Raw genomic sequence first — 144,179 nt, 5'->3', positions numbered from 1 at the left:
TAAGATTTCATCTCATTCCTGTCAGAATGCTAGCTATTAAGAATACAAGCAACAATAAGTGTTGGTGAGGATGTGGGGAAATAGGAACACTCATACACTGCTGGTGGGACTGCAAATTGGTACAGCCAATATGGAAAGCAGCATGAAGATTCCTTGGAATGGTGGGAATGAAACCACCATTTGGCCCAGCTATCCCAATCCTTGGTCTATATCCAAAGGACTTTAAAACAGCATACTACAGGGACACAGCCACATCAATGTTTATTGCAGCACAATTCACAATAGCTAAACTGTGGAACCAACCTAGATGCCCCTCGGTAGATGAATGGATTTTAAAAAGTGTGGCATATATACACAATAGAATATTACTCAACAATAAAAGAGAATAAAATCATGGCATTTGCAGGTAAATGGATGATGTTGGAGAAGATAATGCTAAGTGAAGTTAGCCAATCCCCAAAAAAAAAAAAATGCCAAATGTTTTCTCTGATGTAAGGAGGCAAATTCATAGTGGGGTAGGGAGGGGGAGCATGGGGGGAATAGAAAAACTCCACATAGGGCAAAGGGGTGGGAGGGAAGGGAGGGGCCAGGGGGTTAGCAAGGATGGTAGAATGTGATGGTGAAATGACATCATTATCCAAAGTACATGTATGAACACACAAATTGGTGTGAGCATACTTTATATACCACCAGAGATGAAAAATTGTGCTGTATATGTGTAATAAGAATTGTAATGCATTCTGCTGTCATTTTTTTAAATTAAAATTTAAAAAAAAAGAAATGTGTGATCCTAAAAGGAAAAATGAGTACAAATAATCATACCAACTGAGAGCAATGGTGCACGCCTATAATCCCAGCCACTCCAGAGGCTGAGGCAGCAGGATCATGAGTTCAAAGCCAGCCTCAGTAATGGCAAGGTGCTAAGCAACTCAGCAAGACCTTCTCTCTAAATAAAACACAAAGTAGAGCTGGGGATGTGGCTCAGGGGACAAGTGCTCCTGAGTTCAATCCCCAGTACACCCCCCGAAAAAAATTATACTAATATCAATAACCATTGATGGAGTGTTGACATGTGCCTAGTGCCATATTTTGTTATGATCTTATTATGTCTCATGATAACCAATTAAAACTCTGTGTAGGGCTGGGGCTGAGGCTCAGTGGTAGAGCACTCACCTAGCATGTGTGAGGCACTGGGTTCTATCCTCAGCACCACATAATAAAGAAAATAGAGGTATTATGTCCATTTTAAAAAAAAATTCTGAAAAAAAAATTAAAAATAAAAATAAAACCTCTATGTAACAAACCAACCCGTGCTCAGGGAGGTTATCCGTCAAATGACATCGAAGCAGTGAGAAGAAGAGACTTAACACAAGACCTGTCCACTTTTGAAACCCATGCTTATGAATCTTTTGACTATTAGAGATCCCCAAGCTCCAAAACAGGTCCAGCATGGTAAGGAAGCCTAGCTGAGCATGGTGGCACACCATGTAATCCCAGCAATTTGGGAGGCTAAGGTAGGAGGATCACAAGTTCAAGGCCAGCCTCAGCTACTAAGTGAGGCCCTGTCCCAAAATAAAAAAGGGCTGAGTATATGGCTCAGTAGTAACACACCTCTGGGTTTAACCTTAATACCAAAAAATAAAAATAAAAGCAGCCTGCCAAGCTCATAAGATAGAATGCAGTAGTGAGATATGGTTTTGTGCCCTAGTTATTCCTCTTTACATAACCTTCACCAACTGACTTATCTGAATCCCAATTTCCCCACCTATAAAAGTAGTGCAACTACTACACATATCATGTGCAGTACTCCTGGAGGATTAAATGACAACATTATATATGTGTACATATGAAATTTTTCATATGTATCCATATCCATATAAATGTTCCTATCCATATATACGTATGTACATGTATATGTGCATATACATATACGTGGAGAAGAATGTATATATGTATATATACACATATGCACATACATGTGTGTGTACATATCTTAGCATAATAATTGATACATCCTGGGAACTTTACCTGTGCTTATCTCAGGTTCCCATGTCTTGGTTGGGTCCAGTTTTTCTGAAAGTCTCCACTCGATCCCAGCTGTTGCCCACCCCCAACACAATTCCTCAAATCTCTTTTCAAAGGGAAAGGCTCATACCAGCTGCTCTTGTGGGACCTACAGCAGGCACTCGACACTGCAAGCCCATCCTTCACAGGTTCCCATTAATGAATTGAGCTTTTAACCAGCCTACTGTAGCCAGGCCTCGAGTTCCCAGGCTGCAGTCCATTAGCATACACAGCACCATTTACTGATAAATGCATGTAATTCATCTCCACTGTGTCACCGTTTTATGGCCGCTTCCTCTCTTAGAGCTCAAGTGATGAAGTTTTATGCAGTTGGGTATTTTTTTTTTTAATTGGAGCTTTAGATTTAAAGAAACAAAAAAAAAAATGGTGCTCAATTAAAAATCACTCATGAGTTTGCAATCCTTTGGTGCATTAAAAAGGGAAAAGAGAGGATTAAAGAAGGACAATCTAATAGAGCAGCCCGAGTCAAGAAAATCAAGACAGCTCAGATCTTTTAAATAAAGAAATATAATCATGTGTCTTTTCTGAAGAAAATGTCATCCCATTGTCTTTCTCGGGACATGGTAGCACATCAAATGGGCCAGGCAAGGAGAGCTGGTCGTCCTTTGACTTGGCAGAAGCCAGTGGGAGGAACAGATTGTGGTATCTGACATCTGTGTGGGGTTGAGTCCCAGCCCTGCAATGTGATCCTGTGCCATCTTGGTCAAGTTACTTAATTTATCAGCGTTTCAGTTTCCTTTCCTTCAAAATAGGGATAATAGCAGTTATGTTCATCCGTGCGATAGGATACTTGGCTTCAAGCTACAGAGGTCAAGTGAAGGAAGATCTCAGTAGAATCTACAGAAGCATGGAAATCTATAGCACACATGGAAAACCAGCAGGAGTCGCAAGTGCTCTGAGGCTGGGCAGAAAGATATCTGTCCAGGCACTGCTGTCAGCCACACGATGGCTTCTACCACCCCCGTCTCTGCCCTTTCATGTCCTGGATCAGGCCCAAATAATCCAACACAAGAATCTGATTGGCTGATCAGGGAAACAGAGAGAGGGAAAGTGAGGTGCCTCTGGAGGTAAGGCACTATCTAATTCCCCCATAGGAGCATCACAAGAAGATATATACAAGGGTACTCTCCCCAAAATGAACAATATCTATGACAATGGGATTTTTGTGAATAAATGAGATAATGCACATAAAGCCCTTAGCAACTTACCAGAACGTAGCAGATGGCCAATAAATGACAGCTATTGTTATTGCTATAATTAGCATGATTTTTTTAAAAAAAACAGCTATTACTGTGGCCACAAGAGATGATACAGGCAGATAACAATAATTTTTTAAAAATAGACTTCTTTCAGGTGAAGTCCTGGTGAGGGCATCATGGAAGAGATGGAACTGGGAACTCCAAAACACAGGCCCAAGGTATCTGAGGAAAGATTCCTAAGAATATCAAGGCCACCCATGGACTACCCTTGATATCATTGTCAGCCTGGATGCTGGGTGTGGGTGTCCCCTGCTCTAGAGGGAAATGGGTGCTCTTATGCAGCGCCTCCCTGTCACAATCCAGACTCCACTACACCACAAGCTCAATGCTCAGCTCTGCACCGGAGGAGTCTTCCCTTCCAACAACTTGCCTTGAGTCCCACATGTAGGAAAGACCGATTAGAAGTCTCCTGAGGTTAACACACAGACCTCATCTTTGTAATTTACCAAGGACATGCACATGCTTGCACATTATTTGCTTCAAAAAATACAGCTGAAGTCTATATATCATCCCAGCATAATACAAAACCCAGTCCTGACACGGCAATTCATTCTTTGCATCTCTCTGCTGTGTACAGTGTGGGGCAGAGGGTTAAAGGTAGAACTGTCACCATAAGTACAAGTTCTAGTAGTAGCTTAGAGCTAAAATTAAAAAGGAAATAGGACTTTGAAAACCACATTTCCTGAAATCACTCTGATCTCACAGAGGAGAACTGTTCTAGTTTGGAGGTACTTATGGCAGCCTTATGCCGTCTTTGGGTTGCTTGGTCCTTCCTCACAGTTAGAGTAGAGTATTTAAATGTTGGCTGGAGCCCTGGGAAGGCTCCCAGGGGACTCCACATTCCCACCCCAATTGAAGTCATCTTCAGTATTGGATAAAATTTAGTGAAAATAACAGAAACTTAGTATTGAAGATTACTGTAATCTAGAATATATCATTATTTGAAGATTTCCTACTCCACCTTCCCCACCATCCTCAGTTTTTGGCTTGATCCAATATACTCAAGTTGTAATCCAAGCTGCAATAGTGGTAATGCTAAATTACAGTTATTAACTAATAAAACTACAGATAAGAGTTGGTATAATAGGGATGCATTCCTTCTTCCAAACACTATCTAGTCAATGATTGCTACATGCCAGGAACCCCACCAAGCTCTGGGGATGCAACCATGATCAAAGGTCGTTGGGGAGTGCAAGGAATGTCCAGGCTAAGGAAAGAAAAGGACCATGACTTTATAATAAAACACAAAGTGCCAAATGTTATCAGAGAGGAGCTGGAGCTACCCTGGCAAAAGAAAGAGTTTTGAGGAGATATAGAAAATTACCTAAAAAATGAGAGCCAGTACATGGATGAGAGCATGGGGACAGGTGGAGCAGAGGCTATTTGCCAGAGTCATCCACCATCCAATCCTCCCTCCTTCCTAGGAGATTCCAAGGCTTCCAAATATCATCATGAGGAAAAGTTGGGGGCACATAGATAGATTTATATACATATCTCTATATAATCTATGGTCAGATAGCTCCATCCCTCAACTCACCCCAGAGTATGCCAAAAACCCAAACCCAAAAAAAAAAAAAAAAGGCAGTATTGTTTAAGTGTCTACGGGCAAAGCATGAAGATTAGACAAATGAGCATAAAGTCTGGCTCTTCCTGCCCTTGGCAGTATCCAATCTAGTTTTGAAGACGAGACACATCCATAAATGTTAGGAAAAAGTCACCTAGCTGTTCAAGGCAACAAAAGAAGGTGTGTTCCTGTTTTCATTGAGCAAAGGTTTATTTAGCAATGATGGACTCAATATTGGGTGGGAAACCAAAATGACTAAGAACCATAATTTGCCATTGTGGCTCAAGACAGGTTTACTGGGTTTTATGGAGTAGAAATTGGATTGGTGAAGAAGTGAAGAATCACAGCCTAGCAGATGTAAAAGAGGGAATGATATCAGAGAAGAGGGATAGATGTCTACCAGGACAGGGAGCCCATCCAGTCTGGTTGTAGCCGAATTGATCAAGTTGCCAGCTCCTGCCCACCTAGCCCCACAGTGAGCCTGAGGGACAGCTACACCACTGTTTGAGATCCAGCTCTCTCTCTCTCTCTCTCTCTCTCTCTCTCTCAGTTCTCCAGATAGCCACTCCCAAACATCTGGTGTATGAATACTACCCGGCAAAATGGGGCACCATGAGCAGAAATAGGAAAGGGGAGAATAAACTGAGCTTTGAGGGAAGTCAACAAAGTGAATTTGTCTGGCTGGTACAATTCAGCAAAGCCCATTAGCAAAACCAGCCTCAAAACAAGCTTCTAGACTGACATTCACATGGTTAAACCCTCTTTGGTAGGAAAACCACAAAATCCAGTCTAGTTTGGATGGGAATAAATATTTTGAGGAGGCTATATAACTACAGAAATTGGGGGACAAACAGTGAATGTAGAAATTTGCTACATTTGAAGATTTCCTACTCCACCTTTCCCACCATCCTCAGTCTTTGACTTGATCCAATAGACTCAAGTTGTATGTAGCAAATTTGCTACATCCCTGATTAGAGCAGGGATTCTCACACCTAAGTCATTCAGATTCCCGTTAGTGTAAAGGAGGTGTTAAAGAAAATTTGTCCTTGAAAGATTAAGTGAAAACTGAATGGGATATGCCTGTCTGAAAAATGCTATCTAATGGTAGGCTGTGTGCCACAATAAACATCTGGGACCAGTTATATCTCACACTTTGGGAAATACTCAACTAACACTTTCTTGATGGTGTTCCAGTTACCACCCTAAAAGCTTTGCGCTCAAGGAGACTGTATTAGAAAATATTATCTCCTTTTTACAGATGAAGAAAAAAAAGACATGTGGCAAGGTTAACAACTTTCCACTGGAGCTATACTTCTAGGCGACAATAGAGCCGAGATCTGATGACCAAGCTCTAGCAGTCACCCTCAAACTATAATATTCTGCCGACCAGCCAGCAGGAGTGAGACTATTACCTGTGTAACTTCATGTGGAGCTTCTCTGAGGGTGATCTCAAGGGATGGATGGATTGATCTAATTGACGGCTGAAGGACGGCAAACAGGGAAGTGCAGGATTTAGGTGGTGGACACCGCATAGTTATAGGAACACAGAGGATAGCATTTTACTAATGAAGAGGATAAAGGTGGAGCCTGCATGGGTGAACTGCCTCATGATTGCTCATTTTCAGAGAACTATTTTAAATACTGTGTCAGTTAATACAAATTCGAGATCTATATACAGTATAGATATGAGATCATATTTACTGTCCAAAGTTTAGCCAGGAAACAAAAGCCACTATCTGTATCCTGGGAAGACTGAGGTTTTATACAGAAACAACTGAAAAAAAAAAAATCAGTGGAAAAGTTAGCTGAATGGAATTTAAAAGGCTGCCTCTAGGGCTGGGGTTGTAGCTCCGTGGTAGAGCACTTGCCTAGCATGTATGAGGCACTGGGCTTCATACTCACACCACATAAAAATATATACACACAGGTATTGTATCATCTATAACTAAAAAAATATTTTTAAAAAGAGGTTGCCTCTAGGCTTCTATGGGAATCAAATACTCTTCACCAAATATTTCCAGTTCTCTACCTTCTGGGAACATTTCCTAGTCCCTTTGTGGTTGGGTGAGACATGTAAAGAGTCTTGGACACTGATATCTGTTAGAGTAGATGACATTCTTTTAAAGTATACTTTGCTTCCAGACCAGAGCATTCAATTGCCAGCACATTCCTTCCTAGACCTCTCCACCCCTCTGGCATGGGACCCAGCAAAAAAATGAGATGATGCCCGTTCTTTCTGTCCAGATACTAGTAAGGAAACAAAAGCACAGTCCACAGGCAATCCACAGAGGACGCTGCATAAACTAGAAACCAACAAAGATTTTGAAATAGTAATTTTTATGACAGAAGAACTTAGTCAATGTGGCTAAAACAGGTTGTGACTCTCAGGCTGTACACTACCACGGCCACAATCCAGAGCTCAAGAACTATTTCTGCCGGGTGGTGCCAAGCTATTGCTGTTGCTATGGCTACCACCCATGCTGGGACCACAGCTTCCCCACACCATGAAGCTAGAGAACGAACAGAGAACACAGAGCAGTCGCTGCCAACATTCACATATATGGGTCGCACAAAACCTCAGGGGGAAAAAAATGGCCTTTGCCTCCCTGTGTCTTCAAAATCTCAAAGGCTTCTCCTTGCCAGAACCTAAATTGCATCCAGAATCCTAATAGCCAAGGAGTCAGGAAAACATGGTTTTTAGCTTTCCAGTCCCTGTGTTAGGGAAATATGAAGAAGTAGAAGGAGATAGAAACAAATGCAGAATGTCAAAAAAAGTATCTAGTATAAATTCTCAAATTGTGTTCCAGGGACCCTCTGTATCAGTGCCTTCCACCAGATACCAGTCATTTAGGGTCAGACTCTCAGGGTCTGGAGATATACATTTTGACAAGGATCCCAGGTGATCCTTTTACACATTGAAGTCTGATGCCTTCTAGCCCATGGAAAATGTGATTTTTCCATAAAAGAAAAAAAAGTAAAATCACCACTACATAAAAATTACTATTTCAATGTTCCCTGTAAGTTTTGTATTTCTTGCATAAAGTCATGTTAAAATTGTGAATCATAAAAGTTACACTTCACAGGGCTGGGGTTGTGAGTCAATGGTAGAGCACTTGCCTAGCATGTGTGAGGCACTGGGTTCTATCCTCACCACCACACACAAATAAATAAAATAAAGGTCCATTGAAAACTAAAATAAATTATTGAAAAAAAGATACACTTCAAAGAAAACAAAACCCAGCTCTTTCACTGAAAAAAAAAATTTTTTTTTTAAACAAAGCATGAGAAGGTAAAGAATTTTTGCTTAAAATTCAGTTTAAGGAGAGAGAAAATCTTATAAACCAAAGAAATGATTGCAAACCAAAAAAGTCAAAATTTTGTCCCCCCAAAACGATCTCCTCACCAGCCCTCTATTAGCTACAGAGGAAAAGATTTTGACTTAGAAGCTGGGAACTGGAAGCTCTCAAACCACAGATGTATTTTGTTGGTCCACACAGTATTATTTTAAAACTTGAATGAATATCTAAGATTTTGGAAATTTCATTAAATCTACATACCTGGTTTCCCTTGAAAAATTGGAAGATCTAGCCATTTGGGGCTCATGATCACAAATGACAAAAATTGGCTCCTCGGAGAAATAGTTCCAACTCTCACCTCCTCAACTCCCATGTCGGCCTACCCCCTTCCAACACTATGTTCTCCTATTTGCTATACTCCCACCAAACCTCAGGAACCTTCTGAGAGAGATCTCAGGTTGAGGGTTGATGGCTATTTATCACAGAGTCTCACCACAGAGATTCTCATAACTATGTGTTGATCAACAGTGAAAAAACAAAGATGGACTAATAAGGATGTGTGAGTACTTACACCTTCCCATTTCATTCATTTTTATTCCCACTCAGTCCCTGGGGACAATTTGTCATTCTGGCCTTCCTTGTAGCATTTCGGTCCTGATGGACCCTTTTCAGCATACGGTCTGAAAGCCAATTGAGGAGCGCCCCCACCTGGCCATCTGCAGAACTGCACCTTGGAGAGCCAGCTATTTTTATATCCTGGCACTCAGGGCAGTTCCAGCCTTCTCTATTCAGGATACCAGAGTGTGTTTGAGGTAATTAGTTTGGCTCTAAAATTAGCAGTTAAATAAATGTTAATGAACAGCTGTTCCCAATAAACAGGATAAATTGAAATTAATAATTGCCATATTCATTTAACAAATGAATTACCCATTTTTTAAATACACTGACATAACATGTGTGTGATATCTTGCCAAGTGGGGCCATCCTAAAAAAAAAAAAAAATGTATTTAGTGGCAAAAAGAAGGACAACCTGGGAGGCTAGTAGGACAGACATCGTGTCACCCATAATGAACCTAACAAGAAGCATGACTGCTTTGCTTGCTTTTACTCATGTAAAGGTAGAATTGAGTTTCTGATAGACTATGACCCAGATTCTAAAAAAAGAAAGAATTTCATTTACCAAGGGTGGGATGGAGTTGTACTGAACATTTCCTAAAGGCATTTGGTTGATGACACACCCCACCCCACTCCTGCCCTGTGTTTTCTTTATGATAGTATTGTTAAGGATCTTTAAGGAACCCAACTATGAAGAATCCAAGATGTAGAAAACTGCTAAAAATATTGGACTTTAGGGGCACGGAAAGGACATGGGCTTTGGAGAGACTCGGGTCTGGACATGGGGAGGATAGCATCTAGCTATTGAGAAGGTCAATGATGGCACACAGGAAGAGCACAGGATAAGTGCATCTCACATATAGTAAGTCCTCCATAAATGTCAGCTTGTAGTAACAGGGCAGGACCCAACCACACAATATTCTTCTCTAAAAGACAAATACTGTTCCACTGATGACCATGATGTGACTGTAAAGCAGTCGTTCTCAAAAGCAGAAGTCAGTGGTAAAATTACTTCAGACCCCAAGAAGTCTCTAGATAGACAAAGCTACCTTGAACAAAAAGAATGAAGCAGGAAGCATTACACCATGGACTTCAAAATATAACTACAAAGCTGTAGTAATCAGAACGGCATGGTACTGGCTACATACACACAGACTAGGGGGAATAGAATAGAGCCTAGAAGTAAACCCACATATCTAAAGACTACTGATTTTTAACAAAGGAGCCAAGAATATGCATTGGAGGAAGGACATTCTTTTCAATAAATGGTACTAGAAAACTAGATATCCACAGAGAAGAATGGAATTAGACCCTTATCTCAGTTATAAAACTCAATACAAAATGGATTCAAGACTCAATCAAAAGCCCAAGTCCTCACATATTACTACTAGAAGAGAACATACAGGAAATGCTTCAGGATATTGGAATGTGGAAGGATTTTCTGGGCATGACTTCAAAAGCAAAAAAACAAAAGCAAAAATAGACAAATGGGATTACGTCAAACAGAAATTTATGCACAGCAAAAGAAATAACCAATAGAGTGAACAGTCAACCTACAGAATGAAATAAAATATTTGCAAACTATTCATTGGACAAGGAGCTGACATCCTGAATATGTAAGGCATTCCAAAAGCCTAATAGAAAAAAATTTATTTAAAAATGGGCACAAGCCATGCACACCTGTAATCCCAGCAGCTCTGGAGGCTGAGGCAGGAGGATTGCAAGTTCAAAACCAACCTCAACAATGTAGCAAGGCCCTAAGCAACTTAGTAAGACCTTATCTATAAATAAAAGCACTGGGGATGTGGCTCAGTGGTTAAGCAACCTGGATTCAATTCCCAGCACATACACACACACAAAAGCAACAGACCTAAAAGATTTCTGAGAAGATAATATACAGAGTGATGTTGGCCAGATCATATTGTTTTACATATATAGTATGCATGTATGAATATGTAACAAGTTCTATCATTGCATACAACTATAATGCACCAAACAAAGAGTTCAAGACCAGTCTGGGCAACATGGCGACACCCATCCCCATCTGGGAAAAAAAGACAAACAAATGGCCAATACATATATGAAAAAAAAAAACACTAGATATCACTAACCATCAGGGAAATGCAAATCTAAACCACATTAAGCTATCTCCCCACCCCACCACACTCTAGTAAAAATTGCCACTATGAAGAAGACTAAAGACAACAAGTGCTGGTGCACTGTGCTGAGGATGTAAATGAATGCCACCATTATAAAAAACCATATGGAGGCTCCCCAAAGTTAAAAATAGAACTACCATATGGCCCAGCTATCCTACTCCTAGATATATATCCAAAAGAAATAGAATAAGTATATGAAGAGACAACTGCACTCCAATGTTCATTGCAGCATGATTCACAATATCCAAGGTATGGACACTTGTAAATATCCATCAACTGATGAGTGGAATAAAGAAAATGTCCTTATAGAAATAGAAAAAAAAATCATGAAATTCATTTGGAAAAATCAGAGACCCAGAATAGCCAAAGCAATCCTTAGCAAGAAGAGTGAAGCAGGAGGCATCACAATATCAGACCTTAATCTATACTACAATGCTATAGTACCAAAACTGGCATGGTATTGGCACCAAAATAGACATGTAGACCAATGGTACAGATTCGAAGAAACAGAGACAAAACCACATAAATACAGTTATCCCATACTAGACAAAGGCACCAAAAACATATTGGAAAAAAGATAGCCTCTTCAACAAATGGTGCTGGGAGAACTGGAAATCCATACGTAGCAAAATGAAAATAAATCCCTGTATCTCTCACCCTTCACAAAACTCAACTCAAAGTGGATCAAAGACCTAGGAATTAGTCCAGAGACCCTGTGCCTAATAGAGGAAAAAGTAGGCCCAAATCTTCATCACGTTGGATTAGGCCCCGACTTCCTTAACGAGATTTCTAAAGTGCAAGAAATAAAATCAAGAATCAATAAATGGAATGGATTTAAACTAAAAAGCTTCTTCTGAACAAAAGAAACAATCAGTGAGGGGAACAGAGAGCCTATCGAATGGGAGCAAATTTTTGCCACATGCACATCAGATAGAGCACTAATCTCCCGGATATATAAAGAACTCGAAAAACTTAACACCAAAACAAACAACCCAATCAATAAATGAGCTAAGGAACTGAACAGACACTTCTCAGAAGATATACAATTGATCAATAAATGTATGAAAAACATTCAACATTTGTAGTAATTAGAGAAATGCAAATCAAAACTACTCTAAGATTTCATCTCACTTTAGTCAGAATGGCAATTAAATAATAGACAGTAAATGTCAGCAAGGATGTGGGAGAAAAGGCACACTCATACAATGCTGGTGGGACTGCAAATTGGTGCAACCAATCTGGAAAGCAGTATGAAGATTCCTTAGAAAACTTGAAATGAAACCACCATTTGACCCAGCTATCCCATTCCTTAGTCTATACCCAAAGGACTTAAAGTCAGCATACTATAGTAATGCAGCCATACCAATGTTTACAGCAGCTTAATTCACAATAGCTAAACTGTGGAACCAACCTAGGTGCCCTTCAGTGGATGAATGGATAAAGAAACTGTGGTAATATACACAACGGAAAATTACTCAGCATTAAAAGAGAATAAATCATGGCATTTGCAGGTAAATGGATAGAATTGGAGAATATCATGCTAAGCAAAGTAAGCCAATCCCCAACACCCCCCCCCAAAAAAAAAAAAATCAAAGGTTGAATGTTCTGATAAGTGGATAATGATCCATAACGGTGGGGGCAGGGGAGGCCATGCAAAAATGGGAGGAACTTTGATGGGGCAAAGGAGAAGGAGGGGTTGGGAGGGAGTATGGGGGCAGAAAAGATAGTGGAATGAGATGATCATCATTACCCTAGGTACATGTATGACTGTACATATGGTATGATGCTACATCACAGAAATGAAAAGTTGTGCTGCAATTGTGTTCAATGAATCAAATGCATTCTACTATGATATATACCTAATTAAAGAAAATGTGGTACATATACACAATGGAATACTATTCAGCCATCAACAAGGAAAGCTTATTTGCAACATGAAGAGTACTGGAAATCTAAGGATTTAAGTGATAAGTGAGGCACAGAAAGACAAATACATGATCTCTCTCATACATATGTGGAATATAAAAACAGTTGATCTCACAGGAGAATATAATGGTAGTTACCAAAGTCTGGGAAGAATAGAGGGGAGGGCGGATGGGGAAAGGTTGATCAGTGTATACTAAATTAAAGAGGAGAAAAAAGTTCTGATGTCTTGTTGGAAAATGGGGTGACCATAAAAAATTAGTGTACTGTACGAGTTCAAAGCCAGCCTCAGCAACTCAGTGAAACCCCATCTCTAAGTAAACTTTTAAAAGGGCTGGGGATGTGACTCAGTGATGGGTTCAATCCCCAGGACCAAATGGCGGGGGGGGGGGGGGGGGGGAGGGACAGTGTACTGTACATTTCAAAAATCTAGGATTTTGAAAGTTTTCACCATAAAGAAAAATGTTTGGAGATAGGTATATTCAAACCCACTTAAACATTACAAAATATACATATATTTAAAACAATTATGTCATCTCATTAATATATTCAACTTGTTTTTATGTGTCAGTTTAAAAATAGCTTTTAAGGCAGGTGTGGTGGTGCACGCCTGTAAACACAGCAGTTTGGGAGGCTGAGGCAGGAAGATCACGAGTTCAAAGCCAGCCTCAGCAATTAGGCCCTAAGCAACTTAGGACCCTGTATTTAAAAAAAAAAAAAAAAAAAAAGAAAGAAAGAAAGAAAGGAAAACAAAGAGCCTGGGGGTTGGGGTGTGGCTCAGTGGTTGAGCACCCCTGGGTTCAATTTCTGGTACCAAAAAACAAATGGATTTTAGAAAATTACATCAAGAACAAGAAGTTTGAAGCTTTACATTAAAAGCTCATTTCCATACCTGGTAGCAAACAGGAATTTCTTTGGAGCCAATATAAGGTGCTCAAAACGTCACATTAATGTAACAAAGCACAGGCAAAACCTGGTGAGACAGGATTCTCATATACTGATAAAGTGGGTGTGAAATGGCATTGTCAGTTTAGAGGCAAATTTAGCCATATCTGGTACATTTTAGATGTTGTGCATCAACTTCAACTCCCGAATTTCACCACTCAGTATCTGATCTGAACTGTGACACCCAAATGTGAACAAGAAATATATCAGCTTTTTGATGTTTTATTTTGTTTTGTTTTTGGTACCAGGGATTGAAATTGAACCCAAGGGCACTTAACCACCAAGTCACAGCCCCAGGCCTTTTTTCTATTTTATTAGAGACAGGGTCTCACCAAGTTGCTTAGGGCCTTGCTAAATTGCTGAGACTGACTTTGAACTTGGCAATCCTCCTGCCTCAGCCTCCCCAATCACTGGGATTACAGGCATTTGCCATCCCACCTGGCTCATCACAGTAATGTTTTAAATAGTGAAAAGCTGGAAATAACTTAAATTATCACTCAGAGAAATAGCTAAACAAATTATATTTCTAAAATACATAATACTATCTAATAGCTAATGAAATGCAGAACTAGAAGTACTAACATGTGGAGATCTCTAAAATATATTGGACAGAACACATTGTAAAATTATGTTTGGTATGATTTTATGCACACATTTGCATAACAGATTACAAATTACAGATTACAAATGCCTTTTCTTGCCATTTAATAATAGATACAACAAATAAAAATCATGGTTCTGTGAATTCAGCTGTACACCAACAGTGCCCAGCATTTCCTGCAGCTAGGTGAAGCCAAATGATGAAATTTTAGTCAGACTCATATGCAAACCAGACGTTCTTCATTCTACATCTAACCATGGATGCAGATAGAGTGGCTAAAGCTTTTGCCATCAAACTGGATCAGGAGGTGACCTTGAGACTAGAGCCACCATACCAGCCCTGGACCACTTTTCTTATGTCTAGGAAAAATCTCACACAACAATAACTTAATAAGTTAGAAGTTTCTCCATCTCATACAGTCAAATGTGATTCTAAGTAATAGAGTAGGTAAACCCACCCATCTGCAAAGATGCACACTCAACTAATATCAGTTGTAACCTCTGAAGAAGAAAGGCCCAAGAAGTCTAAAGAAAAAAATCAGTTCTATCTTTCACGATTTTTTTTTAGAAGAATTCATTCATGTATTTGTACTGAGAAACGGATGTGACTCCATTTTTGAGAAACCAGCCTCTACCTCAGAGCAAAGCCTGTCCAAGGAAGGAGGCATGACTCTTGTCCTTGGAAAAACCCATAGAGCACTCCTAGGCACATTCCCACCCTGCTGAGTTGTTTATCTACAAATAACCGGAGAGATCTGCTGCACCAGGTATCCTGACTCAGTCAGGCTAGGTGAACCCATAGCAACCCCTTAGCAACCACCAATCAGCATGAGACAGAGAAATACCTGGGATGCCAGATGACCCTCCCAGTAGTTTATGGTGGTTGATAACATGTTGAGAAACCATGTAGTTCAGCACTACTCCCCTCGTGGCTTAAACCAATCAGTTCAAACAAATTCCCCTCTTGTACTAACCAATCACCCTTACCCAACTTGTTCCCACCAGTGAATGTGCTAATCATGTTTTAGAGTTGTTTTATGATTTTCCCGAGGTGCTAAGAGATGCTATGATGTATGTGAAGTCCCTGCCTTCCCCAAAGAGTGTATAAAACTGCTGCAAACCCTGGGCTCGGGGTGCACGAGGAGGACAGAGCTAGCTCGCAATAAACACCTCTTTGCTGCTTATATCGATCTTGGTCTCTGGTGGTCTTTTGGGGGTCCCGAATTCAAGCATAACAGTACAACTAAAAACTGATATTAAAAAAAAAAAAAAAACACACACCCATGTTAACTTCAAGAGTGACAGTATCAAAGCAGTAGCTGGCTGGACCCAGGGCTTCAGAGGCTCCAGAGCCACTTCTCATGACACTCAGCTGCAGCCACATAAGGGCTAGGTCATTTCAGCTGTCACCTCCCCAGAGGACTCTCTCCAAGATTGTGAGCAGGGTACCACCATCAGAGACACTTCACCCAAGGTCTGGCCACCAGAAATCACCCGGTTGACTATAAGCACAGTCCCTTCCAGATGGGAAGGGATTCCAGCTGAGGTGTTGGAGGGTCTTTACAGTCACTGAATCATGAGCCTAACAGTTTGTTCGGTACAATTATCTTCCGGGTCAGAGAATTGTTTTCTCTTTCACAATTAGTATTTCAAAGGCCAGAAGGACACACACTGATGTGACAGGCCGGTTTTAGGCAGCCCAGCTGGCATTCTTCTGTGTGGGAAGAGCAACACAATGCAATTCATTCCAGTATCGGTAGGTCAGGGGCCTTGTAAAAGGCATGACTTCCGTTCTGCTGGTCTTCGGCATCTCCCAGAGAGCAGACACAGGAGGCTAATGGGCCGACTATGGAAGGATGTGGAGCACACACCACTGAAATTTCCAAGTCCAAATGCAACTCGCACTTGCCATCTTCAGATCAGCAAGAAGCCTACCCAAGAAAACAGAAACCAGACAGCCACTCCCACATCTTGCCACCTCCAATGCAACACCTTAACAGTGTCCATACCTTCTTCAGGGTCTGTTCTCTTATCACAAAAGAGCTGCTTCTCATGACACTCAGCTGCAGCCACATAAGGACTATGCAGTTTTAGCTGTCACCTTCCCAGAGGACCCTTTCCTGGACTGTGAGCAGAGTACCCCTGGCCATCCTCTTATTTATGGCCAGTTTCCACACACATGGTCAGGCTCACTTCCCAAAGCATGGGCCCTTCCGTGGGTTGCTGCCACATCTCCAGCAGGATCAATATTTCATCTATGCATCATTCTCTCCAACACACACACACACACACACACACACACACACACACACACACACACAATCTTCTTACAGGGACAGGGACATGGTGCTGTTAGCAGGGGTTCTGATCTTAGGAGAAATATTAAGGGACGTTTCCCTAGAGAAAGCAATGCTTGAACATAGATCTGAAGATTCAGAGTTCATGTCTGGGTTATTAGAGAAAGATTGGTAAGCTTATGGTCCAAGATTAGTGAATTTAGTCAACAAATATGTTAACAGGTGCTGTTTTTCTTATAATTTCAAAGCTAAAAAGTTCACACTCCTTAAAATACTTTATTTGTACCAAGGATTAAACCCAGGGGCAGTTAACCACTGAGCCACATCCCCAGCCCTTTATATTTTTGAGACAGGGTCTCACTAAGTTACTTGGGGCCTCCCTAAGTTGCTGAGGCTAGCCTCAAAATTCCAAAGTCACTGGGATTACAGATGTGTGCCACTGTGCATGGCAGAAGACAACTATTAAAGCCAACTGCTGGATATTACAGGAAAGTCCTCTACCCTTTTTAAGTGATACTCAGAAATTCAATATTTTGTTAAGATAATCAGCACTTTATTTAGCTCACATTTTATAGCCCTAGTTCATATTATTCCCTATTCTTTTTTCTTATGCTCCAAACAAAGGACAACTTAATTCAAAAACATTTGCATGAAGATGGCCTTCACTCCAAGTTTCTTATTATATACAAACAAAACTTTCCACCTGTCCTGTCAACTCTATCTTCGATCAGAGCTCTATTGGTGAGGCTTATAGTAATTTTGTCCCAAAACTGAGATGGCAGAAAACATGGTAAATACAAAGCCAAGGTGGCTGGGTGAAAAGAGATTGTTAAGACAGATGAGGAGAAAACAAAACTCTCCACAGCCTGGCCAGCGTTTATCTCTATCCTGATGTGCAAGCAGCAGCCATGAAGGACGCTAAGGGGCCAAGGGAATAACACAGAAGCAGAAAAGACTTGATTAAACTTGATTTTTTAAAAAATGGTTCTGGTTGCTGTGCAGAGAAAAGAACAAAGCAGAATCAGAGAGGCCAGGACACTGCAGTCAGAACTGTTAGGGGCATTGCTGGAGGGCCTCAGAGCAGGCTTTGGGTACAGCCAGAGGGCCACTTTAACTCCCATATCAAAAGTTTAAAAAATGTTTAAAAGTCAAACAATCCCACCAAACCTGTCTGTAATCATTCCGCAGCAGTAGGATTTTTGGTAAAAGTAACTTGTTACTTGATGGAAAATTCTTGTCAAACAGGAAAGTCAACTTCTACCTCAGGATTCCAAAACAAATATATTGTCACCTTAAAATTTTCATCGCAAAAGAGACTATGTGAATTTCCCCTGAAATACTAAAACAGCTTTACCTTTGTTTCCTATATTCCTCTCTTCCCTTTTAAAGAAAAGCTATGGAAATTTCCTTTCATAAAGGCAACTCTGAGCTGTTTATAGCATTCCTAAGAGTCAAACCACAGGCCAAATTCAGCCCACTAACATGGCTTTGTTCCCCAAACCCCTCCCCAAACACCAGAATGATGTTTTGAAAGCAATACTTTCAAATTAGAAAATTTCCCAGAGAAATCTGGAATGTTTTCTTCTCTTGAATAATCAGGAGACCTGGCAACACCAGGGCTTTCTTTCAAAGCCCACCATCAGCCTGAGCCAAGAGCAAGCTCGCCCTCCCAGATGGGTATCCCTTCCAGCTCACCAAGAGTGACCACCCACAGGATCTAGGCCTTAGAATTCTGGGATCACACCGCTTTTGTGTTGTGTCAGCAAGGTACTGTGTTTACTCTCCTGCCCTCTGCTGGCCAAATCCATGCACTGCAGAAAAGTACCAAGTAGTTCTGGCCTGTTGATCATCATCAAATAGGTCAAAGCAAAGTTCTCAGAAACAAAATTCTCTTTAGCCATATTCCTGATCTTCCCCCAGAACCAGATAATATACATTCAAGAAACAAATGGAATTTGATTTTAACATTTAAACAGTGAACAGGAATGCCAAATATTCGTTTCATTCATTATATTATACATGGTTTTATTTGTAAACATACAAAATTACTCGACTTACCTAAAGCTGTAATCTTCCCCAAAAATATTCAGTGCATTAAATAATTCCCTACCATATTAATATGATTAAAGTATATTATTTTGATCCTTAAGTTTCCATGAGCTGCATCCCAAATATTGTGATGTTAAACTCCTTGTCACAACATAGTGCTCACTATAGCCACTGTAGGAGCCAAAACAAAACAGGAGATTTGGGCCTGGGGTTGTGACTTAGTGGTAGAGTGCCTGCCTAGCATGTGTGATTCTCAGCACTACATAAAAAAATAAAAAAGACAAAGGTATTGTGTCCATCTACAACTCATTTTTTAAAAAGAGGCTCTTTGCCATCAAGTTACTACAAAATACGCCCGCCCAGCATGGAGAAATCACAAATTCACAAGGCATTCTTAGCCCACTCCAACTTAATACACTTTGACAGCTGTATTTGGAGAGACATATATTCAATTAGAGAGACTTCTGCTCCATTTTGTCCCACCATTCTTCTCTCAAGTAGATAAAATATGACACAAAAGTCAAGCAATGCTTTGATCACATCCTGCAATTTAATCACCTCATTCCCAAGTAGCAAGAGCAGCCAAAGAGTGCAAAATGCCAAAATCCCTGAAGCTAAACTGAAACTCTATTGACAATTGCCAAGTACACTTAATCAAAGACTCCTGTGGAAGTAAGGTAAAACCCACATGTAAGACCAGTCCCAATCAATAAAAAGTGAGAATTCTTACAGAAATCTTACTTCCTAATTTCAAATCAACTTGGAATCCTAGTTGAGTTCTGTCCCATTAAGCAATTAATTAATGTAGAAATGTAAATGCTTTGGGTTTAGTTACATGCATTTGCTTACAATGAATGTACTTTAATTTTTTAAACTCCCGTTTTTTCTGGAACTCCCTTAGACCCTTTCAGGGGCCCACAAGATCGTAACCATTTCCTAATACTAAAATGTTACTTGGCTTTTCACTTCCACTCTCAGAGTGTTTGGTGGAGTTTTCTAGAGGTTATGTGACTGTGACCTGCAACAGATGGAGTGCCCCAGGAGAATCCAGCCCCATCCTGTTAAGCCAGATTTTAAAGAGGTTTACAAAAACATAAAACTCTTCAATATTTTAGAAAGTATACTTATTTCTTATGAAAATATTACTTATATTTTTGGCCGTAGTGGCACATGCCTATAATCCCAGTGGTTCAGGAGACTGAGGCAGGAACATTGCAAATTCAAAGCCAGCCTCAGCAACTTAGTGAGGCCCTGAGCAACTTACCAAGACTCTGTCTCAAAGTAAAAACAGGGTGGGGATGTGGCTTAGTGGTAAAGTGACTTTGGGCTCAGTCCCTAGTACAAAAAAGAAAAAAAATTATATTATTTATTTTTTATATGTTCACATATACATACGTACACACACACACACACACACACACACACACACACACACACACACCTATATTGGGTTGACTTATTTTTAAATGAATTAATACTCTCAGTATTCCAATAATACCGATAGATATAATTTATGTGAACATAAGTTATTGAAGACGTCAAAGAACTTAAGAGTGTAAAGTAAAGGGGTCCTCAGATCAAAAATTTTGAGAGAACCTTTTTTGGGGGTGGGGGGTAACTAGGGATTGAACTCAGGGGCACTCAACCACTAGCCACATCCCCAGACCTATTTTTTTTTTTTATTTATTTAGAGACAGGGTCTCACCGAATTGCTTAGCACCTCACTTTTGGTGAGGCTGGCTTTGAACTCACGATCCTCCTGCCTCAGCCTTATGAGCAGCTGGGATTACAAGCATGAGCCACCACACCAGGCTGAGAAGCCCTATTTTAAAGTTTCCTTGGTGCTTATTAGGTTGAGCAAACTCTCTAAAGATTTGTTTCACTTGGAAGCATTCTTTCTGCATGAATAACGCCCAGAGTAAGTGAGGGGTTCAAAATTCAGCTAAGAGCAATTGCTCCCAGCAGGCCTCAAAATCCCACGTGCACTTCTAAAGCTACAGTCTTCACTTCTTCAGGCAGGCATTCCTTTCTCTTCCCATCTACTTGCTCAAAGACCATGCTTTGGTTATGACTTTGATAATCATCATTTTTCAAAATTTGGTGCGCATTTACCAAGCATTGTCTCACTAATGAAATAAGAAGTGCTTTACGCATTGCCTAGAATGAGGTGGTGATGGTTGTCCTAGTGAGGAATCCCAGTTCCTCATGTAAATGAGGAATCTAAGCCAAGGCAACTGAGGTACTTATCCAAGATCATACAGCTAGTAAGTGGCAGGGCCCGATTCCAACTCAATTCTAGTCCATGCACCAAACACATCTGCCCTGCTGCCCCCCTGAGCCTCTCCCACTTTCCCATGCAGATGATCATCTGAGGTTCTTATTAAATGCAGATTCTGATTCAGACCATCTGGGGTGGAGCTATAGATTCTGCATTTCTGGTAAGCCCTCAAGTAGTGCTAACAGTCCTCAAACCACAATTTAGTAGAAGACTGTTCACCTCCCCTCTCACAGGGATCCATTTTTTAGTGTATGTGTTCATGTTCCTGCCTAAATATTCTTATCCTAGTTAAATATTCTTCAGAAGCTCCATTGACATCTTACCACAACAGTCCCTGAGCTTTGTTCCACCTCTATTTTTACACGTGACTCACCGACACCTCAAACTGCCTGCAGTACACCACAGCCTCTTCTCTATAGACGAACATCCAGTATTTTGAGTTATCACAAGGGGGCACTGCCCACTAATCAACAGTTCAGAGGCTTCCACAGAGTCATCTGTCCTTGTAAAACTGGGCTACTATGTGAACTGTGGAATTGTGTGAATAGGAGCTGAGAACATAAACAGGATACAAACTGTATGAATTGTGTGAATTCTGACAAGGACCTCGAGCCCAATGGACCATTCCTTTTACTCATGACACCCCATGCCCACCCCATCCCCCGTCATTTTCCTTGCAAATGCAGGAAAAACAAAGGAGTCATGACTTAATTATACATTTGTCTGACACTTGACAGTTTGCAGACATTTTCAACTCTGCTTCTGATTCATTATTGCCCTCTTGTTCCCAGTGGAGATTTGTGAGCGAAGGCCACACCTCAAATTTCCCTCACCTTCACTAAGCTAATAGGAAAACCAAAATCCTTGAGTTACCTTATTCAACATTTCTTCCACCTCACCTTTGAGAAAGGGGACATTCTGAAATACAATGAAACAGGGTGAATTGTGCCCGCCCCCCTCCATCCATAGTTGAAGTCCTAACCCCCAGTATCTCAGAATGTGACAACTTGGAGAGCTTTGACAGACGTGATCAAGTTAAAATGAGAATACTGGTAGATCCTAAGCCAATGACTGGTATCCTTATAAAAAGGAGAAATCTGGAGAGAGACATGTACACGGGGAGAACACCATGCAGAAGCTACGGTAATGCACCTGCATGCCAAGGATGCCAAAGATTTTAGCCACCTCCAGAAGCCAGGAGAGGCCAGAGCAGATTCTCCCTCAGCCATCAGAAGGAGCCAACCTAATTTGTGGTGCTTTACTACAGTAACTGAAGTAAAATACACATTAGTTACAGGTACAAACTGACATCAAGGCACATTAGACCAACACCCTTCCCTTCATGGCCCACAAGATGATGGTTAACATCAGTGGTTTGTCAGTTAATTGAGGAAAGTGAACTAGAACATTTTGAAGAGACTATTTTTTACATCAAGAATCAAAAAAAGCATCTCAGAAAATTATCCACATTGCCTTCACTCTTCATGGTCTAATTAAATTACTATTTTTGACAGTGATAGTTATGCTATAAACAGTTGAAGAAGCAAATGTGAAATTTTAAAAACAAGCTTGAAAAAAACAAATGTTTGCACTGAATACATTTAAAAGTTTATTCAAGCCAAGCTCAGTGGTGCACTTCTCTAATCCTAGTGACTCCAGGAACTGAGGCAGGAGGATCACAAGTTCAAAAATCAGCCTCAACAAATTACAAGGTCCTAAACAGCTAAGTGAGGCCCTGTCTCAAAAAATAAAAAGGGCTGGGGATGTAGCTCAGTGGTAACAGTTCCCTGGATTAAACAGATCCCCAGTACCCACCCCGTACCACCAAAGAATGTTTATTCAAATACCCCCATGGTCTCTTTAATGGAAAGGGAGGGATGAACTTGGAGACACAGGGCTGATTGTAAAAGCAAATTTACAGTGGAAATTTGCTACTCAACATTATATACCTATATATAATTTATTTACAAATTTGCATGAAGAGATATATGGCAGAGTATCCAAATTATTAGGTTATTTTTACAGAAAGTAGAACTTCTGTTGAGAGGTCACCAGTTGAGATATCTGGGTTCTAGTCAACAATTCAAGTGAAATAAATACTCTAACAAGAAAGAGCCACCACATTTTGGTTACACATTTCTGCCACTCCCCAGTGGCTGATCTCACACCTCATTCTGGTAACTTGATCCCTAATGTTAGTTTTCAGAAAGAAGGCTTTGTTTGGAGACAGGCCTTGTAGTTCAAATGCCAAAGCCAGACTGCCTGGTACAAAATTCCAGGCCCATCACTTACTCTCTCTGATTTGGAATCAGTTACTTCTCTTCATATGGAAGATGGATACAATGAAAACACCTACATCTTAGTTAGGGTTTGTGTGAAAGACGTATTTAAGATCCCTAGTACTTAGTAACCCCCTTCATAAGTGTTGACTGTTACAATTTCTAGTTAAACCATAGACATTGTCTCATAATAATTTTCATAATGGCAATTGAATAGTATTTTTTTTAAATATTTGTTTTCAACTTTCTGGAGTTGTAATTAACAAATGGTATATATTCAAAGTGTATAGATTTAGTCACATCACAATGTATACATTTTGAAGCATGATTTATACAACAATACAGTCTGTTAAAAATAATTTTAAGCCAGGAGCAGTGGTGCAGGCCTGTAATCCCAGAGGTTTATGAGGCTGAGGCAGGAGGATCATGAGTTCCAAGCCAGCTTCAGCAAAGTGAGGCATTAAGCAACTCAGTGAGACCCTGTCTCTAAATAAAATACAAAATAGGACTGGGGATGTGACTAGTGGTTGAGTGCCCCTGGGTTCAATCTCCAGCACCCAAAATAATAATAATTTTTAAGTTGTACAATATCATATTTATGAAATGATTACCACTGTCAACCTAATATGCTCATTGCCTCACAATATCACTTTTTAGTATTCCTACCACAAAGATTAAAAAAAAAAAGTAGTAATTTTCAGAGACTGTTGAAGATCTGCTGACAGTGGCTAGCCCAACAGCAGAGACTGACATTATTCCCTTGCTTAAGATTGCATAGAAAAAGATCTTAAAACAGATGTGAAAAATTCAGTATAAATCAGTTATCCAGTTATCCATGTAATACCCACCTAACACAGAAAACGCTTAAGCCAAATCAATGTTGGCCTTTTCAACGATCATCTTATGCCGAATCCAAGGGAGACTTAGATTCATCAATCTCATTTTCTACCCTAAAGACTGGAGTAAAACTTAAACATTTAAAAAAAAATTATATTAGAACTTATAAATCTTGTTGAAAGTTTCCTTTTAATCATAGTTTAGCAAAGAGGAAAGAAAAAATGTTACTTCACTATTGCCTTCTCTTTTAGAAATAGAATTATTAAAATTGTCAGTAATCAGCTGGGCATGGTGGCACATACCTATAATCCCAGAAGCTCAAGTTCAAATCCAGCCTCAGTAACCCAGAAAGACCTTGTTTCAAACTAAAAACTAAAGAGGCTGGGGATATGGCTCAGTGGTTAAGTAGCCCTAGGTTCAATCCCCAGTAACAACAAAAAAATGTTCGTGACCATTAAAGAAAGAAAAGCTATAGCAAGTTTTAAAGCCAATTCAGTGATATACAATTCCATTGGATGTCCATGGGCAAGGATGGCCCTTTTGAAAAAATAATTGCTGGTTCTGAGTAAAGAACACACTCCAGGTTGATGAGAATGACTTGGCTTAGATCAGTGACAGGAGATCCTAAAGGATACCCCTTTCTCCCTGTTCTACACGCACGATCCCTCACAAACATGAAAAAGAATACTTAGCCATTTTAAAAATGTAGATCAATATGGATACCATAGAAAGTTACTTATGACATAATATGAAGAGTAAACGCAAATTTGCAATGATAAGTAGGATTCTTTCAAAATTATGTATGGGTATAAAATGTATTTGAAAATATGCAAATAGAGATATCTGGGTTCAATCCCAAGTAACAGAAACCTTTCCTATGCAGCCTTCCATGACAAATCCAGGAACTCTCTTGGCCTCTAAGTTTTAAAAATCTTTACTTAGAGTCTGTGATTTACATACCCTATTAAAGTTTCAAAGAATTACCTGAAGGGCCACAACAGTAAGTGGGTGTGGAAGGGGTCTTCAGAAAATAGTACCATGATTCCACCCCAACACTTGCCTCAATTCATATAGCTCCCTTTTTTTTCTGTATATTTTCTATATATTTTATCTGAAAAAAAAGTTTGCCATGGCCAAAGTAAGTTTGAACACCATTAGCCCACAATATAAACTTGGCCATTGTGCTACAATATTTCCAATGGTATGGTCTCATGCAAGATTACAGGTAGTAATTTCACTGAAGTACACCCCATCTCCTCAGAGTGACTTCAAAGAATTGGCAGGACCTTCGTTCCACTTCCTTATTTTTTTTCCACAACCTCAGAATGGCTTTTTTGTTGAATGACTACTCCCATTGACTACTCAGATGACACCAGAAATCATGCTTTACTATTACCTAACATCACAAAAAGCACATCCTTTCCAGAAGCATTTCAAGAGATTTCAACATTCATCAAATGACTTTTGCTACCAGTTGCCAAATACAGTACTATGCATGAAAGTAAAGTAGCTACTTAGGCTTAGGTTAGACTTGAACTTTAAAGGTGGAAGAACAGAGATATACCGTCCAATTAAAAGTATAAAAAATTTAAAATTCACTCCTTCAGTCATCCTACTCATATTTGAAGAATCTGACAGGCACATATGGCTAATGAGTACCATATTGGATAGTGGCAATATAGAACATTTACATCACAAAAAAAATCTCAACAGTGATATAGAGGCCAGTGAGTATGTTTCATAATGTATGTTCAAAAAAAAAAAAGTAGTTTGATAAGACGCTGTGATCCCAGCTACATTAATCTGAAAATTCGGGATCCTAAATCCTGTGCCTTACATATTAAAACATTAATGCTGTGAATCTCTACAGAGATTCTAGTATCCAACAGATCCAGATTTGTTATTAGAGACAGGGTCTCCCCGAGTTACCCAGGCTGGTTTAGAACTCACAATCCTTCTGCCTCAACCCTTCAAGTAGGTGGGATTACAGTTGTGTACTATCATGCCCAGCTGGATACATCCAGTTTGCATTCCAGCTGTTGCTTATTAGCAGTGTGATATTGAGTTACTTTACTTTGAACCAGTTTTTTTATTTAATGGAAATAGAACTCTTTAGCAATGTCATTAAGAATGAAATGAGATAATGCATGAAAAATTTAAGTGCTTCGAAAATAGAAGTCTCAACAAAATCTCTGCTAATTTTTCTTCCTCAAAATTCAGAGAAATCCTACTTAATTTTGTTTAGTCCAGCATCTCCCAAATTCATTAACAATTTTGTTAGAATATGTGAAAGAATAAGATCTCCCCCAAAGAGGTCTACACCCTAAACACAGGAACCTGTGTTTGTTATGTTACTTGACCAAAATCTTAAAGATTTTGAGATGGGGAAATTATCCTGAGTTACCCAAGCAATCGCAGTAAAAATCACAGGGATTGTTTATAAAGATGGAGGCAGGTGGGGTGGTTAGAGAAGGGAGAGGCGATGATAGAAGCAGAAACCAAAGGCAGAGAGATTTGAAGATGCTGTGCAGCTGGCTTTAGATGGAAAAAGAGGATATCAGCCAAGAAATATGACAGCCTTGAAAAACTAAAAGAGGTGGACAGATTCTCCCCAGAGCCTCCAGAAGGAGCACACCTCTGCTGATACACTGATTTTAGGACTTCTGACCTTTAGACCTATAAGATTGGTGTATTGATTTATGCTACTAAATTCGTAGTAAGCTATAGACAGCTGCAATAGGAAACCAACACAGAATGCCTGAAAATATCCCAAGAGATACTTATGTTTCACCGAGGCTGGCCTGATAGGAAGAACTGAAACCAGAATCACAATACAGGATCTATCTCAGTTTAGCAACAAATCAGCTTTGTGATGAAGAGCAAGTCACAACCTCTGGGACACCTCAGTTTCTTTTAACCACAATATCATCACCACTTCGACTTAATTTTTTAAAAACTTATGAAGGTAAAAATTAGATACTTTGACTTCTCAATTACAAGGGGATAGTTATGCATAAAGTAGAAAAGTTTTAGAAGAAAATTAGAACTTTCTGTAATTTTAACAAGAAAATGAGAAAGGAAAAGTATTTTTTAAAAAGCTTTTTTAACGCATTTATCAGAAATTGACAAACATTTTGCACCTAGTTTGAAACATTTAGAATCAGATTCTGTAGCTTCCCTTCTCCATCAAAACAGTTGTTGTTGTTGTTTTGTTTATTAAGATTTGAGTGCAATTTATTAATGTTCGTGTTAAAAATGTTACCAGGCTGGGGATATGGCTTAGTGATAAGGACTCACTCCTGTGTGGCAAGCACTCCAAGGTCAACTCCCAGAAGCATCGCCCCCCCACCCACCTACCAAAAGTTACCACACCAGGCTTATTTTGCTCAGCGTGCAATATGCCAATCACTGAAAAGACAAGTTTTGCAAATTAGAAAGCATATTCAGGAAGCAGCTTGTGAGGAGACAGGAGAGCAATCTGCCTCCCCAGGATTGGGTTTGGGGATATCTATTTGCTGAAGCATGGAAAAGTGAATGAATCTCATTCCTCTGTCCTTACCATGATAATGCACACATCAGGGGTGTTATCTACAGTTAACAAAAGTGAGTAACCTAAAAGCAGGTTAAGCAGGTTAAGTCTAGAAAAGCAAGTAAGAGCAGGTGAAGTCTAAAGGATTTATTTCAGTTTCCCCTGGTTTCAATAATAATTTTTTTTCTCTACCAAACGTGAACAAAAAGGGCAAAAATCTAGATGGCAAGAGATGCCTTGCTCATTTTTTTAAAAGGAAGTCTGGGATTCAAGGAAAGCAACATTCTTTGCTTTCTTTATGTGCCACCAAGAAATCAAATTCATGTTGGATCTCTGAACTCTGCCTTCCTTGCCCAACTCATCTGGTCCTGGGATGTTGGACACCTGCGTGAAGATGTTTTACCCCCTGCCGAGTTTGGTAGTCATGGAAACAGATCTAGTCACGCTAAGGAGACCACCACAAGCATGTTGCTGGTCGGGGTGGGAACAGTAAGAGAGTAATATCCACCAAATGTTGAATTGTACACTTTTTTTTTTAATATTTATTTTTCAGTTGGCGGCGGACACAACATCTTTATTTTTTATGTGGTGCTGAGGATCGAACTCAGAGCACCGCGCATGCCAGGCGACCGCGCTACCGCTTGAGCCACATCCCCAGCCCGAATTGTACACTTTAATGGATGAATTGTATGACATGAATGAAACTTTTTTTTAAAAGGAAAAAATTCTTGTACCAGGTGGTTGGTTGTGGCAACTAGATTTTTTTTCCCCTAATTAATGGAACATGTGTTTCAGTAGAAAACCACAGCAAATAATACTCTAAAAAATAAGACATCTATAGCCAGGGATGGGCTGGTTATATCTAAGCAGGACTATCCTGGGCCTGTTAAGGTATTTAAATGCTTTACTTGCTAAAAAAAAGACATGCTGCTACAATATAGTACCCCACATATTCTTCACTGTGGATAAATCAACCTCTGACACCTCTCTCTAGGGGATTTTTGGTTGACTGGAGCCCCTCATTACATTATAACAAAAATCATGGCTGCAATTACAGTTTGCATTATAATAATATAAAAGCAAACTCTTGGGAAGGAAAAAAGGGAGTAAATATATGCCTCAGAATATCAGCCACAGTCATGTTTGGATAAGACTAAGTTCTATATAAGCTGGCACAATGCAGACACACCCTCATGTTTTTACCCTCCTTTTGCTTTCCCAAGGAGCCATCACATTTATGTCCAAATTTTATCCTCCCCAGAGTCAAAAGGGGCAGTTATTAACAAAGAACCCTGCCAGAGAATAGGATAGGGTGAAGGAAAAACCACGTTCACCTGGCATCCAAGACTCCAGCTTGTGTCAAGCCATCTTCCAAAGGACAAATAACTGTCTCCAAACTGGAAAATGAGGTTTTGACTCTAATCCAAAATGATCTTTTTTTTATTTAATAGTCTCATTTTTCAAAGATAGGGTTGAGGTCTTCTAACTCTTAGTCCCTGGCTCTCCCCAACAAAAGCAAGATGAGGTCTCAGACCCAGTCATACTCACTTACCTCAGAGATGAACTGTTGCTCTGCTCATACCTCTAGCCTGGACTGACACTCTGGAATACAAGACATTAGATAATGGGAATGTCACTAAGGAAGGCCCTGAAGCAAAAGATACTCCACAAAAGCAACTGTGGTCCCAAAAGAGAAGCACAATCAGGGGATGACAGGAGACTCAACAAAGCACAATAGTCAGCAAAGGAAAAAACAGTAACCATACTCACGGTTTTTCATTAATATTGTGGGTGGTAGTGAAAAAACTGTGTGCCAAATTGTGAGTGCCCACAGAGATGGAACTGAGCATGCTTTAAAAGCTCTCCAGCAGGCTAACAAACTGCAGCTGGTCCGTGAAGCCCAGCCTGATTCAATGTGTTCCACGAGGAGTTCAAAGCCTGAACACCTGTGGGTTGTTGGAGAGGTTCACCCTCAGAGATGGAAGTACACTGTGCAGCACTGAACAACCTCTCTGAGAAGCAGCAGCTGTTTTCTGGTGTGCTAAACAGAGTTACTGAATACATAGCAATGATAAGCTCCACAAAGGTACTGGCAGAAGTGAGAAGGTGCATGGCTAAGTTCCCTGCTCCAATATCACTTCTTCCAAGAAGACTTTCCAGGCTCTCCCCCAACCTCCTAACCCCAACCCCTCCAATGCCTGGTGTGGGTCAGATGCTCTCCTCCAGTCATCTATAGCAGCCAGGACTCTTCAATGACAATTTCATTGTCCCTGAGATTTTTTTCTTTGTCTCTGCCCCCTAGATTGTAGCTCCTTAAAAAAGAGGACTCTTCTTCCACCCTGGGTTCTTAGGGTTAGCATCACACCTAGCACAAGAATGGCCCGATACATATTCACTGAAAGAAAAGCGTGAGCTTTTCTCGCCCATGACAGAAGGCTCAATTTTTAATGGTTGAACTCTGCTAATTTGAGGATCATGTTACTTAAAGAACAATATCCCACAATTTTTTTTTTGTTTGTTTGGGCGGGATAGCAAACAGCTTATAAACAGCTCTGAAACCCAACTCTGTACTCTTGGGGTTCCCACTCAACTCAGTCATCTATTAGCTATGTAGTACTGACCCACAGGCAAGCTATTATATATCTCAGTGTCTTTATCTGTGCAAATAGAGAATACAATCATACCCTCTTCGGGAGCTGTCATGAGGAGCTAAATGCCTGAAACATGGCACAGAGACTGATTCTTAGGATGCACTCAAAAAAGATTGTCATGATTGTTAGCCCTTCTCTGGAACTAAGCTATAGGGCAAACTTTGCCCAGTGTTGGTAATACCACATTCACATTTAGCTCTGCTTTTACCAGAAACCAGTTATAAGACTGACCACAAATTGCTTTATCTGGGTTCTTAAGATTAAGCTGACTGATGTCCCTTGCTACTTAAATATAAATTCTTTCAGTATAAAGTAGAATTTTTTAAAAATGTCTATGGCCCAAATTTTATTACTGCTTCACAATTTCCACAGGGTTGTCTCTTGGCAACATCATGGCAGGTAGTATCCCCTATTAGGAAAAGCAGCATGAGACCCAGCTTAGGCTTCGGGGGCAGGGAGCTGCAGAGTTGCTAGGATCATATGGCTCGAGTGTGGAAGCAGACCAGGCTTTCATGCAGTTTTATTGAAAAAAGCTTTATTGAGGTATAGTTTACATATCACAAATTCATATATTTGGGTATACAATTTAAAGTTTCAGTAAATTTAGAGTTATACATTTCCATCATCCCAAAAAAGATCCTTTATGCCTATTTGTAACGACTACCTCTCCACCACACCCCATCCCTCTAGTCCACAAGAGCCAGAGCTATAGTTCTACCTCCCAGAGAAAAAGGGAAAGGAAACAAATCAAACAAACTCAGCACCACTGAAGCTTCTCCAGTAGGTAGCTTTATTGGTCAGACTTATCACTGAGATCAGGGTTTAGAGGAATTTTAAAATATCATTCCTTTCCTTTCCTAAGAACTAGTGAGAGCAAAATTACCAGAATTTACAGTCTGACAACCAGTCCAGTACCATCTCCATTGGATCACACTAAAAGCACTTCTGATTCAGTCAAGCTTAGGGTGGAAGGTGTCTTCATTTCAACTCTGCCCCTTCCTTTGAACCATTCTAGCTCATCTAGTCCTTCCCAGAGTGTCCACTGCCTTGTAACACTTTCCAATTTCAGACTGGTTCCAGAATTATTTAATCTGAAAATTTTTCTTTTCCCAACTTTAAATGTCATTTTCTTTTAAATCTCTTAAAAAGCCTTCAACATAGAAATTGTTGATTTTTCTTTTATTTCTCGTCTTGATTAATCTTTTAGGAATTCTCTCTGAAAAGCAGCTTAATTCATCATGTGGTTGTCTTTATCACCATCACTTTTTGAAAAGCCTCATTAGTAAGCAAACCTCTAATTCCAAGCTCCACGATTACCTCTAAAAAACCCATAATAGACTAAACTTGAGTCAACCATAATTAGATTTAATAGGACTTTTTCCCTTTTTTTTTTTTTCACTACCCAGCTGTGCTTGATATCAGCAAGCTGTTGACAGGACTAAAGGGGTGTTGAGGGTAGGGTAACAGGGAAGCAGATCTCTGCAAAGAGGGAAGGAGCAGCAGCATTGGTTCTGTTTAAAACTGGCTCTCCAAGTGTGTCTCCCAACCAGTAGCAAGGAAGCATTTGAAATTGTTAGAAATGTCAATTTGGGGGTCTGAGTACAGACCTACTGGATCAGGCTATCCAGGGGATTCTGAGGCATGCTTGAATATAAAGGACTTGGTTCAGATGTAGTGTTTACTGAATTGTAGATCTCAAAATTTTAGAAACAAGCTCTTTGAAAATAAGTGCCTTGAATTCGGCTGGGGTTATGGCTCAGTGGTAGAGCGCCTGCCTGGCATGTGTGAGGCACTGGGTTTGATCCTCAGTATCACATAAAAATAAATAAAAATAAAGGTATTGTGTCCATCTACAACTAAAAAACAAAAAACAATTAAAAAATAATAATTGCCTTGACTGGCTTTAGTGATCTTTCCCCGCTTCTCCCCCAACTCCCTGCCCTGAGGAACAAATCCCACTTAACGTTTATGTTCTTCTCATTTATCTTTTATAAGCATTATATTTTTATTACTCTACAGGGCTGCTATTTGGTATTAGACTTGCTAATGAGCTTGAGCAACTGTGTGTGCTGCTGCTGCTGCTGCCTGTCATTTGGTGCAGGCACAGGTATAAGGCATGCAGCTTAGCAACCAGCCTTCTTCCACATTCTGCTCTCAGGAAACGAGAGGAGGAGGGTCCAAAGGTGTCATTTGACACTGACGGAAGAATTTATTTCCTATGCAGAAGAGCTGAGACAGAAGACAAACCTAAATGAGCTAACTTCCTAAGGAGGAACTGGATGGAGAAGGTGATGCTGGCAGCTGCCTTTGCCAACTCCAACTCCAGCATCATGAATATGTCCTTTGCTTACCTCCATTTTGCTGGAGGGTACCTGCCCTCTGACTCCAAGGACTGGAGGACCATCATCCCAGCTCTCTTGGTGGCTGTCTGCCTGGTGGGCTTCGTGGGGAACCTGTGTGTGATTGGCATCCTCCTTCACAGTGCTTGGAAAGGAAAGCCATCCATGATTCATTCCCTGATTCTGAACCTCAGCCTGGCTGATCTTTCTCTCCTGCTGTTTTCGGCACCTGTTAGAGCTACAGCATACTCCAAAGGTGTTTGGGATCTAGGCTGGTTTGTCTGTAAGTCCTCTGACTGGTTCATTCACATGTGCATGGCAGCCAAGAGCCTGACAATTGTTGCAGTGGCCAAAGTATGCTACATGTATGCAAGTGACCCAGCCAAACAAGTAAGTGTCCACAGCTGCACCATCTGCTCAGTGCTGGTAGCCATCTGGGCTGTGGCTAGCCTGCTACCCCTGCCAGAATGGTTCTTCAGCAATACCAGGCACCACGCAGGTGTGGAAATGTGCCTCATGGATATACCAGCTGTGGCCGAAGAGTTCATGTCAATGTTTGGTAAGCTCTACCCTCTCCTGGTATTTTGCCTTCCATTACTTCTGGCCAGCTTTTATTTCTGGAGAGCTTACAGTCAATGTAAAAACCGAGGAACTAAGACTCAAAATTTTAGAAACCAGATGCGTTCAAAGCAACTCACAGTGATGCTGTTCAGCATTGCTATCACCTCTGCTCTTCTGTGGCTCCCTGAATGGATAGCATGGCTATGGGTATGGCATCTGAAGGCTGGAGGCTCAAGCCCACCACAGGGTTTCATAGCCCTGTCTCAAGTCCTAATGTTTTCCATTTCTTCAGCAAATCCTCTCATTTTTCTAGTGATGTTGGAAGAATTCAGGGAAGGTTTGAAAGGCTTATGGAAATGGATGGTAACCCAAAACCCCCCCAGAGCCTCTGAGACTCAGGAAACACCAGTTGGTAACTTGGAGGTTCTTCCTGACAAGATTCCATCCCCAGACACCTCAGCATCCATCCCAAAGAAAGAGAAACCTGACTCTCCCAACTCCAGTAAAGAGAAAATGGAGAAGGCAGAGATTCCAGTCCTCCCGGATGTAGAGCAGTTTTGGCATGAGAGGGACACTGTCCCTTCTGTACAAGACAACGATCCTATCCCCTGGGAACATGAAGATCAAGAGACAGAGGGTTGTGATAAATAAAGTTCCAAAGAAAAATGAATTATGGTTAATGTATTTACTTGTACTGCTGCTTATTAATACTGCTGACTTTACCATACAAAATTATTAGCCATTAAGAATTACAAAAATGCTTCTGCATTTTCAAAATGTGCAATCTGGTAAGTAAAACACTATGTAATATTTATGCTTCAGAATTATAACCTGGAAGTCCAAAAAATTCATGTAAAGTGTTTAGTATAAAGAAGCTGCTGCCAAAGTGATGAGATAGTTAAGCTATCTAGTCACTTGTTCACAGTGAATGTTTCTATTATGTGCACCTTAGAACCAGCTCTGTACTGTGCTGGCTGAAATTGAGCTTCTGTCTATTAAAGGTTGAGCCTGTATATATATTCATATTCAGTTTCTTCCTAAACCTGCTGGCCCTAATGTCATCAATTTTTATTTCACATAACCAAAGCTCAAGATCCACTTCCACTTAAGAGCTTTCTCTAACACAATGAGTAAATTTTACTTAATGAGCTACTTGTTTGATGTTAGTTTACTTAATGAAAATCCATGTTAATTTTCCCAATCAAAGTTAACAAATAAGGAAATAACCTTATTCCAATTCTGGGTTAATTTCAAACCATAGCTATTTTTGGCAAAGTTTAAGTAAGTTTAAATTTTTCTAGATACTACAAAGTCTTCTTCAATGATCTTTTTAAAGCCACTTAAATAGGTCTTTAGCTATAAAGTCTGAGAATTTTAGGATAGGAGCCTAACATGACATCCTATATTGTGATATGGTAAAAATATATTTTTTAAAAAACCACCCTTCCTTCTCTTCCAAAATGCTTGAAAGTTATTTTTCTTAAAACAGAAATCTGTTCCTCCCAGTATCTCCTTATCCCATGATAAACTATAAGATACAGTGACATAGCTATTAACCATTAATTAAAGGCAAGCCTCAAATATAAAGGATGGAGGTAGTAAACTTTCTTGTTAAAAGGTATTAATTTTACCCCTAAACACTTATCTGGAAACCTACTCAACTTTTAAAATATTGTAGGGCTTCTAAGTTTTAAAATAATCAAGTAATAAGTGTGAAAAAAGTATGAAAAGACAAATTGGTTGATAATAGAAAATAAAAATCACAAGTATAATGAATAATGAAAAGCAATAAAAATCAAATCTGTATTCCTAGACATAACAGCAAAAATTTAAATAGGCAGTAACTGTTCATTTTATAGTAAAACATCATATTCAGTAAAACATAATAATTATGACATCCTTCTCCTTTTAAATACAAAAAGGACATTTATCTATCATTACTTTCATATGGAATTCTTTGGTATTTTTACTGAGGGGGGAAAATAAATTGAGCAATGGAAAATCAGAAATATCAAGAATATGCTGTGCAATAAATAAAACACAGATACTGTGTCCATCTACAACAAAAAATACTTTAAAAAAGAATATGCTATGCAAAGAAATACTGTTGTTTTTTAATGTTCATTTTTTTCCCCCTAATAAATGATCATAGTTTGCTTTCTAACACAAAAGGTAGAACTGTTTTTATTTGCTTCAATCCAAATTTTATTTGAAAGTTTCGTGTTAAAGTATAATTTAACCCAAGAACCCAAAATATTGTTTTGTGATACTAAGTTATACAAAAAAGTCACCATTAAAATTGTTTGTGATGAACCATTTGAATAAAGGTTTTTATGTTCACTATATATTTAGAAAATATAGGATGTAAACTTTCAGTGTTTGACATTTTAACTTGTAAAGAAATAAAAACAATTATGTTTGACTTCAGATAGTTTTTTGGAAACTTAAACTGTGTCTTGAATCATCTTTTCAAAATCACCACTTGGAATGATGGGGCTTTATAGGAAGGAAGTCTGACCTAAACAGTAGCTCAGGGTAAAATGATTTTCAGAGTCTGTAGACAAGCACCATATCTGCTGGGCACAGCAACTCATACCTGCAATCCCAGCAGCTGAGGAGGCTGAGGCAGGAGGATTGCAAGTTTAAGGTCAGCTTTAGCAACTTAGCAAGGCCTTGTTTTAAAATTAAAAGGGCTAGTGGTGAAGCTCAGTGGTAAAGCACCTCTGGATTCAATTCTCAGCACCGGAAAAAAAAAAAAAAGAAGCACCACCACCACCATATGAAGATACTGATACTGAAAACAAAGCATATTTTTAACGAATCTTTCATTAAAGATGTGACATGGTGAATCCTGGTTTGATCCCTTAAAAAAATCTGTACAGAAAATTTTGATTTGTGCAATCAAACTCAAAATATTTTATAAGTAGGATACATGAGATATCACCAAGCCATTGTCTTCACACTGCTGATTTACTGTGAGAAAACAGAAATGTGGTGAGTAGGCAAACAATTCTGTGTGGAATTTGGAATAACAAAAAAAGACGTGAAAACATCTGAAGAGCAATAATATTTCTATAATAGTTGTGCTCCTTTTGGCAAGCACTTTACTTTGTGAATTTATAAAAATAAAATTTCAAAACGAGAGAAAAAATACAAATCCCATTTTTTCAGATTAAGACCTTAGTTTGATCCATTGGTGCCAGGTTTCTACAGAGTTCACACAATTTCTACAGCACTTAATAGATCCAAGCTATTTAGCAAGTAATATGGATGTGCATGTGTCTCTAATTATATACATATAACTTACAAATACAGATCTGTTTGAATTCCCTCTTTCTAGCTTTTGTTGTAATCAGTAGATATGAGATTAACAGGAAAGAAAAATCATGCGGCACTCAGAAACTGGCAAACTGTGAAAGGATAAAATAGTTCTATTTTGTTTTTGATTGGGGAGGTAAATTAGAAAAAGCAATTGAGAACCAAAGTTTCATGGTGTGATACGCATGACATTGATAGAACATCAAAAAGGCACAAACCATCAATGTTTCTCTAAATGGCAAAACAAACAAACAGAAAAGAAGCAAAGCAAAGAAAAACAAAACAAAAATCAGCATCTTCTTTCTAGTAAGCAATAAATATTACTAAGGGACTTCAGCATCCATAAAAATGGTTCTGTACAAATTTCTTCTCTTTATACTGGGAAATACTGTATTCATATTCAAGATTTTAAAAACTATGTAATAGTCAAGATTCAAAGATTACTTTCTTTGTGCCAAATTCCACCTGCTGTTTCTTTTAAAACAGGTATAAATTAGTTCTTATAAATTATGTAACAATAATCATATATAATCCACATATATAAAAAGGATTGGTTTATTGTAGTTCAAATACATAAACTGAACATTCAAACATCTTAAACTTTAGAAACAAAAGTTTAACATTCAAACAGGAGTATAGTTTACAGGGAACACCCAGAAAGGTAATTTTGTTGTCTAATCCAGAATATTGATAAAGATCACTTAATGGAGAATAAAATATATTTAACCAGGAGTTCTATTCTGGTCAACATGTTAGTTATGAATGTGGTTCCATACCTGAGAAGAAATTACTAAATAAATCTTCTCTTAGGCTAAACAACAAGACTTGGCCTATAATTCAAAGGGAATAATCAAAGCACATAAGTGAACAAATAAAACTAAACTGTTCTTTAGAGACAAAGGTAAAAGTATGTCCATTATAATATTCTTAGCCTCTGGAAGAATTCAATTTTCAGTGTTTTCTCTTTTACCCGCATTAAAAAAAAAAAAATCAAAACAAACCCCAACTTAAATTTTCTTGGGAGTCTGTGGTATTTGCATCTTGCAAGTTCAAACCACAAATGCTCTTTTGTCTTGCATGAATAACACTGCTAGAAAGAACGTCACCAAGTCACTGACTTCCACACTTCATAAAAAGATGATTTTTAGCTTCAGTATTTTAGATTTACTAGAGATAGCCTATATTTGAGTATGTATGTCAGTCATGCCACACAAAGAAAAGCATATTTCCAAAATATTCTGTTCAGAAACTGTTCGCAAATGCTTCTCCTGTTGTCAGATGATTTTCCAATAGGTTGACTAATGCACATATATGTAAAAACCTGAAAATTGGCTCATGCAAGCGTTTTGAATTAATAGATACCCCTGTGGAAGAGTATTTGGATTTATTTTGTTGATCGTCTAGTGGGTTCTGATGCTGTGGGAGGTGGTGGTGGACCCCGTCGATCCAGGTCATCAACATATGCCACAATCAGTTTACGCCTCTCCTCTGGCACACAGTCCAATACTAGATACCGTTTGTCATTCTGCAAAATTTTTTCTACATCTTTCAGGTGCTGATCAGATTCTTGGATTAGCTTTTTGGATCTGAAATAAGAAAAAGAAGACCAAGAATTACTGACTGCTGTTCACAGGTCTTTCAAAAATGAGCTGGAAATGTCCATCTAGTTCCTAATTGTGTTTCCATTTTTTTTCTTTTTTTTTTTTTTTTTTAAGAAAAATTTCACTGCAGTAGTCACCTTTGTAAATCACCTCAGCAAAGACTCCAAGGAGTGAAAGGGCCTCAGAAGCTGAATTACCCTCCCACCCCTACTGGTGGTCCCTCCAGATCAGGGCTGAGGGTGGGTGGGTAAATCTTGCCCGTGCTGTACCTGTTCTGTGGATGAACAGAGGACTTCAGTCTGCGGGGCTGCCAATCCCAGCATCTTTCACAAGCTTTCACTTTCACATCTTTCACTAAATTAACTATAAAAATGTAGAAAGAAGTCTTACTTCACATCTAATTTAAAAGCCCAAGCTGATGCAAAACATTAAGGATCCTGACCAAAAAATCCAAATGACAAAATACCTAAAAACCACACCCTCAGCACTATCTATCCTCCCGTGCACATACCCTTCATTAAAATGTTTCAATTTTTCTTTTAAAGGACGAAATGCTGGAGCATGAAACAAAAAATGGTTTCCTGCATACTGATTGATAAGCAATGCAAAATTGTTTCCCTAATGGTAAATAACTGGAGTTGGGTAATTACTGGGTATGCTACACAGAAATCTTGTTTTAAAAACTCTTGATTTTATAACTTTTTAAAAATTACGTAAATGTATCCAGCAAACTGCTTTCCTCTGAGGGGAAAAAAAATGTTTTTGCTAAGCTTAAGTAGAGGATTTCAGGTGTTAGAATGATCTAACGACATGGAATAGTTTTTAGAGGAGGCAAAGATAACTGATAGTGAAGTCTCTTCATGAAATACCATTCTTATAAAGTTGAGGATACTCTAAAAAAAAAAAAAAAGAAAGAAAGAAAGAAAAAAAAAAGCAGTGAAGTAAAAACAAAAGTATGTTTTAAAAACCGGATGGGTGGGTAACACAAAAAAAAGAATTGACATCTGGGCCCTTTCTTCAAAAAAAAAAAGTGGGGGGTGGGGGGCAGGAAAAAAGTACAGTATATATGGACTCTATTTGGCTTTGGATAAAAGTTGGCATCTTCTTATTCCTAAAAATTAATAATGTCAACATGTGTGTGAATGCAAAGTATGCTTTGGCCGTTAGAGTAAAGACTAGTAAAGACAATGACTGTCAATATGAAACATTTCAATACACGCACCTATATGTTATAAATTTGGTCTCTTTCAAAAGCGTCCTAAAGTCAGCTTTAGCTGTGATGTACTTGTCTCTGATGTATTCTTCAAACTCTCTTTGTTTTTTCTGGAAAAAAAAACACAAAGAAAATAAGATCATTGCGGGGAGGGGACTACTTCCAAAATGAACATTAATTATTCATTAAACCAGTAATTTGTTAACACATGTAATAAGATTAAAAAATCAAAAAGACTATCAGATACATTCCAGGTCCTATAAAATTCACTGAAGTGTTCAATTTGCAATGCATATTAAAGCGAAAAATTTTAAAAAGCAAGAATGAGAAACCATGAAGCACTACACTGCCAAGCATTTTACAGACATCTCCTTCAATATTCATAACAACCTCAAGAGGTAAAAATCTTTTTAAAAATAAAGAGATGAAGGCTTAAGTGTTCATTTCCTACTGACATATCTTAAAGCACAAAGACACTAATAGGATATAATTTGATATAATTTATGTATACATCAAGTATAAGGAAACACTCAGAACTTACAAATGACTTACACTGAGCATTTAACTTTCTAGTAAAAAAAAGGCCTTACTACCAATTCTAAACAGCTAAGTTAGAAACTGGGAGTGGGTTTCTAATTTAATCAGTCTACAACTCTTTCCCAGTCATGTATATTTTGTGGTCCAGCTAATGAAAATCCAACTTTAGTAAGTATGAAGAGTATGAAGAGGAAGAATATTAGATCTATGGGTTTTTAGATACCAGACCTAAAGAAACCAACTAGGCAAGGGAATGATGGGAAGAAAAACCACATAAAGGGTCAAGGGATAAAGATAATGAGGAATACTTTTCTTAACATCATTCACTATTTTAAACATTAGGTGAATTTGTTTTCTATACTAGAGCCAGAGCGCATGACAAGAGGGCTCAGTTTTTATAAACTTCTGAGAGTTTTCTGTACTGCAAAGTCTCTGGAACATACAAGAACTCAGGATCTTATTGTAATGTTCTGTTAGCGTGGCTTAAAAAGTCAGGTGTTTTGATATCTTGATATCAACTGCCATGAATAGGTCTATCTAGTGGGACTTGACTGTAAAATAAAACCATAGCTTCATTAAATCTCTATGATTGCAAAACACAAGTTTACCTCTAAGAAATATAATTTAACTTTAGATAATGCCTTCTTAATATATTATGCAAAAAATGAATTTAAAATTCAGATTCATTTTTCATATAATTGAAATTGACATAAAACCATCAATTTCATTTTGGTCAAGATATTAATATACTGGGGCAGATTGGAACTCCCCTCCCTGAAACTTGGCAATAAAATTATGAGTCTCTTAAAAAATAAAAAATAAACTAGTGCTGCTGATTAAGTACCCAATCAATATGTATAAACTGACAGTAAATCTCAGACAAAATCTTCTTACCCTGTCACTAGAAGAGAACTTAATACACCGAGGATCTTCTTTAATGATTTTTTTAACTTCTTTCCACGTGGATGTTAAGGTAATCTTTGAAAAGACAAGTGAATAAATGACATAAATACAATTCACTTTTATTTAGGGGGTCAAACTGCAGCACATATGGTACATAATATTACACACTGACCTGCGATCTCTTGTAATGCCCAAGCGTAACTGGACTAGTTAGGGACAGGGAAGCAGCTTTAATGCAATTTCTTTTTGTTGGCTTGCCACAAGAGTTATTTTCATGGCCATACTTTCAAGGTGGCCTAAGACAATCACCTGCAAACCCTGTATTTACATGGGCAAACATCATAACTTCTGAAGAAACCATCACCAAAAAGAGAGCAGATAAACAGGAACAAAACCTGGATAACAAAGGGTACAAACTGCCAAACAAGGGGCCATAGTACCAAATTGAAAATGGAGCAAAGAAGGAATTTACTAAATCTATAATCAGGAGGGATCACTGATCACACACAACTAAGGACAATTTGAATTAGTACAGGAGCAGTTATGAATTTGAAAACTGCAAAAAGAAGTAATTTCTAAATAGTAAGAATGCTATAACATACTCAAAAGAGAAAAAAAATCAGAAGAGAGTGTCATAGAAACTATGAATTCCGGTAATAGGTCTAAAGACCATGACACTAAAGATCATATCAATGTTTTACTTTTGAAATATGGAAGATTCATCCAGATGAAAGATAGGAAAAATAGAGACTCTCACCGCAGAGGTTTCATCCAGAAGTTGCCTAAAGTGCTCCCTTTTCTTTTTGGTGAGTGCTTCAATGTGTTCATTAAAAAGCTTTTCTTTCTCCTCTCTTTCCAATAAGGATCCAGATTCCCAGCGGTGATCTTTTCGGAGGGTCCTCCGAGTATCAGACCATGACACATCTGAAGAACGTACCTAAACACAGAGAAAAAATATATATATATATACATATATATATATACACACACCAAATGGACTTTTCATATTTCAACAATAAAAGGCCAATTATTTAGTTGAGGAATGATAATCCATTTTAAAAAGGTAAAATCACATTCAGAAACTAAGAGGTAACAATTTCTGAAAAATATATTCCTTTAATAGATTAAAAGTGAATCTTGTGTTAAAAGGCCATTTAAATAGAACTTCACTTGAGTACCACTAATTTAATTAACCACTAAGCAATGTGTATTGCCAATGATAAAGAAAAAAAAACTTAGGATAACTCCTAGTTAATAAATCACTAAAAGCATACTTTAAGCCAGAATTCTTACCTCCCCACTGCTCACCTAAGTTATCAAATACATATTTAGCAATCAGGAAGGTGGGGAAAAAATGAAGAGACATTATCTCCCATCAAACATAATCTGTAAGAACTTTAAACAGTAGTTAGGTACTAATACCTTACAAATATGTGGCATTAATTTGTATTCTTACAATACCAAAGATCTCAAAAAAAAAAAAAAGCAACACAATAAATCTTGAGCTCAAATTTAGATTTATCAACTACCTACTAGAACTCTTCCAAGCATAAGCAAGACATAATGGAGTCAAGAAGACAAGATAACATAAAAAAATCAATTAACTATAAAATACCATATTAACAAAATGATATGATCATCAATAGATAACAGAAAAAGCATTGGACAAAATAACTGTCACAACAAAAACTCAACAAATTAGTTATAGAAGAAATATATCTCAAAACAATGAAGACCATATAAGACAAACCAAGAGCTAACATCATACCCAACCATATAAAGTTGAAAACTTTTCCTCTAAGATTAGAAACAAGACAATGTGCCCACTCTTGACCATTCCTGTTCAACTACTACATTCAGTAGAATGTCCTAGCCACAGCAATTAGGCAAGAGAAATAAAAGATATCCCAACAAGACAGGAAGAAGTAAAATTGTCTGTCTGTTGATAGTATGATCTAGGTGAAGACTCCACCAAAAAACTATTAAACTGATAAAACAAATTTGGTAAAGTTGTAGGATACAAATCTACATTAAAAGTTAGTAGCATTTTCACAGACTAACAAAAAACTAACAAAAAAGAAAATACTTAGGTATAAATTTAACTGAGGAAGAAGAACCTAAATACTGAAAACTATAAATGCTGATGAAAAAAATGAAGAAAACACAATAAATTGAACAAAATCTTTTGTGGACAGATTGGAAGAATTAATATCGTTAAATGTACACACTACCCAAAGTGATCTACAGATTCAAGGTAATCCTCATCAAAATTTCAATGTTATTTTTTGCAAAAACAGTATTATTTTCAATACTTCAAATTCATGAGACCACAAAAGACTCATAAGAACTAACCAATCTTGAACAAAAAGAACAAAGCTGGAGTCATCATACTCCCTGATTTCAAGATATATTATAGAGCAACTATAACCCAAGCAACATGGTACTGGCATAATAATAACAGACACATCAACCAAAGGAACAGGGCAAAAAGTCCCAGAAATAAACCCATGCATTTATAGTTAAAAGTATCAAGAACAGACAACAGGGAAAGGACAATTATTTCAAATAACTGGTACTAGTTAAAACTGAATATTCACACATGCAGATAAATAAAAATGGATGTAAGTCTCACATCATTTATTTAAAAAAAAAATTCAAAATTCAAAACACCTGAAACTGTTATAACTCAGAGAAGAAAATGTAGGGGAAAAGCTCTACAGCGCTGGTCCAAACAATTATTTTTTGGATATAACCCTGAAAGCACTAACAACAAAAACAAAAATAGACAAACCAATGGGATTGAATCAAACTAAAAACTTCAAAGCAAAAGAAACAACAAATGAAGAAACAATGTGCAAAATGTGAAAAAATAAATGCAAACCACAGTTGGATAAATAATACAAATATTAAGGAATTCAAGGAACTCAACAAGAAAAAAACAAATAACCAGATTAAAAAATGGGCAAAGGACATGAACACACATTTCTCAAAAGACATACAAATGGCCATTAGGGAACATGAAAAAATGCTCAGCATCACTAATCATTTTAAGAAATGAAAATTTAAACCACAGTGAGATATTATCTCATACCCAAGTATGACTTTTTGTGTGTGTCTACGTGTGCTAGTGATTGAACCCAGAGGTACTTTATCACTGAGCCATATACCCAGCCCTTTTTTATTTTGAGACAGGGTCTCCTCACTAAGTTGCTTAGGCTGGCCTAGAACTTGTGATCCTCCTGCCTCAGCCTCCTGAGCTAGGATTACAGATGTGTATTACCACAAAGGCCTAAGTATGTCTTTTATTAAAAAGATGAAAGAAGTCTTTTAGTGAGAATGGGAACTTTCATACACTGTTGGTGACAGTGTAAATTAGCATAAGCAGTTCCTCAGGTAACTAAAACCAAAACTAACATGAGATTCACTAATCCCCTTTCTGGGTATATATACAAAGTAACTAAAACCATCATGTTGAAGGGAGAACAACTCTCCCAAGTATTCACTGCAGCATTATAATTAAGTGTTCATCAGTGAAGAATAAGAAATATAATATCTATGTAAATAAATATAACAGATACATGCAAATATATAAAACCCATAATGGTAATTCTGCTTTTAAAAGAAATGAAATCCTGTCATTTGTAAACCTAGAACACTGTTAAGTGAAATAAGTCAGGCAAAGAAAAGACAAAAACCATATGATCTTATTTAAATGTGGAATCTAAAAAAGTTGAACTCACAGGAGACAACAGAATGGAGTGGTAAAGAGTGGGGAAGATAATGGGGACTTAGTGGGCAAAGGGTACAAAGTTTTAGACAGTGCAAGAATGAGTTTTGAAATCTGCACAGCAGGGTGACTTGTTAATAATACTGTATTACATACTGAAAACAATTATAAATTTGAAATGTCTCAACATAAGAAATGATTATGCAAAGTGATGGTTATGTTATTTAGCTTGATTTAACTATTCTACATTATATAAACACAGTAAGATTACAGTATGCTCCATAAGTGTATACAAGTATGATCTGACAAATGAAAATAATATCCAATATGGGAGAGTGAAAAGATAAAAAGATAGGAAAGAAATATTTACAAATGAATATTCAGCCACTGTTTATCAAAAATCTAAATATGTGCCAGATAAATACTGTGTTTACCACTGGAACTACAAAATGAGATGTTACTGAGTACACTTTTTTTTTTAAAGGACAAACACATAAACAAATAATTACATGTAGTAAATGTTGCAATGTGTATGCTAATCACAAGGATGATAAAAAGAACAATGAGATTAAATCTTCCTGCGGGACAGGGAGTAGCCTCACAGAAGAGATTTGTGTGCACTCTTAAAGAATGAGAAAGTGTGTCACTGTAGGAGGAACAGTTTGAAAGCATTCTTGATGAAAGGATTGCTATAAAACAATGGTAGGATGGTATGGGTCATTAGAGGACAGTTTAGCAATGTTGGAACTCAAGGAGCAACTGAGGAAAGCAAAGATGATAAAGTGGGGGAAATCAAGGAAAGAACTGCATTTCAAATTATGCTAAAGAGCTGCATTTGACCTGCTGTAAATACAGAGAACCTTCACCTCCTGCAAGTAATTAGGAGAATAACAAAATCAGATCTGCTTTTCGTGTGTGTGTGTGTGTGTGTGTGTGTGTGTGTGTGTGTGTGTGTTCTGGAGCGAACTCAGGGCCTTGTGCATGCTAGGCAAGTGTGTGTGTGTGTGTGTGTGTGTGTGTGTGTGTGTGTTCTGGAGCGAACTCAGGGCCTTGTGCATGCTAGGCAAGTGTTCCATGCACAAAGATTTCTAGGATAGCAATAAAGTAGATAAACTTGAAGAAATGTTAAAGGAAGAGAGAAATTTCAAAACTACTGGAATTGTCCAGAACATGGAAAAAAGAAAAGTTAGAAGCAGCAAAAGGAATAATAGAAACAGTCCCATTTAAAGACAGAAAAGAAGTGCATGAATCAGGTGACAAGGAGAAGGCAAAATATAACAGAGTATATTTATACAGCATAGCAGTCTGGGGGCATCAGTGTAGGGACAAAAAACCCTACATACCTCAACAACCCTGAGAGGTAAGGCAGAAGATTTCAAGAAAGTTTCAGGGTATCTCCTGGGGTCAGTACACCTCCAGTCCTACATCTCATACCATCTACATGTACAATAATTGATCATCACAATGATGACCCTAAATCATCAAGAAAAAAGTCCAATTATGTTCAGCACACTTTATTACTATGGCAGGTAAGTGAGTAATTAAGATGGCTTTCATCAACAATTAAAAAATAGAATTTTGAGACCAAACAATTACGAATTTTCATATATGCAAATTTCCAAATTTGTTAAATAACTACAGTTTCCCTATTCTACAGTGCTAATACCAAGTCTTTGATTTTTAAAGCTTTGTAAACAACAAATTATCTCTTGTAGTCAAAGAATGTTAAACGTTCAAAATTAGGCAATATAACAGATTTCTGATATCTAGTACTTTAGAAGGGGGCGGGGGTTAACAAATACCATGTCAGACAGAAGAGCCTTGAAATTCTGGATAGCTTCTTCTCGTTTGTGTTGCTCTCGCTCTCGATCTATTTCTTTTGTTTGTTCCGAACGAGCTTTTTGAACCTCCCTTTCCCTTTCCCGAAGGCTTGCCTCAATTCGGGCTTGCCTTTCAAGTTCCTTTTCTTTTTCTGAGTCTAAATTCTGTAAAAGTAAAATTATATTATTTTTCTCACCAACTCCATCAAAATATAGTTTCATAGAATAATTAGCTTGCAAAAAAAACCCCCTTGAATCTAGTTTTTAACCAGTATCATTCCCAAATCAATTACCTGATTTTTATGTTAATACCAATATATCCAACTTCCCCCACAAAACATACCATTTAAATAGTTAAGAATTATTATTCAGTTATAACGGTACAAGTAAACACAATAACACTCCACTGTCAGGTATAACTTAAAAAAAAAAAAAAGAAGTAAACACAATGGTTACCTTGGCTATTTTTTCAATATACTGTTTGAAAAGGTCTTCTCTCATTGATGAACTATCCACTGCTTTGTAGCGTGGATCGCTTTCAACTTTGTCTTTTACTTTGCTCCACCGAGACTGACTGTCCAAGTGATAATTTGATAATAGTTCAAAGAAATCTGATTTAATCTATATTTTAAAACAAGTAGTGGGATGGGGGAGAATAATATATCATGATAAAATTATCATAGCTAAATATTTACAAGTAGAAAAAATAACATTTACTTACTTTAAATATGAGAATAACAACTTTAAAAATGCATTTAGAATAGAATAAATCTTAGTAAAAGAGGATAACAGAACTGCTCCTTTATTTAAAAAATAAAAATCAATAAGCATACAGACTCTCACTTAAAAATCTGTCAAATTCAAAATAAGTTGTATTTTATAAAGAAAAAACTATGAAGAAATAAAACTTTTTTGTTTTGCTTAACTTTTGACCTCAGAACTGCCACTGTTTTCATGGAGAATATCAATGCACTCAGGCTTATGAATTGTTAGCAAAATAACATCAAGTTGGCAAGAACAACATCTTAAAAACTGATGAATAAATTTTTCAATTATTAAAATAGGAGAACTAAGCACAAATACTAAGTCATTACAAATATAGTGTTAAATGCCTAAAATCAAAATAGGGTAAAAATTTGTATTCTGGTAAAAAGAGCAATGTTTGTCTTGACATATAAGAAAATAATTTCTACATTGATCATAATTAATCCTTATCAAAAGAACTACTTTTAATTTTTCTGTACTTTTTAAGTGTTTGTCAAATACCATACTTAACTACTAAGTACCAGAGATAAGAATTAAATAATATTAATTCTTAAGACCCTACTCCAAAAATATATTTATTTTTTAAACAGGAAGAAAAAGTAAAAGCATTTATTTTTACAAACTTTTGAGGACCTAAATGTTTTAAAAATTCAATCTTATTTTAATTACTTTGTATTCCTACCACAGATAGTAGCCAAAATCTTTTCAACAAAGGATTCTGACTATGTCAAGACCCTCCCCACCATAGGGATTAAATATCTGCCTTTCTGCCTAAGGGAATAAGAAATTAGAAATGCAATCAGAATTTAAGATGTGTGTACAAAAAGAAATGAATCATTCCTTCTGCTTATTCCTACCCTATCAATCCCCCTTACAACCTCATTTCTCTTATTAAACGAGGTTAAGATCCTTTCTGGAAAACATTTGTAAAGTTATAAGAAATACATCATCTACATCAGAAATATTTTTTAGAAGAGAAGAACTAATTAATTGTGGATCTCTCCACTGCTGAATTTGGCTCTTAATTCCATTTACATTAGTGAGTAATGTTCATAAACACAATATTTCAAGACAGTTATTAAGAAAATACTTATTTGGGTTCTATCACAGTGCTTCCCAAATTGTCTATGGTGAAGGACATTTTTTAAAGCAACAAATATTTTAAAGCAACAAATTTTCAGAAGATACAAAAAAAAGTGTCATAAAAAAGAAATACTTGATAGTAGTGATATAATTTCTATTCATCTTGTCTACTTTGTATGATGAAAACAAATTCCTAGATTTGTTTAAAAACTAAGTGCAACATTTAACACCTATGTTAAAACACAATTTCTAACAAACAGGAATTTTTCTAAACCAAAGAAATTCATATTAACTTAGATAACCCTATAAAGTAAGGGTTATCATATAGTTTCTAAAAATTTATGATGTATAAACAAACCATAAGTAAAATTAAATTTTAACTTCCTTTCATTGGGAGAGATTATCATGGCAGGCTATAAGTGGCTTAACTGTGCAAATTGTTTGAGAGTTGTATCAATGTTATAAATTGTCATTTACCATTACTTCAAGTCAAGATCCAGATATTCTCCCTGTTTTCTTCCCTATTACAAAATTATTTAACTTATTCAGCAGGAAATTTAAAAAAGAGAAAAATACCAATTTCATTAAAATAAGATTAATTCCATTACATGTAACATCAAACGTGATATTCTAAAATACATTTGAACCACAACCTTACAAAACTTGCTTATAAGAAAAAAGTAAACAAATAAACTTATAATCCCAGCAGCTCAGGAGGCTGAAACAGGAGGACTGAGAGTTCAAAGCCAGCCTCAGCAATTTAGCAAGGCCCTAAGCAACTCAAGACAGTCTCTTAAAAAAAAAAAAAAACTAACAAACAAAAAACACAAAAACTTGCTACTTAAGAAAAAAGAAAAACAGATTTCACGAGAAGTCAGTTAATTTTAAGCCTTTATAGACAATATACTTCATAAGAATATAAATAATACAGTGGAAGTCATGAAAGAAAAGTCATAAAATTTCATGTATCAAATATTCTCAGAATGTGAATATAAATATACTACACTTAAACTCTTAACAATTTCTCCTTTGATAGACTAGTTAGAATTGATTTTGCATTTGTTAAACTGGCTCAGATGTTTCCCTTTAGCAATTTCCTGATTTATTATTACTTTGCAATTAAAAAAAAATAGATAATTTACTTATATATCATGTCTACTTAATTTCATTTTTTAAATTAACACATTCTGGGCAAAATTCTCACCATTTCATAAAGAAAAGTACTAAAAAAAAAAGTTAAGTACAGGAACTGAGAGAGTCTAATGTTATCATATAAAGATACCAATTCTTTCCTCACTAGGGAATCCCATAATAGTTTGCAGGTTAGATGACAACTGCACTGATTAGCAGGCCGCACAGCACAAAACTATAAAGTCTACCCACTCATTATAAAACAGAATATACAAAATAGCTACAAAAAAGCATTCAGAGAAAGAAAATTAGGTTAAAAATGCAAAGAAACACATTCCACTTGTATAAAAACAATCATACACTATTAAACATTTAATTACTTGATTTTCTTTCAGGTTATTCTAGAAGTTAAATGCAACAAACTATTCATTAACGTTTCTTAATATAAGCTGTAATGTTTTAACTTCCCAGAATAAGCAGTGATTTTAAATGTCAAGAATGATTAGGTTCCAGAGGTTATTTCCCCCCCATTCATAAATCACACCAGGACACTAAGGAGAATGGCTGCACATTTTGATGGTTCACACACCACTGGTGCTCTCTCCCCACCAATCTGCCTCCTCAGTGGTGAGCCACCTTTCTACTCCTGACACTGTTATCAAATGACATTTGGAATTTATTAATCTTTTATAACTGACCTTTACTTTTGATAAGCAATAATTTATATGTAAGATAGGTTCACTGAAAGATTAGAAAGTCACTAAAATGCTATTTTTTTAGGGGGTAAAAAAAAAAGATAAAGAAGTTCTTTGAAATTCAAATGTTAAAACCTATGAAGAGTTTTGAAATCTTAGCAGGCATTTAGCAGGTCCCACTGAGCAGGCAGTCCTAAAAGCCAATTCTGCACTTACCAGGCATTTTAGTGTTAATAAAATGTAAAGCAATCCTATATAGTTTAGTGAAACTACTAAAATAAGTATCACGGAAGTAAACTGATAGCACATATACATATAAACAATTGTAAAAGATAAAAAAACAAAAAGCAAACATAGGTCCAATTATTTATGCCCATAAATGAGGTTAGAAACAGCACCAGATTAGCTCTTTCCCATTCACATTCTCATAAACTGCACAGCGGAACTAAAACCATCTTACCTTCTCACCTCTGGTCTTCGAATCCTCTTTCTCTTTCTTCCTTGCAGCTGCCACAAATTCATTAAACAACGCTTCTCTATCTTTCATCTTTTCAATTGCTTTGAATCTTGAATCTTTAGCATGTTTGGCTGCAAATTCACTAAAAGTAACTCTGTAACAAAATGATAAGTGTGCTAACTTTGGTTGAGCTACTTCTGCGTGTAGAGAAGATATCATTTTCCCAGTAAAAATATATGCCAGACACACGAAATCCCAACATCTACCTAAATAATGAATAATAAGACACAAAAAGAACAAGTAAAATGGGCTAAAGAGTGAAAATGCGGTTAGTAACCTTTATGCCATCAACATGGAATTACAAATAGATATATACATATGCGTACACACACAACTATTTTAAAAAGAAAAAAAAAGAGGCAGTAGATCAGAGATCAAAGAATATCTATACTTCATATCTATACTTCAACAGATTTAGGAGTTCATCTACTTTTACCCTAAAATGAAACCTGTTTCTAATCGTATGAAATAACTCTTACTGCATTAGCTTTCTTTCCTTAAATAACTATAACCCTGTACAAAGTGCATGAGGCAACTAATTTCTAGAGATCATCAGAAAACAAGAGAAGAGAAATTCACAAAACAAGTCCTATTGCCATTGACCCTCAGGTAGTTTTCCTTCCACTTCCCAGAAAGCCAGACTGCAAGTGGAGCATAGTGGTCCCAAAGCTACAAGAGGAAAATATCTGAGTTTGGGTGCTAAAAGAGTAGAGGAAGAAACTATAAAGATTCCCAATGAGGAATGGTGGTGCATGCCTGTTATCCCAACAGCTGGGGAGGCTGAGATAAGAGGACTGAAGTTTGAGGCCAGTATCGGCAACTTAGGGGGGCTCTAAATAACTCTGAAAGACCCTGTCTGTAAATAAAACATTAAAAAGGGTTGGCAATGTGGCTCAGTACTTAACAGCCTTTGGGCTCAATCCCTGGGATACACCCCCCCAAATCCTAATGACTTCCAAGAGGCTAAAGCAGGAGGATCACAAGTTCAATGCCAGAACCAGAAACTTACCAAGATCCTAGATCCTACATCAAAATTAAAAAATAAAAAGGGCTAGAGATGTTTCTAGCTCAAGATACAACATCGCTGAATTCAATTCCCAGTACAACAGGGGTTGTGGGGTGGGGAAGAAGAAGAGGAGAAGGAAAAGTTATAGAGAGAGTAACCCAGAAAAATCCCATTTAGGGTGACTTCTGAAGAGTCCACAAATAAAGCCAAACTGCCCAAGAGTTTGGACAACCAGAAAATGCTTTTCTACCATGGTGTCACAGGGTTAAGAGCAAAAAAGAGAGAGATTCATCAGTGCTGGAGGAAAAACAGTAGCAAGCAAACAAAATACACAAAATATCCACAAGGGAGAGAGCTAGGAGATTGAGAAAAACACATCTACCCTAACAAATTAAAGCCTAAAATTAAGGGGATACCTGATAATTAAAATGTCTGTTGAAACAAAAATTCCCATTCTTCAGCTGAAGACAACAGACTTGAGTCTCTACATATCATCCACAATGTCAATATTTTCAATAAATTTAAAAAAAAATCACAACAGAAAGAGACTTGTAAGTGATAGAAAAAAAATTTATGTTAGTAAAAACTGAACACAAAATGTCCAGATGCTATTCTAAGAAGACAAGTACGTAAAACGGCTATTTTAATAGCATTGGAAGAATTAAAGATTTTAAAATAGGTTCCAACAATTGAAAATATGGTCTTAATAAATGAAGAGAGAGGAAGTTTCAACAGAGATATGAAAAACAGAATACAAGAATTTAAGCTGCAAGGAAAAATGAACCTGATACGTCTCATATGAGAATAGATACAGTAAAATAAAGAGTAATTTACTTTAGGTTTAGATTAATAACTATCATCTAATCAAAAGAGATCAAACAAACAAAAAAGATTAGAGGGTCCTGTAAGATAATATCAATCACTTTAACATATGTATAAACAGAACCCCCCAAAAGAGCAAAGAGTGAATGAGGGCAGAAAAAATACTAGCCAAAATCTTCCTAAATTCGATGAAAACATCAATTTACAGACCCCCAAAGTTCAGCAAACTCTGAGCAGGTTAAGTTATAATGTTAGGTGTTTTTAAAAAAATATGAATACTAGGCATTATAAATTTTCAAATATATTTGGTAGATATTTAAATATTTGAAGTATTCAACTTAAAAATAGTAATGAGTTTCTAATAAAATACCCCATATGTTTAGCATATTTTAGAAGGAAAAAGCTTATCTTCCCCTTAAAAAACTATTCCAATGCAAAAAGAAAAATACACCCTTATATGTGTTAAAACAAAAATTGTTACAACTTATTTTTTAAAAATTATTTTAAAAATTAGCTGATTAGAATTTCAAAGTTAAGACATTAACTAAAAATTTAAAAACAGCACTCATAGGTAACTTATTTTTATACTCTGGGTAGGCAAAGCCAGATTATAATTATCTTTTGTATGAAATCAAATTAGTCATAATGTCAAATTGCACTAACTCAGTATTTTGAACAGTAGAATATACTGCAAACCTGGTTTAAAAAATAAATATGCAGCCCTAATAAAATTTTAAAGTAAAACAAAAATCTGTATCCCAGAAAATGGACAATAAAGTCCATTACATCTGTGTTCATATAAATTAAACAACTTGTTTTATAATTTTAAGATTAAAATAACATATTACTATGCTTAAAGAATGAATCTTTTAAAACGCAAAACCTAAGTGTAGAAGTGGAATTGAATCATTTTATACATTACTTATAAAATAAAATATTATCTTTTATTATAACGGGCTAAAATGAAATCATATCATTAGATTTGTGTGCATATCTTTTTTATCACGACTAATACTTAATCCTGAAAAACACTACTTTAAAACACATGTTAAAACAAAATATTTTTGGGGGAAATGAGTGAGTTGGTGGTAGGGGTCCAGGCAAGATGGAAGTATTGTTGACTACAGCATACCTGAAATTTCCATTTAAAGAAAAAGACACAGAAGGAATAGGCACAGTTAAGTAATGCTCAGTCATTTTTTTTCCCTTGGAACAATCCCCAGCATTCTATATTTACTAGATGCTATTAAGACTTTTGTGAGAGTGGTCTTCCAAATCAAAGCAAAAAATTAATTCCATGGACAGTATTCTCACTTTTAAGTTCTTCCTTGTTTGCGTCTACTAACTAGAAATGGTCCTAATCCATGTTAGAATTAAATGTACCAAAGTAGAAATATAGCACACTGTTTTTTTTTTAAATTTTCTGAAGCAATCTGCATTGTAGAGATACTTTAATAATTCTATCTGCCCAAAAATAACACCAGCAGGATACTATGATTTAATAAGACTTATATCTACAAAAGGAAAACCTCTTTGGAGTTTTGATTCTTCCCAGACTCATAAAGAGTTTTAATAACTAGATCTTATTAAATCACTTGGAAATAAGCTACAGACGTCATATACCTTCATCTATAACTATTTCAGCATGCAACTCCTGAGAGTAAAGCTGTTTTCTACCATAACCACAATAACTCAGGAAAATTAAGAATTTTCAAATATAATTTAATATCAAACATATATTCCAATTTCCTCAACTGCCCCAAAAATGTCTTTTATAGCACAGTCAACTATGACCCATGAATTTATCCTTCTAACTAAGAAAAAAATCAAGACCACATGAAGAGTCTGAAACTCTACAACCCCCTGAAGAATATTACATTCTTCATGGTCACAAATACTCTATTACTTTTATTTTCTGAAATTTATTTTAATACCATAGGTTTCATTTCACATTTCAAAAATAAAACTATACCAAATATATTATCTACAACACCATCACTCTTCCCTACCTCCACTAACAAGATGAACTTTTATACACAGAGACTCCAGGATTCTACTCTATAGTTTTAGAAATTTTCCATGAGGATAGGGACGTAAAGTTCACTAGTACAGTACTTGCCTAGTGAAGTACTGGGTTTGATCCCCAGCATTGCCAAAACAAATACATAATTTCATAGCTAGGTGAAATGTCACACACCAGTAGTCCTAGCATTTGGGAGGCTGAGATAGGAAGACTGCTTGAACCCAGAGTTCAAGGCCAGCCTGGGCAACATAATGAAACCTTGTTCCAAAAACAAAAGAAAGGAAAAGAAAAATTTCTCCATGTACCAAGGTATTCACAGCAACCTAATACATTGTTGTTCCAACTAATACATAAATTAAGAATAATTCTCCCTACTGGTACTCTTCTGCACAATACTGGGTTCAAGTTAAAATCCTAACTTCACTACTTAATTTGATTTTCTTACCTTATCTGTAAAACAGATATGCCACAAGTATCTAAATATTGACTATTCTGAATGTTCAATAAGATAAAAGATGTATATATGAAAATGTATTCTTTTAAGTTCACCTAAGCATATAGAATATTCAATAATTGCTTTAATTACTGTTAAAATGCTAGACATGAGTTTAAAATGTCTCATTTTCTTGATCCTTTTCATATATAACACACATTAACAAGCAATTTAAAATGTTATACAAGATAACGTAGAAAAAAAACTTAAAGATGAAAAGCCCTTTACCATTTTAACTGAATCAAAATAATTTTCTCCTCTGCAATTTATTATACTTAAAACTTTATAAAGATAAGAACAAATTTTATATCATTTACCAGTCCCTGGAGAACAATTTATTCCCAAAGGGAAACATTTAAATCAAAGGTAACCTCCTTAGGGCACCTGCAGGGGTCCTCTAAAGGATAGATTTTTTTCTTTCTTTCTATCCACATCCCAGCCTTTTTATTTTTGAGACATGGCCTCGATAAGTTCTCAAAACTGGCTTTGAACTTGCAATCCTCCACCCTCAGCCTCTTGAGCCACTAGGCTTACACACAAGTGCCACCATACCTGGTTAAAGGAAACACTTTAAGAATAAAGATTAAAACGGTAGAAACCAAAGTCAAACACAGCTTTTCATGTCCAAATATCCAAAAGGTAGAGATACATTTTTAACTGATTTTAAGAGGAAATACATCGTTTGTTATTTAACAGTAATAAATCACATACCTTGGATTAAACTTTGCTTCTTCCATCATTTTTTTGAAATCTTCCTTGGCTTGCATTATTTTGTTTTTCTTTTCCCTGCGTTCCTCCTCTGCCCTGGTCTTTACATACTGATCAAACACCTATCATAAAAATATACCAATTTGACATGTCAGTCTTTCATACAGGTAATTTAACTATCAAGAATGTTTTTGTCCAAGCTGTAATAGGAAAAAAACCTTTAAATATAGGTAGCTAAAATCAGGTTATCTATGTAGCAAATTATGAAATACTTAGCATACTACACTCTACTTAGGTATTCAGAAGGGGGAAAAATGCTATTTAATTTTGAAATTTTCCCCAGTTACTTATTTTAATTTCAAGTAACTTTAGAAGTATTAAAAGAAATCACAGTCCTTCTAATGTCTTCTAGAAAAACAAAAACCAATAACATGGAACCTATAGTTTAATTTTATTTCGATGCTTCTCTTTAAGACTAGTTTCACCAAAATGAGTAATTAATACACTCTCCACTACTTAATAACATATCATTGGTTACTTGTGAGGCTAGGGTGTGAGGATGATGAATCAATACAAGGAGAGCCTGGGCAATACAGGCAGACCCCACATCAAAATACATAAAGTGCAATCAAGATAATAACTATACGTCTAATTTCCACCTTCTTCAAATCCTAATAAAATTATTTATTTCTAAGTCATAAACCATAAAAGGCAGGGAAATGAGAAAGAGAAAGCCACTTGAGAAGTTGCAAAGCAAATGAGCAAGTGGTAAAGGATATAAGACCTGAGAGAGAGAAATGATCCAGCAGTCAGGGGGGGAAAGCCATTTATTTATTTATTTGTTTAGTTATTTATTACAGAGAATCCTCAAACAGCTCAGAAACTGATAGCACCAGACACTTAAGTAAGTGTGGGTGTGGTACAGCTACAATAAGGAGTATCTGATGAAAACCTGTTTAAAAAGCTATTCAATTGCTAGATCTCTTAACCAGCTTTAAGTTTCTAGACACTGCAGTTCTTAAACTCCAGTAAAAGACAAATACTATTCTCCAGAACAAAGGAGTGGCAAATCCTAGATGGCAGACTGTTTTTGTACAGTTCAAAAATAGTTTTTACATTTCACAAGGGTTAAAAAAAAGAATTTCATGACACATGAGGAGTCCATGAAATATATCCATATTTCAGAGTCCATAAATAAAGCCTTTATTGGAAAAGTCATGCTCATTCCTTTACATGTATTTATGGGTGCCCTTAGACTAAAATAGCAGATACAGAGTTGTGACAGAAGCGGTATGGTTCACAAAGCCTAAAATATTGATTATCTGATTCTTTTCATTAAAAATTTGCTGGGGGCTGGGGATGTAGCTCAGTTGGTAGAGTGCTTGCCTCGCATGCACAAGGCCCTGGATTCAATCCCCGGCACAGCAAAAATAATAAAATAATAATAAAATAAATAAAAACTTGCTGAGCCAGTTCTACAAGTAAACAAAATCTCTCTGAATTAGGGAATCTTGTATTTGTAATGAGGATACCAGACCCAGAATGTGGGAATTCTCTAAATACATACCAAATATTAATAAAGTTCTCTCAGAACCAAAACAACAAGACTTGTACCCTTTTACTGGGATACTACTTACCAAGAAATGAACTAGATAAAGCTGCTCCAGGGGACTCTCAACAAACCATCCTAAATCACCCCACAGTAGACTTTTCAACCTTGGCACTATTAACATTTTGGGGTGAATATTCAGCAGTATTTCTGGCCTCTAACCACTGGATGCCAGCAATACCCCTTCAGTTATGACAATCAATAATGGCTACTAGAGACAAAACTGCCCTGCAGCCAGCACATTGTAGTCAAAATCCCTAATCATGAGGGCTCATTCAGATGCTAAGAGCACCCAAAGATTCCGTGGTCCTAATCTTGAGGTAAAGGCTATAGATATAAGGAAACATTAAAAACAGAGCTTTAGTATCAAAAACAACACCATAAAATGATTTAAGATTTAAGTTAAAAGGAAAAAAAAATCCTAAAAACCTCATACAATTAAGACAATTGCAGCCATAAAACAAGATAATAAACACACAAACCCAAAACAAAACAAAACTCTAAGAAACTAAAAGGGATGAAACGAGAACCTAACTGAGAATTGGGTGACAAATAAGTTTAAAAAAAAAAAAAGACAGGGAAAAAAGATTTAGGAACTTTGTGGCACAATTTGGGAACAACAGAAAACCAGAAGGGGAAAAAAAGGAATGCAGGAGAACTTCCCAGAAGTAGAAGATATGTTTCCATACTGAAAGAGCCCAGCACAATGGACTCTTAAATCAAGGCATATAACATAAAGAGATGTTAGAAAAGTAAGGAATAAGGAAGAACCTACTTGCTTACAGAGTAGGAAAAATGAGCAAAGGAACTGATAACGGGATGGCTTTAAAAACAACACTGAAAACTAAAAGCAGAGCAATATCTTCAAAATTCTGAAAGAAAAAAAAGATTACCAACTCCAAATTCATATAAACAAAGGCTTTATTAAATATGTAAGAATTCAAAAAATTTATTTCCTTTGAATGCTCTCTTTCAGATATATTAAAATGAATAAAACAAAAAAGAAAAGTCTTATAATGTAGAGAACAAGTGATCAAAAAAAAAAGAGAGATGAAGGCAATCCTCAGGATATCTATATGGAGTCATCATGCTGAAAGACAATAGCTACACAGCAAGTGTAGAGGGTAACCAGTTTATAACAAAGCTAGTCAGAAAGACAGAAGAAATGCTTCAGGTAATAAAAGCCCTCTTTTTTTTTCTAACACAAAGTATAGAAATATCTGGCACTTTAAATATGGAGACAAACATCTTTGCATGAAGTTAAAAAAAAAAAAAGTTTCCTTTAACATACCATAGGCACCTTTCCAGGTTAGTCTCAAATTAGTGTATAATCACCAATCTTTAAAAGCTGTACAGAAATACCTACAATTACCTAACCACCCCCTATTAGACATATCGGTAACTTTAAATACCCTCTAAATAAACCATTGCTATAAATCGTGAAAGTATTTGTATGCTGAAGGGAGAGAGAAAGTTATTTCAAACTCCTTTCTCACCTATTCTTACTTATAAAGTTTATAAGAAAATGTTTATTAACTTTCTTTTGAGGTGCTAGAAAGAGTTCATATTCCCTCCTCTGGAATATCCCAGGCCAATGTTAGAAATCACTCTCTCTGAGATGTGCAACTTAAAGAAAATCAGAAGTTTTTCTTGTTTGTTTTTCAATTTAAAAAGGTTTTTTTTGTTGTTTTTTTAGGTGTAGATGGATACAACACCTTTATATTTTTATGAGGTGCTGAGGATTGAACTCAGTGGCTCACACATGCTAGGCAAAAGCTTACCACTGAGCTACAGCCCCAGCCTCAGAAGTTCTTTTAAGCTTCCAAGTTTCTCCAAATTATTTTTGACATACTTTCCAATATACTTGGCTGTATGTTCTCTATTTTAAGCAATTATTTTCTTAGAACTGTAACTCATGAGCAAAATGTTATAACACAGGGAATGATAGTGCACATCTAAAATCCCAGTGACTTGGGAAGATGAGACAGGAAGATTTCAAGTTCAAGGCCAGCCTCATCAACTTAGTGAGGCCCTAAGCAACTTAGTGAGACTATGTATCAAAATAAAAAACAAAAAGGGCTGCATATGTATAGCTCAGTGGTAAAGCACCCCTGGGTTAAATCAGAACACCACCACCCCACCCCCCGGCCCGCCCGCAAAAACTATAATACACACTGGGAGAATCAATAGATTTATGGGCCTCAACAAAAATACATTAAATTCTATAGCACCTAGCCCTTAAAGGTACATTCTGGGGTGCTGGTAAAACTCTTATTTCTTGATCTAGGTGATTATATGACAAGCTCATTTAGTGAAATTTCATTTAAGATCTTGAGACTTTTCTGTGTGTAGTTTTCTTAAGTATTTGTCTCCATTATTTCTCATATCCATTTCATTTATAATTTCACATTGATTTAGTGAACAATCATAGATGGACCATCCTGAGTAATCACACATGTAATGTTACCATAATATATCAACATTAAAATGCTTGAATAGTACAGTGTATTTAACTGTTTATTTTGATATAAGAAACTACTCATTTTAAAGTGTTAGCATAACTATTATCTACATCAGAACCTAAAATTCTGAATGGAAACAATCTCATTCTTTTAAAAATGTTATTCATTTAAAAGTTAAATCTAACAGACAAAAATATTTCTATCCTCTCTTAAGTGACCTTTTATCCAAAACAAGACTGAAGAAGAGAAACTGTATGTTAAAATAATTTTAATATAAAATACCTTTTATACTAATGCAAACTACATGTAAACCTACAAGTAACTAGGAAAAGACAAATCAAAGACATTCCATTTTAGATTATGAAGCTTTACAATGAAATTATTTGTTTTTCAAATCAATGCACAAATTACAGATATGAAATTACAAAGTACAAATGGTTAACTTAGCATCTTTTTGTTTTTTCCTTGATTTTATATTTCTATGCAAATATATATATACACACATACACATTAATGTCAGATATTAACTTCTCCTCTCCTTCCTTCCTTTCTTAAAAACAATACTTTTTTTAAAGAAAAAAAATGCTCCCAGGCAAAAAAAAACTTTAGGTAGGGTTTTTGTTTAAAATAGAATTACAGGGCTGGGTTGTAGCTCACCGGGAGAGCACTTGCCTAGCATGTGTACGGCACTAGGTTTGATCCTCAGCAGCACACAAAAATAAAGGCATTGTGTGCATTTATTACAAAAATATTTTTTAAAAAATAGAATATACTTCTCAAGTATAATTCTATTATGGAGATAATCACCATCAGCTTGAAGAATGCCTTCAAATGGGTCAAGAATTTTAGTTCTCATATGTTACTTATGATTTCATTCAAATAGAAATTATAATATGCAGTACCATGAAGAATTAAGTCACAAAACATTTAAAATAAGACTTGGGATATTTAGATTAGGCAGTGATTCAGGCACTATACACTGAACAATGGACAAAGCAACATTCCAGCCTTTATAGAATTTATATTCTATAGTAGGAGATATACATTAAACAATGTAATTTTAGACAATTAGAAATGTGCCATGCAGAAAATAAAGAAGGCAGAGATAATACACAGACTGATCAAAAGGTACTGGAGCTGACTATGCTAATACCTGGAGGAATAACATTCCAGGCAGATTAAATAGCAAATACCAGAAAATTCTAAACTTATTCAAGGACTATCAAGGCTAATGTGGCTACAATGAATGAACAGCACTGAGTACATATAAAATGTTTTACCCTACCTGAAATGGAAAACATTAAGACAGTTTTAAGCAAAGAACATTGACTACATTTGATATCACTTAAACTTTAAAACTAGTCTGGCTGGTGTGTCAAAAAAGAACTTTACTAAGAGGAGCAAGAATGAAAGTAGGAAAACTGATTATGGGCTACACAAATGATTAAGAGCTGGTTATAGTGGCTTCGATTAGGATGTTGGTAAGGAAAATGGTGAATAAGAGGTTAGATTTAGAAAATGTTTTGAAGGTAGATTTGATGATATAATGGAAATGGGAAAAATAAAGAATCAAGGCTGATTTATAGGTTCTGCTAGTGCCATCAATTGGGATGAAAATGAGATGATCATATACAAACAGTATTAAAAACAAAAATGGGGGAAGAAGATATAGCTCAGTTGGAAGAGTGCTTGCCTTGCCTGCACAAGACCCTGGGTTCAATCCCCAGCACCAAAAAAAAAAAAAAAAAAAAAAGGCTATCAAGCTTGAAACATAGATGCAAATTTATAAATCTTCTCTATTCATTGAAGTTTATGATTAGGCTTACATGCAAAAACCATACCATCTGCGTAAATTTTCTAATCATTATATTATACATATTAAAGATGAACACTGGGGCTATAGCTCAGTGGCAGAGTGCTTGTGTGAGGCACTAGGTTCGATCCTTAACACCACTTAAAAATAAATAAAATAAAGGTATTCTGGCCATCTACAATTAAAAAAAAATTTTAAAAAGATGAATTCTACTGTTACCAAAAGAAATTTCATAGCTCAACAGCACTATAGTTAAGTGGCTCAAAAATCAGCAATTCACAGAGATCTGTGTCAGAATGATTCTGACAATTCAATAATTAAATAAATTGGAAGTGTGCAATACTTTAAAGAAAAAAGCAATCACCATGAGATAATACATGGAAGCTCAGTAATAAGGTAACTCTAGTTCAGCGGAGAGCCTGAAGTGTCCATCACCTAAGAATAGGATGAAATCAGTTTAATAGATGCTACTTAGATCTGAACTTGTGTGTGTGGTGTATTTAAGACACAAGTATATGCCTTTGAGTACTATCTATATACATACACATATACATACTGGTAAAGAACAATATGAATAAAAATGTTCATTGGTGGTCTAACTCTTGGCTAGGGCTATATATGAGTTTTCCCCCACTTTTTACTCATCTTTATTTTGCCATTTTCCTCCAAATTTGCATTTTTTGCCCAATAAAAAGCAAATGAATAAAGCATTTGTAATAAATTTTAAAATCTCCTTACACATGTCCTCACTGTGTATGTACCATAAGAACAAAATGTTTAAAAAAAAAAAAAAAAAGAAGTCGTCCTGTCCATAAACGAAAAATTATCCGAGTATTTCTGAGGCAGAAAAGTCTACACAAAGGCCCATAAATGACTGTGTACTCAGATGAAAGACTATTTTTGAAGTACTGTGTTAGGGGAAAAAAAAAATTATGCTGTCAAATGACATTTACTTTTCTTACAATGTTATTTTCCTTTTACCTGTTTTCTTTCTTTAGGATTGAGAAGTAAATATCGAGGATCAAAAACTATCTTGTGCAACTCTTTCTCCCATGTTGAAAAAGCAGACACCTTTAAAATAAAAAATGTATTGCCTCATGATTAAGTTTGCTCTAAAAACATAAAGGTCATAATTTTTCTTGAAATCTACAGGACATCTGTTTATAAAGCAGACATAAAAACCAAACTGAAAGTTTCCATCACTAATAAATGACAAGCAGCGGGAGGCTAGCAATAGCAAATTTCCACACTAATTGGCTCTGAACATTTCTGTATTATATAGAAATAACACACACTTAATTACTCATTAAAACAACCACTACTGTGTGACATTTAAAAAAAACAGTACATCAGAAAAAGCCTTGAGGATTTGCATTTTGATTTTAAACACTATCTCCAATCATGTGAACAATGTTATGATTTAAAATTGAACAGTCATACTCATTCAAATAAATCTGTAAATATAACCCAAATGTTAAATTTCTTTCTCAATTAAGTTTCTAAAAATATCAAAAAATAGCAGTTCTCCTTACATCAAAAGCCACTCTGAAGATATTAAAGGAAGAATCATGTATACCTTACCTATCCGAAGTAGTCCGCCATTCTGTAATGTTAATACTCGTATATATTACTCACCAAAATTAAATGACCCAATAAATGTTTAATGTTATTTGTACTTAAAAGGACAGTAAAATGGGATTTAGTGAAACATGATATAATTAGCCAAGGAAAAGGCTGTTTCAAAGAACAGGTACAAATTAAGTTGATAGGGTTCCCTTAATCCCCCCCTACAACATGAGCACTAACCTTAGATTTGACCTTTTAGCAAGACATATTTATATTACTTATACAAAACAGAAATATCTCCCCCAAAGATTGTTTTCTGACCCCTCTCTCTAGCAGCATGTCCTTGAACTGCTTCATTCGGGCCTCCAGAGGGACAATGGCCCTTTCTCGGGCAGCTTTAATTTCAGCTTCCATGGCAGCTTCTTTCTCTGAATCAATGTCTTTATTATCATCTCGCCTATGAAAAATAAAACATAAGGCATCAACTGACAAAATATTAATAACAAATTATATTAAAATCTTAAAATCAATGGAATTTTCAAGACTCACTACTGAGCAGCATATTTTTGGCAAAAACAAGTTATATTGAGGGTTTAAAATGACTTCTAAGGGATAAACAACTTTTAATCTAATAATAAAATTACAAGTTTCTAATGATGTTATAATGGATGCATTGTTAGGAAAAAAATATATATATACCTTTAATGTGCTGTCTCTCCCTGATACTAGTTGATACAGAAAGTAAACTATCTTACAAAGTGGGTAAAAAAAGAGTACATAGCATTGATTATAAACTATGTGTTAGACTCAAACAGCATAGGATGTAACTGTTTTAGTTCTTGAAATGATATAGAAAAATGGTATTCTCCAAAATTTTTATATTATAAATTCATAAAATACTTCTAAAATCTAATAAAAACTGATATTAAGTCTTAGTAATCTCAAACATTTATTTTGAAAATAAAATATCTGCAAACTTGGCCAAGTGGATATGTGAGATATATACCTTACCTACCTGACATTTTTATTACTCACTTTCTGGGTGATAAGTTGAGATTTAGGTTGAAGGACAGGTCCCAGAGAGCAACATAGGCCCAGGAGTAGTTAGGTAGTAGTAGTAGGAATTAGAACTGTTCATCAATGACTTTTTAAACTACTTCTTGTTCCTCCAAAAATGTATCTCAGGACTAAGGGCAGGCCTGTTGCTCATGTGGTACTCAAGTAAAATTTTAAACATGAAATTAAGTCACCTCTCAACACATATTACTATGAAAAAGGCCTATTCATGTAAATAATCCAAAAAGGAATTCAATAACTCAGGTGTATTTGAACAAATCTTTTTTAAAAAATATGATCTGCTAAGTATATAGCATTAACAAAGTTGATTATTTTTCCTATAGAAATCTACTGGTAATTCAAAAGCATGCTATATAGGAAACAATAGGTAGCCCAGGAGATTTAAATGGTACTAAGGCTAACCCATAAATATGAGAGGTAAATAACAACTTAGGGAATTAATCAAAAGTATAGAAGACAGAGTCCATGAACTGCAGGAACTTAGCGAGATAGTCTGTGACCTAAGATATGCACAAAACAAACAGGTAAAAGCAATTTGCCAAACAATATACCCTCTTAAAATAATTTATTTAAGAAGTATTTAAATAGTTAAAGAGTTAAGACATCCAAGAAATATAATAACTAATGAAAGTAAATAACCTTTATAGAATTATATTAAATGAAAATGTCACAATACAAACTATCACTATCTATCTCAATAAAAGAAATAAAAGAAAAACTAAGCCAGGAAAAATAGGCTTTTAGCTTTGTACCTAAATAGAGAAGCTCGGGCAATCCACATAAAGGACTTCTTTGACATTCTCCTGATAAAAGCAGTTAAAAACCTTACAGAGTTGTCTATAAGAACAAACAATTAAAAACAACCTAAAAGTTTAACATCATAGAAACATCCAAAATTATGGTATAAACAGAATGAATACAGTCATTTATAAAAATTAAGAATACAAATGTCTTATTCTAGAATTTTTTTTTTTAAAAGAACTGATAACACATTTGGTCAAGAACTAAAAAGTCAACTGTAAAAATGAGAATAGCTGTGTCAAGGTGATAGATTAAAAGTGATTCTCCTTAATATCTTAATTTCTTTAATACTGTTGCCAATAACAATTTTTTTTTTTAAAAAAAAGAACCACCCTTGACAGGGATTATTATACTCATTCCTTGCCATAATTTGGCTGCATTCAATCTGTCCTTTTCCAATTAGGACTATAATTATCCAGTCCCTAATAATGTATCCAAGCTTTCCTTTTTGCTGCTAAATAATGGTCCCATTCCCACAATACACACACACCCCTCTATCCAACCTTCCACCACCCTCCCACCTCCCATAATAGGTAACATTCATATTTCACCCAATTCCAGAGTACTGGCCAAGCTAATTCTTCTGTTTCTAGCAATATTTTTTCTCTCAGAGTACTTTCTAAGCTCACAGGCCTACTTCATACCAAGTAGTAATGACCAGACCCAAGGACTAGGTTAAGTCATAAGATAAACATATAAAGAGAGAGAAGTATGTCTATTTTTATGAATTCTCCAAAATGGTATTTGCTGGGATTTGTACGGGAAAACTGATTTTAATAAAATTTAGACATAGTGAATTTTTATAAAGAATAATCAATTAATTCCTAAAATGCCACTGAGTTTCATAATACATATTGGAATAACCAATCTTCTCCAAATCTGGCAACAGAAAGGATACCATTTCTTATTATAAAACAAAGATATTTAATATCAAGTCTAAGAGAGCAACGTGACTTCTGCCTCCTAGTAACACAAATATTACCTTGGGCCTTGCAATCACAAACTGATAACCTAATCAAAGTTAAAAGGTAAATCTATCTGGAATCACACAAACTATATATATTACTTACTTCCGCTTTTTTGCTTTGACAGGCTCATCTTCATTAATTTCTTCCATTAGTTCTTGTTCTTCTTTAACTATGAGACAAAATTTAATTAAAACTTTGAACAAAATAAGCAGGTAATCACTGAATTATATAGGCATGGATTCTGCTAATCACTACCAGAACACTTCCTTTAAGCAGTTTAAAAAAAACTAATTTATAGGTATTTCACTCACTTGCACTCATAGAGAATTGCCACTTTTGGATGGACAGCATTGTTGGGGTTGGGTGCCCTGGCAAAAACATTTCAAATAGTGTTATAAACAGTTAAATACATACATTTCACAACCATTTCTTTAAAAACATCATTATTTGCATAAAACATCCACTTAATACCCATTTTTATAAAAAATCATTAAAGTATAATAATGGTTCTCTTTATCCTCCCTTTACATTCATATTGAAAATTTTCTTGTACAAAGCTTAGTTTTACAAATACATAAAAATTTCCCTGATTTTGGACTTATAGTACATTTTTTGATGCATTTTAATGTATTATATCAACTAAATGAATCAAATATTTTGAAAACAGACTCATAAGTCACATACTTTCTTGGCATCATTTAATACTATGGTCATAAAATATTACTATCATGCCTATAAAACAAACATTGCTAAAGGAAACAAAATAGGTGCCTAATACCTTCAGTACTAAATAGGCAAAGTTGCACTTGGTGGGAAATTACTAGTAAGCAGAAAATGTCCAAACCACATATCTAATAATACATGAAAATCTCTCAATCACTAGAAAGACATATATTAAGAGTTGTTTTACTCATAGAATTAAATGATTTTTGTGCTTCTATACTACATGAAGTAGGGGGAGTCTATAAAAACACATTCATATCAATACAGGCAAACTGCCAATAAGAAATGTACAAAAAATACACAATGAAAATTTTATAATTATTTGTACTCAATGTATTGAGTACAAATAATTATAATTATATGTTTAAAACAAGAAAATTTTAGTCAACAAAATATTAAAAAATACTTTGTGCGCTTTTTGATTACTGCCAAAAATATATATCACTGGTCCCAAAAAGTGCCCAAAGGCTCACTAAGGAGTGCTTTAGTAGTAGTAATAAGCATAAGGCAAATAACATCATCTCCAGCATATCTACCTTGAACTAACTGAAAATCATGATAAAGGAAAATAAGCTAAAAAAATTTTTACAAAACACAATATTATCTAAATTCTTTGTATTTTTACCTTCATCACAGCAAACCAGCATAGCAATCTATTTTTAAAAATTAAATATTCCTAAAATATCTTCACTTTCTATAAAAACATTAAAAGAATATTAAAATTAGAGGAGAAATTCCTAATTGAAAAACTCACTTAATTTCTTCATGTCTTCCAATCCTTTTTTATGAGGGGGTTCCTGAATAATTTTATCAACATCTGCCCTTCCAATCAAATCATCAGGTCGGTCCCACATAGAAAGACGAGTGGTAGGATTGTAAAAAAAGACCCGTTCGTCTCCAGTCCAAACCACACACCTAAGAATTGATTAAAAATATTTTATTATATTAAAGAAAATATTTTATAGCTAGGTTTTTTCATTTCAGCCCGTCAAAAGGAAGAGGGCAAGAACAGTTATTTAGACAACCAAACAGAAAAGAGCTGCCTGGCTAAGGTAAACACAGCAGTGAAATATACTGGGGGTAAAAAACAAAGCAGGAAGAGCAAAGCAATTTGTGATCAGAGTTTAGAATGCTAAGGAACTTGATTTAGCACTAAATTTGAGAGTACTAAATTTTAAACCATCACAAAAAATGAATTCATGGCAACAAATAATGCTATTAACCAGTTCTACAACTTAAAGAACAGAACATGGCACCCCACTTATCACATCATAGTTCCTAATATTTCTTACTTATTATTATTTAATAATAAACCAAAATTACATATGCAACCTTCTCTGAAGAAGTGACTACAGCACACTGATCCTGTGTTTTATAACTAGGGAACTTCATAACCAGGAATTAAACTCGGGGGCACTTCACCACTAAGCCACATCCCCAGTCCTATTTTGATTTTATTTTTTTAAATACTTTTTTAGTTGTTGTTGGACACATGCCTTTATTTTATTTATTTGTATGCAGTACCGAGGATCAAACCCAGCACCTCGCACATGCTAGGCGAACACTCTACCGGTGAGCCACAACCCCAGCCCCTTGTATTTTATTTAGAGACAGAGTCTGGGTTGCTTAATGCCTCACTTTTGCTAAGGCTGGCTTTGAACTTGCGATCCTCCTGCCTTTAAATTGTAGAACCGCTTAACAGCATTATTTGTTGTCATTAAATTCATTTTTTGTGATGGTTTAAAATTTAGTACTCTCAAAATGAGTGCCAAATCAAGTTCCTAACACTTCCCATTTCTCCCCTTCACAAGTTCCCCATATGACAGTGGTCCTCAGGCAGAGCAGGCAGCTAGATATCCAACAGAAATGAAGTCCTTTGACTAGATAATCAAAATTTAATCAACAGCTGTCAAACGTAAAGTGACTAGATGTTCAAAAATAAAAGAGTCTAAAGCAATAACAACAACTAGTATTATTGACAAGAAAAAAGACATTACGCTTGAAATGAATGACAAAATAAGAGTTCTAAATGGAAAAACAGAAGTTGTAAAAAGAATCAAATGAAAATTTTAGAAATAAAAAATAATGAAAATTAAATTTTGACGGATTGGTTCGAGGGCAGAATGGAGACAACAGAGTAAACCATGAATTAGAAGATGGATCAATAATTATCCCACCAGAAGAACAGAGAGGGGAAGGAAAGAATAAACAGAATTTCAGGAAACTATGTGATTGTAACAAACTGTTTAACAAATGTCACTGGATCCCACAAAAACAGGAGAAAAAGATAAGGGGACAAATACAAAATCTTCTGAAGACACAATAGCTAGAAATACCTCTCAAATTTGGTAAAAGACATAAATATCCACATTAAAGAAGCTCAGCAAATCCCATTTAGGATAAACCTCAAGAAAACCAGTCCTGCATTACTTTCCTATGTTCATATATGAACACACAAACCAGTTTAACTCCACATTATGTACAACCCACAAGAATGGGAAGCTGTCTGTACATGTAAGTATAACATGTCAAAATATACCCTATTGACATATATAACTAAAAAGAACAAAAAATTAAAAATAAATAAAATTAGTCCTAGACACAAGATAATCAAACTGATGAAAATAAGGGGAGAAAAACTTTGATAGCAATAAGGGGGGAAAAGAGCACAAATAATACAAAGTAGGAAATTATTCCAATGATCATGGATTTCTTATTAAAAAATAGGGGCCAGAAAACACTATAACATCTTTAAAAGTTCTGGAATGAAGAATTACCAACCAGAACTCAACATCTAGCAAAAACATCCTTTAGAGATAAGGGCAAACAAGATACTTTAGATGAAGAGATCAAGAGATTTCATCTGTAGAAGACCTGTTTGACAAGTTCTTCCGTGTTGAAAGGAAATGACATTAAAGGAAAACCTGGATCTTTAACAAAAAAAGGAAAAACAACAAAAATGGTAAATATAAATGATTTTTTCCTACATTCTTTAAAATATTTTGTGGCTGGGTTTTCATCCATTTAACCGTCATATATGAGATACCTACAACTAAGATCAGTGAGTATAGGTTAAAAAAAAGAAACTGAAACCAAGGTTTCCATTATTTTATGGGACATGGTACAATATTAACTCTAAATAGACTGTGGAGATTAGGTATGTATAATTCCTAAAGCAACAACTAACACAAAATGCAAAGAGGAATCACCAAAAATCCAAAACATTAATTACATGAAATGCTATACAAATTCAAATAATTCAGCTGAAAATAACAGTAGGAACATAAAAACAGGTAGATAGAAAAGACAAACAGAAAATAACAGTATTCTCAAATCCAACCATATCAAAAATTATGTTAAATATTAATAGTCTCAACACTCCGATTAAAAAGCAAGAACTGGGGGCTGGGATTGTGGCTCAGCAGTAGAGCACTTGCCTAGCACGTCGTGAGGCCCTGGGTTCGACCCTTAGCACCACATAAAAATAAATAAAATAAAGATTAAAAAAAAAAAAAGACATTAAGTAGGTGGCACATTAAAAAAAAAAAGCAAGAACTGACATGACAATAGATAAAAACATAAGACACTACTAATAGCTGTAAGAAAGTCTGTAAGAAACACACTTTAAATACAAAACCAGAGAAAAGCTAAAAGATACATCATGTAAACAAAGAATAAAAGGTAACAACTGCCGTTTTCCAAAAAGAGAAATGTTGAGACAAACTGTATAATGAAGAATAAAGAGGTTCATTTCATAATAATAAAAAGGACAATTATTCACCAGGAGGACGTAACCGTAATAAAATGTTTATGTCTATAATAGTTCAGAATAGATAAAAATGAACCAAATTCAAGGGAGAACTAAACAATTTTATAATTATAGATCAACACCATTCTCTCAGCACATGAGAGACCAAACTGACCCAAAACAAACAGTATTCAAATAGAAGATGTACTGAACAAGAATCAGAATTATACAAAGTACACTATCTGCCTGCAGAACAATTAAATCAATAATTTAAGTAAGATATCTAGTACCCAAAATATCTGGAAATGAAATAAAAGTCTTCTAAATCAGGAATCAAAGACAAAATCAAAAAGCAGAATTTAAGGTATGGACTGAACAACGGAAATACACCATATCACAATTTGCAGGATGCAACTAAAGTAGTGCTTCAAGGAAACTTAGGGCTTTAAATATTTACATTACAAAAGAAAAGACCTTTACCAATGACTTGAGAAAACAGAAAAAGCATAAAGTAACCCTTTTAATACATTAAAAGGAAAAGCTACTGCCGGACACAGTGGTGGACACTTATAATCCCAGCAGCTAGGGAAACTGAGGTAGAAGGATGTGAGTTCAAAGCCAGCTCAACAAAAGCAATGTACTAAGCAACTCAGTGAGATTCTGTCTCAAAATAACAAAACAGAGCTAGGGATGTGGCTCAGTGGTCGAGTGCCCCTGAGTTCAATCCCTGGTACCCATCTCCCAAAAAGGAAAAGGTACCATGACAAATAACATTTATCCCAGTAATGCAAAAAACAGTTTAATATTCAAAAGTCAATAAAATTCCCTAGATTAAAAGAATGAAGAAAAAACTTGATTAATAGACTTGGATAGCTGATTAAAAAAACACTAGCAAATGAGGAATAACAGGAAACGTCTTCAATCTGTTAAAGACAACTGAAAAGTTTATACCTACTATTTTAACTGATGATAGAAGATTAAACTGTATGTCACTGATATCAGAAACAAGTATGCTCACCTTTTCTATTTAGCATTGTACTAAAGGTTGTGGCAATAAGAAGTGGGAAAAAATAAGACATAAAAGGTCAGAAAAGAAGAAAACATTTCTATTTGTAAATGATGAATCTAAAAAACTACTATAAGGAATAAATTAGCATGGTTCTGGAATACAACGTTGATACATAAAAATTTATTCTATTCTTACATACAATCAAGTAGAAAATAAATGCTCTTTTAAAAAATTTAATTTGCAACAAATAACAACATGTAGGACTAAATCTAGCCAATTATTTCCATTCTACACTAAATAATGTTCAAGTATGTTAGTTAGCTTTTTGTCACTAACATCAAAATATCTGAGAACAACTTAGAAGAGTAAAAGTTTGGTTTGGGTTCAGAAGTCTCAGTCTACAGTGAGCTGACTCCATTCTTCTGGGCCCTAGGGTAAAGCAGAACATCATGGTAGGAAGGTGCAGCAGAGGAAAGCTATTCAGCTCATAGCACTGGGAAGCAGAAAGCAAGATTGAGGCACCAGGAACAAAATAAAACTCTTTCCTTCCTTCAGCCACACCTACATGTCTATAGTAGTCCTTTCAAATTATTAATCCATGAAATGGATGAATAAACTGATTTGGTTATAGCACTCTTAATCTAGCCATTTCTCCTCTGAACATTGTGACTCTGGCTATCACACAAGCCTACTGGGGAACACATCATATCTAAATCATAATACCAAGAGATATTAAAGACCTAAATAAATGGAAAGATAAATTATGCTCACGAATTGGAAGAGACAATATCAATTCTAACTTTTCTAAAGATTCAGTGCAATCTCAATCAAAATTCAAGCAGGGGTTCTATATATGTGTGTGTGTGTGGACAGAGATGTCATCGGGGCTGGGCTTGTGGGTCAGTGGTAGAGCACTTGCCTAGCATGTGTGAGACACTGGGTTCAATTCTCAGCACCACATATAAATAAATGAATAAAATAAAGATCCATCAACATCTAAATAAATAATACTCTTATGTCAAAAAACTGCCCAAACCTAGTAATGTGCAATCTAAAGTACATAGGAATGAAATGTATGATGTCTACATTTTCAATGCATCTGTAAAACAAGATTGAGAGATGCACTAAGGAATGGATATATAAGTGATTACACAAATATGGCAAAATATTAACCTACAGAATCTAGATGGTTCATCCATGTGCACTTAGAATTATTTAAATGTCAGCATCAAATTTTTCATAATAAAATACTGTGAGAACACTATAGAAACAAACAAAAACTATAGAAGTACACAGGAAAGAAAAAATTATATGCCACTCTTGTAAACACAAAATCGACTTAAATTCAGAGATAAAATTGTTAACTTAAGCTGGGCATGGTGGTACATGCCTGTAATCCCAGCAATTTGGGAGGCTGAGGCAGTTGGATTGGAAGTTCAAGACCAGCCTCAGCAATTTACCAAGAGCCTAACCAACTTAACAAGACCCTGTCTCAAAATAAAAATAAGACAGTGGTGGGGATGTGGCTCAGTGGTAAAGCACCCGTGTTCAATCCATACTATAAACAGTATAAAAATTTTTTTTAAAAAAAGAATTTTTTTTGTTAAGTTAAAACCAGATAAAGCATGGCAAATACAGGTAGTCATTATTATATGCACAGAACTACTAAAAGCTGAAACTTGCACAATCTTAATAATCAATGTAAAAAATCATAATTTGTGTCCTTTAAAAACATTTATCAAGAGCAAGAAATAGGAGCTTATGTCTTGAGAGAAAAGGTAGTACCTTCCTTTTTCTACATGGTGCCCATAGCTGTGAAAACAAGAAAACATTGATTTCATGTTCTGATTCTCCTAGTCACTGTGCTGGCTGCTTCCTCAAACAGACTTCAGCCTTCAGATTTCCCTGATTCACAGGATGGGAAATCAATGGACAAGGCCACATGGAATACAGGGATTCAATCCTGATGCCTCCTGGTCTGGAATTTCTTAGCAATTCAGGAAGTACTTTAGCATGCAAATTACTAGTTTAGGGCAGTTTTATTTTTTAGCAATTCAAGAAACTGGAGGATTGGCATTTCAAGGCCAGCTTCTATCCTATTGATATAGGATAGCAAGATCCTATCTCAAAATTTAAAATAGGGATGGAGCTGGTAGGTCAGTGGTAGAGTACATGCCTAGCACACGTGAGTTCCAGGGTTCAATTCTTAACACTGAAAAAAATTTTTGTTGTTATTGTTCAACAAATAGCTGAATACTTAGCATTGTGCCAGCACTGTGCTTCAAACTAAATTCAAAACATTTTAGTCAACAGGCAGCAGTCCTAGATTCCGCAGACCTTGTGTATTAGCAAAGGAGACAACTGTTAAAAGAAAAAGTTACAAATATATCAATATAAATTGGAATAACAGGAGCTAAAGATGTAGCTGAGTGGTAGAGTACTTGCCTAGTATGCACAAAACCCCAGATTTGATCCTGAATATTGCAAAGAAATAAGCAAAGAAATAAAAACATTTCTCAAAAAAACATTAAAAATTCTAAGAACCAGAAACTATAAAGTTTAACCAATCCCAGAAAATACAAAATTATTAATTTTCAAAAACCTGTTAAGCAAAGGTCATAAAATATCAGGAAAGAAATTCCAGTAAAGGTAAGGGAACCATGAAAACTCAAGTTTTACCTTTAGTTCCTTAACTTATCTCCAAGAAACAATAATCTGAAAAGCAACATTTGAAGATATCAAGAGACAAAAAGTTTTATTTAGCTTAAAGTTAGCACTTCATCTATTTTATGAGAAAAAGAACATTATGAAAATAAGGAATTCAAATTATACTTCCTTCATTAATAACTTGGAGAGTAATTCATTTGAACAATGATTATCTTTTATACATTCAGATGGACTGCAAAAGCACCAGTGACATATGCTTGTATTTGAGGGTACAGTGGTAAAGATAATTCCTAACATAGACACCAAACCTAAGAGCTATAAATAAAGAGACCAATTTGACCTTATAAAAAGTGTGTGTGGTTCTGGGGACTGAACTTAGGGCCTTGTATATGCCAGGCAAGCACTCTACCACTGAGCTAGCTATCTCCTAGTCCTAAAATATAAAATTTATACAGGACAAGATACCAAAACAAAAAGACAACACAATGAGAGAAACTACAACACATGTAAAAGTCAGCTTTATTCAGGTACCTCAGCAGCCAAGTAGGATCTTTTTATAGCCCTATAACAGAACCATGCCCCAGTGAGCCAAAACAGAAAAGTAACAGCCTCCCTAAGGCTAAAGGGACCCAGAAGCCAGAGACACAGAGAAAGATATGAGGTAGAATTACAAAGCACCAAATGTTAAGAGCAGTGGAAACACTCTAAGACAGACTTGTAGAGCTTCAGAAGATTTTCCAAATTATAACAATTTTGGGTTGAACTGGAGTAGATAGATGGTCACTACAAGACCTCACTCAATTGTCAGAAAAACACTGAGAAACTAACTCAAAGAAGAGTGCAAAAACAAGACTAGATCCAAAAGACCTCATACATAAATTACAGCTGTTCCACCAGTGAAAAGAAACAAATGAAGAAAAGCAAGAATCATACATACAACTTCTAAAAAAAATTTAGCTACCTGAGGATAGACCCATATCTGAAAATAAACTGAGGGAGGTTAGAGTTGATTATTGGCCTTTCATGTACATACTGGTATACAGAAATCACAATTCTGGAATATGTACTTTGAATACAGACTATTTTCAGAACTCCGATTTGGAATCAGATACATACTTTCCAGAATTACTTTTTAAACAAGCTTAATTTTGAAGTCAGTGGAGTAACTATATAGAAGACAACTAAGCCAAGTGTCTTAAAGATACAACAATTTGGCTGCATATCCCTCTAGAAATGCCCTACACATAAAAATAACTAGGAAAAAAGTTTAACCTATCTTCAGCAATCATATTAAACAATAGTATTGGTACTGAAACTCTGTATATCATATGAGAAATGCAAATGAATAATTATGTTATTAGCGCCACTGAGAAATAGAGTCCATGCTGGCGTATAAATACCACTTCTCACAAAAAGAAAACAGGATTCCTTGGAGAAATGGCCGATTCTAGGTCTAAGACAGGAAATAATACAATAAGCCTCGAACAGCTTATCTAAGAAAGGAAAATATAAATATAAGACAGAATTTTAACAAAAATGCTCAGGAGCCAGCTTTAAGAAAACCAAAGACAAATGATCATCAATAAGGATAACAACTTCAATGAACAGGAATGGATAGGAATGTATAATATATATTTAAACCTATGAATACTCAAATTAACTCATTATTTTGTAAACTGGCAAATCCTTTCTTTCCTGTACAGTCTTTACCTCCAAGTAATCAATATTGATGAGAAGAAATACTTTCTAAGTATTTCAGTTAATAAATGAAGAGAATAACAGAAATACATTGCAACTTTCAGCCCTTAATGATTTATAGGAACTAAGTCAGGATTCTTCATCTTTGCACTATTGACATTTTGGGCCAAATAATTATTTCTCATAGGGAACTTTCCTGGGCATGGTAGGATGTTTAGAAGCATCTCAGCCTCTACTTACTAGATGTTTATTAATACTCTCAAAGTTGTGACAAACAAAAATGTCCCCAGACATTCCCAAATGTCTACTGAGAAGAATCACTCCTGGTTGAAAACCACTAATTCCCTCAAAGTGCATCTAGTTGTCATCATCAATGGTTGCTAACATCACACAAACACCCACCCACACACACTGACCCACCCCCCCCCACCAAAAAACCTACTAGATACATTTTGAGGGAATTAATCTTGTCCAAAAGAGTGAACCTCAACCTGATCACACAGCTCTAAATCTGCTAGCTAGTTCAAATGAAATTCAGGAATGGAAGACCTTCTTGAATAATAGTAGAACCCAGGACATCGCAGGACATTAATTTTTAAAAATCCATACTTTGGGACACTATAGGAAAAATAAAACTAAAAAGACATAACTAACTATAAAAACTATAAGGACATAACTAAACTATAAAAATTATAAAAAGATATAACTTTACTTAGTTCTTTAAATGTAATTATAAAAGGGCTGGTGATATAGCTCAATGTATTCAAGACTTCTCAATAGTGGCTCAAGTATATAAATTATAAACATTAATGAAGAGTACCATGAAATGAGAAAAACACTTATAGCAACTAAATTTGGGGTTTAAACACCCCAAGTGTAACAAACAAGGACCAAAATATTCACTCAATGAAAACATATTTGACATATGCTTTTTTTAAAAGTATCTTTTCTTCCTAAAGAAAAAAAATTAAACAAGTACAATTTTTAAAAAACAGAATAAAACAATTCATTAATTAAGCTAAATACACACCATGGAGTACCAGGAATAGGAGTAGTAGCTACTGGTTTTGCCTTCTGGGCAGCCTTTTCTTCTTCAGTCATCTCCTCTTCTTTGGGCTCCTAAGGGAAATTATATTATTCATATTTAATTAATAACATGAAAAAATACAAAAGTCAGTATTACTGCAAATATCACTAACTGTAAAGTCTATTGCTGGAACTGAGAGGGAAATCCTGAATACGAATTCCTAAGATAATTGTAAATCTTTGCTCCACCAAAAGAGCTGAATATTTTTTTTTAATATTTATTTATTTATATATTTAGTTAGTTTTCGGTGGACACAACATCTTTGTTTGTATGTGGTACTGAGGATCGAACCCAGGCTGCACGCATGCCAGGCAAGCGTGCTACCATTTGAGCCACATTCCCAGCCCCAGAGCTGAATATTATAATAATAAAACTTAATAGCCATGTGCTTAGGAGCAGAAATGGAAAACTACAGTATACAAATCAAAGAAGACCTATTCATTTGAGGTTGTTTCTTATTTCTGCTACCTTTCCTGTTACTGAAACATGACTACTATTGGCCCCCTCACCAAATAAAGGAAGCTTACACAAACAGACCTCTTAGTGTTAGAAAGGGATCATTTCACACTTAGACACAAAAGTAGGGAGGATAGAAAATATAATCCCTCAACATTCCCTAAATATGAGGTCGTGCTTTTTAAAAAATTTGTTGGTGTAATTCATACACATATAAAAACCTAATTTATCGTTTTCATTCCCCAGTACTTCCCCAACCCTTCCCTCCTCCTCACTCCTCTTATCCCTTTCCTCTGCCCTAATGGATTCCCTTCTTTCATGGTATTCACTCCCCCCACTTTTATTTTTATCTGTTTTTTTCCCCTTGAACTTCCAAATGAGAAATAAAATGATAATTTTCTTTCTCAGATTTATTTCACTCAAAATTATGACCTTAAGTTCCACCCATTTTTCTGCAAATGATTTAAATTTTGTTCTTCTTTATGGGTGAATAAATACTATATTTTTGATACGTATGTACATACAACACATTTTTTTAATCCAATGAAGTTGTACTACTAACTTGAACATGTATCAGTCTGCAAGTCAGGAGACAAGAGCTCAAGTCCAAGCTCTGGCCTAAGACCTACTCTTTTCTCTTGGCCTCAGTTCAGTAAAAAATAATGTAATGACACTTTTAAAGGAAAAAAAATGAGTTAAAAATTTCCAAGAACTCTAAAATTTCAGAGCTCAAACTTATATATTTTTTAATATTTACTTTTAGATGTAGACGGACAACACAATGGCTTTATTTTTATGTGGTGCTGAGGAGCCAACCCGGGTCCCGCCTGTGATAGGCGAGAGCTCTACTGCTGAACCACAGTCCCAGCCCTGGAGCTCAAACTTATAGTAATTTTTTAAGTATATACCAAAGAGACATTCAGTTACATGTAAATTGTACCAATCAATGAAGGATGGCTACCAGATTAGCAGGTACCAGATACCTCCTTTATCTCCTTCATGGGCTCTTCTTTAGGATCCTCCTCCTCTGTCTCCATTGGCAGAGGTTCTTCAGAGGGTTCTTTGATTGGCTCTTTAATCTTCTCTTCTAATTTTTCTGTTAAACAATTAATGGCAAAGGTTTTTATGTAACTTTTAAAGAATTTGCAGAAAATAAGCAGTTGTGATATTCTTCTTCTAGCTGTTAACCATGAAGATAAAATATTCCTCTTTATAATATCATTGATTTGAACACAATGCAATCAAGAAACACCTTAAAGATCTACTGACTTCAAAGGAATACATAGTCTTTCAGGTCATTTATATATCATTGGTAGTCATCATATCATCATATATTTTGCTGAAAGGGATAAGATACTAAGGTATTAAGAACAAAAATAGGATCTTGTGATACAGCAAATTGCATCTTCTACACCTAAGATTCCAAAAGCCCGAGTTCTGTTCTTTATAATACACACATTCCTTCCTGATCAATTTTATCAATCTCTCTCTTTTTTTTTTTTAAAGAGAGAGAGAGAGAGAGAGAGAGAGAGAGAGAGAGAGAGAGAAGGGGGGGAGGGAGGGAGGGGAAGGGAGGAGAGAAAGAATTTTAATATTTATTTTTTAGTTTTCGGTGGACACAACATCTTTGTTTGTATGTGGTGCTGAGGATCGAACCCGTGCCGCACGCATGCCAGGCGAGCGCGCTACCGCTTGAGCCACATCCCCAGCCCCAATTTTATCAATCTCAATAAGGACAATACAACTATACAATTCCTGACAAAAGAAAAATATGCACCTGGGTGTGTGTATAATGTATACATCATTATATACATTAATTTCTCCAGATAGAAAAAATGATGGCAAACACATAAGTAGAAGAAATGGCTTTTTAAATACAATCTATTAATCAATTCCGAAGAAATAAAAATCCTATAATTATGTATCCGGTGTGTTAAAAATGATTCATTTCAGAATTTCAAACAGTATACTCATTTATACTCATTATAGCTCATACTATGTCATAAATCATTAAAACAATTATACCTTTTTCCTTTAGTTCTTGGGGTTTTTCCCAGGTTGATTCTAATGTTCTGTTGTTATAATAATATGTTTTCCCATCTGCTGTTTTATATTCAGTCCATTCAGAAACTGCTGTTGCTCCAGCTAAGGTAGCAGGTGAAGCTGCAATAGCAACCTGGGGGTGTATCATGGGTACAATAGGAGGGGCCATTCCTGGCAATACACCTAAAAAAGAATAATAAAAAATCAGATCCAAAGTATTAAACTGGGATACAAAATAACACTCTAAAATAGGAGCTAAATCTTTCTATTATATATTAATAAGTGAATGGATCAGTTAGAGCAAATATATATATCTATATATATATCTATATAAAAAGGTGGCTCAAATATCACTCGGTTCCCTGGGTTTTTAGTTCCAATACCAAAATTCAACATGGAAATTCAACCTAACTACCTTAAGAACAGTCAGAAATTTGGGTCTCCTCTATGATAGAAATCTTAACATAAATTATAAAAATCATGGTACATGTTAATAGAAATATATTTTTGTAAAGATAATTTCTCAAATGTTAACTAAAGTATAACATTTACTGTACACGTTTCCTGAGGCAAAATATTGCCTACTTTTAAAATACTTAATAGTATAATAATTTTGTTTTAAAGTAAATGATTAAATTTTATCAAATTCAAATGATTAAGTTAGTTATCTCTGTACAACATCAATTTGTTCTTTTCCTAGAAGCAGCTATTTTTTAAAAGACAAGCAAGATTTATGTTTTTACCAGATAATCAAATAAACTAATACTATATGAAATAAAATACTATTAAAATAAGGACACATGAAAACAAAATTGGGGGGAAATTCTTAAATCTAAGTTCCAGATAATTATGTTACTTCAATAAATTAAATTTATACTATACACACAAATATCCACACACATATACTCACTAGCATGCAAGCATAATCACATCACTTTACACATGGAAATGATTTTTTTATATTTAACTTAAAAACATACATCAAAAATAAAGTTAAATGTTATGAATATGAGAATGAAGTTGTTTACACTTATTACATAAATTAAGATATAAAGTGATCTGACCTTATTTGCTTTTGTGAACCAAAGATGCTAATACTACAGGCAATCGGGAAAATTAAGTGTTGGCCAAATATGACAACTGCATTTATACTACTCATTAAAAAGAAAAATATTAAAAAATCCACTCACTTGGGCAAAAATAAATAAAAGGATAAACAACAACATTCACTACCATGCCAACTTACAGACAAAACAAACTAAGATGGTTTTAAAAATTACCGGTCTTGGTGGTAGCGACTGTCTTTACATACGGGCAGCTGACTATTTGCATCATTGCTACACCTGTAAAATGGATAAGCAAGCACAGGTTGGAAAGCTGCCATGGTATGTCAGCTACCACTGGGAATCAGGGAAATAATTTACCACTACAATTTAGAATGCTCTTTCCAATGAAAAAGACCAAGGATGGGGTAAAATTTCTTTTTGTTTGACATTTTGTGGGAAGTGGTGTCATATTTAATGATTCTAACTGTAAATTACAACATCAATTACCTACCAGCCCTGATAATATCTGAAGGAGTCTCAGAGGTTAAGTTCAACAACAATAAAAAGCCCCTTCATTACATATACATAACAAATTCTCATGTGGGACATTTTCCCACAGGACATCAAGTCCGTGCTGCTCTTGCTTAGATGCCAAAGAAAGGCAAATGCAGCATGACACTAACAAGAAAGACACTTTCTCTATGCTGCTAAGTTGAAACTATATGCAGGAGCTGAAGGATATATAGCACAACTATGCAGAAGTAGAAAAGAGGTAAGAAAAAACTAAGGACAAAAAGGAGTGGGTGGCATAGGAAGAAAATAAGGTTTGAAATGGATCCAAATATTCCACTGCAAATAATAGTTCAAATAAAAGGCAAAGATGAAGGACAGCAGCATTCAACTAATGACAAAATATCCATGTCTAGTGCCTGCTCCATGGAATTACAACAGCTTGGAACACTGAGGAAGCAGGATGAAACTAAGAAACATCCAGCACCTTTACTATTACTAATAACCATATGGGCTGATGGCTGCAGAAACCTGTAACATTTAGGCTGGCTAAAGAAATACTACTTGCATTAAAGAATGGAAATCATGTACATTTCTGATAAGACTAAGGATTCATTATGATGCATTACAATAATAAGGTAATTAAAGCAAAACCTGGAAAACTAAAACCGATTAAGGAAAATTCAAAATAAAATTAAAGATTTAAGAAAAAGACTGAAGGCTTAAGATTATAGGGGAAAGAACCTTTAAATATTTTTTTAACTGAGAAAAAACTAAACTTAGTTTGGTACCCATGAAAATTAAAAATAACAAACAACTACTTTCCCCAGGACAGGAAAAGAAATCTTTCCTAGTTCAGAGTTAAACCCCTGTTTGTAAACAATGTAACTATGCTCACACACACACACACACAAAAATACTGCCAGCATTTGAAAACTGCCTTTAATTTTTATTTTAGATAAAGAATATTAGAGCTAAACTCTCATCACCTCTTATAGTAAAATAAAAACACTGGATAATAAAAGCAAACTGAGTAAAGTTATATGTATATCTTTATTTTCTCAGTGTTAAAAGAAAGCAAAAGAAAAATTCATTTGCTTAAGGAAGTTATAGCCTGTGTTAAGTTTAAATTAGTATAAACACTGCCATCTACAGGACCACAAAACCCATTAAACTGGCACTAGAAACTCAATTCTTTGAATATATTAACTTATTCTCATCAAAGGATGTTCTCTGAAACAATCCTCCAAAAAAATAATTTTAACTTTGTAACAGATGAAAACCAAATAAATTCATATTTAGATGTACATGCCATTGCTAAATATCAACAGGCCAACAAAGAACTCCTCCATTTAACTATCAACATAAAGATCATGCTGAAAAATCATACATATTTCTCTTCATGGCTAACATGATAAACTTACAGCTTTCTCTCAATGTATTACATACATATCATGAATACTCACAAAATAACCACACATTTAAATATCTAACTTTTTTTAAAGAGAGCATTTATCCAATTTTCCTACAACTTTGTCCTCAAATTATGCTCTAATCTGCAAATTAGAAAATTTTCATTTAACATTTTAGATAATTATGTCAAAGATAGCAAGTTTCTCAAAATTCCAAATATGATTTTAGTTTGAAAAGTAGAAATCCTATAATCCCAATTCAATTTACTATTCCCAAATTCTACCTTCTATTCCTATACTTCACCTAATTCTTCTACTCCTTCTTTTCATCATGTTTGATTTTCCCAAAATCATCCTCATTAGAGCCAGATAATAGCAATAAAACAGAATTCAAATAGAATTTAGGGCTCCAAAATAAATTTCATACAAGTCTCTCCTGTTCTTCTTAATATTTAAAAGAAATAAAGAGGGGAAAATAGAAAAGTGTACAAAAAACCCAAAAATCTGGCAAGAAAAAAAGTAAGTCCTCTTTTTCACTAAAAGACCTTTACTTGTAGTACTGAATTAAAAAGGAAAATGCAACCAGGCATGGTGGCACATGCCTGTAATCCCAGAAGCTCAGGAGGCTGAGACAGGAGAATCTAGAGTTCAAAGCCAGTCTCAGCAAAAGTGAGGCACTAAGCAACTCAGAGAGACTATGTCTCTAAATAAAATACAAATTACAGCTGGGGATACTGCTTAATGGTTGAGTGTCCCTGAGTTCAATCTCCAGTACCAAAAAAAAAAAAAATTAAAAAAGGGAAAATGAGAAAAACAAACTAATATTAGTGTCATTTTCTATAAGATACTAACTAGCAAACTCTCCAAAGAGTCTTGGTATCTTTGATAAAATCTTTAAAAACTATCCAATTCAATTTCTTACAATTGACCTACAAAATTTCATTAACAACTGCCATTTATGCCTTTTGGTGCCAAACATCACACATATCACCAAATTTTGGTCAGCCAAATGGTCACTACTATGTTTCCTTTTAAATGATGGGCAAGGCTCTTGGGAAAAACATGTGACATCAAACTGCAGCTATAGCTTGAAGGGTATTATTATGACAGTTTCACTTTCTGCAGAAATGAATTTTGCTATTCTGTACCTTTCACCCTCTGATCCTCTAGAGCAACACAAAATTTTCTTTTTCAGGTGATCACCTTTCAAAATACTTCAACAGCATTATGATGCTACCTTTCAGTCTTCTCTCTACAGATTTAACAACCCAGCTCCTTCAGATCTGATCTTGACACAGTCCTTAACCCTAAAGCAGGTCAAGATTTCAAAAAGAGGTTATGACAAATGCCAAGATATTCTTCATTATATCACTTAATTTCCTACAAAAATTATATCCAGAGGAAAGTAATAGCTGCTTGTCTTAAATTTAACTTAGAAAACAAATAATCCTAGCATTAGAGAAAACATTTTTTACTTTCATCTAATTTTAATGAGCTGAGTTTCTTAACTATCACATACAGCAATTTAATTATCTAAAATTACATTAATAATGTGTAAAAAATTTTTCTATCAAATAAAAAAAACACTAATTGTTAAAAATTTTGGTTCCTTTCTTGCCAAGGTATATTATCTGGAAGTATCATTTTCACAGTGGTAACAAGGAAAAAGACAACTGAACAACAGTGAAAATTGTATGCAATTCTAACAAATAGCTATATATCACAGCTAACATAGAAATTAGTGCAACAAAGTGGAAAAAATAAACCGACAGACTGGGAACCAGGTTCTATTCATCTTTGCTACAAACTAACCCCATAAACTTTACCTCTTTAAGATATATTTTCAATTATAACACAAGAAGAATGAATCATAGGTCAAGGATCAAATAAACCCATTTGACAACTGCTAATGCACTCAAATAAAATTCCCAATACTATCTATTTCCAACACTAAAACTACCCACTACCTATAGGAAGAATTCTACTCCACAATCTTTGAATTCATTCTCTAGTTCAAATAATTCCTCATAAGACAATAAAACATGCAAATTCGCCATAACAATCTAAATGATGCATGTTGTACTTTACTTCACAAATATTACTAGGAACTTTCTGGTTTGTTCTATGAATTTAAGTTTAGTGACTCACATTTTCTTCCCAGTATAACATAACTATTAAGATCTTGGTATCTAGAAATGCAGGGCACAGGGTCAAATTCCAGCACCATCACTTATTAGCTATGTGACCTTGGACAAATAATTTAAACTGTCCATGTACCTACCTCTTAGATGGTTTTGAAATGAAAGAAATTTAATGCATAAAAAGTGCTTAGAACAGTGTACTGTATATAAAGCATTCAACTTGTGTTGGCTATTATGACTGGTGACTTCTCAATTTCACATACTCAATTCCTTAAAAATATTGCATTTAGTACATATTTACATGAGAAGATGATCATTTTTAATTCACTGCAGCTATTATACAAAGTGTAGCTTTAAATGTGACTCTAATTTTAAGACATGTAAACAACAACAACAACAAAAAATGACATTTACCAAAACTTAAAAAGAGAAATACTGCAGTTAGCCATGAATCTTTCAAAAACATTTCACACAGGTGAGATTCAAGGCAAATTTCAAATGCAACAGACACATGAGAACAAACTAACTGACAATATGAAAACAGAGCTGGAAAGACTATTGTAATCTGTTGGTTTACCTGGAAGTGGAATTGGCATGCCAGGAAGGGGAACACGAAACGGAGGTACCATTACTGGTGGAAAAGCAGGTATTGCTGCTGCTGGCTGAGGTACTGAATGAGGAACAGCAGGAGGTAACGTCTGGGGATGCGGCTGGGGAACAGTTTGCACAGGTGTGGCTGTAGGAGCAGGAGTTGAAACACTAACTGTAGGCGTGGCAACAGAAACAGCAGAACTTGGGGTCTGATCTTGTGTTGTGGGTGCTGATAAAAGACAAAACAAAAAAAGTATCACTCCTTCATAAACCATTTTACTATATCCATTCATCATTCATTCATTCACTAAGTATTTAAGGAACCATTCCATGCACTGTAAGAAATTTGTCAAAAAGTCTCGGTCTTCCAAGAAGCTTGAAAATAGTAAAATGAAATATTAAAAAAAAAAAAGTGAATGGGATAAACATATAGGGCTATAAACCAAGACCCAAAGATCACACCTCTAACTGTGGAGAGGGTACAGAAAATTTTATAGTGGTATGATGAGCCTTGAAAGATTCAAGATTTCAATAAGGAAAAGGAATGGAAGGGAAAAAATAAGCCAGTGACAGGATTTTGAGTAGAAGCAAAGAGTAGAGAGCAACAGGAAATGTTCCAAAAATTGAAGGTAAGCAGTCAACTAAGTAAAATATTTGGCATATCAACACAACTAGTGAGTTATGGCTGGAAAGGTAGGCCAGAGGCAGATAGTATAAAGCCTTGAACAGAAGGCTAGCAAGTCTGCATTTTGCTTGGGGAGAACTCATGTAGAGAAATAATCTAGAAAAACACACACTGATACACATTAATAGTAATTACCTCTGTGCATGCCTTTCTCTCTCTCTTTTTTTTGGTGGTACTGAGTACTGAACCCAGGACCTCACACATGCTAAGCAAGCACTCTACCAAAGAGCTACATCCCTAGCCCTTTTTATTTCATTTTGAGGCAGGGTCTCACTAAGTTGCCCAGGCTGGCCTCAAACTTACCATCCTCCTTCCTCAGCCTCCCAAGTAGCTGGGATTACAGGTATGTACAACCATGCCCAGCTAATGTTTAACTATGTATACCTTCTTAGAGTTTGAAATTTTTATTAAGAATGCATTCTCATGTTGTATGACTTCCCAAAATACTTATGAGGAAGAAAGACTAAAGGATTCTGTGTGGAACAGTAATAATCAATGTTCATTTGATGAATAAACCTAGCAGATGCAAAGAGAGAAAAGGCAGAACAGCAGTGGGAAAAACAGTTACATTATTAGACTTCTCTAAGCAAGGAAGAACAGGGAAAAAAAGATATGCAAATAACTAATGACTGACTGGATATGAACATCCCAAATAACTAATGACTGACTAGATAAAAAACAACTCAGGCTTCTCCTCTATCATTTCAAAATTCTTCTAAAAAACATTTTTTTTCTTAAGTTCAGGTTTGGGCTATGGTTCTATAACTCTATGGTAGAACACTTGCCTAGCATATATGAGGTCCTGGGTTCAATCTCCAGCACAACCAAAAAAATAAAAGTTCAGGTTTCCAACACCAGGAGAATGTGAAATTCAGGATAATTTGAGTTTTGCTAATACATTGTTTTTAATTATCAAAAATAAAACACTACATTCCTAGTAGTCACATAAAATTAAACTGACCAAAAAAATAAAATCCAAATTTCACTCTTTTTTTTAAAAAACAAGTTTCAGGGCTGAGTTTGTGGCTCAGTGGCAGAGCGCTTGCCTCGCACAGGTGAAGCACTGGGTTCGATCCTCAGCCCCACATAAAAATAAAAGATAGTGTCCATATACAACTAAAAAACTATTTAAAATTAAGTTTCAGTTCTCACATATTACAAAATATTTTTGTTATTTATTCATAGCTGTCTCATTTCAAAGTAAAACTCACTTTGGTAATTCACTAGTAGCAAACAGCTTATCTTTTCTTGATGTAAAGAAAAGAAAGTGTCAAACTATCTGTGTTAGTCTGAGGATGAACTTAACAAATTAAATGGGGGGGGGGGATAGTGCTTTGCCAATCTTTATATGTCTTTAATTATAGGCGAAAGCACACTGCTCAATAAAAACCACCCAATAATCCAACTGACAAAAAAAATCTGTCAGTATCTTTTTCTAGTTTCTAAAAATTAAAAACTCACTTAGGCTGGGAAGATGTGAGCAATTTCATACTTGTTAATAAGGGACTCACCTTGGCTAAATAGACAGCAGGGCCAAACAAGTATCTTCAGGGGCCCAGGAATGAATTGTTGGTCTAGCATAGACCTAGCCTTAGGGTACAGTATCATATTAATATAATTTTATAACAGTGTGAAAATACAAATTACATGCAACATTTGCCCAGTCCCATACATATAACACTTAGCATTTGTAATATACTATAATGGCTAAGAATATATTTAGATATTCTTCCCAAATTCCCTGAGAAGTAGATCATGATGAGTTTTCATAAATTTACACAAAATGAACTTATGCCCAATAGGGATTAAAACTTATTCTTAATTTTGAGTCCTAGCTACACATACATATCTACACTGTAGTAAGTCTTAAGGTATACAACAACATTCAGATCATTACTAAAATTATGATCCAAAGTACTACCACCAGAAAAATAAAGTTAGTTCATACAGGAATCAATTTCAAGTACAAAGGATCACCAATAAGGATGGCAAAAAGTATTTACTCAGGGCATTCCTCTTATTTTCCAGTACAGGATATTCTTATTTTATTAGTGGTAATGAGTCATAAGAGGAAAAGGGTAAAAGCAATTAAAGAATTAAATGGGAAACTGGGAGAATGATACCTAAGACTAGGGAATAAATTCCTACTGACTCCACTTGTTAAGATAATTAAATAAAGTTCTACAACTCCAAAAATACTATTAACTCAATCTCAGATTTTTAACAAAAAAAGACAAGTGACTGACTATATATAACAGATGAAAAAATACTAAGACTAGTATGACAATACTTTAAGATACTGAACCAAGTGAAACAAAATTAAAAGATAACTAATACTCAGAGAGACAACAACAAAACTATGTTTAAAAATAGTAAAAACAACATTTCACTGTTTGTTCTCAGTGACTGGCCTCTTAGTCACTGAAGGGCAGTGTGGAAAAAATAGCAAGTGGCATTTTTAATAGAATAGTTGATTATCCCAAAGATAGCTATGAGCTTACCGATATAGTACTGATAAAGAAATGGAATACACAGAGGATGATTAAAATATCTGTAAAACCACCTCCCTTAAAAACAGAATAAAGTACTAATATTTCTCCTTCCAAAGAAGGCAGGGAAGAAAATTTAAGCAACAAAGAACCTCCATATTGAACTACATTGCTTTTATCAATACCCTTTCTCCCATTACCACCACAGGTACTCCATAAACACTGGCAGTTTTCTGCCTTGCCACATTGGTTTTAGAGGCATGAAGCCTATAAAAAAGTAAGAACCCTCAACCAGTTAGTTAGTACAACTGTTATACTTCCATATTCATCTTAACTACAAAAGAAAACAAACTTATATGCATTATTTACATTTTCCTGTTTCTTACATTTCCCCCAGGCTATCTAAAAATTATTAAAGTAGGGTCTATAAAAACTGTCTCTATATTACACGTATCTTACTTTTTCAGTTATTTCTTATACCCATAAAATAAATTCAAAGTTGAACCCACTATCATTAAATTTCTCTCAAGTACATGATTTTACACACTAAAATAATTCCAAAGTCCCTGAAACTATCAGGGGGAAAAGCTTTTAAAATTCTTATTCATTATCCAGATAGTAAATTAAAACAAATTACAATCATCCCATTAGGAAAGCTATGTATCTTCAGTGTAATATCAAAACAATAATCAAACCAATAAAATCATTAAATATTTTGGGCTCAATTTCAGCCTGCAGAGTGAAGAGCAACATCAATACACAAAAATAAATAAATAAATTCATCCCTCTCTCCTTGAAATCTTCTATTTATAGACCCTTACCTTTTCACCTTTTTTTGGAAAAGGATCTAATTGTGGGGCCTTGATGACTTTATACTTTATACTTGAAAATTCTATTGCTTTTCTCTCTACATCCCATTCTAGGATCTACCACTGCTAAGAGATTTTTTAAAAGTTCCTAAGAAGTTTCTCCTAGCACAGAAAATTCTTTCAAAGCACTGCATTTATACAGGTTTCCTAATGCTTTTCTTATCCATTTGCCTGGTTTTTAGAACCCCTTTGTTATTAGTCTACTAATTATTATACACTATCTCACCTCAGAAGTTGTCAAACAATCCCATACATTGCGATATTCTCATTTCTTGACCTTTGTTCATACTGTTCCTACTGAAAATTCTTTCCTTACTTGTGAATCCTACCCCACATTCTCCTTAATAAACTTCAATACCCATCTAGGACACTCACGCTTCTCTCCATTTCTCAAAGTCTTACATCTTTTACTTTCATCATATAATTCTGCACATCACTCTGTTTTACATGTATTATTCCTGACTCCACAATTAGAAGAGTTGGATACTCTATAGGGTCATAAATCAAGGCTTAGATTTATTTTGCAAACCCTACAGTACCTGCCATTAGTGTTAACCAAGTTGAACAGTTAACTGCACTTCTGCAGTTTAACCTCATAAACTGAACAAAGCAAATAATTTCTCCTACTAATGAAAATTCTGTTTTTCTCTAACCGAGAAGTTTTACTATCAAAAATGTGTTTTAAATAACATCAAGAATAATACTACAAACACTAGGATCACTGCAGAATACAATCCCTACTTGTTTATTTTTCTAGCCCCTAAATATAAACACATGCTAGGCAGGTACTCACTTGATACTGTCTGCACAACTGAAGTGGCAGTTGTTGTGGTTGAAGTGGTAGAGGATGGGGTGGATGATGATGTTGAAGTGGATACTGCAGGTGCAGGGCTACTGGTTGTAGGGGTAGAAGCTCCTACTGCTTGTGCTTGCACTTGTGCTTGCACTTGTGCCTGGGCCTGCGCCTGAGCCTGGGCCTGGGCCTGGGCCTGGGCCTGGGCCTGGGCCTGGGCCTGCGCCTGCGCCTGAGCCTGGGCCTGGGCCTGGGCCTGCGCCTGAGCCTGAGCCTGGGCCTGGGCCTGGGCCTGGGCCTGGGCTTGCGCCTGAGCCTGGGCTTGTGCTTGCGCCTGAGCCTGGGCCTGAACCTGTGCTTGGGCTGCAAGCATAGGCGTCAGTTCTGATTGCTGAATAACCTTAACTCCATCTGGTTTGGTCCATGCAGATTCACGTGTCCGAGCATTATAATAATAAACCTGCAGAAGAAGCAAAAATCACCTGTATCACAGAATCAACCAACTACTATTAAAAATGATAATGCATGTTGTCTTAAAAAGTACTTAAAAATAACTTATAAAAGAGAAACTACATCAAAATAGATTATCCATATTTTATTGGACTACAGTAATCCCCAATTTGCTGTAACAAGTATATTGTATTCTTAACACATATGCACACACAAAAAGAAAACAACATTATATTTTGAACAGAACGTTAACAAGGCTGGCCTGAGACTATAATCCTTTCGAAGTTAGCCACTGGCTAGGATCTGGAAATTTGGATTTTTAAGAGGATCACCACCATTTCCTTACTAATAGTAATGTCTCAATGCACCTAAACTGTTTATGCAAATGATGCAGTTTTTGCTGAACATCTACTTTCCTTCTGGTAGTCTGGAATTTGGATATGTGCTAGGCAAATGGCAAATATGTAACCAGACCCCAGTGAAAACCCCCAGTGAGGATTGCTAGGCTCAAGTAAGCTCAGGAAACACATAACACATGCTGTCATCATTACATGCTACAGAAAATTAAGCACATCCTTTTATTGATTCCTCTGGGAGAAGATTCTTAGAAGTTTGTACCTGATTCCCTTCATACTTTGCCTCATATATTTTTTTTCCTTTTGCTAGTTCTGCTTTGTATACTTTCACTGTAATCAGTTTTAGCTATAAGTACAATTTTATGATGAACCCTGCTAGCCATAACTAAAACTGGGAATGGTCTTCAGAACCTGTGATCATTTAGAATACAAGTTTCCAGAATCACAGGTCAATGTATGTGAGTACTCCATGCAATCTTTTAACTGCACAGAAGTCCAATCCAGTTACTTTTCCAGGAGTTCTACCAAAAACCTGCTTACCTAAGGCTCATTTTTGTTTTTAGTACCAGGATTGAACCCAAAGGTGCTTAGCCTCTTAAGCCACAACCAACCCCAGCACCCCTGCCCCACCTTTTTTTTTTTTTGAGACAGGGTCTCACTAAGCTGTTTAGGACCTGAGGCTGGCTTTGAACTTGCTATCCTCCTGCCTCAGCCTTCTGAACTGGTGGGATTACAGATATGTGTCATGGCACCTGGCTCAGGCTCATTCTTGATTGACAAAGATACCATAATTGATCTCAATCTGCCAGAACTCAAAAGTTTAATTCTCTCATCACCATGGAGATAATGAGTTACATGTATTTTATAATTTACCTTCCCATCTGGAGTTTTATTTTCAACCCATATCTCCTCAGTAGGAGGCAATGCTGGAGTACCAGGAGCAGTCACAGGAGGCATTCCTGGTGGAAACATCATACCCGGAGGAGGAGGCATGGTTCCCATGGGTGGAGGCATGAAAGGTGGTCTCTGTTAATTCACAAGAATGGTTACATTCACTTGTAATTACCCCATTTCTTTCAAATTATTACTGACTTGTATCCCAAAGGTAAAACACTATAAGAGAAAATAGTTTTACAGTCCATTCAAGTATATTCATCTACTATGTAAGTAAAGTTTCTGTAATAAAAATAATTATTAAACAGAAAGAAAGAAATACATCAAAATACTAACATTAGTCAACTCTGGGTTATAGCACTATATATGAACTTTGTGTCATTTATACTTTGTTTTTCAAACATTGGGCACTAGAATACTTTTAGAAGAAAAAAATTCATTTTTATATTGTTTTAATATCTCACAGTAGATATTAACCATAAGAGAATCATTACTTCACAAAATAACATAGAAATAACCAAAAAAGAAAAGTCATATATATCTAACCCTTTATTCTCTTTTCCTACAAGAAAAAAAAATTAGCTAAAAAAACATTCACTATATCTTATTTTTCATATAATAATAATAAAAGCTCATCAAGATGTGAATCATATCAGTTAAGTTTTAAAAATACAGTAAAAAGTTTTACCAATCTTTTCAAGTTTGTTTTTTTCTTTTTTGAGGGTGCGAGTTTTGAACCTAAGGCTTCGAGCGCACTACACCACTAAATTACACTCCCAGCTTCCTACTGTCCTTTCTAGAGAAAATCAGAATTCGACTCATAGCACATAATTTTTAATTTAACAGAGCTACTATTGATTCAACAATACCTCAGAAAATTCTTTCATTATCATTTTTCAATAACTACTGACATAATGCAAGATCCCAAACCAAACAATTTAACTGTAACTGCTGTATCTTACTAACACTGAAAAGTTACCTCTTTTTTTTAACATATATACCTAATTTCTTTGATACAAGAACCCTTCAAAGAGAAGTTTTCGTTGTGCAAACTTAAAAATATAATGAATACTGGGCTTGACATTTTAAAGACAGATTCTAAACAAGGATTAAAAAAACTTTGGTGATTTATAAGTAATAATGAAATTCAATTGTCCAAAGTACTTTAAGCTAGAAAATGGAATTAAAACTACTCTAGTGTTAATTTACATTCATTCTCCTAAAAACATTTTCTTTCTTATGCTCATTTTTGTTGGATTCCGTTTCATGTCCATCAAGCATCAGCACACAGACCCATGTTACATAAAATATCTACCCCAAATATGCCTCTTGCACCCTTACTTTTAATTCACTTGGATTCAATGTAAAATTATCCATTAAGACCAAGAAAACCATCACTACGTCAAAGAGTATTCCATCACAACATTTGATATATTTCCATTAGGGGGTTATACTAGCCCATTACATTTTACAATATTCCACAAGTTTAACACTTAAATGAACAAATAAAAGAAGTTCACATGTAATAAGTTTTTACAGTCACTAGCTCAAAAAGCTTTATTTGTTTATTTTTTGGTGGGGGGAACGTACCGGGGATTAAATTCAGGGGCACTTGACTACTGAGCAATATCCCCAGCCCTATTTTGTATTTTATTTAGAGACAGAGTCCCACTGAGTTGCTTAGAACCTCACTTTTGCTGAAGCTGGCTTTAAACTCAAGATCCTCCTGGGTCAGCCTCCTGAGGTGCTGGGATTACAGGCGTGTGCCACCACACCCAGCAAAAAGCTTTATCTTTTGCCAATTTTAAAGCAAATACAAAACCACATCACTTAAAAGAAACATCATTCTTTTTTTCCAATTTTTAGTATAGTTCATTCTTGATTATCTAAGCTAATGGAAAGCAGATAACAACACTAAATTTACTTGGTTTCAGAAACATGTAGCTAAACTAATAAAACATAAACACATACTCAAAAAAGAATATAGTCCCCAAAACAGACATTTGAGAGTTAATACTTTCATGACCTCAACTCAGACAACAAATAAGCGTAGATACACTAAAGAGGGATATAAACCTCAGGTTAAAATACCACAAAAGTTTTCATTTAAAGAAATTCCATAATAAATCTTTTTCTAAAATACCTATAAAATTTTTTTCTTTTTAAGGAGAAAGAAAAAAATATTTAAATATTGTGCTTACAAAATGTTTGTTGTCACTTTCTAGATTCTATCCTAGGCATCATTTCTAAGCAGAATAATTACTCAGGAATATTCATATACACACACGCACTTTTATATTTAATGGCAATATAAATCATTGAAAATAAGTTTTCTCTACTCAGTATCTCAAGATTTCAACCTTCATGTCCCATAAAGAAGACAGACTATTAAAAACAATGCATAAAGCTATTAAAGGTAGATAAGAACTATCCTACTCAATCCTAGAGTTGTATATATACTTTTCTATCACCACCTAAATTCCGGTTCTAAATGTCTACACTATTTACTGCTACCACAATTTTAAGAGCAACTTGTTAATATACGGATGTCTTTTGTAGGTTCCCTTTTCCTATAAACTGAAACTAGTTAAAAATGCAAGTTTTTAAGGCAAAAGTCTGCACATAAATATTGATACCAATACCAACAAAAAATGACAACTTCTATATGCCTTACCTGAAGGTGTGGAGGGCCCATAGGTGGAGGTATCCCTCCTGGAGGAGGCATTGGTGGCATATTAGGATCAAAAGGAGGACGTCCAAAAGGGGGCCGAGGTGGTGGAGGAGGGCCTCGCATCATACCAAAAGGAGGAGGGGGTCGCATGAGAGGTGGTGGGCCTCGCATCACTGCATTTGGTGGGGGAGCAGGGCCTCGGAACCTCAAGGCCTGCTGTTGAGCCATCCTAGGTAAGAGAGCAATAAATAAAATTTTAAACCTCAAAATCACTAAGAATAGCCACTGACTTCTAATTAAATCAAATTTACAAGGTAAGTGAAGTTGGAAAACCATCATTTTGCAACCTTCACGTTAAAAACCAGATCAGTAAGAATAACCCTCAGGGTGCAAAATTTAGGAAAAAATTTGAATGAGGGGGATATTTAAATGGTCTTAAAACTGTCTCCCCACATAAGGTATAGTCACAAGGTAGGATGAAAAAGCACTATATAATAGAAAAATTGGGCAATACCTTGATAGGATGATCAATATATCATCTAAGAAGATGAATAATGTGTAACTGAGGACACATCACTTATTCCAGCTAAGAATACACAATCTAAATCTAATAATGAACAAATAGTAAACAAACACAAAATGAGGAATGGTCTATTAAAGGGGAGGAATGTTCTTCAGAATGTCAATGTTATACAGAAAAGACAAAGGAAGGCTTTGGAAATGTTCCAGATTAAAGAAGGCTAAAGAGACATGATAACACAATACTAACCACAGACTGGATTCTATACTAAAGGGAAGAAATATTATAAAGGACGTTATTACATCAATTGACAATAAAATATCATTGTTAATTTATAAGCTGATAACTGGGCTATATTTATGTAAAAGAATATCTCTTTTTATATTTTTAGTTGTAGATGGCATAATACCTTTATTTTATGTATACTTCTGTGATGCTGAAAATCAAACCCTGTGCCTCATACATGCTAGGCAAGTGCTTTACCACTGAGCTACAACCCCAGCCCAGACTATCTCTATTTTTATAAAATACATGCTGAAGTAGTTGGAGATAAAAAGCCACAAAATATTATCTTATAAATGGTTCAGTTAAAAAAAGGAGAGCGCAAATAATAAAGCAGAAGAGGAAAAATATTAACAAGTGTTCTACCTTTATTTGTGTAATTTTTTTAAGTCTAAAATTAATTACAAAGTTTTTAAAGGAGGGATGGAAGAGTTAGCTTAAGAAATCACTGGTCTTCTCTATTTAAAGGGAAAGCCTTTCCCTGCACTGCATCCTGACCTATGCTCCACTCTACCTAAATACCCTAGTATATTCTCCATGGCATTCAAGCAAATAGATAATATCATAAATGATAGCATTATCTACCCCCACCACCACCAGTGCTTTAAAACAAATAAACATCATTAACACTTCAAAGTGCTAAATATGTGCCAGGGACAGTGCTCTAAACTCTTTTCAAATATTAAGTCATTTAATCATAACAATCCTATGAGACAGATACTATTACTAAATTCATCTTACAGATGAGGAACTAGGGTATAGAGAAGTGAAATAACGTGCCTAAGGTAACAAAGGTGGGTCAGTGGCAAAACCAATATTCACACAAAGACAGCAGCTCTTAAACACATGTAAGCCCTTCCAAAGTAGGAATTCTGTTCACTCTTATATCCCCAGCAGTTAGGTCTGGACAAAATGCAATGAGTGTTTGTTGCACAAACCAAAAAATACATAGTTGATACTGTACCCAAGCTTCATTATAAGTAGGGTATGCTGAATCTCATAATAAATTATTTTTACTACATTCAGGCATGGGCACATGCCCAGAATCCCACATACTCGGAAGGTTGAGGCAGGAGGATTTCAAATCTGATGATAGCCTGGCAACACTATGAGAACCTGTCTGAATCTGCCATAGTCAATTCAGTGAGCTTCCCAGTAGCTACTGTAAATCTCTACATTATACATGCAGTCTACACTTAAGTTCCCAAAAGAAGATTAACATTACATTCTTCACATATACTTGAAAATAATCATTTTATATTCTCTCCTCATCAGGCTGAGTTTTGTACAACTTTCCTACATTTTTCAACCCTTTGCTTATGATTTTCGTTTGACCTTTCTCTAAATTTTCCATACCACAGTTCAGTTCTGACATACAGAAAAACTGCTAATGAAGAACCAATGTATCTTCTAGAAGAATAGGATTGTAAACAAACCCAATGCAACAAACCCAGAACTGCTATACCAAACATATTTAAACAAATTTGCAAGTGATCCTAATGCACCAAATGTTGGAAAGCTTGAGTCAAAAATAGTGATTGTAAAATATGGATTATATCAGAATAACCAGGTCATTTTCAAAATATATGCACCTCCAAAAGATAGCCACTGTTACTTAAAGAATGTCTTAACCTTTAGGACAGAAAAAAGTTCATCACCAAGGAAAGATATTGTTTCAGACTTGAGTTAATGATATACCTTAATCTTGAATTTCCTTTCAGTCTGCCTCTCGTTTCTAAAACAACCAAAAAAACAACAAAAAAAAAACCCAAAAACTACAATATTTATTTCTTTAGAATTTCTTACTTCCTGCTAATAGCTTAAAGCATTTAGGCTCTAAAATTAAGAAAAAGTCATAGCCTTTTGTTATCAGGCTAATTACATAATTTGAGTCAAATTTCCTCAGATGTAAATGAATAGGGAATAGAAATAAAACCTACCTCATATTCCTGCTCACTGAAATAATCTGTTAAACATTTAGGATGGTATTCAATAAAACTACTTCAACTACCATTACTTTCATTTCCCTACAAAAACCTAATAGTGTTTTACCCATAAAGAGTACTTACTTATTTGACTAGATGGCTTTCAAAAGTCTGCCACTAAAATGGTGACAAAATTCTCATAATTTCCTCCTTCAACAGCCTAAAGTTGCCATTTTCTGATGTCAGTTATGTGTAGAAAATGTGTTGAGTTCTTTATATACTCTGCTTTATCACAACCATCTCACCAGAACCTGCTGTGAGGATTAAACATACTAATAAAAGTACTTGAAACAGCAACTAAAACTAAGTGCTACGTAATACTAGGTACTATTACTGCTGTAATAATGTCAGTACAGTAATAGTACTGGTTAAGTGTCAAATAGCATGAATTTTAGTAACTTAACTATAAATTATCAGGCCCTGTATTAACCTGGCCCTTGTCAACCTTTCCACAAACTCCAGTCTTCCTGATCATCAAATACTTTCAATTTGTTAGGGTCGGTAAACGGGGGCCAACAGAGGTGAGGCAAAGAACCTCACCCTCCCCCGCACTGGTGCAAAGGCTTATCCACAAGTATGGCTGTATGCTGGACCTGTAGTCAGTGACGGGTATGATCCAATTGCAGTGGGACCAACCTAAGACAGGAGGCTAACGCCTTGAGGTCAGCTCATCTGATGACGGGTAAGGGCCATATGTAGTATTGGACAGCCTAACAGGCATAGTCCCTAAGCCACATGCTTGGTGCTTAATTAAACAGAAGTGGGGAGATGCTGAGAGCCATAGCCAAGTAGGAATGAGGCATGGCATTTTTGGTTGAAAGGTGATGCCAATAAGCCATTGAGATGATAATGATTATGTTAAGATGTGCGTTCAATTGGAGATTAGACCCCTGCTGTCCGCCTCAGTCAGCTACTTTGGAGCTCTCATGGGACTCCCGGAGTTCCCATTGGTTGGGGAAGTGCGGTAGGAGGGAATTCCGGAGGAGGGATTTCCAGTTGGGGTAGTGTGTCCTGGGAGAAGGCTATGTGCATGGCATTCGTAGGAGTTTTGGAAATAAAGTTTGTTCCTGCTCAAGTGGCTTGTGATTTTGTGCCCAGCCAGCCTGCAGCATTTGGTGGCCCATAAGGGAAGCCAAGGGACATGCGGGGGTAAGTTGACGAGGAAAAGCTGCCCATTCCTAGATAGGATGGGAACAAAGCTGCTCGTCCCTAGGCAGATAGGGCGAGAGGAAAAATAGCCATTTTGAGAAAACGGAGAAGATTGATACAGTATGTTTGTGTCTTGTTTTGTCTTGAAATGTTGTATTGTCTTTGTGACGAAAATATGGAAGGGGTGTTAAGTAAATTACTAAGGGAAGAAGGCACCCCAGTGGAACCAAGAGCAGTTAGGGCATGTGTTGATAAAAGCCCAGGAACTCTAGTCAGAAAGAAAAAGAAAGTTCAGAAGAAGGAGGATTATCAGGAAAAAAGCTGCAGCAAAAGGCTATTACTGAATACTTTTCCTTAGCGGTGATGTGGAGGCTGCCTCTTGCGCGAGCCGGTCATGGTGCAGCAAGGACTTTCCAAGCAGCCAGCTCTTCCCCGCTCAGGGGGCGGGACGCCACTTTGAGAGCTCAAATCCAAACCTGACCCAGAGGCACAGTCTCACAGGCTCTTGCTCCCTGTGCCCAGTGGCAGTTTCCCAGACTCTCCCCAGGGCCATCTGGGGCTGTCAGGGACGCTGCAGGGGGAAGATGGCCTGCGTCCCTGAAGTTTGATCATTTCCAAGGCCAGTAACTACAATGGTTCTCCCACACCTGGAAGCTAATGAGTAATAAGCACTATTAAGGCTTATATGTACTAAATTGTTCACAAGGTGGTTTTCTTAGCGCCTGCTGGAATACTACAGGATTTTCTTTAGCATCATTGCCGGAGTTCCTGCCTTCATCCCAGTGCCAGTGAGGACAAGGGTGGAAGAATTTCCAGTGTTGCTGAGAACCAGACGAGACTTTGGATCAAGCTAGCTGCCTGCAAAACTTACCTGGACTGTGATTTAAGCTAGCTGCCTACAGAACTTAACTGGACTGTGAGTTAATCTATTGAGACAATGCTTTACCTGGACTGGGACAACAAACTGTAATCTACAACAAATTGTAACTCAGTATCTTTGCTAACGGTGTCATTGCTGGTATGATTTTTCCAAGGGCTTCTTGCATGGAGCCATCAATTGGCTTGGTATTGTGGCATTTTGTATCCTCCCCTTCTGCTTTTAGCAGATTATTTATGGTGTTTGTGTAAAAACCACTATGGTCGTTATTTAAATTAAACAAAAGGGTAAAATGTTAGGGTCTGTAAACAAGTCAAGATAGGGCCTGGCATTTTGCCAGAGGGAGTGGTTTGTGAAATAACGCCAGCGAGCCATTAAGTATGAAGATTCCTTATTGGTTGATTGCTATATCTAGTTTATGTTAATTAAGATAAGCTGTGTGGAATGTATATATACCCCTCTTGGCCTACAATAAATGGCTCCCACTCCTGTTGTATCAATGTACACAAGTTGCTCGTCCCCCCCCCCACCCCCGGTTATTTTGCTGTAGCGGGACTGCGGCATCAATTCTTTATTTTTTTTTAATTTTTAAATATTTTTAGCTGTAGATGAACACAATGTATTTCTTTTTTTTAATGTGGTGCTGAAAAATCAAACCCAGTTCCTCACACATGCTAGGCAAGTGCTCTACCACTGAGCCACAATCCCAGCCCTAGTTCTTTATTTTGAAGCCTCTGTGCTTATGGTTCCCTATGCCTGACATGTTCTTCCCAGATTTTTTACATGACTGACTAGTTGTTTCTCATTATTCAGGCTCAGTTCAAGAGTTACCCCAAACTCTTTTCCTACCTCTGGCCTCTTGCAGCCCCTCTCTGGCTCATTACCCAACTTGAGTTTTCAATTATAATAAAAGCGATGAAGAAACTTCCACTTGTTTACTTTTGCGTTACAACTACTCACTAGTATATGGTTTCCTTTAGTATACTGTGGTACTACATTGTTCAATAATGATAGTATGCAACACACACTGGATAATTCCAATTTAGCAGCACAGTTATATGAACGTTATCTGTACTAACTTTCTTAATCCTCACAATAACACATTTGACAGAAGAAACAATAATTTGTTAAAGTAGCAGTAACACCAGGATATTTCTTATTCCCATTTTTATAAGAGGAAATTTAAATCTGAAGTACCTTGTCATTAAGTATTAATAGGTAAACAAAGGCCCTGGGTGAAAATCTATACATGACTCTTAAAAGTTATTTTAGTGGCCCTCAATCATAAAGGAATAAGTGAAGTTTAGGCCTCTCAATTTTCTATCTATTGTAGGAAATGTGCATTTCCACCACTTAAAGCATGAGAACCAAAAGCCTACTTGTGTGAATAGAAGCACACACAAAAAATTTTCACCAGAACACCATGCAAATACAACTGTTTTTTTCTTTCTAGAAGTATGCCATCCAGATACATCATCACCTCAATGGTGAATACAAGACTGAAAATACTTTAAAAGGGCAAGAATGTAAAAAAATGCTACCTATATATAGGAGGTAAATTGTTGAAAGTATGAGTGAAGACACCTAGATTTTAATCTAGACCCTACCACTATCCAGGGACCTTGCATAAAACACTTCACATTTGTAGGCTAATTTCCTCTCAGATGTGGTTGGTTCAGTTTAAAATTTAGATCAACCTTAATTAAAATGGAAACTTCTGAAGACAAAGACCATTTTTGGTCTGGTTCAGGACTTTACTTCCTGCAAGTTTCATAGCACATAATAAATGAAATCCAATATGTGAATCATCTCTAAATCTCCTATCTTCATTTATTTGCCAAACCATGAAATTCATTCAGGTTTCAAAACAAAGCCCCAGTTTCTGCCATCAAAACAGCTAAATAAACAGTTAATTTATAAATCACGCAAAACACTAAAACAAATGCGTTCTGCAAGCAACTTCTAACCTAAGAGGTAAAGAACCACCTAATCTAAAGCCCTATTAAAATCAGTTTGCAACAATGTCTAGACTATAAATAAGTCTACAAGGCTATTCATTTTTGTAAAGCTAAGATCTCTAAAATGCAAAGTGTTCCCTAATAAATCTATCTCAGACCTTTTGGGATCAAAATCAAAGAATAATTTTGCATCACTAAAAGACCCCAATAATGCACTTTGATCATTTGTTAGTGTACATTTGAGAAGGATCGTCAGAAGAATTTGAGACTCATCTCTGAAATAGGACAAAATTGTATTCCTGCCAAAGTAGGGATTTTTGTGTGCCAATTCATATTCATAATCTAAAAGACATTATTTCCTTCAAAACAATAACAATATCCACTTCCTTTGACAATTTCACTTTTAAGTCCTAAACAATGATAGAATCCTCATAATCTACACAGCTCTTTTTTATTTACACAACAGCTCAATTCAGAATGGGAATTGAATATCTGAACTGTCAATGTTCCCACACAAGGAAAAAAAATAGCTAATACACATAAAGCATAGTGCCTCTTCTTTTCTGCAAAAATCACCTACGAAGAAAAGATTCTCCCAGGTCATTCTTATTTTATGGAATTTTAATTACAAATTCCATAGGCACTGAGGTTCCAAAGGAAGAAAGGTCACTGCACTCTTTAGGGCAATGGCGTAAGATCAAGACAGCAAGCTCTGGAGACTAACTGCCAGGGTTCAAGCCACTTCCTGGAGCCACAATTCCACCCATGCGCGCCAGTTCTACAGACTGAACTTCGATGAGGCTGTTTGCTCGGGATGGGCTAGTAACTTAAGTGATGATGCCTCTGGCCTGTGGCCTGCAAAATGAAAATAGCAACTACTCCAAAGAATGGTTGTGAGAAGTAAATGAGAAAACCTTAAGTAAGGACTTACTGGCACATCGTAAGCGCCTAACGAACGGCTGCTGCAGTGACTATTCACAACTACAGAATATCATGCAAAAAAAGATAGATTCGAGAAAGGAAGAAAAGCCACATGAAGTTAAGGCTGCAAGTCATGTGGGAGACAGGCTAACAAGACAAACGCGGAGGCCCCAAAGGGCCGCGGAGGGCGTAGAAAAGGCTCAGCCAAAAAGGGCGAAAGGTCCCGGGAGTTAGCCGCCGAGTAAAGGGGCGCCCGTGAGGAAACCGGGCCAACGGAGCAGCCGGGAGTGAGACTGATGTAGGCTGAAGTCGGCCGAGGCGGAGGCGGCACGCGGCTTAGGCGGGGCCCCACAGCGAGAGCGCCAGACCCTGCCCGCGGGTCGCGAGGGGAGGCGAGGTCCCACGAAACCCGCTGGGAGCTGCGGAGAACACACAAGAGGCCGCGGCCCGTGTCTCTCATTCAAGCCACCTTCTCCTTCCCCCTTCGCCAACCCCATGCGGTCCTCGCCCACAGCCGCCGAGACTCCGGCCCACCGTCCATCCCGGATCTCCGCAAGCGGATGTAATCCCTGGGACTCTAGCGCGCCGAGATGTGAGGAAAGGGAGCGTCGCTTACCTGAGCTCCCCCGGGTTGAACCGCTCACCGTCCCCCCCGTCCCCGCCACGCTCCGCCATTACAGAGGGCCGCGTTCATCCACCCGCCGACTTGGCGCTCCTTATTGGTCAGAAGAATCATCAATCCCATGCGAGAGAGGCGGAGATATTTGAGCTCTATGAGATAATTGGTGAAACTGTCCATCAATCTTGAGGTTAGGGGTGGTGTCTGCCTTACTATTGGCCGAAGGGCCCGCCGACTTTGAAAGCGGTATTGAGACCGCCAGTTGATTGGTTGTCGGAGGCTTTCTGGGAAATGAGACTGTGGCAACGAGGAGCAGCCGGCGCCCCCTTGCGGTAAGGAAAACGAGGTCCTCCCACCTTCGCCCCAGCCTCTGGTAGCCACGTGTCTGCTGGTTTCCAGGAGCTAGTTGTGGAGCCATGTTGGCCATTAGTAGCTCAGACTGAGACCACGTTGTTCGGGTGAACCAATCAAAATCGACATAGGTCGCGCGTAGACCAATCACAGCATTACTATGGAACCACGTACTTCCCAGCTCTACAGTAACTCTATGTATGCATATTATTAAATAATATACGATGAGTGACAAACATACTTCCCAATTATGCTAAATAATTAGTTACCTTCTTTGGTCATTATATAAGTTGCTGCATTAAGAAATGTAAATTGGAAAAGGGAAGAGTGCAATTTACAGATTTACCGTTTCCCACTCAGTCTCAAAATGCACTTGTCAAAAAGTGAAAGTACTGATACACGCTGCAAAATGGATGAAACGTGAAAACGTACTGAGAGGCCAGATACGGAAGGGCACATAGTATATAGTTCTATTTATATGAAATGTCCAGAATAAGTAAATCCATACAGACAGAAAGGAAAATAGCGATTTCCAGGAGCGGGGTGGGGTTGAGGAATTGGAAATGACTGCTAACAGGTATGGAGTTTCTTTTGGGTTGGTGAAAATGACCTGGAATTAGATGGTTGCACAACTTTGTAAATAAGCTAAAAACCATTGAATTGTAATGCTTAAGCAGTGAATTTTATTGTATGTGAATTATATTTCAATTTTTAAAAATCATGCTATGCTGAATCCCAGTTAAATATTCAAAGTCAATCTTGTAGGAGAAAAATGTTACAAAGGGCTGGGGCGGGGTGTCACACACCTGTAATCCTCAGCCACTTCAGAGGCTGAGGCAGGAGGATCACAAGTTCAGCAATTTAAGGAAACCCTGTCTCAAAAAATATAAAAAATAAAAAGGGCTGGGGATGTGGCTCAGTGGTTAAGCGCCCCTGGATTAAATCCTCAGTATCAAAGAAAAAAAAAAAAGTTTAAAGGCTGAAAGTGTAGTTTTAATCAGAGAAGGAAAGGATAATGAAAATTTCATTAAAGATGTGATGTCTAAACAAACTGTTGTCTGCCTAAAAGAGGAGGTTGGAGGGGTAAGAGCCCTTTTTCAACATCAGCTTATCCCAAGTCCTGGCCAATTATTCTGAAAATATACTGGTACAGATGGCTCACCTCAAACCAGTTCCTTCTTGGGGAAAAGGGACAACAACAACATCTCAAGATAGATCTTTCTAGAAGCTGAGTGATGGGAATATATAAAAGATGAAAATCAACCATCACTTGAAGAAACTCCTTACAGAAGTACTGAAAGTTTTATTACCTGGAAGTTTTTTGGTTTTTTTTTTTTTTTTAGAGAGAATTTTTAATACCCATTTTTCTTTAGTTTTCGGCAAACACAACATCCCCGTTTGTATGGGGCGCTGAGAATCGAACCTGGGCCTCACGCATGCCAGGCGAGCGCCGCCACCACTTGAGCCACATTCCCTGCCCCAAGTTTTTATTGTTATTCATATCTAAATTTAAGATATTTATATCTTATTATATACTCTTATTTTAAAATAGATTAAGAATATATTCATATATATCACATTCATTTCATTGTTTCGTTGTTACAGTTTATTCATATAAGCATTTCCTTAAAATTCAGGCAGTCTGCACTCAATAGTTGTATAAAGCATACTGTGAATATCTGACCTGAGCTGTGTCTACACCACTATTCTTTTTTTTTTTTTTTTAATAACTTTATTTATTTATTTATTTTTATGTGGTGCTGAGGATCAAACCTAGGGCCTTGCATGTGCAAGGCAAGCATTCTACCTCTGAGCCATAACCCCAGTCCCAACACCACTATTCTTAAGTGAACCATTTTATTGAATCAATGTGGGGGAGGGGGGAACTAAAGAGACTCAGTTCATCTTTTTAGAGACCAAATGAACTTTCTATAGTCAAAGCTTGATGACTCTTCCCTTACTAATAATACATACTAATACATATTAATAATACATAGCTGTTCAGAATAGAATAATACCATCCTTGCCCCATTGATAACAATTGAATTGTAGATCTCCAAAATTAGTATATCAAAGTGAGATGGAGAAACAGTGTTGGCTTAAAACAAATTACTGCATCAGAGTTTAAGTGCTACTATGAAAATATTTCCCAGAAGGGACCCTGGAGAAATCATTTCGTTGCAGAATCAGGCATTTTTTTTAACTATTATTTTTTGCACACCTATCTCAAACCCATGGTAGGTATATTATATATATTATTTCTAATCCCCTCAACAGCTCAACAATGCAGGTGTATTCTCATTTTACAAATGGGGAAACTGAGGCTCAGATATTATATGACTAGTGCAAGGTGACATTCACAAAGTTGATAAGAGTGGAAGTCAGGCTTCAGGTCCAGGTATGCTTCTCACACCTAAGCCAGTTGGAGACCACCAAATTGCAAATCTCACCCAAATCAGAAAGATATCCTGTGTAACGTGTCACTTGCTCCTCTTTCCTCTAGTTGCAAAGTTGAATCCCCAGATCCTAGCAACACTCACCTAGAAGGCCAGTATTGTCTACAGCAAAGGTGCAGCTGTTATTCTTGAAACACTAGTCTTTGAAATATCTAAAAAGAGTTCCGAGAAACAGTGCCATTTGTTTGTTGTTTGTTTGTCTTTAAATACTTTTTAGTTGTCAATGGATCTTTAATTTTATTTATTAATTTATATGTGGTTCTGAGGATTGAACCCAGGGTCTCACACATGCCAGGCAAGCACTCTACCACTGAGCCACAACTCCAGCCCCAGAAACAATGTCATTTGGATACACATCCAGCCACCTCACAGGCATCATGGATAGCAGTTGCTGATAGGCTTTGAGTAAATGAGATCAGAATTCTATAGTTCTGGCTCTAGTGGGCTGGATTGTAGCTCATTGGTAAGAGCACTTGCCTGCCATGTGTGAGGTACTGGGTTGGAGCCTAAGCACTGCATTAAAAAATAATAATAATTAAAATAAAAAGGTGTTGTGTCTCGTCCTGGCTCTGCCCACTATTGGCTTTATGATCTTGGACAAGTTACTTGACTTCTCATAGCTTCAGCTTTTTGATTTGAAAATGAATTATTATGAGGTATAATATGTAAGCTATTTACCATGGCATACACAGCAACTAAAAACCATCACTAAGTAATATTTGTTTACAGAATTGATTTAAGACTTCTATGATTGGAGTGTTTATGTCCCCCCAGATTTCATATGTTGAAATTCTTACCCCCAATGTGAGGAGCTGAGGTATTTGGGAGTAATTAGGTCATAGGGGCAGAGATTTCAAAAATGAGATTTATGCCCTCATAAAAATGAACAAAGAAACCAAGTGTGTTGGTACATCCCTGTAATCCCAGTGACTCTGGAAAATGAGGCAGGAGGATTGCAAATTTGAGGCCAGCCTCAGCAACTTAATGAGACCCTGTCTCAAAATAAAATATAAAAAGGGGCTGGGGATGTGGCTTAGTGGTAAAGTGCCTTTGGATTCAATCCCCAGTACCAAAAAAAAAAAAAAAAGAAACTAAACAAAGAACCCTCACTCTTTCTGCCGCATGAGGTTAGACAGAAAAAGTTATGTGAGAAAGAGGACCGTTACCAGACACCAAATCTTCTAGCACCTTTTTCTTGGAGTTACTAAACTCTGTTGGTTAAAATCACCCAGTATATGGTATGTTATTATAACAGTCTGAAGGACTAAGACAGATTAAAAATTATAAGACAGATAAAGCATTTTGTCTGATAGTGCTTTACAAAGGTCAAAAGCAAGATACTTTTTACTTTTTGCACACAAGTATATGAAGACAATGAGATAACTAAGAGATAACATCTGGATAAGTATTACTACAAATAGGAAACATGAAAACAACATGCAGGATTACAGCAAAAAATAACAATAGTAGTTTACATTTCCTGAGTCCTCAGTATGCTGAGCATATTATATAAGCATCTCATTTAACAGGTAACATATCGACTATTTTCTATGCAAGGCACTGCTTTAGCATTTTATTTTTAATTTCAGTACTGGGAATTGAACCCAAGGAAACTCTAACACTGAACTACAACCCCAGCCTTTTTTAATTTGCTTTTTTACTTTTTGGCACTAAGTTTCCAAGGCTACCCTTGAACTTGTGATCCTCCTGCCTTAGCCTCCAGAGTCTCTGAAATTACAGGCTTGCACCATTGTGCCCAGCAGTTATTATTTATTTATTTTTTGCAGGGGGGCGGGGTACTAGGGATTGAACTCAGGGCACTCAATCACTGAACCATATCCCCAGCCCTATTTTGTATTTTATTTAGAGACAGAGTCTCTCTGAGTTGCTTAGCACCTTGCTTTTGATGAGGCTGGCTTTGAACTTGCAATCATCTTGCCTTATCCTCCCGAGCTGCTGGGATTACAGGCATGCACTGCCTCACCCAGCTGTGCCCAGCAGTTTTAAGCTCTTTGAATGTGTTAACATATTTCAACCTTTATAAAAAAAAAAACCTTATGATATAAGCATTGTTATTATTTCACTTTATAGATAACACAGACACAGAGAGATTAAGTAATTACTCCCTATCATGCAATTAGCAGTGATTGAGAAAACTGGAGTTCAGACTGAGGCCATCAGGCCCCAGAACCCACGTTTATAACCAATACGCTCTACCTCCAATCAGCAGGATACAAAGTCTTCCCGTGCTATTGCCATTCTGTACCAGTGTCTGAAGACAGCCAGCAATACTACTTTAGCTGGCATCTCAGTTGTGTCTCCCTTCTATTACTTCATTGGACTGTGACCCAATTATGGAATTTAGAACAAAAGTTTCTCACCTCCCATATTCTTCACAGGATCTAAGAATGTGAGAGAACTCAGAAATCATTATGGTAGTGTTGACCATTCTGTAGAATCAGCAATGGACTGCCTGAATGGAGCTGAGAATTCCTGAACTGAAGCAAATGCATCTTCAGAACTCCAAAGATATGCCTTCAGTAATACAGAAGGGTCAACAGCATAAAACAGAGCATTTGCCTCATAACTCCCACAAATAGAAATCAAATTATCTATTCAATCATGAGGTGGAAATCTATTCTATGAAAAAAAAACTTTTTATTTTTATTTTTTGGTTGCAAGGGAAAGAATCGAAAGTCAATGCCAGTGAAATGGGTATTGGTTGAAGAAAGAGAATTCATGAAATCTATGGACAGGAAGACGAGTTGGCCTGACCTTTAACAGGAGCTGCAAGGCTGCAAGGACCTGAAGAGCTTCCCTTCTCTGCCTTTCCTTCCTGGGCCACAGGACTTCTCCCTCCTCTTTGCCTGCTCTTTCTGCAAGCCCATGTCCTACCCTCACTCATCCTATTTAGTGTGGATAGAAAAGCAACACCTAGCTTGCCTCGCTGTCTAGTGACTGCACATCACTGCCAAATCTCTTATTATCTACAAGTACAAATTCTTCAGAGAGAAAAGAAACGGATTGGTCATTGGGTAGCCAGCATATTAGCTGGTGTTGATTTGTATGTCATTCCCTGCGCCAATTTTGTGTAACCAGAGTAAGGTCATAGAGCACTGCTGACCTTTTCAAAGTCTGAGTTGAGAAAGGCAGTTGCACATATTTTCCACAACCACCCCTGGGTGACTCAGCTCTTCCTCCAGATTGGCTCCTTTCCTTGCCTCCTTGATTCCATTCTCTGTGATCAGCCAGTTAAGCCTCTTTAACACGGGTTTCTTAAATCCTTTTAAGGACTTCTCATTGCCTCAAGGGTAAAGAACAGACTTTTGACATTGTCTTCATAAGCCTCAAAATCCACAGCATGCTCATCTCTGCTGCTTTATCTTTCCTCATTGTTTTATAAGTTCTAATCATATTTGATTTCTTTTAGTTCCTCAAAGACTCCCATCATCTTGGATGCTTATGTCACATGTTTTCTCTCTGCCCATAATGCTTTTCTTGCCTTCTTCACCCAAATAAATTTTTCCTATCTGAATTATTTATCTACTTGTGTATAACAAATCATCCCTAAACTTACTAGTTTAATAACAAAATATACTATTCCCCAGCTTCTGTACATCAGGAATCCAGGTACCACCTAAGTATCTTCGGCTGAAGTTTTCTCCTGAGGTTTCAGTTGGGCTGTGGGCCATGGTTGCAGAGACCACATGATGCTGAAGGATCTGCTTCCAGGTGTACTCACCTGGTTATGGACAGGTATCATTTCATTTCAGGTTATTAGGCTAAGGACATGCCACACAGACCTCTCTATGAAGCTGATCACAATATGGCAGTGTTCTTCTGTTACCACAAGTAATCTAAAAGAGGGAAAAAAGAATGCCCAAGACAGAAGACCCAGACTTTTGGTAACAATATTAGAATATTCTAACCACTTGTTACTACATATTGTGGCACTGAACATGCTGTGCATGATGTTTTACATATTTTATATTTTTGCCTGCCAACTTATTGTTTTTGATGCTGAAGTATCTTGAAGCAAATTATAGACATAACATTCTACCCCTAAACAATTCAGTATGTATCTCTTCATAAAATCCTACAATTTTCTACACAGCAAAAATATTTTCAAGTCAGGCATAGTGGTACATGCCTGTAACTCCAAAGACTCAGAGGCTAAGGCAGGACGATGGCCAGCCTCAGCAACTTAACAATATCATTTCAAATTTAAAAAATAAATAATTAAAGGGCAGTGAATATAGCTCAATGGTAGAAAATCCCTGAGTAAAATCCTCAGTACAAAAAAAAAAGTGTGTACACACATTTTTTCAGATGTAACAAAATCAACAGTAAAACTAAATTCATATTTAAATTTATCCAGCTGTCCCCAAGATGTCCCTTTCAGCAGTTTAGCCAAATTAAGGTCCAATTCAGAACCATGCCAAGATACTCTGAAATTAGAACAGCCCCTTTTATCATGACACTGATTTGCTGAAGGCCAAGCTATTTTTTCCTTCTGGGTCTTTCTGATTGCTTCCTCTAACCTTTGTGTTTTCTATAATTTCAGAAAGATCTGAAGATTTGATAATGTTTAAGTTGACGATTTATTTATTTTTATTTTTTAATATTTATTTTTTTTAGTTGTAGTTGGACACAATATCTTTTATTTTATTTATTTATTTTTATGTGGTACTGAGGATTGAACCCAGGGCCTCACATATTTCATTTATTTTAAATAAATAAAATAAAGGTATTGTGCCCAACTATAAAAAAAAAATCACTCAGATAGTGACTTCAGACTCCAGTTGAATATAGACTCTACTGCTGAGCCACAACCCCAGCCCAAAGTTGAAGATTTCTAACAAGAGAACTTCATAAATGTGCTGTGTATTTCTATTGTATTACATCGGGAGAAATGCATATCTGATTATTCTACCCTTAGTGAAACCGAGATTGATATGGGGAACAATGATAACAGTTCAAGCTTCCATGGTAATTAGAATATTTTCTTCATGATATTATTTTGGCTTCATTCATAAATTCAGTTAACTATCCATAAGGTTAACCTGTAATTTATTATCCAAACCATCACTCTGAGACTGAAAAGAGCACTATTAATAATTATACTTGGACAACAGTCATAAACTAGGACCATCTCAGGCCAAATGGAATGAATGGTCAACCTTCATGTCAACCATTAACCTAATGATTTAAAACTTTTATCCTTTCCTGAATCAATACTTTCCTTGAGGGCAGCAAACTAATGATTTTCTAATTTTATATTACCTGCTACATTTACTTGCTGACAGCCTTCTGCAAATTAGAGATTTCCTTCAATAACAGGAGCTAGTTACCTTAAAATACTATTCTATTTTTTAAAGTAGATAAATGCTTAATTCTTTTCCTTCATCAATTTTCAAAACAAAAGATGAATTGATAAGCATCTCATCTGGAAACAAATTTATTTTTCTGATTTCCTCTTTAAGTATTATTCTGATTCATGGATTTTTAATAGAGCAAATTGTTTTCAATCAACTATAATCAACCATTTTGATGCTCAGATTTCCATATATTATCCATTTACTTTTGTTGTAAAGTTGTATATCATCCTTGTTGTTTGGATATGAGCTGTCCCCTGCAAAAGCTCATGTGTTAATGCAGAAATGATCAGAGGTAAAGTGATTAGATTATGAAAACTGTAACCTTATCAGTGGATTAATCCTGTTAATGGATTAATAATTTGAATGGATTACTGGGTGGTAACAGTAGCTGAGTAGATGTGGCCAGAGAAAGTAAGTCACTGAGAGATTGCCCTTGAAGATTGTATTCTGTCCCTGGCTCCTCACTGAGTCTCTTTCTGTTTCCCCACTGGGTAGCTTTCCTCAGCCTTGCCCTTCCACCATGATGTTCTACCTGAACAGGCCTAGAGCAATGGAGCTGGCTGACAGTGGACTGAACTTTCAAAACCATGATCCCAAAATAAACTTTTCCTCCTCTAAGCTGTTCTTGTCAGGTGTTTTGGTCACAGTTACAAAAAGCTGACTAACGACCCTAACTAAGAATGAAGTAATTGAGTTAGGTAAAGATCACTCAGACAGGGCTGGGGTTGTGGCTCAGTGGTAGAGCACTTGCCTAGCACATGCAAGGCTCTGGGTTCTATCCTCAGCACCACATAAAAATAAATTAATTAAATAAAGGTATTGTAACCAACTATAAAAAAAAAAATCACTTGGATAGTGACTTCAGACTCCAGTTGAATATAGACTCTAAAAAAGTAGGAAATGTGGTCATGATTTTCCATCACTGTTTCCCCTGAACCCAGCTCAGTGCCATTCAATAAATAAGTCAGTGAGCAAATTGATTAATTGATGACCATTTCTGATTGACACAAAATCATTCTAACACTTACTGAAGACTTTCCCATGAAATAACATATCTGGATTAGCTTCAAAATAAATAAGAGTGGGATATGAGTAGAGGGAGATATAGATGAAAAAAAAAATACAATTGACTATTACTTGATAATTCTTGAAGCTGGATGATGAGTAGATGCAAGTTTATGGTACTAACCTCTCTGCTATTTAATGTTTGAAAAAGTTCCATTAATAGAGAAAATATTCTAGGCCCTTGAAATATTAAAAGACAAAGAACTGCATAAAAGTATTTAAACTGATACACAGAAAAATGTATCTCTATCCTTGGTCTATGGTTTGACAGCAGATAAGAAAAGTAAAGATGAATCATGATACAAGATAATCTAACATAAGCTAAATTAGATGGATAAATAATAAATGCATCTTCATAGAGGAGATAATAGCACAAATATTGCATTTAACTTTTTGTTGGAAAGTGGACAACAATGGTAGATGTGATTGTTTTTTTCTTTTATTCTTTTCTCTTTTTAGCTGTGCTGGGAGTAGAACCCAGGAGCCTCATGCCTGTGTGATTTTTTTTTTTAAATGCCCAAACTTATAGGAAATGTGATGACCACAAAATGGAGGGGAAAAATTTGTGCATGAATCTTTTTTTTAATTTTATTTTTTATAGTTGCTTGAGACAATACAATAATCTTGACATATCATACATTTGATTTAATGGGGTATGAATTCTTATTTTTCTACGTGTACAGATTACAGGATCACATTGGTTATGCAGCCACATTTATACATTTAGCAATACTAGTGTCTGTTGTATTCTGCTGTGCATAAATCTTTTAGAAGAAAAGATACCTACCAAGGAAAGAATTGTTCAAGCTGATAAAGGTGAGGAGCTAGATAAAAAGATGCTAGATGCCAGAACATGCTGGGGTACAAAGAGATATCCCTAAAAAATATCATTTCTAATAGATGTAAAAGAAACAAGGAAAACAGAAAATCCACCACTAGAACCACAACAGTGATACCTGCTGCAGGCAAAATTCACTGCTGAGCACCAAAAGTTGGTAACTTTTTCAGAAAAAAAGGGAGTTGTTTTAGAGCCTCAAAATATCTCCACCCAAAATTTACAAAATATTGGAGTTATTTTAACCTAAATTCACAAATTATTTATACTCCTCCCTCCAGAAGATGGAAGTTTAAGCCCTTCTCTTTGAGTGTGAGTTGGGCTTAGTGACTGAATTTCTAATCAATATAGTGTACAGTGAGAGGGGAGAAACCTGGCAGACATCATATGAACCAGGTGATGGAGGCCAGTATCCCTGACAACATGCATGCCTAACATAGGGCATTCACCTCTGTGGTATTCCTCCCCACACAACTGCAGTCTAAACTGAGGCAGCCTTAAACAAACCCAGACTGAGAGACAATCACCCACCAGCACTCTTCAAAAGGGCAAGGTCAAGAAAAACAGAAGCCATCACAGGTTAAGTAACAAAGGAGACATGCTGGCTAAATGTATTGTGGTATCCTGGACTCTATACTGAAATGGAAGGGTCACTAAAAAAAGAAACTGAGGAGATCCAAATAAAGCCTGTTGTCTAATATTTACCTCTCATTTTGATCAATATTCCCTGGTTATATAATAAGTTACTATTAAGAGAAGTGGGGTATGGAGTATCTCTGCACTAACTTTAAAACTGTTTTATAAATCCAAAATTATTTCAAGATAAAGATTTTAAAATTTGTTTTAAGTACTGTGAGGATGGCCTTAGGCCTGAGCGTAAGCAACTCCATTTTAAAAATTCCAGTTTGAAACCTGCAGTCTCTCCAGGCACACCTAACAGATCCTTCTAGTATGGCCCTCAGGCACAAACAAGTCACTTCTCCCCACCCTGACAAGCTCAGAGTGAAGCCTCTGGCAGGCAGTCCTCGCCCAGTAAGAGGATAGGCACTTGATAAGAGGGAAAGGCGAAAAGATTAGGTTAGGGACCCCAAGTGCAGATGTTTTAACCCCAGGGTAAATGATATCACTGGGAGATCTGGAGGCAACTGATAAGGATTGAAAGGGAGGTCAAAAGTCCCAAAGTTTGGTATAAATAATAGAGCAAATTAACAGACATTCAGCCAGCTGACAATAATGCCCTCACACTGAGAGCCTGAAGAGAGCCTGGACTGATATCCTAACACTTTTCAAGTTAAACACAAGATTTGTGCTATGTTATCTCCTCTATAAGGATGCACTTATTATTTATCCATCTAATTTAGCTTCTGTTAGATTATCTTGTATCATGATCATCTTTACTTTTCTTATCTGCTGACAGATAAGATAAAGCTATACCTTGAAGTATTGCTGATCCTCTGCATTCTCCTCATAGTTCTCAAACTCTACAGCCACGCCTTGACCCTGGTGAGAGCCGCAACTTCTCCCTATCACCCTCCACCCCAAGAGAAGCCTGCCTTGGTTCCTGTCTAGTTACCATGGTCTGAGTGAGTGTGCATCTGCTGGACTTGGAGCCTAAGGTTTGAGACTTTTGATCTGACACTTGAACTCAGCACACAAAGGGAATGTCTGTCATGAGCCTGTCCGGATTAAGTGTGTTTGCAGTGCTTAGAATTACTCTAGAATAGTTTGCTGTGAATTGATTATGTCTATTGCAGTGCCTAGCATTAAGGATTGTCTTGATTAAGGACCTGTAGAGTAATATTGTGTTGAGTGATTTGAGTGAATAAAGCATTGAAAAGGGCAGAATTGCATGGACATTCCTTATTTCTCCCTTTCAACTGCATAAGTTGCACCTTTTGGCCATCATGACAAGTACTCAAACCAAAATTTTTTTTTTTTTTTGGTACCAGAGACCGAGGGGTATTTAACCAGTGAGCTACACTCCCAGCCCTATGTTTTATTACTTTTTTTTTTTTTTTTTTTTTTTTTTAGACAGGGTCTTGCTAAGGTACTTAGGGACTTGCTAAGTTGCTGAGGCTGACTTTGAACTTGTGATCCTCCTGCCTAGCTAGGTCTTCTGAGTCACTGGGATTACAGGCATGCAGCACTGTGCCCAGCCCTCAAGGATCAACCACAGCCATACTATAATGATGCCTTAGCCTGTCCACCTATAAAATGAGAGGATTGGATAAGATGCCCATCCAATGGTATAGGCAAGAAGTATACAATGATGCACAGTGGTGCCCCCAGAAAAAAGCTCATTTGCATGAGTCCCAAGAAAGTTCCCAAGTTACCCTTGACCATGAAAAATACATATGCACTCCTAGCTTTACACTTTCCCCAAATAGATTTTGTTGGCAAAATGGGAGTCAAGAACTCTTATATTAAACTGAACACATAAAGATTCATCATAAACCAGAGTGCCAATTTATTAATTTAGAAGGAAAATTACAACTGTCAGATGGACAAGATATTCCTGTCCTCGCTGTAGGCAAACTTACATAACCAGCAAAATCATCAGAACGCAGCTCAATGAGATTGGAAGAAGAACAAGGATAGTTAAGTTTTTCTATTTAAATTTTTAATGGCTTCAGTCCATGATAGCTAAATAAATCAGTATTCCAAACAGAAACATATCTTCCACTCAGACCAAATAAAGATGTATCTTCCATTTGTGCCTGCCCATGCATTGGCAGAACTCTGCCCAACTGAAGACTTACATAAAGAGCTAAGCCTACTTGTCCAACTAGAAAGAAAAATAAAGAGGTATGTTCTTTACCGTTGTGTTCTGTAGAAAACAAAGAAAAGACAGTAATTATTATTATTAAAGTCATAATAATAATTGTCATTCAACAGACAGTGAACAGTTGGTGAACTCATGAATTTTCCAGACCCTTTATGGATACCTGGGATCTGTGAGCCATGGATTAGAATTCTGCTTTAGAATGACCATCTATGTTTGAGTCTACAATTTTCTTCCCAATAAGCTATCCTATGACCATTTAAGTATCCACTTATTAAATGATGATCACATCCTCTAAAATTACCCTGATTTGTGTTTTTCTTGAAATAATCAACAAATCACTCACAATCTCTTGGTCTATTAACACAGATGGCAGCTGAGCATGAAGGCCCACATTTGTTTTTTTTTTTAAATTTTTTTTAATATTTATTATTTTTTTTAGTTCTCTGGCGGACATCTTTGTTTGTATGTGGTGCTGAGGATCGAACCCAGGTCGCACGAATGCCAGGTGAGCGTGCTACCGCTTGAGCCACATCCCCAGCCCGAAGGCCCACATTTGTAATCCCAGCTCCTCGGGAGACTGAGGCAGGAGGATCTCAAGTTCAAAGCAAACCTCAGCAAATCAGTGATATTCTGTCTCAAAATAAAATAAAAAGGGCTTGGAATATATATTAGTGGTAGAGAACTTCCAATATACACAAGGCTATAGGCTTCAATCCCTGGTACTCACCCCACACATGTGAAACAGATGACTATGCTTAAATCCATTGTGTGTGCATTTTACTAGTTTAAATCTCAGAAATTTTAATTTGTTCCAGAATAATTAATGAAACACTTACAGTCTCTTGGTTTATTAACATAAATAGTTAATGAAATCCATCATGTAAAGTTGGTGCTATTTCTTTCACTGAATTTTGTGGGGAGAGGGGTTGATTGAGACCCTGTCTCATTTTTTATCAACTACAGTGACCTCTTTTGTAGTTCATTACAGCTCTACTATTTATATTTCTCTATTTCTCAAAATTAAAATAACAATACAATCTCAGGAATCTATAAAGATACCATTAAAGACTGTATCATAATAACAATTGTTTCATATAAATTTTTCATATACAATTTCTCCAGATTACCATCTTGAGAAGTTATGGAAACAAAATGGACACTGGGAGAGTTTAATGTTCTCAGGGTCACATATCCAGTTAATGGCAGAGACAGGATTACAACATCATACCTCCTCAATGAAATTGACTGAAAGCTCCATTACAATTGTCTTTTACATTTACAAAACTCAACACCTGTATTATGTCAGTAAGCACCACACCAGTCTGAGGATGTGGGGAGTGCTGATAATCCTTTTTATTATTATAGCAACAACTCATCATTGTAGAAGTTATTCAAACTCTTCTCCACTCGTCAAACATGTCAGATTAAGTGTTCCATCTTTGGATTCAGAAGTCTATCCTCCATCCATTTATTTGTCCATTTGGCCAACATTTGTGTACGATGATCATGTGCCACTATTGCTAACAACGCAAGTGCGTGGAACACACAATACAACAGAAGTAGACAAACAAACCAAATGTTCTTTACCAAAATGAGTGGCCTGTATTAACTAAGCAATTAGCATATGCAGGCATTTTAATGGAATTTCTCATTTAATTCCTCCTGATAATCATACTAACTATCCCCATTTACAAGTGAGGTGACTGAGGCTTAGAAAGGCTAAGCAAGTTGTTTAAACTCACACAATTTACATGATGTAGTTAGGCAACCCCACACTACCAATATTGTCTCTGAATCTTTATGTCCTACTGCTTAGAATTCAAATAGAAACACAGACACAGGAACTGTGTTTGGAGAAATGTTCTATTATGGAGGTGGAAACTGAGGAGGCAAAAGGATCAGAAAAGGAAGCTCTAGAGCAGCTTTTGGGGAAGTAATTTTAGAAGCAATAAGAATGTCACCAAGGCTAGATCATTGGTATACAGGATAGTGGCCAGAGATGGGCCTAAAAAGGTGGATGGGTATTTTATTCTGCAAGTGATAAGATGTCCGTAGGTAAGAGTTTCAAGTGCAGGAGGGACGACAGATCAGTTTTGCTTCTTAGTATGCCCACAGTGAGAGTGAGGAGTTAGAACAAAGCAAGCTTGCAGTTGGGGAGACAGGGGAATGCTGCTGAGATTGATCATGATGAGATCATGAAGCAAGACAATGACAGTGCAGACTGAAAAAAAGAGACAGATTTAGGAGTTATTTGAAAGTCAGAAGCCAGCATGGTGGGACATACTTATAATCCCAGCAATTCAGGAGGGCTGATTGAAAGTTTGAGACCAGCCTCAGCAACCCAGCAAGACCCTCAGAAACTTAGCAAGACCCTGTTTCAAAATAAAAATGATAATTATAATAAAATAGCTGGGGATGTAACTCAGTGGTAAAGTAACCCTGGTTCAATCCCCAGTACAAAAATAAATTTAAAAAATTAGAATTAATGAAACCAGGTGATTGACTATATTTGAATGTGGGTAGGAGAGGAGCTTTGGACAACATTAAGATTTGTGACTTATGTAGCATAGAAATAACTTATCCACTTCATAGACCAGGCATAAATTCTAATACAGACTTGTTCTGGTTATAGACTTGGGTTTATGCTAAATCATAACCCAATCCCCTTGTTAGTGAACTCTCATCACCAGACACTCAGGATTTTTAGAACAAAATAGAAAGTGAAAGAATGTAGAAATTAAATGAATTACCCACACCCCAGTCACTTGCATCAGCACATGGAAACGTCATGACCTTTGAATCAAAAGTTTCCGGAACTGACATGAACAATCACAAGTCCCTTTATGCAGAAGAGCTTGTCAGACTAAAATAATAGTAAAATATAAATAACAAGGCTAAATACCATTGGTAGAATTCACTGTTAGTGATTTGATTTCCTCCCCAATTTTCATTACCTTTCTAATTTGTACAGTTCTAGAGAAAGAAATGGAAACAATGGTAATGAGGTGTAAGTCCTGTTCATAAAGAGGTTATGGTGTAATGGGGAAGACTAAAAAGCAGAAGTGTTCAGAGATGAAAAGAACTTCAAAGGGGATGAGCTCAGATTCTGGGAAGCCTACCAGAGGGGCAGGAGACCATCCTTGTGAGCAGTGTGCCCTCCTTCTCAAAGTACGACTGCTTCCCTGGAGGAAGTATGGAAGAGCATTGCAGAAGGCAGAACAGCCTGGGATGAAGAAGGACATTAGATTATCTTGACCATTTTTCCAGAGGATGTTTTGATGCAGCAGTACTGAGAAGTAAGCAATCAATATGCAAGGACAGCTGCAGTTTCTCTGTCATAGTCTGTCTGGTTTTGGTTCCTAGATCTGCCTCTTACTAGCTATGTAATTGGGGGCAATTTATTTCCAGTGTTTCTGCCACAGTTTCCCCCTCTTAAAATGAAAATAATTTTATCTCCACAGAGTTGTTATCAAGGTTAAATAAATGTCAGCCCATGTGAGTTGTCTGGAACAGGGCTCATAGTAAGTGTTCAAGAAACTTAGTTATTGACATTACTATATATATATATATATATATATATATATATATATATATATATATATAAATTTCATTCTTATTTTGTTACCTCTTGCTGTCTTTATCTCTGAGTCTTTGTCTCTGCTTTACCTAGCTCTGTCTGTTGCATAAAATGCTCTTGAAGAAATAAATACTAACTATTACTCTGCAGTTCAGTTCGAAAGGGGTGTTTCTGGCAAAAATAACCAAACTGGAAATGGCTATGACTATGTGGTGAAATGTATCAACTAAACATCCACTGAAGATTGAAATGCGTATCTGCAACTTTTGCCCAGGAAAGTTGCATCCGGTAGACATTGTCTGGTAGATACTCTGAAGGAACCTCATGAGAATAACTAAAATTGGTAAAATCTGATGCTGACCAAACTGTTCAATGATCATAGTTTCATTCTAAAATTTAAATGAACAACAATTTAAAGTTGTTTCTGTCAGAAACAACTTTAGTAAACAACAACAACAAAAATCAACAGTAAAACATAGAAAATATATAATATAAAAATTGATCCAGAAATTTATTGTTATTTATTAGGGTTTATTACTTAGTAGCATTTATTATTTATTAGCATTTGCTTCTGAAATGGGCTTTATCTTTTTTCTTTTTCTTTTTTTCCTGACAGTGCTGGGGATCAAACCCATGGCTTCATTATGCTAGGCAAATGCTCTTTCACTGAGCAACATCTCTAGCGCCTAAAATGTTCTTTCATGAATATGCAGCAGTGTTGGTATGATTTTGATTAAATGTCATTAGGTTCTAGAGGATCAGGGTCAGGATGGGGATATGGATCAAGGTGTGTGTGTATGTTGGGGTGGTTTAAGTTAGAGAAAAACAAAGAGCTGGAGCAACATACAGAACATGTATGTTCATGCTATTAAGAATCCTATGTTATCCTGGCTGATGCACCAGAGTAGAACAGGATACAGGCTTCGAGGTAAATTCAACTCAAGTTGAAGAAGAGCTCCATATGCACTATCTAGATCACTCTTCAAAAATCACCACCTGCCAGGTGTGGTGGCACATGCCTAAAATCCAGTGGATCAGAAGGCTGAGGCAGGAGGATCACAGCTTCAGCAATTTAGTGAGGCCCTGTAATTTAGTGGGTGAGGCCCTAAGCAACATAGTGAGACCCTGTCTCAAATAAAACATAAAATATAGGGGCTGGGGATGTGGCTCAAGCGGTAGCGAGCTTGCCTGGCATTCGTGCGGCCCGGGTTCGATCCTCAGCACCATATACAAAACAAAGATGTTGTGTCCGCCAATAACTAAAAAATAAATACTAAAATTCTCTCTCTCTCTCTCTCTCTCTCTCTCTCTCTCTCTCTCTCCTCCCCCCCCCCTTTCACTCTCTCTTTTAAAAAAATAAAACATAAAATATAAAAAGGGCTAGTGATGTAGCTCAGTGGAAAAGTGCCCCTGGGTTCAATTCCTAGTACCCCCCAAAAGTCACCACCTCCCTAAGCCTCAGCTTTCTGATCTGAACAAAGGAATTACAGTGGTACTCACCTCATGAGATTATGATGAGGACCATGGAGATACGCCCTTAGCAGGTGTCTAGTATGCAGTGAGCCATCACCATAGATATTGATCATGATTATATGCTATTGATCTGCTTTTTAAGTGAGTATGTAAATGTGCTCTCATCTATCTGGCTGCTATCTAGTTAAGGACTTATTTTAAATCAGGTCTTCTTATCATATTCTTTGCCCCCAGCCCCAATTCCAGGACCCCAGCACAATGCCATGGTGACCATTGAATCCCAGTGATTTTTAACTGTATGTTGAGTGCATATTAGAGAGAGAAAGCAAAGGGGAGAAAGAAAGGGGTTGGGGGGGTCAGGGCTGCTAGACATATGGGGTGCTTCCAAGAATTGCCAGACAGATGGTGAGCAGGGGAGCAGCTGAAGGCAGATGAATACCTGAGCTACACACTAATCAGCTGTCAGGTGGGTCACGGATTGGAAAAGGTGGGAAACAGTATGCCGTGTATTCCACAGAACCAGAGGCTGCCTGAGGCCAGGTTTGCTGCTGCCTCTTCTCCTCCTGGCTGAGTTAGTACACATTCACAGCATGTTCCATTTCACCTGGAAACAGCCCTAAGTCAGGTGAAGGAAAGCTTTGCTGACAGCTTTGATAACTGGGCCTTTCATGAAAGGCTCTGAGCCACTTTAGCCTTAGCCAGCACTTCACCTCCTCCAGTCTTGTCTTCCCCGAAACTAAAATACAGCTTGGAAAGACAGCTCGGTGCCCTCACAGTCGCTGTGGCTCCCTCAAGCCACGACACGCTCCGTTTTTTATGAGCCTGCAGGGCTGTAATTCTCACCACTTGACGTTTATGGGAGGCTTCGTATTAGCAAAAGGCTTTACAGCCATTTTTATGAAGGATGCATCCCCAAGCCCTGTCAGGTGTAATCACACAGACTGAGCAGGAGGCAAAAAGAACAATGTCCGAAGGCCAATAGTTCTTGCCCGCTGGCCAGGAGCAGAGTCTAGATGCCACTGCTCTTCAAACACATGCCAAGATGATTTTCTTGCCCTGGTCACCTTGGCAGCTCTCTCTCCATCCCTATGATCCATATCCAACCAACCAGTGTGTCCTGAAAGCCAGACTCCAAAGGCACCTCAACTCCATCCATTTCTTTTTTTTTTTCTCATATTGTTAATTGGTGCATTATAATTGTACATAATTAAATAGGTTTTTTAAAGAAAATATATATATGTTAAATAAAATGGATAGGAATCCATAGATTTGAACTAGTCCTCAACAGTCCAAATCAAAATGGAGTCACTTGCAATAATGTTCCACATCACTAAATCAAAACCAGGTTGTTAATTTGGCCTTTTGAGAAACCAGGTGAAAACAGCCAGTCACCTAAACAGGCAGTTTTAGCCAACACATTAAGAGAATGTTCTGTGTGTCAACCCTTACTGGAAAGTAAAGTGATGTTAACCAGTTCACTTTGTCTTATGCCCTTCCCTAGCTTCTGCTCAAACTACCTTATAAAAACCAACTGTTATTCCTAACCCGGCATAGTGCCTGTCTATTTCTGTATTTTTTAATTTTCTTTTTCTTATTTTTTGTTCTTATTAGTTATACATGACAGTATAACATATTTTGACATATTATACATATATGGAGTATAACTTCCCATTTTTCTGATTGTGCATGATGTGAAATTACATTGACTGTGTATTCATATACACACATACAAAAGTAATATCCAAAGCTTTCTACTATCTTTCCTACTCCCATTCCCTCTCCCTTCCCTTCATGTCCATTTGTCTAATCCTAAGTACTTCTGTTCTTCCCTGCCCCTCCCCCTTATTGTGAGTTAGCATCTGCATAGCAGAGAGAACATTCAGCCTTTTGGTTTTGGGGATTGGCTTATTTCACTTAGCATGATAGTCTCCAGTTCCATCCATTTACTGGCAAATGCCATAATTTCATTCTTCTTTATGGCTAAACACAGTTATTTCATACTAGACAAAGGCACCAAAAACACATTGAAGAAAAGGTAGCCTCTTCAACAAATGGTGCTGGGAAAACTGGAAATCCATATGTAGCAGAAATGAAATTAGACCCCTATCTCTCCCCCTGCACAAAACTGATTCACAAAAGTGAATCAAGGACTAAGGCATTAGACCAGAGACCCTGCGCTTAATAGAAGAAAGAGTAGAACCAAATCCACATCATGTTGGCTTAAGAAAACTTCCTTAACAAGACTCCTAAAGCACAAGAAGTAAAATCAAGACCAACAAATGGATGTATGAAGACACTAATTGGTGTGATATACTTTGTATACAACTAGAGACATGAAAAAATTGTATTCTATATGTGTAATAAGAATTGTAATGCATTCCGCTGTCATATAAATAAAAATATTAATTAAAAAATAAAATTAAATAAATAAGATCATAAATTAGTATTTAAAAAAGAACCAACAAATGGGATGGAATAAAACTAAAAAGCTTCTTCACAGCAAAGGAAACAATCAAAAAGTGAAGAGAGACTACAGGATTCAAAAAACTGAACACACACATATACAAAAAAACCCTCAATAACCTAATTAATAAGTGGGCCAAGGAACTAAACAGGCATATCACAGAAGATGAAATATGATCAGTCAACAAATATATTAAATAATATTCAACATCTCTAGCAGTTAGAGAAATGCAAATCAAAACTCCACTGAGATTTCATCTCACTCCAGTCAGAATGGCAATTATCAAGAATACAAGCAACAATAAATGTTGGTGAGGATATGGGGGAAAAGATGCACTCATACATTGCTAGTGGGACTGCAAATTGGTGCTAGCACTCTGGAAAGCAGGGTGAAAATTCCTCAGAAAACTTGGAATGGAACCACCATTAGACCCAGCTATCCCACTCACTCCTCAGTTTATACCTAAAGGACTTAACATTAGCAAACTACAGGGACGCAGCCACATCAATGTTTACAGCAGCTCAGTTCACATTAGCTTAGCTATGGAACCAACCTAGATGCCCTTCAATAGATAAATAGATAAAGAAACTGTCGTGTATATGTATGTATGTGTATATATATATATATATATATATATATACACACACACACACACACACACACACACACACACACACACAACAGAATGCTACTCAGCCATAAAGAGAAATCCATCCATTTCTGTCCATTTCCCCAGCCTGACTCCCCCAACAACACCACCTGCTCCATGCCTCTTCTACTGTCCATCATCCATACAGGAGGCAGAGTAACTCTCTTGACATTTCCTTATTTAATATTAATATATGCACTTTTTAAACTTTCTGGCATTTCTGGGGGAAAAAATCTTTATTGAATCTTATGGTAAATATATTTCTATGAAGGCAATGCTCTTAAAAACATCTTCTTCTGAATAAAATTTATTGGTATAACTAAAAAGAACAAATAAAAATTTTTAAAAAATAAAGTCACACAAATTTTTTTAAAAAAATAAAATTTATTGGGAATAAAATACAATTTCCTTCAAGAGCTGCTGAAGGAAATTGTATTTCCTCTACTCTCCGTGTAACTCCCACCTTTCCCTGTAGCCTTCCCTCCTCCTCATTGCCCTCTGTGCCTATTGTGTGCTCAGGAACTCACTGAGCCCAGAGTTTACACCACTTCTCCACCAGCCTGGAAATTTCTGGCCCCAGTCTCAGCACAGAGGGCTTTCTCTCACCCTCCCAGTCTCAGTTCACAGATCAATTCCAAATTGCCCTCTCTCCACTTGACGCTGTTAATCACTTTCTGAGCACTGAGAACAACCTTAAAATGCTTCCTATTGTCTGAATAGCTTATTGAAAGTCTGTCTCCTTTACTAGAATTTAAGTTCATGAGAACAGAGATCTCACGTGTACTTGGCCTGTATGCCTCACCCAGCAGGAAGTAGAAGCTGTGTAAATATGTATTGAAAAATCATACTGGAAACCTCTCTCCTCAAACCACTTGCTTGTCTTTATTTTCATCAGCAGAGGGCAGCAAAGACCCTAAATTATCTGATTTCTGCCGTTCATTCGAGAATCTTCAGAAAACTTGTTATTCTTTGCCAAATAGCAGGCTCAGACTTATCAGGAATTTCAGGGAACTATTTAGCCTTACAAACTCTTTCTTCTCTTTATTCCCAAAGCCCCCTTCACTCTGATCCACTTACTGGATTTTTCTTAAGGATCCAGGCTGACAATGCCCCTTAGGAAACAAAAGCAGATGTTATAGGGACTGAGCCAAAAAGAACCTGATGGCTTGGAGCCTGCACCTGCCTGACTGACAAGTGCGTGGGGGTGAGCCTCAAAGATGCTGGTGTCATAGCCCACAGCTGTTTGGGGCTTAAGGATTACAGCTCTCCCTTATGGTGTGTGGGAGGAGCAGGCAGCAGCTAGGCAGCTGCTGTTTGTGTTGTGAGCACTTGCAAGAGCAAGCTCTGTGTGTTTATGGTTCTTTCTCCTGTTTGCATCTGTTTCTGCTTATTCAATCTTCTCTGTTTTAGCGCCCCAGGGCAAGATCTTCGATGTCTCCTGCCTTCGTGGGCTCCCATGGCACCTTCTCCAAGACTGCTCCCTGGAACCTAGATCATCAGCAGAAGAACCAGTGTCCTCCCTAGCTTCCAGTGGTGTCTTCATTCACTCTTCATCCAACAGATATTTACAGAACTACGTGTGCCAGGCACGAGACTGTGCTCTGAGGGTACAAGTGCCCCTGTTTGATTGAAACAACAGTAAATAGAATCAAAAGGGGCACTGCGTTTCTCAACCTTAGCACTACTGACATTTTGAATTAGATAATTCTTTCCCCATAAGAATGTGGGAGCATTCTTGTAGAATGTTCAGCAACTGTCCTTTGCCTGTACCCACTAGTTGCAAGTAGCATCCACCTCTCATGTTGGAATAATCAAAAATATCTTCAGACATTGTCAAATTTCCCTGGGGCAGCCAGGATTCCTACCCCTATCTTTAAGAAACATTCCTTTTGAGAGATTATGGTAAAGGTATTTTTAAGGTATCTTTCCAGGCATGCATCGGTAGCCCTCCTGCCTGGGATGGCTCCTCCCTATTCTGAGCTTATCTGCTCTGACCTGAAGCCTCTGGACTGGGTGGATTGCACATCTGACCTGATCCAGGCCTCTCAGCTTCTTTCCTCTGGGAATTTGAAACTAAGGTTGAGGAACTGACTACCACATGGTTCTTAGCAGGGTCAAAACTCTAATGCAAATTGAGGAGATGTGGGTAGTTGTATGATAACACAGGGAAAAGGAAATATACACCATACTGCAGAGTTAAGAATGAAATGCACAGTGTTGGCCCACGCCTGCAATCCCAGTGACTGGGGAGGCTGAGGGAGGAGGATCTCCAGTTCAAAGCCAGCATCAGCAACTGAGCAAGGCCCTAAGCAACTCAGCAAGACCCTGTCCCTGTCTCTAAATAAAATATAAAATGGGCTGGGGATGTGGCTCAGTAGTTAAGGGCCTCTGGGTTCAATCTCTGGTATGAAGAAGGAGAAGGAGAAGGAGAAGGAGAAGATTGAAATGCACTATAGAGAAACAGAGGCAAATGACAGAGAGGAGCCTCCTGGTGCCAGCTCTGTCTGGTTCTAGCACTTCCTAAGGCCTAGAGACCCTTCTTGCCCCTGGTGGTTTCAGACATTTCTAAACATTTATAACTAGTACCTCTTGTGCTAGGGAAGTTTTCGGTTTTGTGTTGTTATTTTCCTGTTACTGGCAAATAAAGAATTCTAACTGGCACATCATAGGATGTGGCTGGAACTAAAATCATAAGCAGAAAACAACAAGGACCCAGACAGCTGAGTGACCAGGTTCTAACCCTCCAGCTAGCTTCACTGACCCAGTCCATGTGCCTCGCTCTTTAATCTATCAGCTTTACTCGTCCTCTCTGTCATGTTTTTCATTTGTTGGGTTTTTTTTTTTTTTTTTTTTTTTGCCTTGATCTTGGCTTGCACATGATGGCCTTGTCATAGTCTTAACTCAATTTTTATTTTTTTTAAATTTCAGAGTTTCAATAATTTTCTTTAATGTTTTGTAAGTATTTTCCCCACAGTTTTATTGAGGTAAAATTAAAGTACAATAAAATGCACATATTTGAGTTATTGACTCAATTTCTTATCATCCATTCACCATCAGTTTAACTGCTAACAGCAATCTTGGGTTGGGTTTCTTGGCTTGGATTTCTGAGTAAGTGAGTCTGATTGGCTCGTGTGACAAACCTTGCTGGCTGCCCATCCAACAACCATCCTGCATTAGCTGTGTTTGCGCAAATAGCCCCAGTGAATCATAATTGGTTTGTAAGGAAAATGAAATATAAGGAAAATCTTACAGCAGGCAGGGGTTATGAGAGGAGTGTTTTCCTTGAGTTGAGAAGGAAAAACTTAAGAGGGGTCTAGTTCATCCCCTTTCTGCCTGCTTTGGATATGTCATATGTGGACATGATTCATGAAGTTGTGATAGCCATTTGCAATCGTGAGGTCAATCCAAGAGAACTAGAGAGAAACCATCAGAAGAAGACACTAACATCCTTGAGCTTATGAATTAAGCATTCCTAGAGCTATTTACCTTTAGACTTCTTATTACATGAGGTGTCCTTACAGTTTAAGCTGCCTTGACTCGAGTATCCTGTTACTTGAAGCCAAAGGATCTCAACTGATATAGTACAGCTCATCTTTTCAGGCCAGGTTGCTTGGGTCCTAGGTGACTAGCTGGTGAGTCTATAAAATAAATTAGAGACTTTATGAAGTTTACTCCAAAGTAATTCTGCATGTATCTCCTAAGAGACAGGAACATTCTTCTATAAAGCCAAATTGTTATAATACATTTAACACAGATTATATTACCTAATATTAAAAAAAAGAACTTTCCAGGTGTAGTGGTGCATGTCCGTAATCCCAGTAACTCTGGAGGCTAAGGCAGGAGATCCCAAGTTCAAAGCTATTCTCAGCAACTTAGCTAGACCCTGTCTCAATATATAAAGGGCTGAGGATATAGCTCAGTAGTAAAACACCCCGACTCAATCTCCAGTACAAAAAAAAAAAAAAAGACATTAAATTTCCCAGTAATGTCCTTTGCAGCTTTTATTTTATTTTGTCTTTGTTGTTTTATCTCATCATCAAAAATTACATACTATCTTAATGATTACATCTCTACAATATTCCTTATTGTAAAACATGTTTTCCTTATCCTTTTTTGGTGTGGGGGAGGGAGTCTTTCAAGCCATTACTTTCCTAGAATATTCCACAGTTTGGATTGTCTGGTTATTTCCTCAGATCCTAAAGATTTTAACAAAATTACTATAGAGGTGATATTGGGTCCTTTTCAGTGCTCACATGACAGACATATGATGACACTGGCTTTGTTATAAGTGATGCTAAGTTAATCAGCTGATTAAGGTGCTGTCTGCTAGAATTCTTCATCCCCCCTTTCAATTAATAAGTAATCAGTGGGATGGCACATTGAGAATATGAAAACATGTTGTTTCCCAACAACTTCCACCTGATGTTTTCCAATACATTAACAAACCTTGATTGAATCAACTACTACAGTGGTGATTATAAAAGCTGCAATTTTCTCTAGTCCTGTCATTTCTTCTACATTATTAGCTGCCATTTTACAGTTTAAGAAAAAGAGTTTTCTCTTCCCTTGTACTTACCCTTTAATTTTCTTAAGTATCATTATGAACTGAGATTATTCACCATCATCAATTTTCCTCAGGATTCTCAATTTGTCCCAAATGGTCAGTAAGAGCCTCTTCAAGCTGATCTCTTGTGTCCTGACATTTCCACATCAGTTTTGAGTATGTCTTTGCTCCCTAGCAGAGAAGTCCCAGGTGCATCTTATACTTTCCCTGATCCACACCTGGAATCCAAAGAGACTCAGTTCCTTTTAGTAACTAGTTCCTAAAACCAGTGACTGCTGGATGGGAGCACTCACTGCTGTGGGGTGTCATTACGTCAAGGCCCTTTCACTAAACAATGCCAGGAAGTATATTTAAAATCATGAATCCATCTTGATCTTTCATCTCCAATCCAACATCACAGAGTTCATCCTCTTTAGCATCTGTTAATAAGCCCTTCATGAATCAATCATTGCATTGGTAATTACAGGGAGAAATCACAATCTTAATCCCATCATTGTTTTCTAATCTTATCATTTATCTAATCCTCTCTCCCTGGTCCATATTTCTCTCTCTCCTTCTTCAGTAAGAACACTGGTTTTCAGCAGCATCAATACACTTGTTCATTTGCTCTTTATCTAAATACACCCAGTAGTGTCAGAATACTACATCAATACCACTCCTGACAGTTACTCTACTGATCAAGCTCAAGATTGTTTCCAGCTTCTTTTTTTTTAAAAAAAAAAAATCCTTAGAATAGAATCCACCAAAGATACAGGTTTGTTTCAAAATTAAAACCTTGAAATAGGTTTCATTTGTTCCTCTCGATAGTCAACATTAGAGTTTCTTATCCTTGTTGGTTTTAATTGAATTTTTTAAAATTTATTTAAGGTATAATGGAAGCATAGTTAAAAAGTTAAAGCTATGTGAAAAGCTAATTCGGAGAAATTTTTTCAACTCTTCCGTGTAATTAATTTTATCAGTTTCAGGCTTACTCTTTCTTATTTGCAAAAATGTTTACATATATTCTACATTACAGTTCTTCATAGAAACAGAACCAGCATAAGAGAGAGCAAGAGGGGAAAAGGGGGAAAGAAGGAAAAGGAGAGAAAGAGAGTGTTGTTATGAGGAATTGGCTCACGTGAGTTTGCAAACTGAGAAACCTCATTATCTGTAGTCAGCAAACTCAAGAGCAAGACCAGGAAAGCCACTGGCTAAAGTCCATGTCTAAAGGGCTAAGAACTAGGGGGGCAAATGATGCAGATCCAAGCCAAAGGACAGGAGAAGGAAAATGACTCACCTAAGACAGGTGGGCAGGAAACAAAGAGGAGCAAATTCCCTCTTACGCTTTTTTGTTCTTTTCAGGCCCTCAACAGATTGGATAGTGCCCACTCACTCTGGCAAGAGCAACCTGCTTTACTGAGATCACTGCTCTAATATTAATCTTATCTGGAAACTTCCTCACAGACACACCCAGAAATAACGTTTAGTCTAGGAACTCTGCAGTGCAATCAAGTTGACACAAAATTAACCATCACGTGTGTGCATGTCTGCACATCTGCACCCCCACACACACACATTTGGCTTCTTTTTTAATCACGTGCTAGTATACTGGGTGCACTCCTTTGCACATTAGGGTTGGATTGTTTGTTTTTGTTTTTTTACTTCATATTGTTTTATATTATACATATGCAAATGTTTTATAGCACTAATTTTTCACTAGATGGTCTATTTTACTTGTTCTTTCAAATACATTTGGCCTTTAGGAAGGTTTTATTTTCATTTTAAAGGTTAATTTTATATTAATGGTAAAATATTCTTAATTCTTCCATCCTCTCTTTTGTTACTTTCAATTGATTCCTTAGTGATATTGGAATCAGATAATAATTTGTTCCTCCCATCCCGATCCACCAGCATCTCATTTGAATCAATATCCTTTTACCCCATTAGTAAATATAAAACAATCTACAAGCATATTCTGTGTTTCATCTCTCTTACAATCTCTCCTTTTAATTATTATGCAGTGTCTACTTTGCCTGGGTGTGTATTCTTATAACCATGATAGTTTTTTTGGGTAAAATAATAGTGTTCAACATCAGTTATTATACCAATATTTTACCATTTTTGTTGCCTAATTTATTTTTCTTTAATGAATTCCTCAGGAAGGGTGCAAGGGGGCAACACTCTCCAGTCCTTTCATGTTCTTAGCAGCTTGTGGCATTTGGCTGCATATAAAACCTTTGCCTACTGTTTTCTTTCCTTGAGCATCTTTATTAGTTCATTCCATTTTTTTTTTTTCTGGAATAAAGTTTGATGACAGGCTGAAGGCCTGATTCTGGGAATCCCAATGAATGAGTCTCAGCCACTTTCCCCAAAAATCAAATGGAAAAAGTAGTGGTGAAAGGCAAGAAAGAAATTTATTAAATGTGGCTATATTGGGAAGACATAGGAACCCAGCATCCTCGCCTCTGTCTTCAGAAGTACTGATTTTTGGTTGAAATAGGGAAGGAACAGAAGCTGGGGGCAAGAAGTACACAGAGTCAATTCTGTCCCTTGTTTTCCTTCACCATTAATTTAATTTGGGCCCATATAGTTTTCCCAACTAGTGAATATCATACAAGTAGAATCCTAAATCATGCAACCTTTGGTGTCACATTCCTTTCACTTAGCATCACGCTCTTGTGACTCAGCTGTGTTCTTGTGCATATTAGCAGTTTGTTACTTTTTTATTGCCAAGTTATAGTTTATCATATGAATGTAGTACAACTTATTTATTCAGCCACTTATTGATGGACATATGGATTGCTCGCAGCTTTTAGTGATTGTGAATAAAGCTGTTTTGAACTTTGAACAGATCTTTTTGCAGGCATATGTTTTCACTTTTCTTGGGTAAACAATCAAGAATGCAACTTCTGGGGGTCAAAAAGTATGCTTGACTTTATAAACAATTTCCAAAGTGTTTTCAAAAGTGGCTGTATCATTTGACAGTCCCACCAACATGTACAAGATTATTTTACATTTGTAAAACTTGACAAGTACAACATGAATCCATTCCCATTATTTAAAGAAGTTAAGAAGCACAGAAATACAAAAATCCCACTATTCTTCAATGCCTCTCTATTCCTTCAATGTGACCACTGTACTTAGTTTGCTGTATTTAAAAATCCTTTCCAAGGGCTGAAGATGTATGTAGCTCAGTGACAGAGTGCTTGCCCAGCATGTGTGAGGTCCTGGGTTTTGTCCCTGGCATGCGCACGCACACGGACACACACACACACACACCACCCAAATAAGATAAAAAAATTCTTATATTAAAAAATATATATGCTTTAGAGACTCCACTTCCATCAAGTTCTAATACTTACTAGAATGCATGATATGGGACAAGATACAAATATGTCTTTATACACACACACACACACACACACACACACCACCCAAATAAGATAAAAAAAATTCTTATATTAAAAAATATATATGCTTTAGAGACTCCACTTCCATCAAGTTCTAATACTTACTAGAATGCATGATATGGGGACAAGACTACCAGCACTTCCAAACCTAGATCTTGATCATGGATCTACCTTCTGGCTCAAAATAAAGAATGGAAGTAGCAGCATACATATGTTGATGTCCATCTTGATTATATGTGTGTGTGTGTGTGTGTGTATATAAAGACATATTTGTATCTCATATATATAACATAAATATATGATTAATATAAAATATTTATACATATACATGCATGTACGTACACACACACACACACACACACACACACACACTTGGATTTCCCTGTGCCATTTCTCTCTCTCTTTCTCTCTCTCTCTCTCTCTTTGTCTCTTTTAATTTTTTTTTTTTTAAGTTTTAGGTGGACACAATATCTTTATTTTACATTTATGTAGTGCTGAGGATCGAACTCAGTGCCTCATGCATGTTAGGCGAGCGCTCTACCACTGAGCCACAACCCCAGCCCCTTTCTCTTTCTTTTTTTTTTTTTTTTTTTTTTAAAGAGAGAATTTTCAATATTTATTTTTTAGTTCTTGGCGGACACAACATCTTTGTTGGTATGTGGTGCTGAGGATCGAACCCGGGCCGCACGCATGCCAGGTGAGCGCGCTACCGCTTGAGCCACATCCCCAGCCCCTCTCTTTCTTTAATATTATTTTTAGTTGTAGATGGACACAATATCTTTATTTATTTGTTTATTTATGTTTATGTGATGCTGAGGATAGAACCCAGTATCTCATACATGCGAGGTAAGCGCTCAACCACTGAGCTACAACCCCAGCCCCTTCCCTGGGCCATTTCTAATTAATCTAAATTTATAGTTTTTCTGCTATTTCTGGATGGTGAAATGATCCAACTATCTTGGATCCCAGACTGTACATTAGTAAAAGTTTTTATCTAAAACTTAGTTCCTCAGAAAAATCTTGAGGAAAACCTTCAAGATAAAACCAGAAGCAGGCCTTAAGTAATTTTATAAAAGATATATATAGCTCAGTTCTAATAGTTAAAAATTAGCATAATTAACCAAAATCAGTGATGAAATTAAACAGTAAAAACCAAGTCACCTCACAAAAGTATTTGTTGGATGGTTTTTGTAACAATGAAGGTGAAAAAATGTTAATCATAAAGGAATTGACTAAAAAATTAGTGTAATATTATACAGTTATTAATAAGATAAAATTATCAAATTTTATGTAACAACATGGAAAGTGGTACACAATATATTAAGTAGAAAAGCTTACTAAAATATTTATATTATGATCTCCTTTGTCTATTTTTAAAATTATACATTAAAAATGTGTGTATGTTAATATAAAAATTTCTAGAAAAATAAACACCAAAATGTTTACAAGTTAATTTATTCAGGTACTTGTTGGGGGAGAACCCATTTTTTTACACAGTTGTATATATGAGTAGAGTTGGGTTTTGTACTGTGCTTAGGATGGCCCCTACCTTGGATCTCCTATTTAGAATTTAGCATTACAAACACACAATGACAGGTAAATTTACTAAAGAGCCTATGAGATTAGGTACCCATTGCTTCCACAGAGAAGCCACAACCCTAAACATCGACTTTGATGGCTTTATATTTCTGGCCTTGTGATCTAGAAACCAAAGGTGACTTTTTTCCTGAATGTCATAGAGAATTGAGGGTCATGCTGCTGTTGACATCTTGGAAGGAAGCTACTTAAAGTAGGCCTATGAGTGTGAGGAGAATTTGAGCTGTGGTAGCATTTAGGTAAGAGAAAAGACAAATTAATTAACTTGTCAAATCATTCCTCTCAGATGCCATGAATGCTATAGATTCTTGCATAATAAAGTATCATTTCCCAGGAGTGCTGAATATCCATTTTCTTGCTTTCCTCAAGTTCTAATTTGTGGGCCTATAAATACTTACAAATCATTGCTGTATTTGCAACATCTATATGTGGCATCCAAAGAACAATTTACAATATAAAACAATATTTTTCTTGGGGCTGGGGATATAGCTTAGTGGTTGAGTACTTGCCTAACATGTGCAAGGTCCTGGGTTCAACCCCTAGTACCACACACACACAAAAAAATTCTTGTTCTTAATACACTAGATATAGCAATCTTAAAGCATGGAACATACCAATTCTTTTCATTTACTTTGAATATAACAATTGTAAATAATCTTATGTTTACAAAATTATTTAATAAGAGTTAAGTGTAAAGCTAAAAAGTATAAAAAATAAACTTTATTTCAACACTTTAAATATTAAGATTTTTTAATTAGCCAGGTGAGGTGAAGCATGCCTGTAATCCCAGTGAAGATGGAGAGTTCAAAGCCAGCCTTAGCAAGTTAGCAAGACCCTAAGTAACTTAGTGAGACCCTCTCTCAAAAAAAAGGTGGGGATTCGGGGGCTGGAGATGTGGCTCCGTGGTTAAATGCCTCTAGTTCAATCTCTAGTACCAAAAAAAAAAAAAAAAAAATTCATTAATTACTAGTTGTATTTTGCTCTTAAATTCTAATTTATAATTTTGGTTATCTTGGAAGAAAAATAACATTTTGAGACTGTGTAGGAAAAATAATAGTCATTTTAAATATTTTAATATTTACTCCAATTAAAAATTCTAATATGGAAGCCTTTAAATATGATTAGATTTTTATTACCTTTTAATTCTTTAGTTCATTGAAAATGAGAACAAGTTATATTGGAATAGAAGTACAAAACATGAAAGTGGAGCTCAGAAAAGTAAAAGAAAAAGGTAGAACATATTCAAAGAAATTGTGTGCTTCTATTTTTTAGATTGTAGACAATGAAAGTAAGAAGATTTCTGCTAAACATGGCATGCATACAATTTACAAACAAGCATTACAGATTTTATTTAATGACAATTTAGTTACTGATCAAAACAATGAAAATAAGCAAGAAAGGCATTCTTAGGAAACCCACATCTTCAACTGGTCAGATGAAACACCTGTAACTCTATGTTCTTTACTAATGACGTATTTTTCCTGAACAAAACAAGACAATGAGAAAGCAATTTTTCATATCTAATTCACCAATGAGAAGAAACAGATTCAAGTCTGGCCTGTCTACTAGGAAATAAAGAAATTGCCATATAAGTGGTAAATTTGAAAGGAAAGAGAACATTTGATCTTTGCTATTTATTGGAAAGTAATCCTGGAAAAATACTGTCATATCCTTCTGAAATCATAAGAATATTTCCAGAAAAACTAAGTTGATTCAAATTATTGGTTATGAATTTTATATTACATAAACACTTCAGAAAGCTTAATATTTTATATTATGGTAATTTTTTTCAAATGAGGAAAAATACTCCAGAAACTTCTCTGTATTCTAAACGGAAAGACAAAGTATTTTGTTACTATTATTACATAATGCTCAGTCTGACTTCACAATTAGCTTTCTTTATCCACTGAAAGAATTTATGACAGGAAATATTGAAAATTTCCATTAAAAGAACATAAAATATTACTTGCATCCCCCCCTCCCCAATGTGCAAAACTGAAAAAAAAAAAGCTTGAAATAACTAACAATATTGTTTCAGACAGTCATAAGTAAACAAGTAAATACTGACATATATTATCATTGTAATACTGCAATATAAAACTATTAGGTGTTCCATATTTTAGCCAAGATTTGTGTGATAATAATAGCACAATATTTATAGAAAACAATGAAATTTTTCCAGTGAAGTAGAGGGAAAAAAATCAAACTTAATGCCCAAATTGCAAAGCATATGGGAAAAAAAAACTATTTTTAAAATCATATTTTTAAATGGAGAATTAAAAATCTATTTAAAGTGAGGAAATCTGATGTGAGGTTGCTGACTCATAATGGCAATGAAGGGGAGCATGGGAGGAATGGAGGAACTTTAGATAGGGAAAAGGGGAGGGAGGAGAAGGAAGGGAACATGGGGGTAGGAAAGACGGTGGAATGAGTTAGACATATTACCCTAAGTACACGTATGAAGAAACAAATGGTGTGAAATACTTTGTGTACAACCAGTGACTTGAAAATTTGTGCTCTATATGTGTAATATGAAATGAGTTGCATTCTGCCATCATATATAACAAATTAGAATAAATAAATAATTTAATTCTAAAAATTTGAGAAAAAACATGGAGATTCAATATTTTATTATGATTCACTTAATAAGTGATGTAGGCTAAAATCACAATAAACAACTAATATTTATTGTACATATTACCAAACTACCAAGAGGTAAAAATTAAGGAAACCAAAATTGAATATTTTACTGAATTTATTTCACTTTTAAAAAGTAGAATTGAAAAATAATTTTGAATTGTAGACTTTGATAACATTGAATATTTTCTGTATTTGTCCAAAGATGAAACATTGTGATGAAAATGTCATTTGTCACTATAACCACTTTTGGACACACAAAGGAAATGATGATTAAATGTTATTAAAATAATAACATTTAATTTACATAAAATAAGATGCCCAAGAAGAATGATAAATAAAAGGTGATCCCAATATCCTTGATGAAAATAGATGCAAAAATCTGTGTCACATTACTAGAAAACTAAATTCAACAGCACATTAAAAAGAATAATCACCACGATCAAGTGGGATTCATCCCAGTAATGCAAAGATGGGTCAATATCTGCAAATCAATAAACATGATCAACATGATCAACAGAATGAAGTACTAAAACCATCATCTCAACTGATGCAAAAAGGGTATTCAATAAAAATTCAACTTTCCTTCATGAAAAAAAGTGCTGAACAAATCAGGCATACACAGAATGCATCTCAACATAACAAAGTTCAAATATATTAATCCAACACCTAACATTATACTGAATGGGGTAAAGCTAAAAGCTTTTTCTCTAAGATCTAGAACAAGACTTTTACCACTTTTACTCATAATGCTGGAAGTCCTACTTGGAATAATTAGGTAAGAGAAAGAGGGGGGGCGGAGGAGAGAGGGAGGGAGGAAGGAAGAGAATCTAAATTGAAAAGAGGTCAAACTGTCACTGTAGATAACATGATATACATACAGAAAACTTCCTAAAAAATTATAAAAAATGGGGCTGGGGTTGTGGCTCAGCGGTTAGAGCACTTGCCTAACATGTCCAAGGCCCTGGGTTCTATCCTCAGCACCACATAAAAATAAATAAAAATTTAAAAAATATATTAGAACTAATAAGTGAATTCAACAAAGTTGCAGGATACAAGATTAACATACACAAATCAGTAGCAGTGCTGCATGCCAATAGCAAATTATCTGAAATTGAAAGCCAGAAAGTAATCTTATTTACAATAGCTACAAAAATTCAGATACCTAATTTAAATTTAACCAAAGAGATGAAAAATCTCTACAATATAAATTATAAAACATTAATGAGAGAAATTGAAGGAGACAAAAATAGTGAGAAGACATCCTATGTTCACAGACTAGAATAATCAATATTGCTAAAATGTCTATACCACCTAAAACAATTTACAAATTCAGTGTAAGCCCTATCAAAATATCAGTGACAGATGGGCATGGTGGCACATGCCTGTAATCCCAGCAGCTTGGGAGGCTGAGGCAGGAGGTTTGAGAGTTCAAAGCCAGCCTCAGCAAAACTGAGGCACTAAGCAACTCAATGAGACTTTGTCTCTAAATAAAATACAAAATAGGTTTTGGCGATGTGGCTCAGTGGTCAAGTGCCCCTGAGTTCAATCCCTGAAAAAAAAGTAAAAATAGACAAATTGGATTGCATCAAACTAAAAAAACTGAAAAAAATATTTTTTAAAAAACAGGAAAAAAATCAACAGAGTGAAGAGACAATCTACAGAATAAGAGAAAATATTTGGGATATATATGTGATAAGGGGTTTATACACATAATATATAAGGAACTCTGAAAACCCAACAAGAAAAAAAAAACATGATCTAAAAGTGGACAATAAATCTAAACATATTTTTCTAAAGATGCCATATAGATGGCCAACAGGTACCAGGAAAAAAAATGCTCAACATCATTAATTGTGAGGGAAATGCAAATCAAAACCACAATGAGATATCACCTTGCCTCAGTCAGACTGTCTATTACCAAAATGATTAAAGATAACAAGTTCTGGTGAAGATATGGAAAAGAGGGAGCCCTTGCACACCAGTGGTAGGCATGTAAAGTAATAGAGCCATTATGGAAAACAGTATGGATGGTCCTCAAAAGTTAAAAATAGAACTTCCATAGCATCTATCAATCCTACTACTGAGTAGATATCCAAAATAAATAAATCCAGGATGTCAAAGAGACCTCTTCACTCCCTGTTCACTGTAGCACTATTCACAATAGCCAAGAAATGCAAATAACCTATGTGTCCATCAGCAGATGAAAGGATAAAGAAAACATGGTACATATACACAATGGAATACTATTTGGCTATAAAAAGAATGAAATTCTGTTGTTTGTGGCATCATAGATGGAACTGGAGATCATTATGTTAAATAAAATAAGTCAGGTGCAGAAACAGGTATCACACGATCTCACTCATGTGGAATCTAAAAAAGTTGATCTCATAGAAGTTGACCAAAAAAAAAAAAAAAAAAAATGATGGTTACAAGAAACCAGAGAGTAGGTGGAGGGAAGGATGAGGCAGGGTGGATCAATGGGTACTGGGTTGCAGTTAAGGAAGAGTAAGAAGTTCTAGTGTGCTATTGCACAGTAAGATGATTATAGATAGCAATTTTGTACTGCACATCTCAAAAAGCTAGAAGAGAGGATTTTGAACATTTTCACCACTAACTAGCGATAAATGTTTCAGCAAATATGTTTAACCTGATTATACAATGTATACATACATCAAATACTATATGGAACCATATTAATATGTATAACTTGTATGTTTTTATGCATCAGTTAAATAGCAGTTTTTTTTTTAAAGGAGAACCTTAAATAAGAGAATTGGGATCTTTGGCAGAAAGTTATTTTTGAATTTGTACTATCCACAGCTATTTGTTTGGTATAAATAGTTGCTTACTGTTAATAATGTTAGCAAAAGCTTGCGGAAACTCCAAAAACTCAAATCAATAATGAGTTTAATATTTTGCCTTATGAAGATTGTTTTAATTTACAGAAAATAGTTGCCCTAAATTGAATTGAATAAACTGGATGTGAAGTATGTAACAAATATAGAATATCAGAATAAGTAAGCAAAAAATAATTGCTCACTATAAAGGAGAATATCCACATACAAATAATCCCCAAATTTATTTCTATTGAGATTATTTTGGGGTTATTAAAGATACAAAAAAAAGGCATATTCTCAATTAAAGAGAGATGCAAGTTGTAGAACACTTGCCTAGCAGGCATGAGGCCCTGAGTTGGATCCCAGTGACAAAAAAAAAAAAAAAAAAATAGGGGGGAGGATTAAACAAATCATGGGTTAGGTTGTCATTTTTTTTTCTTTTCTTTGTAATATTCCAGCCTTGAAGATTTTGATAAAAATGTCTTATAGAGCCAGGCTCAGTGGTGCACACCAGTAATACTAGCTGCTTAAGAAACTGAGGCAGGAGGATCACAAGTTCAAAGCCAGCCTCAGCAATTTAGCCAAGCCCTAAGCAACTGAGAGAGACCCAGTCTCTAAAAAACAAACAAAAAAAAAAGACATAAAAAAGGGTTGGGGATGTAGCTCAGTTGTTAAGCACCCCTGGATCTAATCCCTAGTACCTCCTCCCCCATCTCCCCCAAAAGTTTTATGGAACAAAGCTGGTATAGTGTTGCATGCTTATAATGCCAGTGATTAGTACTTGGGAGACTGAAGCTGAGGCAGAAAGATCTTAAGTTTGAGGCCAGACTTGGCAATTTTGCAAGACTCTGTCTCAAAATAAAAATTTAAAAAGATCGAGGGGTAGCTCAGTGGTACAGCACCCCTGGGTTCAATCTCCAGTACACTCATGCAAAAAAAGTTATGGATCTATATTCTGCTCTTATAAAAGTGAAAATTGCAATGTAAATGATAGGTTTATATGATGAAATTAAAACATTTTGTAATATTTCTACAATAACAATAATTTACCATAAGACTTCATCATACTATTTGAACTTGATACAAAAAAGCACATTGTTTCTGACTATAAATATTGCCACAAAAAACTTTACTGATAATTTCAGTTGCTATTGATTTAGCATGTTTTCTCTGTATTGAAATTAATTTTAAAAATAAGAATGCAATGATCTAAGAAAGGTTGTCTAACTTGGCATTATTATCTTTAAAACATAAATTAGATAAAAATTCTAATCATAATATAATTAGTAATTTTGCAAAAAATGAAGAAAAATAATTTTAATGTGATAAATGAATAGTAATATATGAATTATACATGTTTTTATAATTACTCATCTAAATATCAGCCTAACTACAGAACTTCCAGATATGTGCAAAAAAAAAAAAAAAGATACATCAATTTTAAAGTTTGCTGATATTCAGTCATATAAAAACCTGTTCTCAATTTTGTTTCAGGGAAGGAAGTATAGAACATATTCTATGATATTTAACAATTTGCTACTTGTTTATAAACCTTAAATATTCAAACATATGATTCTTCATTTATATTTTTGTACCATGTCCACAAATTTAAAGTAGGTCAGATTTAGCATATGCTAGTTTTATAAATAATACTAGTAAGAACTACTATTTATTAAGCACAAATTACATGCTAGGCACTGAACTTGGTACTTTTAGAAGTAGCTCACAACATATCTGATAGTAGTTCAAAATACATCTATAAGGTAAATATTCTAATTTTATTTAGCAAGTAGGGAAACTGAAGCTTAGAAGGGTTAAATTACTTGCCTGAACACATTCAAAAGTGGGTCAAATGGACAATTAAGGTGCTCATCCTGAACTGGGCCTACCTGTGAAGGGCTAACTGGATACTAGGAAATGGGCTTTGTAAGTGCAATGCCTCCCTGCTGGGTAACACCTGTATCTCTGCCCCAATTTATGATGCTGAAAATTCTGCAATCCGGTATTAATTCTTTTTGACTTTAATGTCTTTTAAGTATACAAAAATAAACAATGAAAATGTAAATACTCATAAAGGGTGTGTATAAGATAGTAGTCTAAAAAGGCAGGAGTGCTTCTCATAATTTTACCACCAAAGTGACCCATCAGACCAAGAACAAATTCTCAGCCCCCAGGATTCTGAGGGCTGAGCCCAAAAGATCCTGATCAGTTTCCTTTAAGTCTTGGGTTGTCTTCTGAAAATCTTACATGTTTTTTTCTTCACACTACATATATACATATACATATTATATATATTACTTATATATAAACATATGTACATGCTTTCAAATATATATAAACACATTCATATATATATATATATATATCCTTGCAGTTTAATATATATATATATATATATATATATATATATATATATATATGTATTGGGGATTGAACTCAGGGGCACTTAATCACTGAGCCAAATCTCCAGCCCTTTTTTATATTTAGAGACAGCGTCTCGCTAAGTTGCTGAGGCTGGCTTTGAACTTGTGATCCTCCATCTCAGTCTCCTGAGCCACTGCACCTAGCCAAACTACACATATATTTTTTAAACTTTTTTTTTTGTAGTTGTAGATGACAGAATACCTTTATTTTATTTGTTTATTTTTATGTGGTGCTGAGGATCGAACCCAGTGCCTCACCCATGCTAGGCAAGTGCTCTGCCACTGAGCTACAGCCTCAGCCCCCAAACTATATATTTTTTAATATAAAAATGTTAGGGTCATGAAATGAAAATGACTCTTCAGTAGAAACTCCATGTTTATCTTGGAGCTCAAGGGCTCCTTGGCATATGGTCTTGTCTCCTGTTGAAAAACAGAGTCTTAAACTGCTATCACTGGCTACCACCCTGGGGTTTACTTGACCCTCAGCTGAGAGCAAGAACCTGCCCAAAAGATGAAGCCCTCAAGAAGCAGGAAATAAGACAAACTAGGAGAGACAAGACACTCAGAATAAGTACTTCCCAGTTGTTAAGGACCTGCCTTGTTGGTCTTTTATTGCACTGAGTTTCCTCAGTCATTTCAAGGCCTACTTTTTGAAGAGAGGTGAACTCCATCATCAGGTAACTAGACAACTGCTTGCTTGGAGAGCTATGAGGGGTTTCCTATAGAGGAAACTTTCATATCTGAGGACCTTTAATTCTGCAATTTTCTAAGTCCTCTGCAGCAGGCATTTCAAGGAAAATAGACTCGGTTCAATAAATATTTATTCAGCACTTTTCTGAATGCCAGTACTATGTGAGGCAGTAGTGAACAGACAAACCTCTTGAATCTCAGTTTGTGGGAAATATAAGTAAGCAAGGTAATTCTAATACAGTCTAGGGGCCCTCAGAGGAGGAGCACAGGAGGCATGGAAGTGCAGTGGAGGGGCGCCAAGCCTGAAACAGGAGAGGCATCCTCGTTGGCTTCCAGGAAGAGGTGACATCTAAATCAAGATTTAAAGAATAAGTAGAAGGCCAGGCATGGTGGCACAAACCTGTAATCCCAGTGGCTCTGGAGGCTGAGGCAGGAGGACCAAGAATTCAAAGCTAACCTCAGCAAAAACAAGGTGCTTAAGCAACCCAGTGAGATCCTGTCTCTAAATAAAATACAAAATGGGGCTGGGGTTGTGGCTCAGTGGTCAGGTGCCCCTGAGTTCAATCTCTGGTACCAAAAAAAAAAAAAAGGTGGAAAGTAGGAGTGTGTTCAGGTCCTTCTGAAAAATCCCTGTAGTTTGGATTAATTTCAGCTAGTTTTAGGTTTCTTCTATGCGTGCTACATTTTGTTCAACCACTCTGCTCATTAACTCAAGACATTTAGGGGAAAAAGTGCTGATGTTTTAATTATCAGTTGTAAGCACAGAGATAGAGACAGACTATCCCTTTGCACAAAACTACATCAGATATGGGGACCAAGCAAGGCTCCCCGTAGAGCACCCCAGTAATCCCAGTGGCTCGTGAGACTGAGACAGGAAGATCGAGTTCAAAGCCAGCCTTAGCAAAAGCAAAACACTACCGCAACTCAGTGAGACCTTGTCTCTAAATAAAATACAAAACAGGGCTGGGGATGTGGCTCAGTGGTGGAGTGCCCTGAGTTCAATCCCCTGTATCCAAAAAAAAAAAAAAAAAAAAGATATGGGGACCAGATTCCAGGTTTTCGCATCCAGTTTAGGTATTCACAGCTGTTTAACCAAGGGCAAAGAGGGGGTGGGGGAGGATTCTGGCTCCTGGGCTATGAACACAAAGAACAGAAAATGTTGTTAATGGGAAAAGCAGGCTCCTCCTTGCGGTCGTATGTTTTTTGGTCCTCACAACAGTAGACAGCAGGGCCAATAATCCAGTCTGCAAAATTGCCAGCTAAAAAAAACCAAACCCTTTGAAGTAGCTAATGAATACACTCTTTTTAACTTACTCCGATCTCATTGCTGAGAGCTGTGCAGTTGCTCCTGGGCAGAAGTTTCACTAATGTAGGGATGTTGACTGGCCACTGCATCAAATATTTATTAAGTCACAGATGGGAATCTACAAAGAGTTTGCAGAGAGGTTTCGTGTCTCCCTTTGGTTCTAGGGGAAGCACATCAGCACTGCAAAATGCAAGTCCACAAATACACACTTTTAAGCTTACGCATAGGGTTACTGACCCATTTTAAACAGGTTAAATGGGGCCAATTTAAAGAAATCACTTTTTTTTTCTTAAAGTAAAAGTAGCACATTTTTATCAAAAAACATTTTAAAAATTACTCTTACACTAGAAGAAAAAAATAGAACTCATCCATTATTTCACCACTCAGATGTGGATTATGTGGTTTTTAATAAAAATTAAGTCATACCGTATCCAATATTCTGTACATGGCTCACTCTTTTGCTTTTCTGTGATTTTCTCTTTTAACAATACATTTTAAATATGTTTGCATGATATTGAGTATTTTCTACAGTATAATTTTATACATTTAGAAAGTAGTCTAGTGTATAAATACACCAGGATTTACCCAGACAATTTTTTGGTTTTGGATATTGAAGTTGTATCTAGCTTTTCTATATAAAATGCATTCTACTGTCATATATAACTAATTAGAACAAATTTAAATTTTTTATATAAAAATACCTAAGACCAGGTTTAAAAAAAAAGGGAGAGATGTTTTTGATGAACAGCCTTATAACTAATTATTTGTGCCCAGTTATGACATTTTCTCAGACACATTAGAGAAAAAAGAATTACTGCGTCAAGAAACTGATAAACCACTTTTTATTTCTATCATCAGAGTAAGAGAGGGGGCTGTCATTTTTATTGGGATGTCAAGTAAGATGGCCTACAAGGTCAGTGAGAGCTACATATTGGTCTGGGAGTTTGGGGGTTGATTGGTTTGAATGTTTGTTTTGTAACATCTTCCTTGAAACTTGAACTTTTTTCCTCTTTAATTTAACAGCTATCTTATTTCACTAATCTCCAATCTATTTAGTTACACTGGAGAGAAAGAAGGATCTCTTTAATGGTAAACAGCAGTGCCTGAGCTCATAAGGATTTATGGCTT

At 36.3% G+C, this 144,179-nt stretch overlaps 2 protein-coding genes and 1 long non-coding RNA gene across 10 annotated transcripts; 2 read left to right on the top strand and 1 right to left on the bottom strand.

Annotated features, from left to right (window-relative positions):
* Positions 1-32,380: 32,380 nt before the first annotated feature.
* Gpr151 (G protein-coupled receptor 151) lies at positions 32,381-36,050 on the top strand. Its single transcript, XM_005324288.4, has one exon. The coding sequence runs from the start codon at positions 32,646-32,648 to the stop codon at positions 33,915-33,917; it is 1,272 nt and encodes a 423-aa protein (XP_005324345.1). The 5' UTR covers positions 32,381-32,645; the 3' UTR covers positions 33,918-36,050.
* A 1,073-nt stretch (positions 36,051-37,123) lies between these two features.
* Positions 37,124-102,693, bottom strand: Tcerg1 (transcription elongation regulator 1). 8 transcript variants are annotated; one of them, XR_002483825.3, is made up of 24 exons: positions 102,571-102,693; positions 94,266-94,491; positions 91,571-91,723; positions 89,892-90,351; positions 85,042-85,284; positions 80,636-80,698; positions 79,338-79,538; positions 78,296-78,408; positions 76,800-76,888; positions 67,402-67,562; positions 66,236-66,292; positions 66,027-66,093; positions 64,908-64,958; positions 63,400-63,535; positions 62,494-62,583; positions 55,632-55,750; positions 50,520-50,670; positions 46,842-47,006; positions 46,368-46,550; positions 41,596-41,775; positions 40,830-40,913; positions 39,408-39,508; positions 38,455-38,548; positions 37,962-38,170 (listed from the first exon to the last, which is right to left on the bottom strand). XR_002483825.3 is itself a non-coding variant. In XM_021725697.3 (23 exons), the coding sequence occupies exons 1-23, from the start codon at positions 102,627-102,629 to the stop codon at positions 37,969-37,971; spliced, it is 3,354 nt and encodes a 1,117-aa protein (XP_021581372.2). In that variant the 5' UTR covers positions 102,630-102,693; the 3' UTR covers positions 37,124-37,968. The 8 variants fall into 8 exon arrangements, 6 of the variants coding, with proteins under 6 accessions (XP_021581372.2, XP_005324259.2, XP_013213624.2 ...); XM_021725697.3 differs by lacking the exon at positions 38,455-38,548 and having other exon boundaries at positions 37,124-38,170; XM_078047286.1 differs by lacking the exon at positions 37,962-38,170 and having other exon boundaries at positions 38,450-38,548.
* An 81-nt stretch (positions 102,694-102,774) lies between these two features.
* LOC144377225 (uncharacterized) lies at positions 102,775-114,503 on the top strand. Its single transcript, XR_013437983.1, has 2 exons — positions 102,775-109,136; positions 114,130-114,503. It is a non-coding gene; the product is annotated as an uncharacterized LOC144377225 (long non-coding RNA).
* Positions 114,504-144,179: the final 29,676 nt, after the last annotated feature.

This window comes from Ictidomys tridecemlineatus, chromosome 1, assembly GCF_052094955.1.
Source record: "Ictidomys tridecemlineatus isolate mIctTri1 chromosome 1, mIctTri1.hap1, whole genome shotgun sequence".
In the NCBI taxonomy this organism is placed as follows: domain Eukaryota; kingdom Metazoa; phylum Chordata; class Mammalia; order Rodentia; family Sciuridae; genus Ictidomys; species Ictidomys tridecemlineatus.
Note: the sequence above shows the minus strand (reverse complement) of the source record. Positions and strands in the feature narration are given on the sequence as shown.

What these genes read in the sequence shown, in the direction of transcription:
- Gpr151 (XM_005324288.4), top strand. Translation starts at nt 32,646, where the DNA reads ATGGAGAAGGTGATGCTGGCAGCTGCCTTTGCCAACTCCAACTCCAGC.
- Tcerg1 (XM_021725697.3), bottom strand. Translation starts at nt 102,629, where the DNA reads ATGGCGGAGCGTGGCGGGGACGGGGGGGACGGTGAGCGGTTCAACCCG. An exon ending in GCAATTCTCTATGAGTGCAA is followed by an intron (nt 66,094 to 66,235) that starts GTGAGTGAAATA and finishes TTTGTCTCATAG; the next exon opens with TTAAAGAAGAACAAGAACTA. An exon ending in ACCAAATTTATAACATATAG is followed by an intron (nt 38,171 to 39,407) that starts GTGCGTGTATTG and finishes TTCTTATTTCAG; the next exon opens with ATCCAAAAAGCTAATCCAAG.